The 144,179-nt window shown below is 44.4% G+C and overlaps 6 protein-coding genes and 2 non-coding genes across 11 annotated transcripts; 5 read left to right on the top strand and 3 right to left on the bottom strand.

The window, feature by feature from the left end:
- Positions 1–1,779: 1,779 nt before the first annotated feature.
- Positions 1,780–67,659, bottom strand: LOC140724128 (uncharacterized). Its single transcript, XM_073038605.1, is given in 4 exon segments — positions 1,780–4,005; positions 18,956–18,960; positions 61,984–63,719; positions 67,604–67,659. Coding segments are annotated over 3 exon segments (2,802 nt in total). The 5' UTR covers positions 63,311–63,719; positions 67,604–67,659; the 3' UTR covers positions 1,780–2,535.
- LOC140724127 (uncharacterized) lies at positions 18,639–25,638 on the top strand. The gene is made up of 2 exons (XM_073038604.1): positions 18,639–18,697; positions 24,180–25,638. Exon 2 carries the CDS (start codon positions 24,581–24,583, stop codon positions 25,532–25,534), a length of 954 nt encoding a protein of 317 aa, XP_072894705.1. The 5' UTR covers positions 18,639–18,697; positions 24,180–24,580; the 3' UTR covers positions 25,535–25,638.
- LOC140724126 (uncharacterized) lies at positions 45,591–53,004 on the top strand. Its single transcript, XM_073038603.1, has 2 exons — positions 45,591–45,647; positions 49,890–53,004. Exon 2 carries the CDS (start codon positions 50,298–50,300, stop codon positions 51,669–51,671), a length of 1,374 nt encoding a protein of 457 aa, XP_072894704.1. The 5' UTR covers positions 45,591–45,647; positions 49,890–50,297; the 3' UTR covers positions 51,672–53,004.
- An 8,825-nt stretch (positions 67,660–76,484) lies between the features above and the next one.
- Positions 76,485–91,022, top strand: LOC140724130 (uncharacterized). Of its 4 annotated transcripts, none has more exons than XM_073038608.1 (3): positions 76,485–76,782; positions 77,656–77,818; positions 87,885–91,022. In XM_073038608.1, exon 3 carries the CDS (start codon positions 88,278–88,280, stop codon positions 89,481–89,483), a length of 1,206 nt encoding a protein of 401 aa, XP_072894709.1. In that variant the 5' UTR covers positions 76,485–76,782; positions 77,656–77,818; positions 87,885–88,277; the 3' UTR covers positions 89,484–91,022. The 4 variants fall into 4 exon arrangements, with proteins under 4 accessions (XP_072894709.1, XP_072894708.1, XP_072894711.1 ...); XM_073038607.1 differs by having other exon boundaries at positions 77,652–77,818; XM_073038610.1 differs by lacking the exon at positions 76,485–76,782 and adding an exon at positions 77,207–77,288.
- Positions 91,023–91,168: 146 nt separating this feature from the next.
- Positions 91,169–94,299, top strand: LOC140724125 (uncharacterized). The gene is made up of 2 exons (XM_073038601.1): positions 91,169–91,524; positions 91,655–94,299. The coding sequence occupies exon 2, from the start codon at positions 92,712–92,714 to the stop codon at positions 94,140–94,142; it is 1,431 nt and encodes a 476-aa protein (XP_072894702.1). The 5' UTR covers positions 91,169–91,524; positions 91,655–92,711; the 3' UTR covers positions 94,143–94,299.
- A 20,801-nt stretch (positions 94,300–115,100) lies between these two features.
- Positions 115,101–122,385, top strand: LOC140724129 (uncharacterized). Its single transcript, XM_073038606.1, has 2 exons — positions 115,101–118,808; positions 120,882–122,385. The coding sequence occupies exon 1, from the start codon at positions 115,246–115,248 to the stop codon at positions 117,259–117,261; it is 2,016 nt and encodes a 671-aa protein (XP_072894707.1). The 5' UTR covers positions 115,101–115,245; the 3' UTR covers positions 117,262–118,808; positions 120,882–122,385.
- Positions 122,386–130,766: 8,381 nt separating this feature from the next.
- Positions 130,767–130,882, bottom strand: trnal-uaa (transfer RNA leucine (anticodon UAA)). The gene is made up of 2 exons: positions 130,845–130,882; positions 130,767–130,812 (listed from the first exon to the last, which is right to left on the bottom strand). It is a non-coding gene; the product is annotated as a tRNA-Leu (tRNA).
- A 1,133-nt stretch (positions 130,883–132,015) lies between these two features.
- On the bottom strand, positions 132,016–132,129 carry trnal-caa (transfer RNA leucine (anticodon CAA)). Its single transcript has 2 exons — positions 132,092–132,129; positions 132,016–132,050 (listed from the first exon to the last, which is right to left on the bottom strand). It is a non-coding gene; the product is annotated as a tRNA-Leu (tRNA).
- Between the last annotated feature and the right edge of the window lie 12,050 nt (positions 132,130–144,179).

Here is a 144,179-nt window from a genome sequence, read left to right as displayed (position 1 = left end):
TTCTTTAATGTCCCCCTGGCGAGTGTTATTTGCTCCTAAAGCCATCTTAGGACATGTAACCACCCCAGAGGGTATAACTGCTCGATTGTGATCATTTCTTCATCTTTCTGGTCTGAGCTTTCATTTCAGTTCAGAATAGTACATGCTCGCAGCATGTTGAATCCTGTTTTCATTGATGAAAATACATCCTTAGAAGAGTTACAGTGAGTAGGACAGAGGGAATGGGACTCCCTCAACACTGTGTGTGCAGCTCCCTCAACATCTTGCTTGCTCCTCTCCATAGTGCACTCACTTTATCTTCCACTCCCTTTCTCCCTACCCTTCACCCTCCTCTCAATTCTCAGCACACCTTCCTCTCTGCTTCTCCTCCATCTTCTCTCACTCTCCATTTCCTCCTCTCCCCTCTTATCCTAATACATCCTCTCCCACTTCCTCACCTCCCTCTCCTACTCCAGTCACCCCAACTTCCGCTCACTCTCACCTCTCTTCTCCCCTTTCTGTCTACAAACCACACCCCCACCCCGACACTGAATCTCAGCCCGTGCTCACTGCAGGATAGCAACCCGTCCCTTTCAATATGCGACAGTGACATCGACAAGATAAGCAGCCTTGGTGACATCGGAACATACTGGCGTTTGGAGTTGGATGAAGCAGAGGAGGGAGAGAAAGTGACAGAGAGATAGAGGAAGAGGGAGAAAGAGAGAAGGGGGAGGAAGAGATAGAGAAAGAGGGGGAGGGAGGGTTGGAGGGAGGAGAGAACAGGCTGAGTGGTGGTTGTGAAAAAGAGGGAGAGAGAATCGAGAGACTAGGAGTGTTAGTGAGCAAGACTGAGGAGAGCTGGCAGGGAAGTGTTAGAGGTGAGAAACAGAGGGGAGAGAGATGGTGGCAACAACCAGTGAGGGGAGAGAATTGCGGGAAGAATGAGATGGATGTGGGTAAGAAATAAACGGGGAGCAAGTGAGGGGCAGAAAGAGGCATGGGAGAGAATGACGGAGGAGAGAGATTGGAGGGAATATGAGAGGGAAGAGAGATGGGGAGTTAAGCTGGGATAGAAACCAGGGATTGAGACGGGGGAGATATACGAGGGAAAGAGACATATTGATCAGTGAGAGAGAAACTGACAGGGATCGAAAAGGGCCACTCATTTTAAATGGAGACATATGGAAATTTCTAAAATTCTAAATCTTCCATGTAAATTCCTTTAGTATCAGTGAAGTGTCTATCTAGCTGAGTGTAGGCGGCTGACTGGGTACATTTTAGGTGGAGATTGAGGGGGATAGACACAGAAGCATAGATCAGTCATGGCCATGTTGAATAAACATAATATCATAAGACTTCCTCCTCATCTTTCTTATGAATTGATTTCCCTGTAGTCTGAGGGTGTAGCCCTGGTCCTGGGCTATGCATTATGGGAAACATCCTCTCTATCTTGGCTTCACAGTATTCAGGAAACCCACCCATAATTCTAAACTCCAGCAGGAACAGCACAGAGACATCATATACCATGAGTTGTAGTCTTGTTAAGCAGCTTCAGCTGCAGCACCTTGTTCAGAACCATCTGAAAATCCAAACAAACAACACCCACCACCTTTCTTATTTCACCAAAAAATTCCAAGAGATCTGTCTGGGAAGAGGAAAACCGTGCTGTTTTGGCCGTACAGGGAAGGATTTAAAAGGACTGTCATGGAGCAGAATCACTGGCAGGGTCTAGCTGGCCAGAGTTGACTCTCTACTGTACACTAGGTGTGTTATAAATTCACTTAAGTACCAGAGACAGAGTTTAAAATAAACTGATTTATTTGTTTCAGATTCAGAATATTAAACACCAGTCCCATTAAAGGTGAAAGAAGAAACTCCTCCCATTCCCAGTGACCAGGGTGCAGAACAGGGTGTGGTGAGCAGCAGCAATAATTGCAGAGTTCAGCACCGACAGTCACTCTCGAAATTGCATTCAGCAACGGTGATGGACAAATATCCAGCATGCAGCTTATTGAAACTTTCTCCCCAGTGTGAACCCGGTAGTGTGTCACATGTGTAACATGCTGCAAGGTTTCACTGCTCATGTAATGGCCTCTCTGTAATGTTTCACTGCTGAGGTAATGGTTTCTCTGCAGCAGCAATGTTTAGGTTGCAATGAGAGATAACAGGGTTTTGGAGTGTGGGGCTATCCAATGAGAGAAACATTCTTTCTTGTGAGTCTGGAAGAGAGAATTTGTGGTCTTTCGCTAGGGAGAGATGAGAAGACGTGAATGGAGAGAGCGGGCCCTTTTTCTTTGTTTACTTTACTAACCCTATAATCAAAGTAAGAATTATAAAGCTCAATCGTTTAATCGCATATTGTGTACTGTTTGTAATTTCAGGGAACTGATTTGTAACAGGCGACACATCACACAGCATCCACCCAAACGAGATTTCACAAGTTTGGCCGGGCTGGGGGCTATCACCCCTACATTAAGCTGCTAGCCGAAGCAAGAGTTACATACGCCTAGATGACTGAGTGAATCGCTTCTCAAGGTCTGAGCAGGTGATCAGCCTCTACCCACTGTGAACTCGTTGGTGTCTCTGTAGTTGAGATGACCAAGTGAATCCCTTCCCGCAGTCTGGGCAGGTGAACGGCTTCTCCCCAGTGTGAACTCGCTGATGTACCTTCAGTTGAGATGAGCAAGTGAATCCCTTCCCATTGTCTGAGCAGGTGATCGGCCTCTCCCCAGTGTGAACTCTCTGATGTACCCTCAGTTGGGATGAGCAAGTGAATCCCTTCCCACAGTCTGAGCAGGTGAACGGCCTCTCCCCAGTGTGAACTCTCTGATGTACCTTCAGTTGGGATGAGCAAGTGAATCTCTTCCCACAGTCTGAGCAGGTGAACGGCCACTCGCCAGTGTGACCTCGCTGATGTACCCTCAGTTGGGATGAGTAAGGGAATCCCTTCCCACAGTCTGAGCAGGTGAACGGCCGCTCCCTTATGTGAACTCGTTGGTGAGCCATCAGGTACGACGACCGAATGAATCCCTTCCCACAGTCTGAACAGGTGAATGGCTTCTCACCACTGTGAACTTGCTGATGTGACTTCAGGTTAGATGAGCAAATGAATCCCTTCCCACAGTCCGAGCAGGTGAATGGCCGCTCCCCGGTGTGAACTCGCTGGTGTTTCATTAGGGAGGATGACTGAGTGAATCCTGTCCCACAGTATGAGCAGGTGAATGGCCTCTCTCCAGTGTGAACTCTCTGATGTTCCTTCAGTTGAGATGACCGAGTGAATCCCTTCCCACAGTCTGAGCAGGAGAACGGCTTCTCCCCAGTGTGAACTAGCTGGTGTACCATTAGATCTGATGACCGAGTGAATCCCTTTCCACAGTCTGAGCAGGTGAACGGCTTCTCTCCAGTGTGAACTCGCTGATGTACCTTCAGTTGAGATGACTGAGTGAATCCCTTCCCACAGTCTGAGCAGGTGAATGGCCTCTCCCCAGTGTGAACTCTCTGATGTACCCTCAGTTGCGATGAGCAAGTGAATCCCTTCCCACAGTCCGAGCAGGTGAATGGCCGCTCCCCGGTGTGAACTCGCTGGTGTTTCATTAGGGAGGATGACTGAGTGAATCCTGTCCCACAGTATGAGCAGGTGAATGGCCTCTCTCCAGTGTGAACTCTCTGATGTACCTTCAGTTGAGATGACCGAGTGAATCCCTTCCCACAGTCTGAGCAGGAGAACGGCTTCTCCCCAGTGTGAACTAGCTGGTGTACCATTAGGTCAGATGACCGAGTGAATCCCTTTCCACAGTCTGAGCAGGTGAATGGCCTCTCCCCAGTGTGAACTCTCTGATGTACCCTCAGTGGGGATGAGCAAGTGAATCCCTTCCCACAGTCTGAGCAGGTGAATGGCCTCTCGCCAGTGTGAACTCGCTGATGCACCTTCAGTTGGGATGAGGAATTGAATCCCTTCCCACAGTCCGAGCAGGTGAACGGCCTCTCCCCAGTGTGAACTCTCCGGTGAGCCATTAGGTCAGATGACTGAGTGAATCCTTCCCCACAAATTCAGCAGATGACCAGCCTCTGCCCAGTGTGAACCGACTGGTGTGTCCACAGGTGGGAAGACCGACTGGATCCCTTCTCTCACACAGAACAGGTGAATGGCCTTGTCCCAGTATGAACTTGCTGATGTACCTTCAGTTGAGACGACCAACTGAACCCATTCCCACAGTCTGGGCAGGTGAATGGGTTCCCCCATGTAAAATAACGGGCGTAGAAGTCAGTCAGATGATCGAGTGAATCCCTCCCCACAGTCTGAACAGGAAGGAAGATGAAGTAAATCCCTTGCTCCACTTCATAAATATCTGGTCAGAGACAGAAAAACTGGCATGATATGTTTGAGATTCCAGTTGACAAATTCCTCATCATTTTCAACCTGTAAAAAGATTTACTAAGTCCATCAACAGACAACATTTCAGATGAGATCACTTGACTCGGCTTCACAACGTTTCAGTGAATTTCAACCCAAGTTGGAGAGAGAAGTCATCTTCTAACTGGGCACAGTGCTGGTATCTAGAATGACCATCCAATTCTCTGATGCTCCTCCTGTCTCTATGAGAATGGGGCATTTCTAACATCTCCAATCTGTGACCTGGCTCATTATGACTCTCTCCATTGGTATTATTCCCTGCTCCCACTGAGCTGCATGGGTGCCTGGCCCCACAGTAACTGAAACACTCTCACACAAATAGCCGGTACTCATTACAAGCACCCACCATTCTCTGTGTAAATAAACTAACCCCTTACATACTCTCGGTATCTATTTCCAAGCACCTTTAAACTATGCCCCTCATGTTAGCCACTTTAGACCTGGGAGAAAAAGCCTCTGGCGATACACACGATGAATGCCCCTCATCATCTTTTCACCTAAAATATGCTCTAAACATAAACAAGGGAATCATACATTGCTTTGACGTTTTGTTAGAAGTATACAAAATTATTAAGGTGCAGATAGGGTAAATGCAAGCAGCATTTTCCACTGAGGTTGGGTGGGATGATAACCAGAGGATCATGGGTAAGTGGCGAAGGTGAAAATTTAATGGCAGCGTGTAGAAAAGCTCTTCACTGAAATAGTTGTGAGAGTGCGGAATGAGATGTCAGCATGAGTGATGAATATGAGCTCAGTTTCACCATTTTAAAGAAGTTTGGATGGGAGCCTGGATGGTAGGAGTATGGAGGGCGATGGTCCTGGTGCAGGTAGTTGCATTAGACAGCTTAAATGCTTTTTCAGCATTGACTAGATGGGCCAAGTAGCCTGTTTCCATACTGAACTTCTGTATCTTTCTGTGACAGAGAAGCTAGACAAACTTGTTTGGAAGGGAAAAGGTAGGAGTGACAACGGAGCAGCAATGGCTGGAGTTTCTGGGAGCAATTCGGGAGCTGAGTGATCGATACATCCGAGGAAGTGAAAGCATTGGAAAGGCAGGAGGACACAACTGTGGCTAAAATGAGAAGCCAAAGCCAACATAAAAGCCAAAGAGAGGGCAAACAAAAGAGCAAAAACTATTGGGAAGCTTTTGGAAACCAACAAAAGACAACTAGAAAAAGTCAGATGAGCTCAGTGCATTGAATCATGATATTGTAGTCATTAATGAGTCTTGGTAGCACCCAACAGTCTGAGGCATTTAGAGGAACAACATATCCAGGGCCTCAATATCTCTTAAAAACCCAGGTTCCCTGCACCAGTTACCATTCAACCTTTATTTTGGCAGGCACATACACGCTCTACATCCTCAAAATTTCATTTCTGAAGGCCTCCTACTTACCAAGTACTCCTTTTCCAGAAAACAGCCTGTCCCAAACCACACTTGTCAGATCTTTTCTGATATCACAGAAATGACCTTTCTCCAATTGAGAATCTCAACCCATGATCCAGACCTCTCTTTTTCCATATTTACTTTGAATCTCCTGGCATTATGATCACTAATTTCTGTCACCAGCTCTGGATCATTTCCTAACAGCTTCCTGCACACTTCTACGTCGGGAATCCTACCGACTGAGTAAGGGCACATTTGACAAACTCTACCCCATCTAGTCTTTTTACAGCATGGAAGTCACAGACAATATCTGGAAAGTTAAAATCACTTACTGAATCAACCGTTGTTACTTGGCATGGCGTGCGATCTCTCTGGAAATTTGTTCCTCTAAATCCCTCAGACTGTTGGGTGCAACCAAGTCCCAAGAATGGATACAATATCATAATTCCCTGTCCTGAGCTCATCTGGCTTTCCTACGATGCTTCTTGCATTGTGATATACACAGCTCAGCCCTTTCATCGCACCATGTTCAACCATTTGATTGCTGACTCTATCTGAGGTCTGAACAACATCTGACTGGTCTGAACAAACTCTCCCTCATTGGCTCAAAAACAAAGGAGCTGGTTGTGGAGGACAGGAGGAATGGAGGCAGACTAACCCCTATTGACGTCAATGGACCTGGGGTTAAGATGGTGAACAGCTTTAAGTTCCTCAACATAAACATCACCAAGGATCTCAAATGGTCTGTACATACCAGCTGTGTTTTTCACCTCAGATGGTTGAAGAAGTTTGGTATGGGCCCCAAATCCTAAGAGATTTCTACAGGGAGACAATTGCGAGCATCTTGACTGGCTGGATCACTGCCTGGTACGGGAACTGTACTTCCCTCAATCAGAGGAACCTGTAGAAAGTGGTACGGACAGCCCGGCACATTTGCAGATGTGAACTTCCCATGATTCATGGAAAAGAATAAAGTGAACTCGTGAAAAATATAATGAACTGATTGTGGTGTGGTTATTGATCCGGCGAATTGAAGTTTACACCATAAAAAGTTTCCCATGCGGATACATCACACCTTTGTGTGGCTACTCTCTTCTGTTGACTTCAAGAAATAGCACAGAACTGTGGACTTCACTGAGCACATCATGGAAACAAGCCTCCCCTCCATGGACTCACTCTATACTTCCTGCTGCCTCAGTAAATCAGGCAACATAATTAAAGATTCCCAGAACTCCAGACCAGACATTCTCAATTCTCAACCACCCATCGGGTCGAAGATAAATGAAAACACAAAAACAGAAAACGTACCACCAGGCCTAGGGACATTTTGCATTCTGCTGTTATAAGCAAACTGAATATTCCTCAGCATTATTCCTCAGGAATTCCTCAGCTTCCTTCTTGCATTAATAGGGATATATACCTCGAAACATTGGCTGCACTTCGGCAAGTTATAACAGTGGAATGGAGTGAATGAAAAAATGCCCGCCCACAATGAGAGGACGTGACACTGGATCTCACTCCCTTGTCTGAACGGAATAAAGATTAAACTGCACAACCACAAGAAAAACCCACATATGTAAGGTACCACACACATGATGTCAGACCCCGGTGTAGCAAACCCATGCATGACATCAGGCATGTGGAGGGGGGAGGGAAGGGGAGAGGATAGGATTTTTGGTTCTGTGGCTCTCTCCTAGGGAAGGTGGGACCTGTACAGAAGGTACCACAACAAGAGAGAAGGTTCTTTGGAAACTGAAGATCTGAAGGCAGATAAGTCACCTGGACCAGATGGTTTACACCCACAGTTCTGAAAGAGGTGGCTGGAGAGATTGTGGAGGCATTACTAATGATCCTTCAAGAATCACTAAATTCAGGAATGGTTCTGAAAGACTGGAACATTGCAAAAGCCACTCCACTCTTCAAGAAGGGAGAGAGGGAGAAGAAAGGAAACTATAGGCCACTTAGTCTGACAGTGGCTTGAAAGATGTTGGAGTCGATTGTTAAGGATGTAAGTTCAGGGTACTTGGAGGCACAAGATAAAATAGGCCAGAGTCAGCATTGTTTCCTCAAGGGAAAATCTTGCCCGATGAACTTGGTGGAATACTTTGAGAAATAATAAGCAGGGTAGACAAATGACAATTGGTTGATATTGTGCACTTGGATTTTCAGACCTTTGACAAGGTGCCACATACGAGCTCTGAGCCTGGTTGGGTGGCGATGAGGAAGGAGCTGATCTTGGGTTTACATTGTTATGTGTGATGAGAAAACCATGGGGAGATGGGGTCCAGAGTTGGCCCCCCGTGAACTATGCTGCTAACGAGAGGGAGAGATAAAGAAGGGGAGAGGCACCATGCTGCACATGCTGATAATGAGAGAGACACAAGGATTTAAAATTATGGCTTCTTCGCTGATTGTTGACTTTACTCCCAAGGACTTTGCCTGCTTGTGTGAATCCTTGCTGACACAGCAGAGTGATGTCAGGTGCCTGCTGAGACAGGAGGGAGTGGCCAGTTTGATGGACATGATCAGCTGATGGATGGCTGGAACCCCGGCTGGGGAGATAAAAGACGAGTCTGCTGAGACACAGGCAGACACGCCACTGGACACTGAATGAGTGTTGTGCACCCACAGGAAGGTGGGGGCTTGGAGGATCGATTCGGGGGAATCGGTCCAAAGCTCACAGTGTGTGAAGGCAGGCCAGTGGGGGCTTGTGTGTGTGTCCATCCTCGCCTGGGTGACAAGTCCAGCACTGAAGAACGGTCTAGCCGGGAACGGAAGGGTCATAATCGATGACCACAACAGGTCAAAGGAACAAGAAGACAACGGAAGGTTTGCCTGCTGATTCTGCTCATCTCTCGTTCGCTCTCTCTCTCTCTCTCCAACGTCACAACAGCAACTACCTTAACCCAAACTGAACTGAACTGAACTCTGCATTATTCTAAGACTATTCATTTACCCCTTGACTACGATAGAACTCGGTTTTGATTCGTATTCCTACACTTCTACACTTATCATTGCTAACCTGTCGTATATATATATTTGCATTTTGGATACTGCATTACTTAGTTTACTAATAAACACCTTTAGTTACAGTACCACCAGACTCCAACGTATCATTCCATTTCTGCTGGTTTGGTTACCCGGTTACAGGTTACGTGACAACCTAAATCGAAGGTCGGTTGCGGGGGAAAGGGTCGGGATAGAGACAGACGTCTGGACAGTCTGGGCCTGGAATGCAGGATCAGTTGGTTGTGGTTCCCCAAGCTGTGAGAGAGGATGTTGGTGACATGAATCTGTTGATGTGTACGGGTGTGGGGTAAATGGTGGGAAAGTTGTGGGGCTACTGGCTGGTGGAGGGAGGTTGGGGATGTGGGTTATCGGACACAGTGTGACCCGGGAGGATGGGTCCTAGGGCAGATCACGTTGTGAGCAAGGGAGGATCTGGTCCATTGCATCAGACAGCTTTCAGGAAGTAACAAATCTCTCTTTATATTAATCACTGTCTAATCTTGCTGCTACCATTGTGTTTGTCACAGAGCCCAGAGTCTGGGAACAGCTCAATGGCAGGAAGCAGATGGTGATGATGGGAGGCTGTTTATTGGAGTCAAGGCCCGTGCCGCGTGGAGCTCCCCAGGGTAACACCCATTGCTACTTGTCATCTGTGCTATTAATCTGGTTGAGAATGTACGGGGTATGGGTAGTGAGTTTGCAGCAAGTAATTGCAAACAATTACTTCTTTTTGCAAGATAGTAAATATAAACACCCCTCTTTCCCTCTCTACACTCAGAACCAACCAAAAGCTACTTCAGAAGATGCAAGCTCTTCAAATGAGCAAACACTGAGGGAATGTGTGTGAGTTTAAAGAGCTGTGCTACTGACAGAACATTAGCAGATCTGGAGTGATTGCAACTGGGTCTGATAGAGGCATAACTGGTATTTCTGGGCACATTCAGTCTCACTCCAATTATTCCCTACCTTCCTTTGTACTGTTCTGTGATGTCTAAAGGACCAGTATTTGAGTAAATGAGACTCACCAAACTTTCTCCTGACTGAATCAATGGAAACTCTGACTCAGAAGGGTTTCTCTCCAGTTGGTTCTCTCAATCCTCGGGCTGATTCACATGTTGCTGTTCCCTCATCTTCAGTCGTGGTTTGCTTCCAGTTGTGGGCTTTTCTTCCAATCAATCTCTCACCGCAGGTGTAACTTTAACATGAGAGATAACGAACCATGTTAACAATACAAAGGAGAACAAAATATTTCTGCTCTCTGAAATCTAAACATTGAAGACAAATATAACGATCTCAGTGAACAAATCTGTCCCTGACACGTCACAAAACCTGATATGGGATAGGAAGGAGCCATCATTCAGTCATTGTAAGACATAAGATGTAGGGACAGAATTAGGTGATTCGATCCATCGAGTCTGCCCCACCACTCAACCATGGCTGAGATTTATTCCAACACCATATTCCTGCCTTCCTCCTGTAACCCTGAAGCTACTTAGCAATCATGAGTATATTAATCTCTGTCATAAATATACCCAAATGACAGCCTCAACCACCATCTGTGGCAACAAATTCCACAAATCAGACATCTTTTGGCTGAAGAAATTTTTCTCATCTCAGTTTTAAAGGGAAGCATCTTTACTCTGACACCGTGCTGTCAATCGCAAACTTTCCATGCCCACTGTATCCAGGCTTTGCAGCATTCGGTAGGTTTACTTCACCACACATCCCTCCACTTCCCCCACCATCCCGCATCACCATCCATCCGCGGACGGTGGGCACACACCACGTGATCGTCCGTCACAAAGGGAAAGGCGGAGCACATCTGCGGCGCACAGCCTCACGTGACCTGTTCGCGGGACGTCCGTTTCAATTCCGCGGAAATAGGCAGCCTGGGCTCCTGGTTTGGATCGCTCAATGCAGATTCAGTGAAGCCGACACATTTCTGACGAGCCCAGATAACTGGGTACTATATGAGAAATTGGCCCTCGGTTCGGAGCTCATGGCTAACATCGGATCTCCTCACTCGGGATCGGTCTCAGTACTCACCGATGGGAAAGTGATATCTTCGGCCCGCAGACAGTGATCCCGACCCCCGGCTCCCCACCCAGGAGGCGGGAACCCTTTGCCGATCCGGGAGCTGACATACTTCAGCACTGTGGAAGCGAGCACACCGCCCGCCTGTAGACTGTGAGCATGCGCGAAGTAATTGTTGCGTCATTAGGAGGGCGGGGCCTCGGAGGCAGATGCCCAGATACTGCCCATCTGCGGTTAAATGGGAGGGGCAAACGATATCACGTGACCCGTGGGGTCTCACACCCCCAGAGAAAGATCCAGCTCCCCATCACTCTGTAAAGAAGCAAACTTGCCGTTCACATCGCCTCTCACCCTAAATGTGTCAGACATTTCAACCCGCAGGAAAATTATATCGTCTGTTCACTGTATCTACTCCTCTCGTAATCTTATAAATGTCCATCCAGTCTCACCCCAGCCTGCGCCGCTCTGGAGAAAACAACACAAGTTTGTCCAACCTCTCGTTATAGCTCATGCCCTCTAATCCAGGCAATATCCTGGTAAACCTCTTCTGCACCCTCTCCAAAGCCCCGACATCCTTCCGAGAATGGGGGCGCCCAGAACTGTCAGAAAAACTCCAGATGTGGCCTAACTAGTTTTATAAAGCTGTGTCACGAACTGTAACGTTTGAGAAACGAACCAGCAGCAATAGACTTCACACTGGAGTCTGGTTTTGATGTTAAACCATGTCTTTATTAGTATCTACTTACAGTAACTTAACGAAATAAAGGAAAGGTAACAGTGTTTTGTGTAAATATAACTCCCAAACTATCGAGCCTGAGGGAACAAAGCTCAGAGTCTTGTGATGGTAAAGTAGGAAAGTTCAGTAATCCACGGAATAAATGGTGGGAGAGAGATATTTGTGATCCAGGGTGAAACGTAGAGAAAAGGCCGTTACTTCAATATAACCGTCGACGAAGATCTTATCCTTTGAATCCGTCCACTTACGAGTTATCAGCGAAAGTGACCTATCACAGGAATACCGTCTACCCGGGGTTGCCACACAACATACCCAGGCAATGGTTATCACAAGCCGTCCGCCAAGATATTCCACAATCCATTCCAATGGATTATACGAAGTGACAGCCACACACATTCGTTGTGGTTCCGTGTACCGATGATCAACCCACTCTTGTGGGCAGAGGAGATTTCCAAGCCTCAGCTGCGACTAACTGAAGCGATCAGCTTTTCCAGTCTCTCTCTCTCATTTTAGACTGACCGACTGCCTGTCTGCAGATCGCTCTCTCTCTCTTATGGTTAATCCACAGTTAGCGCTGTCAGCCTGTGACTGACGTCATAGTCCCGCCTCCTCACGCCGGCGCTCTTAAAGAAACAGTCACAGTACGACCGCAGGCTCGTAACAGCAGCAACACAACTTCCCGACTTTTGAACTCAAAGCTTCAACTAATAAAGACAACCACGCCATTTGCCTTCTTAACCACCCGATCAATCTGTGCGGTCTCTTTCAGGGAGCGATGAACTTGGAGTCTGAGATCCTTCTGATCACCACTGCTCAGGGTTTTGCATTTAACAGTGTGTGACTCATACATTCGACCTACCGAGCTGCCAAGATGATCATCACTGATCAAATCTCACTGAGATTTCTCAGGTCCTGTTGAATTTATTGCCAAGTTCACAAGTACGGGAAGGTACAGGTACAGAGAAACACTGACTTGTGGCAGCATCACAGGCAAGTACATTCAGATAACACACGGAACACAGGTTATAGGATTCTCTGTCAGTAACAATCTATTATCTATAAACATGTCAGTAACCGTATTTTAAATACAGTACGTTCTGTCATGATCAATATTAAAATGTGCAATAACAGACTTGAACATGTTGAATTTGGTCCCTGTCTCTATTCCTCCTGTAATCCACAACCAGCTCCTTTGTTTTTGACACAATGAGGGTGAGGTTGTTTTCTTGACACCACTGTGTCGGGGTGATGACTTATTCTCTGTCGGCTGTCTCGTTATTATTTGAGATTAGGCCAGTCAGTGTAGTGTCCTCAGCAAATTTAATAAGCAGATTGGAGCTGTGGGTGACGACACAAGTCATGGATATACAGAGAGTAAAGGAGGGGGCAAGGAGACACCTCTGTGGGGTATGTGTGCTGGGGGTCAGAGAGACAGAGGTGAGGGAGCCCACTCTCGCGATCTGACAGGAAGTCCAGGATCCAGCTACACAAGACAGGGTGAAGGCCGAGGTCTCTGAGATTCTTGTCGATACTTCTCGCCTTCGTATGGCTACTGCTCTGCCCATGACTGCAAGGAACTGCAGAGAACTTTGGAGAGCAGAGAACATCAGAGAAACAAGCCTCCCCTCCATGGACTCTTCCTACACTTCCCCTGCCTCGGAAAAGCAGGCCATGTACTCAAAGATCCTCACAATCTGGACATTCTTGCTGCAAAACCCGCTCCCCATCGGGGAAGAGATACAAAAGCTTTAAAGCGCGAACCACCCGGCTCAAGGTCGGCTTCCTGTCTGTGGTTATAAGCCAAATGAATGATAAAATGTAATCGACCTCACAGTGTAACTCGACGTGACCCTGCACCATATGTCTATCTGCACTGCACTTTCTCTGCAGCCATAATGCTTTGTTACAGTTATTGTCTTGTCATATATCAACTCAATGTACTGTCGTAACGTATTGATCTGTGTGGATGGTACGTCAGGCAAGCTATTCACTGTAGCTCAGTACGTGATATGAATAAACAATATCCCCATTTTAATTGTGTGGAAATATTAGACAGACTGAGCTTCTGCTTTGGAAACTCAGAAGGAAACTTTACTGACTGTTGTAATTTCTGAGGAATGCAAATAAATGGAAAAGGCTTCAATCTCGCATTACGATCTGCGGTAACTGGGATCAGGTGACCGGTGGTGTGTCTCCCATATCAATATCAGGATCAGGTTTAATAGCACCGGCATATGTCATGAAATCTGTTGTCTCTGCGGCAACAGGAGAACCTAATTCATAACAATAGATTTTAACAACTATGAATTACAATAATATACATATTAAATCGTTAAATTATATAAGTAGTGCAAAAATAAACAAAAAAAACTAAACTAAACACTTTTAATTGTGTGGATATTCTGGAGCAAAGCTTAACTGAACTGTCCACATTGATGAGAAGCTCAGAAAAATAGTAAAGGTTAAATTCTCATATGAATGGGTCAGGCATCCAGAAATATTGGCTGCACTTTGGCAGGGACAAACAGTGGAATAGACCATAAGTCCATAAAATATTGGAGCAGAAGTTGGCCATTCGGCCCACCGAGTCTTTCCGTCATTCAATAATGGGCTGTTCCAATTCTTCCTGTCATCTCCACTCCCCTGACTTGGTCCCATACCCTTTGATGCGCTGGCTAATCAAGAAGCTATCTATCTCTGTCTTAAATACACCCAATGACTTGGCTTCACAGCCCCTCATGGCAACAAATTCCACAGATTTACCACCCACTGACTGAAGTAATTTATCCGCATCTCCATTCCAAAATGGACGTCCTTCAATTCTGAAGACATCCCCTCTTGTCCTAGTATCCCCTACCATTGGAAATTTACTTTGCCATATCTAATCTTTAATGGTCTTTTAACATTCAGAATGTTTCTATGAGATCCCTATTATTTTCCAGAACTCCAAGGGACACAGCCCAAGAGCTGTCAGACCTTCCTCATATGGTAAACCTTTCATTGCTGGAATAATTCTAGTGAATCTTCTCTAAACCCTCTACAATGACAGTATATCATTTCTAAAATAAGGATCCCAAAACTGCACACAATAGTCTGTGTGATCTCACGAGTGCCTTACAGAGACTCACCATCGCATCCCTGCTCTTAATTCAACCCATAGAGACTCTACACCTTCCAGTCATATGTCATCTCCATCCAATGATTTAATATTGTACACAGGGCCACACCACTTCCTGTGCCTACTCCCCTCTCTTTCAGATACACCGTACATCGTTGGACTTCCAGCTGCAAATGGCCGCCATTCTTTAGCCAAGTTTCACAGATAGCCACAGCGTCATGTTTGCCAATCTGTAGGTGGATTTCAAGATTGTCCATTGTATTCCTGATGCTGCGTGCATTCAAATACAGCACTCTCAGTCCAGTATGTGCTGCTTTCTGTTTTAATTGCACAATGACTCTATTGCCCTGTAACTCATGCCACTGGTTTTGATTAAGCTTCATCTCCTGCCTGTTCTTTCTATAATCTCCGTTGCACGCCATCTTTGATTTATTTCTGTTTTCCCCTTCCTCAGCCCAATCACTCCGGGTCCCATCTTTGTATACCTGTCTGGACACGCCCCTCTGCTGACTGCTCTTCCTCCTCCCTCAGTCACCTACTCCTGAGGTTCAATAACATTGCTGACTCTGAGTTTACCACCGTCAAATGCCAGGAGGGACATAATAATAATAATAATAATAATAATAATAATAATAATAATAGAAGAAGAAGAAGAAGAAGAAGAAGAAGAAGAAGAAGAAGAAGAAGAAGAAGAAGAAGAAGAAGAAGAAGAAGAAGAAGAAGAAAGTTTCTGGTGGCAGCCGTGTAAATAAAATGTGATCTAGCGTGTCCAATCCATTAATAATCTTACCTGTTTCATTCAGATCCCCTCTCATCCTTCTAAGAATGCGAAGGAGACAGACAAACTGAGCCAAGTGACAGACTGATGAAGGGGAGGAATGATCCATTTTGATACAGAGAGGGAAGCGGAGAGTTTGATATTGTCCCTGATGCCGGAACTGTAGCCAGTTAGAAGATGAAGTCTTGTTCCTCCAAATTGTTTTGAGCTGTGACAGTGTTTTTATCAGAAGACACAATGGAGACTAAAATTATCTGAGTTGAAATGTTGTCCTTCTCCCAGTGACGTGCTTTGTAAACTTTCAACAGTGTAGAAAGATCAAGGGATTTGTGTATCGGAATCTCAAACGTTGTTTCCGCTGTATCTGTCAGTTCACCAGCGCTTGAATGTCGCCGATCCTTGAATGTGGGGGCGGAGATGCGGGAGAAGACAGCGCCACTCGCTGCAAGACAGCCCGATCACGTGTCCATGTTCGTGATCTGATTGGATACATTGCCACGACGTTGATAGCAGTGTGATGTCATTCACTGACGAAGTGTCTCGGCCCGAAAAATTGACAGCTCGTTTCAACGGATGCTGAGTTTATCCAGCTTGTTTGTACGTGTTGATGTCATTCACTGGCTCTCATTTTGGAAGGGATTCAATCGGCCATCGCAGATACACCAACAGCTTCGCACTGGGAAGCGACCGTTTACCTGCTCCGTGTGTGCGAAGAGACTCATTCAGTTAACCCACCTTGTGATGCTCCGGTGAGTTCACAATAAATTGAGGCCACATTTCTGTCCGGAGTGAGCAAAGAGTTTTACTCAATCTTCCCAGCTACGGCAACACCAGCAACTTCACATCAGGGAGGAAGTTCAAATCAGCTCCGTGTTAAATGTTTAACCTTCACAGTGACTGAAGGCAGCTGCAGGATCATGAGGGACTGTTACTGTCAGATTCTGCAGTTCTTGTGGCTGCTCGTCGCATCCAGGACTGAACCCTGGTCACTGAGCATTGGAGGAGTCTGTTTTGCTGATGTTAACCTTAAACTGGACTGATGTTTAATATTGTGGATCTGTGAATGATAAACCAGTTCTGTTTCAAATCCCGTGTCTCAGGTACTGACTGTCTCTGCCGGACTCAGAATGTACACTAGAGAGGCCCATGTTTCTGTTCCATATCAGTATTTAGAAATATATCCCTGCCACTCCCCATTCAATCTCCCTGTGATTACCGGTTGCAGCTAGTCGCCACTCTAGGAGATTTCCCTTGAATTTCATAAAATCATAGAAATCTACAGCACATTACAGACGCTTTGGCCCACAGTGTTGTGCCGACCATGTAACTTACTCTAACTCTGCCTGGAATTACCCTACCGCATAGCCACCTATTTTCCTAAGCTCCATGTACTTATCTAAGAGTCTCTTAAAAGACCCTATTCTATCCGCCTCTACAACCGTCGCCCGCAGTCCATTCCACACGCACACACACCACTCTTTGTTTAAAAAACTTTGCTCTGACATCTCCTCTGTACCTACTTCCAAGCAGCTTAAACCTCTGCCCCTCGTGTTAGCCGTTTCAGCCCTGGGAAAAAGCCTCTGGCTATTCACACGACCAATGCCTCTCATCATCTGATACACCTGCATGAATTCCCTGCATGATTTTCTCCGGGCTGAATAAGACGACGAGCTCACTGTGGTTGTGACGTTCTTCAGGGCTCCGGACGAAGTTGGTTAAACTCCTTCTTCCCCGCTCTTTTCAACGTTTTGGGTCATTTTCACCAATTTTAAAGGACTGTGCCTCAGACAGCTGGGTTGTTGCAATTGTTACGTACCAGCAGCAACAGATCACTAATGGAGTCTGGTTTCGATGTTAAATCCACTATCTTTACTAGTATCTACTCCAAATATAAAAGATTAAACAAAATAAACAGAAGTTAACAGTGTAATGCGTATATGTAGCTCCTAAACTATCAAGCTTGGGAAACAATGTTTAAAGTCTTAAGATGGTAAAGTAGAAAAGTTCAGTAATCCACGGAATAAGTGAGTGAAAGGAGAGATTTGTAAATCCACACGAACATGTAGAGAGAAGGCAATTACGAAGAATTCCACACACATTTTACGCTGGGTAAACGAAATAACAGTCGCCGAAGATCTTAGCCGTCGATTCGTTCCGAAATTCACTTCAAAATATCACCAGGTGACAGTGACAGGAATATCGTCTTCAAGTGGTTACCACAGAACACCCCGATTCCAGGTAATGGCCAACAGAAGTGATAGCACGGGATACTCCAACAAATCCACACGTATGAATTATACGAAGTGACAGTCACACATACGTTGTGCACTGCGTGCTGATGATCAACCCAGTCTTTTGGGCATGGAAGAGTTCCAACTCGTAGCAGTGAGAAGCTGAAGTTCCAACAGCTGCTCTCTCTCTCTCTCTCTCTCGCTCTCACTCTCTCTGACGTCACAGTCCCGCCTTACTCTGGCACTTAAAGCGACACTCAAGTAAACGAACCCGCGGTTTCGTAAAACAATGCACCTCTAAAGTCTGACAGCAGACTAGTGAATGAATCTTCGATGGAGCAGAGTCAGAAACCAGAGAGTTGCCAGCCTGAGCCAGGGCTTTGGGGCTCCGGAGAAGGATGCAGTACAGAGTTTACGAGGAGGAGGAATCAGACCAGCAGCATGCGGCTACAAAAGAAAGATCAGAAATATTTGGAAACTGGCTGACCGAAAAAGAAGGTGGTTAAGTTCTGCAAAATACTGGTGGAAATCAACAGATGAGGCAGCAAATATGGAGAGGAATAAACAGTCTACGTTTAGGCCGAGCCCCTTCAGTATGACTAGACTGTGTACTCCTCTGCTTAGTTGCTGCCTGAACTGCAGAGCTCCTTCAGCATTTTGTGTGTGTACGTCTCTGTATTTCCAGTAACTGCAGAATCTCTCGTGTTTCACATTTGCATTTTACCTTGGCATGAGATACACGTTGATATTGAGTATATTGTATATGGGAGCCGCTTTCTGCGTTAAAACAGCTGCTGATTTTTCTATACACACGAAAAAAAATGAGGTATGGACATTGAACCAGTGCTTGCAGAAATGTTTAATGGCGTCGTGATTACCCATAAGGACTTGCGTCACAGTTTTTGGCCGGCGCTGATGCACCGATCGAATGAGCAGGCGTCAGTGCTGTTGACGTCACTGTGTACACGTATGCGCGCAGTACAGAAAAGGCCTTGGAAAATTTCAATGCAGGTGAGAGTTATTCTCCATTCAGCTAATTTAAACTCCAACTTCGGGACAATGCCCTTGAGGTGCGGCCATTATGGCCCGCAATCCCGGGACAGTCCTGTCTTTTTTTTCCCTCTCTGTCATCCCCACGATCCGTGCACGGGCCCCGGGGAGCTTAGGGCTGATGAGGGAATGGGAGCCAATGCATCTCTCAGACAGAGCTGAGCTCCAGCTATCTGAATGCAAGGATTAGGAACTCGGAGAAAGGGGACTTTTTTTTACATCAGCTGTGAGAAAGCCACCTTTGTTCTACCTCCAATCCTTAATAAGAGAAAATCCACAGATGTTGGAAATCCAAACAACAAACACAAAATGCCGGCGGAATTCATCATTAGTACACTTTTCGATGGTTGCTGCCTGGTCTGCTGAGTTCCTCCTGCATTTTGTGTGTGTGTTGCTTGTTCAAACTCCTCTTGTTCTGGACTTTTCTACCGGTGAGAAGATATTTTGTCCCATTCTCTCTGGGTACATAATGATATTAAACAAGTAGCTTTCACATCTGGAATGTGCCAGACTCCAATGAGACGGACTACATTGCCATCAATGAGTTCACCACCATCTGTCACCTGGGAGAGGATTCATGGGAAATATTTATGTACACTACAGAAACTGGTGATACATGTGTGCATTGTGATGATGCAAAAGTTGCTGGAGAATTTGCAAGTAAGAAATGGCTTGATATTTGGAAATCTGACTTTTTAAAGCATATATGTCAAACTCAAGGCCCGTGAGATAATATCTAATTACTATTAAAGCTGGCCCCAGTAATCGAAGAGCCTATGGCGTATGATATGGCTAATGCTGAGTTTATTCAGGTACCAGGTTTTCAGGGTTTTTAGTGTTTATTCGGCAGTCTTGCTTGGCAGTCTTCTTCATAAGAAACCAAATTTGTAAAGAAAAACACTTTGTAGTTATAGCAGAGGCTGAGACACATGAGAGCAGGCTGAAAAAACGGAGGCAACGAAAGCTGCGTTCGCACGCGTCCGACTGATCCGGCCCGTATGAAGCTGCATTTTGCTCAATCCGGCCCGTGACCTAAAATGAGTTTGACACCCCTGTTTTAAAGCATCATTTAGCAAGCCAACCAGATATTGACAATATGCAAAGGCTTTGGTGAGAAAATCCTTCATTACCCATTCCAGGCCTGCTACATAGGTTGTGTGAGAGTGCAGATGAACTGGATCAAACCCAGAAGAGGTCAAATTTCCTATCGACAGTGATTTGCCAGCTGTGAAAATGAATTCCTCTCTATATTAAATTCACTGTGCGCATGTTGTCACTGGGTAAAAAAATGCACAGTACAAGGTTTATGTGCACAAGGGTCATTACAAATTAGAGGGGACATTGGTGGGAAGGTGGGGAGACCTCCAGTGTCCCTGATGACCTCACCTACAAGATGTGCATCCAGCTGCAGCTTGTAACCCTGCACTTCAAGGAGCTGGAATTTGAAATGGGTGAATTCCAGATCATCCAGCAGTTGGAGGGGGTGATAGATATGACATGAATATGGGTAAGTTACACCCAAGGTTCAGGACACAGGACACTGGGTGAGAGCCAGGAAGGGGAATAAGGTTAAATAGCAGAGTACTCTTGTTGATATCCCACACAACAACAGTAGACCACTTTATTGGGGGGAATTACCTGGCAAAGGAAAGTCAAATAGCTGATAGGGGATTCGTTAGTTAGTGGAACAGAACAACAGGGGATGAATATCCTAGTGGTAAGGCTTGCTGGTGGGGGGGAGAGGTGATGTGGTTACAATAAGCTGTAGAAGGTATGGGAGTCAGAATGACAGAACAGATAGTGGAGAGGGTGAATTGAGTTGACTTTATCACATACATACTTCATAAACATGAGGAAAATGCAATTGTATCAGCATGAATTAATCAGTCTGATGGCCTGGTGGAAGATGATGTCCCGGAGCCTGTTGGTCCTTTTGCTGTGGTACTATTACCTCGATGGTCACAGCAGGAACAGTTTGTGGTGGTGGTGAATTTGGCCTGTTGTTCCCTGATATCCTTTGGGCCCTTTTTACACACCTGTCTGTGTAAGTGTACTGAATTGTGGAAAGTAGATTGTGCAATGTATAATTTCCTTGTTTATATTTAGAGCCTTTTTTAGGTGTATAAAATGATGAGGGGTATTGAGCGTGTGGGTGGCCAGAAGATTTTTCTCCAGGGTTGAAATGGTTAACATGAGGGGGCATAGTTTTAAGGTGCTTTGAAATAGTTACCGAGGGGATGTCATGGGGTAAGTTCTTTATACGGAGAGTGGTGGGTGGGTGGAATGCACTGCCAGTAGCAGTGGTCCAGGCAGGTACAATGGGGTCTTTTAACAGACTCTTAGATAGGTACATGGAACTTAGAAAATTAGAGGGCTATGCAGTTTCTACCTTGTCATGCCCTGGAGATGTATCCACCCTAATCTGCCACAGAATAGCAAACAGCTCCTCTTCTTTAATCTGTACAGGGTCCATGATTTTTTCTAAAATCTAGGCAGTTACTAGAGTAAGTTACATTGTTAGCGCAACATTTTAGGCTGAATGGCATGGAATACGCTGTAGATTTCGATGTTCTATTTTGAACAGCAAAATAACTTCTCTTCTTTAAACTGTACAGGGTCCAGGATTTTAATGCCACTTTTTCACACTCCCATATACCCTGTGTCCATCTCCTGAGTAAATAGAGATGAAAAAATATTTAACATCTTCCCATCTGCTTTGGTTCCACACGTGGATTGCCATTCCGGTCTTCCAGAGGACCAACTTTGTGCCTTGCAATCCTTTTGCTCTTAATCTATCTCTAGAATCCCTGAGGATTATCCTTCATCTTTTCTGCGAGGGGAATCTCATGCCTTCTTTTAGTCATCCTGATTTATTTCTTATGTGTTCTCTTGCATTTCTTATACTCCGTAACAACCTGCCTGCCTATCCCTGTTGTGCAACTCCATTTTGTCCTTCACCAGGGTCTCAATATCTCTTAAAAACCAAGGTTCCCTACAGTTTCTACCTTTTCCTTTTATTCTGACAAGCACATACCCGCTTTGTACTATCAATATTTAGATTTGAAGGCCTCCCATTTACCAAGCACACCTTTTCCATAAAGCAGCCTGTCACAGTTGCCAGATCCTGGTGTCATAATTCCAGGTGTTGATCCATCCCTGAACACATCTGCCTGTCCTACACTGCTCCTTGTATTGAAATATACAGGGGTCAGCATAGTCACTGCACTATTCCTGACTTTGTCTGAGGACAGAACAACAACTGTCTCCAAAACCCCTCCACCCTCTGTTCCATTATTCCAGCCCCCTGCAACTTTAGTTTAACCCCCACCCCCCACATACGCCCTCCTCCCACCATGCAGCTCTATCACCCCTTTGACTTTCATCACCCAAATCTATAAATAGGAGGTGCATACCAGGTACAGGCAGATAAAGAACAAATGGGGTACTTATGAAGTACAGGAAATTCAAGTGAACACTTATGAAAGAAATAAAAGAAGGCATGAGGTTGCCCCAGCAGACAAGGTGAAGGAGAATCCTCAGGGATTCTGCAGATAGGTTAAGAGCAAAAAGATTGCAAGGGAAAAAATTAAACCTCTGGAAGATCAGAATGGTAATCCACATGAGGTAACAAAATAGATCGGTGTGATTTTTTGCACATGTGCAGGAACCGGATATATAAGTATTTGGATAGTTGTGGATTGATTAAGGATAGACAGCATGGCTTTGTGCATGGTAGGTCATGTCTAACCAACCTTACAGAGTCTCCCGAGGAAGTTATCAGGAAATTGGATGAAGGCAAGGCAGTGGATGTTGTCTGCATGAACTTTGGCAAGGCACTTGGCAAAGTCTCATATGGGAGGTTGGTCAAGAAGGTTCAGTTACTCAGCATTCAAGATGAGACAGTAAATTGGATGAGACAGTTTCTTTGGGAGAAGCCAGAGTGTGGTAGCAGATGGTTGCCTCTCTGACTGGAAGCCTGTGACTATTGGTGTGCCAGAGGGATCAGTGATGGATCTGTTGTTGTTTGTCATCTATATCAGTAATCTGGATGATAACATGTTTAGCTGGATCAGCAAATTTGTGGATGACACCAAGACTGGGGGTGTAGTGGACTGTGAGGAAGACTATCATGGTTTACAGTGTGAACTGGACCAGCTCGGAAAATGGCTTGAGAAATGGAAAATGGAATTTAATGCAGACAAGTGTGAGGTGTTGCACTTTGGTAGGACCTACCAGGGTAGGTCTTACACAGTGACTGGTCGGGCTCTGAGGAGTGTTGTAGAAGAAAGGAATCTAGAAATACAGGTTTTCTCTGAAAGTGGTGTCACAGTTCGATAGGGATGGAATGAAAGATTTTGGCACATTGGCCTTCGTGAACCGAAGTACTGCGTACTGGAGATAGATGTTATGTTGACTTTGTACAAGATATTGGTGATGCAGAATTTGGAGTATTGTGTGTAGTTTTAGACACCAACCTGCAGGAAAGATGTAAAAGAGTTTGAAGGAGTTCAGAGAAAATTCACAAGGATGTTGTCAGGTCTGGAGGACAGGTTATAAGGAGAAATTGAACAGGTCTGGGCTTTATTCCTTGGAATGTAGAAGATTAAGGGGAAATTTTGATGGAGGTGTACCACAATTGTGAGGGCTATAGATGAGGTAAATGCAAGCTGGCTTTTACCACTAAGATGGGGTGGGACTACAACCAGAGGCCATGTGTTAAAGGTGAAAGGTGAAACTTTAAGGGCAATATGAGGGGAAACTTCTTCACACAGATGGTCATCCGGGTGTGGAATGAGCAGCCAGCACAAGTGGTGCATGCGAGCTCATTTTCAACATCTAAAAGGTTTGTATATGTACCTGGATGGTAGGGGTATGTGAGTAGACAATTTAAATAGTTCAACACAAACTAGATGGGCCAAAGGGCCTGCATCTGTGTTGTACTTTTCCATGACTGACAAGAACCTTAAATAATACTAACATTCACTTGAATTCCTTTTAACAGCTGTGCATACCAACCATACATCTGAGTAGGAGATATTTACATGGCATTAAAACTGGCACTTTAAATTAACAGTACCGAAAGGAAAATCCCAGCTGCATGTCAACAAAGCCTATTTTCATGAGAGTGTTTCAGTTACTGTGGGGCCAGGCACCCATGCAGCTCAATGGGAACAGGGAATAATACCAATGGAGAGAGTCAAACTGATCCAAGTAACAGTTTGAAGATGGAAAAAATGCCCCATTCATACAGAGACAGGAAGAGCATCAGAGAGTTTGATTTCAGATACCAGCACTGTGCCCAGTTAGAAGATAATTTCTCTCTCCAACTTGGGTTGTACCTCGCTGTAACAGTGTGATGACAGATCACACCTTGACAACTATAGTGATCTCATCTGAAATGTTGTCCTTCATTCGTTGATGGATTTTGTAAATCTTTTTACAGGTTAAAAATGACAAGGAATTTGTCCATGGGAATTCCAACAAAACACACCAGTTTTGCTGTCTCTGTCCAGATATTTAAGAAGTGGAGCAAGGGATTCACTCGATCATCTTTCCTGCTCAGACTGTGGGGAGGGATTCACTTGATCATCTGACTAACTGGCATGTCTGTCATTTTACACAGGGGATCCCATTCATCTGCTCAGAAAGTGGGAATGAATTCAGTCTGTCATTTCAACTGAAGGTACATCAGCAAGTTCATACTGGGCAAGGCCATTTACCTGTTCTGTGTGTAAGAAAGCATTTAGTCTGTCATCCCACCTGTGGACACACCAGTCAGTTCACACTGGGCAGAGGCTGTTCATCTGAATTTGTGGGGAAGGATTCACTCGGTCATCTGACCTAATGGCTCACCAGCGAGTTCACACTGGGGAGCGGCCGTTCACCTGCTCGGACTGTGGGAAAGGATTCACTTACTCATCTAAGCTGAAGGTACATCAGCGAGTTCACACTGGAGAGAGGCCGTTCATCTGCTCGGACTGTGGGAAGGGATTCACTCAGTCATCCACCCTACAGAGTCACCAACGAGTTCACACTGGGGAGAAGCCATTCACCTGCTCAGACTGTGGGAAGGGATTCACTCAGTCATCCACCCTACAGAGTCATCAACGGGTTCACACTGGGGAGAAACCATTCACCTGCCCAGACTGTGGGAAGGGATTCACTTTATTATCTCACCTACAGAGACACCAATCAGTACACACTGGAAAGAGGCCATTCACTTGCTCAGTCTGTGGGAAGACATTCACTCAGTCATCCCACCTACAGAGTCACCAGCGAGTTCACACTGGGGAGAAGCCGTTCACCTGCTCAGACTGTGGGAAAAGATTCACTTGGTCATCTGATCTACTGAGACACCAGCGATTTCACACTGGGGAGAAGCCATTCACCTGCCCAGACTGTGGGAAAGGATTCACTTTATTGTCTCACCTACAGAGACACCAGTTAGTACACACTGGAAAGAGGCCGTTCACCTGCTCAGTCTGTGGGAAGGCTTTTACTCAGTCATCCCACCTACAGAGTCACCAACGAGTTCACACCGGGGAGAGGCCATTCTCCTGCTCAGACTGTGGGAAGGGATTCACTCATTTATCCGAACTACAGAGTCACCAACGAGTTCACACTAGGGAGAAGCCGTACACCTGCTCAGACTGTGGAAAGCATTTCACTAGATCATCCACCCTATTGGCACACCAGTCAGTTCACACTGGGGAGTGGCCGTTCACCTGCTGTGAATGTGGGAAGGGATTCACTCGGTCATCTCATCTACTGAAACACCAGCGAGTTCACTCTGGGTAGCGGCCAATCACCTGCTCAAACATTGGAAAGAGATTCTCTCAGCCATCTCCACCAAATGAGCATCAGTGAATTCACATTGGGGAGAGGCTGTTCACCTGCTGTGAATGAGGGAAGGGATTCACTCAGTTATCTAATCTTGTGACACACTACTGGGTTCACACTGGGGAGAAAGTTTCAATAAGCTGCATGCTGGATATTTGTCCAGCACCATTGCTGAATGTAATTTCGAGAGTGACTGTCGGTGCTGAACTCTGCAATTATTGCTGCTGCTCACCACACCCAGTTCTGCACCCTGGTCACTGGGCACGGGAGGAGTTTCATATAACCATATAACAATTACAGCACAGAAACAGGCCATCTTGGCCCTTCTAATCCGTGCCGAACACTTACTCTCACCTAGTCCCACTGGCACACACTCAGGCAATAACCCTCCATTCCTATCCTGTCCATATACCTATCCAATTTTACTTTAAATGACAATACCAAACTTGTTTCTACCACTTCTACTGGAAGCTCGTTCCACACAGCTACCACTCTCTGAGTATAGAAATTCCCCCTCGTGTTACCCTTAAAGTTTTGCCCCCTAACTCTCAACTCATGTACTTTTGTTTGAATCTCCCATGCTCTCAATGGCAATAGCTTATCCACGTCAACTCTTATCTATCCCCCTCATAATTTTAAATACCTCTATCAAGTTCAGCCTCAACCTTCTACGCTCCACAGAATAAAGACCTAACTTGTTCAACCTTTCCCTGTAACTTAGATGCTGAAACCCAGGTAACATTATAGTAAATCTTCTCTGTACTCTCTCTATTTTGTTGACATCTTTCCTATAATTCTGTGAACAGAACTGCACACAATACTCCAAATTCGGCCTTGCCGATGCCCTGTACAATTTTAACTTTGCATCCCAACTCCAAATTACCAATGCTCTGATTTATAAAGCCCAACATACCAAAAGCTTTCTTCACCACCCTATCCACATGAGATTCCACCTTCAGGGAACTATGCACCATTATTCCCAGATCACTCTATTCTACTGCATTCTTCAATCCCCTACCATTTACCTTGTATGTCCTATTTGGATTATTCATTCCCAAAATGTAGCACTTCACACTTCTCAGCATTAAACTCCATCTGCCATCGTTCAGCCGACTCTTCTAACTGGCCTAGATCTCTCTGCAAGCTTTGAAAAGCTACTTCATTATCCAGAACGCCACCTACCTTAGTATCATCTGCATACATACTAATCCAATTTACCAGCCCATCATCCAGATCATTAATGTATATGACAAACAACATCGGACACAGTACAGATCCCTGAGGCACAGCACTAGTCACCGGCCTCCAACCTGACAAACAGTTATCCACCACTACTCTCTGGCATCTCCCATCCAGCCACTGTTGAACCCATTTTACTACTTCAATAATAATACCTAACAATTGAACCTTCTAAACTAACCTTCCATGTCAAAGGCCTTACTCAAGTCCATATAGACAACATCAACTGCTTTACCCTCGTCAACTTTCCTCGTAACCTCTTCAAAAAATTCAATAAGATTTGTCAAACGTAACCTTCCATGCACAAATCCATGTTGACTGTTCCTAATTAGACCCTGTCTATCCAGATAATTATATATATATACCATATCTAACAATACTTTTCATTAATTTACCCACCACTAACATCAAACTGACAGGCCTATAATTGCTAGGTTTACTCTTAGAACACTTTTTAAACAACGGAACCACATGAGCGATACGCCAATCCTCCGACACCATCCCTATTTCTAATGACATTTGAAATATTTTTGTCCCCTGCTATTTCTACACTAACTTCCCTCAAGTTCCTAGGGAATATCCTGTCAGGACCCGGAGATGTATCCACTTATAGATTCCTTAAAAGCGCCAGTATTTCCTCCTCTTTAATCATCATAGTTGCCATAAATTCCCTACTTGTTCCCCTTACCTTACACAATTCAATATCTTTCTCCTTAGTGAATACCGAAGAAAAAAAATTGTTCAAAATCTCCCCCATCTCTTTTGGCTCCACACATAGCTGTCCACTCTGATTCTGTAAGGGACCAATTTTATCCCTCACTATCATTTTGCTATTAATATAACTGTAGAAACCCTTTGGATTTATTTTCACCTTACTTGCCAAAGCAACCTTGTATCTTCTTTTAGCTTTTCTAATTTTTTTCTTACATTCTTTATATTCCTCGAGCACTTTATTTACCCCATGGTGCCTATATTTATTGTAGATATCTCTCTTTTTCCTAACCAAGTTTCCGATATCCTGTAGCGGGGTGCTACGCGCAGCGCTGAAATTACGACACGGAGTCGATAAACTGCAGCCACAGAATAAGTTTATTTCAAAAACACAGTCTTGCTTTAAAGCCTGTCTCCCCCACTCGATACTTCGAGAGGCACGTAACTGAAACCCCTTGAGGCTATCTCCCTTTGTTTCTGGCTCTGGCTAATTGTCAGCCGGTTCGAGTGAGCTAGTAATTGGGTCACCACAATCCTTTAAAAACTATGGCTCTCTCAAATTTCTAACCTTTACTTTCAACCTAACAGGAACATAAAGATTCTGTACCCTTAAAATTTCACCTTTAAATGACCTCCATTTCTCTATTACATCCTTCCCATAAAACAAATTGTCCCAATCCATTCTTTCTAAATCCTTTAACATCTCCTGAAAGTAGGGCCTTTCTCCAATCAAAAATCTCAACCCTGGGTCCAGTCCTATCTTTCTCCATTATTATATTGAAACTAATGGCATTGTAGTCACTAGACCCGAAGTGCTCCCCAACATATACCTCCGTCACCAGGCCTATTTCATTCCCTAACAGAAGATCCAACACTTCCCCTTCTCTAGTCAGTACCTCTATGTATTGCTGCAAAAAACTATCCTGCACACATTTTACAAACCCTAAACCATCCATCCCTTTTACAGTATGGGCTTCCCAGTCTATGTGGAGAATTAAAATCTCCCACAATCACAACCCTGTGCTTACTACAAATGTCTGCTATCTCCTTGCAAATTTGTTCCTCCAATTCTGGCTCCCCATTAGGTGGTCTATAATACACCCTTATGTATTACTACACCTTTCCCATTCCTCAATTCCACCCAACTAGTCTCTCTAGATGAGCCCTCTAATCTATCCTGCCAGAGCACTGCTGTAATATTTTCTCTGACAAGCAAAGCAACACCAGCCCCTCTTGTCCTTCTGATTCGATCACACCTGAAGCAACGAAATCCAGGAAAATTTACTTTTCAATCACACCCCTCCTGCAACCATGTTTCACTGATAGCAACAACATCATATTTCCAGGTATCAATCCATGCTCTAAGCTTATCCACCTTTCTTACAATGCCCCTAGCATTAAAATAAATGCATTAAAGAAATTCTCCACTTCTTCCTCTCTTTTTATCTCTAACAGTACAAATAACTTTAGTCTTATTTTTCTTCCTTCTCCCATATATCTGTTCCTAATCTCTGGTTCCCCTCCACCCCCCCCCCCCCCCCCAGTATCTAGCTTAAATCCACTGGAGCCTCTCTAGCAAACCTGCCTGCAAGAATATTTGTCCCCCTCCAGTTCAGATGTAAAACGTCCCGCTGGAACAGGTCCCACCTTCACTGGAAAACTGCCCAAGTATCTACAATTCTGAAGCCCTCCCTCCTGCACCATGTCTTCAGCCACGTGTTGATCTGCAGTATCTTACTATTTCTAAACCCACCTGCACGTGGCACTGGTAGCAATCCTGAGATTGCTATCCTGGAGGTCCTGTCCTTTAACTTAGCACCTAGCTCCCTAACTCACCTTTCAGGACCTCCTCACTCTTCCTACTCATGTCATTGGTCCCTACATAGACCACGACATCCGGCTGCTCTCCCTCCCTCTTGAGAATACTGAGAACTCGATCCGAGATATCACGGACCCTGGCACCAGGAAGGCAACAGACCATCCGGGACTCTCGATCTCTTCCACAGAACCTCTTATCTGTCCCCCCTAACTATCGAATCCCCTATCACTACTGTTCTCCTCTTTTCCTTCCTTCCCTTCTGAGCTGAGGGTCCAGTCTCGGTGCCAGAGACACAATCACTGCAACATGTCCTTGGTAGGTCATTGCCACCAACAGTATCCAAAACGGTATACTTGTTGCGAATGGGAACAGCCACAGGGGTGCTTTGCTCTTCCTGTCTATTCCCCTTCCCTCTCCTGATAGTCACCCAACTACCAGTCTGCTGACGCCTAGGGGTGACTATCTCCCTGAAACTCCTTTCTGTTTCTGCCTCTGCCTCCCGAATGATCCGAAGTTCATCCAGCTCCAGCTCCAGTTCCCTAACACGGTTTGTCAGGAGCTGCAGCTGGATGCACCTTTTGCAGACAACAGTGCTCGCCCTGACTTCCCACATGCTGCAATCGGAGCACTCAACTGCCCTAACTGCTGCCTCCATTACCTACTCCTAAGCTAATTAGATTAGTTAAAGGAGCTTACCCGGCCTTACCTCACCTGGAGTTAAGCTCGTTCTCAGCCTCTGCTCACTATTTAAATTCTCCCGTTGCCACACGGGCCGACGTTTTATGCGCTTGCGCAGTTGTGCCCCGTTCAAACCTCGCCAAAGCCTGACTGAGCCAAAGCCGTCCCACTCTGCCTCAGTCCACTCCGACGATGGCCACTGTATATGGCGGTCTTTCTTTTTAAAACTTTGGCGCGCTGCGTCACACGCCTGTGCAGTCTAGCGTCTTTGCCCCGATCAGTTAAAAAAAAACAACTTCTCTCCGAGCTTCTTTTACCTCTTCCCTCTCCGCCTCTTGCCGTGATTTAAATAACCGTTGAAAACTTCCTCTCCTTTTTATACCTTTGGCGCGCTACGTTTCTTCTGCAGACTGAAGAAGCCGAGCTGACTGAAATTCTGTCTGCGATGTCCTTCGCCCCTCTAATCTCTGGGCTGAGGAAGAATGACATTGGTAGTTAACCTCCTTAATCTCGACTCATTTCCACATTATGGGTCATTTTCTCTCCTGAGAAAGCACTCCTGTCCTCTCAAGACTGAAAGCAGAATGGGAAACCATCAGTTGGATGTTCCAACGAAGCAGGGACAGAAACCAGAGGCAGGTCTGCACCGGGCAGAGTTTGGGGCACTGGACGATGGTCGGGGTAAGAACGTATGATGAGGAGAAGGGAATCATCAGCGGGGTGTGGCAACGAACGACAGAGCAGCAACATTTGGAAGCTGATTGACAGAGAAAATCTTTCGGTTGTCTGACTGATAACATAAACAATACCCGTGGTGAGGTGCTCCACTGGCTGAGGAAGATATGTGTGTTGGGAATGGTTTTATCTATTCAGGGAGTTGTTCCTGCTTGTTATCCTGTAATATTATTAATGGCCTCCTAGCTTCCCCAGCGTTTTGTGTATGTGTTGCTTGGATATGTAGAGTCCACTGATTTTCTCCTGTTTTTGATAAGAGCAAAAGCGGGGTTATATAATATAGCAAGAAAATAGTAGGAAGTCAGAGGATTGGAAAGCTTTGACATAACCAACAGAAGTCAACTAAAAACACACACAGGAGAGGCAAGATGGAAAATTGAGGTAAGTGAGCCAATAATATCAAGTATCAAAAGTTTTTCAGATATATAAAGAGTACAAGAGAGGCAAGAGTTGATATTGTACCACTGAAAGATGATGCTGGCGAGTTAGTAATAAAGGAAAGAACCAGCGGCCAAATGTAATAAGTATTTTGTGCCAATCTTCACTGTGTAAGACACTAGCAGTATAAGACCATAAGACATTGGAGCAGAATTAGGCCATTCAGCCCCATCGAGTCTGCTCCAGCGTTCTATCATGGCTGGTCCCGGTTCTCACTCAACCCCATGCACCTTCCTCCTCGACATGTCCTGCAATGCCCTGAGTGATCAACAAACTATTAGCTTCTGCCTTAAATGTACTCACAGACTTGGCCCCCACCGCCGTCTGTGTCAGAGAATTCCACAGCTTCACCGCTCTCGGACTAATTAAAATCCTCCTTAACTGCTCTAAAAGGTCGCTCCTCAGTTTTGAGGCTGTGCCCTCTGTTATGGCTACCCCCACCATACAAACTGTCCTCTCCTCATCCACCCTATCTAGAGCTTTCCACATTCGGTAGGTTTCAGTGAGATTTATCCCCCACCACCAGCATTTATTAAACATAGGTCAGTGCAGGAGTACAGGCCCAAGGCTGGCAAACGCTCCTCATATCTTAACCCCTTCATTCCCGGAAACATCTTCTTGAACATCCTCTGGCCTCTCTCCAACGACAACACTCCTTTTTTGAGATATGGGTCCCACATCCTCTAAGTGCAGCCTAAGTAGTGTCTTCTAAAATATCTACATTATCTCCTTGTTTATATATTCTGATTCACTTTAAGTAAATGCCAGAATTGCATTTGCCTTCTTTACCACAGGCTCAACCTATAAATTAACCTTCTGGGAGTCTCGCCCGAGGACTCATATTTCCCGCTGTACTTCTGATGTTTGAAACTTCTCCCCAATCAGATAATAGTTCACTATTGTTCCTTGTGCCAAAATGCATTATCATACATTTCCTAATAATGTATTCTATCTGCCACTTTTTTGCCCGGTCTTCAAATTTGTCTGTGTCCTGCTGCAATCGTATTGCTTCCTCAGCCGGACCAACACCTCCACCTATCTTTGTATCATCCGTAAACCTTGCCACAAAGCCATCAGTTCCATTATCCAACTCATTGACAAGCAATGTGAAAAGTGGCGGACCGAATACTGACCCTTGTAGACCACAAGTCACTGCTAGCCAAACAGAAAAGGCTCCTTTTATTCCCACTTGCTGCCTCTTGGCTGTTAGTCATTCCTCTATCCATGCCAGTATTTCTTCTGATTTTTATCCTGTTCAGCATTCTCATGTGTGACACCTTCTCAGAAGCCTTCTGAAAGTTTAATTAAATTATATCCACTGCCTCTCGTTTCTCCATCCTGCTTATGACTTCCTGAAGAACTCTTAACAGGCAAGATCGCCCTGTACAGAAGCTATGCTGGCATTGACTTTTTTTCTCATTAGTCTCCTGGTACCTCAAAACCTCATCTGTTATAATAGACTCAAACGCTTTCCCAGCCACTGAGGTTAGGCTAACTGGACTATAATTTGTTTTAATTGCCTGGTGTTGAACTTTAAAAGATACCCAATTATCTAACTTCCTTCTCACTTTTGCTTCCTTATATGCACTTTTCTTGGCTTTTATGCAGTCCTTAACTTCCTTTGTCAGCCACGGTAGCCTAGCCCCGCTGTTAGAGAACTGCTTCTGCGGGACATAACTATCCTGTACATTATGAACTATTCTCAGAAATGGGGAATTCTCACCTGGGGAATCACCTCTCCCATGCTCTGTAATTCCCTTTATTCCATTGCGATACTACGCATGTGACCTATGATTCTCCCTCACAAATTGCAGTAGGAATTCAATCATTTTATGATCCCTACCTTCTATTGGTTCCTTTACATTAACGTCCCGAATAAGATCTGAGTTGTTACACAACACCAGAACTGAGATAGCAGTTCCCCGATTAGGCTCAACCATCAGCTGCTCTAAAAAATCTATTTCGTAAGCATTCACTCTCTTGCGATTGGACACAAATCTGTCTTTCCCAATTTTCCTGCAGATTGAGTTCACCCACTACAATTGTGTCATTAAATTTATTACATAAATGCCAAACATTCAGAAGTATCTGGGGCAGAATTGAGGATAAATGCTTCTACCAAGGAGAGAAGGTGTTTTTGAAGCTGAAAGGTTTTTATTAATAATTACTGGGTTCAGGACTGTAAGGATGGAATTTGCTATCATCAGGCACAGAAATGTCTAAGAAGGATTTTGATATTTGAAACGGATGCTTCCCAGAATAACTGATGCCAAGATGAAGGAAATCATTTTTGTTGGTCCACAAATCAAGCAGCTCATCACTGACAGCCAACTTGAAGAATTTCTAGTGGGACCAGAGAAAATAACATGCAAGGCATTCAAGGAAGTTTTTGAAATTTTTTCTCGGTATCAACAGAGCACCAAATTTCATGCAGCTGGTTGAAAGTATGCGTCAAACATATAAAACCACAAAATGCAACATGTCACTAAAGATTCATTTTCTGCATTCTTATTTAGACTTCTTCCCTGCAAATCTTGGTGCTGTTAGTGACGAGCATGGTGAAAGGTTTCACTAAGATGTTGTGGTCATGGAGAAAAGATACAAGGGCAACTGAATCCAGCAATGCTGCAATTTATTATTGGACACTTAAGCGAGCAACCTCAGATACTGAGTACAAAGGAAAAATCATTAACAAAATATTTTTAACTTAGTTGAGCTATTGCAAAGCATTAGCACCATTATGCAATTAAACACATTATATTCAATAAAAGTTAATTTGTCGTTTTTCCCAAATTCCTACGTGATACAAGTAGTCTGAAATTCTATTTGTGTTAATCTTCAAGCAGTCTATCATAAACAAAAAAAAATTGAAGAAGCAACACTTTTGAAAAAGATTGTTGTCCAGTGAAATTACAGGACAGTTAGTCTGACCTCAGTGGTCAGGAAGATGTTCGAGTGTATTAAGGGTGAGTATTTTGGGTACTGTAATTGGGGAGGCATGATGAAGTAGGACAAAGTTAGCAGGATTCCTTTACAGGAAATAGTGCCTCATAAATACCTTGGAATATTTTGAGGAAATAACAGGCAAGATAGATAAAGCAGAGGCAATGGATGTTGTTTGCTTTGATTTTCAGATGATTTTAACAAGGTACACCATGCAAGGCTGATTGAGAAAGTAAGGAGGCATGGAATCCAAGAGGACATTGCTTTGTGGATCCAGAACTGGCTTGCCACAGAAGGCAATGAGTGGTTGTAGACGGGTCATATTCTGAATGGAGGTCGGTGACCAGTGGTGTGCCTCAGTGATTTGTTCTGGGACTCCTACTCTTCGTGATTTTTATAAATGACCTGGATGAGGAAGCGGAGGAATTACTAAGTTTGCTGATGACACAAATGTTGGGTGCGTTGTGGATAGTGTGGAGGGCTGTCAGAGGTTACAGCAGGATATTGATAGAATGCAAAACCGGGCTGAGAATTGGCAGATGGAGTTCAACCCAGACAAGTGTGAGGTGGTTCATTTTAGTAGGTCAAATATGATGGCAGAATATAGCGTTGATGGTATGACTCTTGGCAGTGTGGATGATTAGAGGGATATGGAAACCATAGAACGGGTGCAGATGGGATATAGAGGAATGTTGCCTGAATTGGGCAGCATGCCTTATGAGAGAAGGTTCAGTGAACTCGGCCTTTTCTCCTTGGAGTGACGGAGGATGAGAAGTGACCTGATAGAGGTGTATATCATGATGAGAGGCATCGATCTTGTGGTGAGTCAGAGGCCTTTTCGCAGGGCTGAAATGGCTAACACGAGAGGGCACAGTTTTAAAGTGCGTGGAAGTAGGTACAGAGGAGATATCAGGGGTAAGTTTTTTATGCAGAGAGTAGTGGGTGCATGGAATGGGCAGCCAGCGACGGTGGTCGAGGCAGAAATGATAGGGTCTTTTAAGAGTCTCCTGGATAGGTATATGGAGATTAGGAATTTAGAGGATTCTTGGTAAGCCTAGGTAGTTCTAGGGTAAGGGCATTTTCTGCACAGCTTTGTGGGCAGAAGTGCCTGTATTTTGTTGCAGGTTTTCTATGTTTCTAAGGTGCTGCACGTGAGGCTGCTTAACAAGATCACAGCTCACGGAATTACAGGAAAGATACTTGTATGGATCGATGATTTTCTGACTGACAGGGGAGAAAGAGTCAGAGTAATGTGGCAATTCTGTACTGCTGTCGGTGACTAATAGTGTTCCGTAGGGGGTCGGTATTGAGACCGGATCTTTTCATGTTATATCTGAATGATATGGATGACGGATTTGATACCTTGGAGACTGCTGCACCCTCGGCTTTATCACAGGCCAGAGAAGCCGTGTCAGAGCTATGGAATGAGCAATATATTATTCCTTTGTTTAAAAAGAGAAGTGGAGATAACTCTGAAAATTATAGTCTAGTGAGTCTTACGTTTGTGTGCAAACTATTGGAAAAGATTGTTAGAGATATAATTTAAGAGAAATTGGAGACGGGAATTGAAATAGTCATTATTGCTTTCAGAGGAGCAGCTCTTGTCTCAGAAGCCGTATTGTATTTTGTGAGGGTATGACAAAGCACATTGATAAAGGTAGAGACGATGATATGGGAAAATGGATTTTAATAAAACATTTGATAGGTTTCACCATGATAGGCTATTTCAGTATCCAGGGAAGTTGTCTGGTGTATCAAAAATTGGTTATTATCCAAAGAAGGCGGAAGATAATTATGCAGAGAATGTGTCCTCCCTGGAGTTTGGTAAACAGTGGTGACGTCCAGGGATCTGTTCTGTGATCCCCCGTTTTTTGTGCTTTTTTAAATAAATGATTTGTTTGAGGAATTCGTAAGTTTGCAGATGTCATAACTATTGCGAGAGTTGTGGTTAGTATAGAAGATTGTCGTAGGTTACAACAGGACATTTTTGATGCTGAACAGGGATGAGAAGTGCCAGATGAATTTCAACACGGAAAAGTGCGAAGTGATTCACTTTGGAAGGACGAATTTGAAGGCAGAGTACAGGGTTAACAGCATGATTTGTCATGGTCCGGATTGGGTTCCCTTCAAATTTACCTAGTTTGTGTTACGATCCGGACCGTTGACTCCTTGCTTACCTTTAATTCCCTTTTCTCCCGTGTCCCTTGGGCTTGGTGATTAAAGGCAATTTACTCTCGACCGAACCGGCAGTTTATAAGTCTCTGGGTTCAGCCAGTCGGCGTGAGAGCATTAACGAAGTCACCGACAGCAAAAGTCATCTAGCAGGATCCTTGCCTCGCCCTGCCTCTGCCTGGAGCTTTGCTTTGCCTTACCTTGCCTCGCCTGTGTCTGAGTCTCGCCCTGTTTGCAACTGTACGTCCGTGTCCGCGTCTTCGATAGGCAGGTCCGGCCATTTTGCCGCTACTTAGCGTTGGGAACTGTCTCATCGTGTCCGCGTTCTGTGTGATGACTCCCGGCCCTACGACCTGTACCCAAGGAGGGGTCCCGGCTCGGTGTTCCATGTTCCTATCCTCCCTCGACACAGGCTCAGTGTTCTGCGTTCCTGTCTCTCCCTCGACCAAGGCTCTGGTGTTCCAAGGATCAAGTCCTGGCTCTGGTGTTCCAAGGATCAAGTCCTGGCTCTGGCGTTCCAAGGGTCAAGTCCTGGCTCTGGCGCTCCAAGGATCAAGTCCCGGCTCTGGCGCTGCAAGGATCAAGTCCCGGCTCTGGCGTTCCAAGTATCAAGTCCTGGCTCTGGCGTTCCAAGAATCAAGTCCTGGCTCTGGCGTTCCAAGTATCAAGTCCCGGTTCTGGCGTTCCAAGGATCAAGTCCTGGCTCTGGCGTTCCAAGGATCAAGTCCTGGCTCTGGCGTTTCAAGTATCAAGTCCTGGCTCAGGCGTTCCAAGTATCAAGTCCTGGCTCTGGCGTTCCAAGGATCAAGTCCTGGCTCTGGCGTCCCAAGGATCAAGTCCTGGCTCTGTCGTTCCAAGAATCAAGTCCTGGCTCTGGCGTTCCAAGGATCAAGTCCTGGCTCTGGCGTTCCAAGTATCAGGTCCTGGCTCTGGCGTTCCAAGTATCAACTCCTGGCTCTGTCGTTCCAAGGATCAAGTCCTGACTCTGGCGTTCCAAAAATCAAGTCCAAGGTCCGTGTTCCAAGTCCTGGCTCTTACCCCCGAGCTCCTAGTCCTAACCCCAGACGCTGAGTCCCAGCCTAGTCCCAGGCCTGAGTCCTCGGCCATAACGCCTATTCCCGCTTCCTCTTTGCTCTCCTTGATTTCTCTCAGTTCTATCCTTGCGTCACGGCTCTCCTTGTAAATAGTAATAAACTCTATTTAGTTAACCTTACGAAACGTGTTTGTGTCCTGCATTTGGGTCCTCCTCCAGCAGCCTTGCCCCTCCTCGTTTTGACATGATTGTTAGCAGTCTCGTGGAACAGAGGGATGTTAGCGTCCACATCCACAGATTCTGCAAAGTTTCTTCAAGCTTTGCCAGGCAGTTTAAGAAGACGAATTGGGTGTCAGCCGCATTAGGTAGGGGATTGAGTTCAGGAGCCACGAGGTCATGTGGCAACATCCTTGTAAATCTCCTCTGCACCCTTTCTATAGTTTCCACATCCTTCCTGCAGTGAGGTGACCAGAACTGAGCAGAGTACTCCAAGTAGGGTCTGAGCAGGGTCCTTTATAGCTGTAATATTATCTCTTGGCTCTTGAACCCAATCCCACAGTTGATGAAGGCCAATGCACGGTATGCATTCTTAACCACACATCCAACTTGCATAGAAGCTTTGAGTGTCCAATGCACTCGTCCCCAAGATCCCTCTGATCCTCCACGCTGCCAAAAGTGTTACTATTAATCCTATATTCTGCCATCATATTTGACCTGCGAAAGTCAACCACCTCACACTTATCTTCGTTGAACTCCATCTGCCATCTCTCAGCCCAGTTTTGCATCCTATTGATGTCCTGATGTAACCTCTGACAGCCCTCCACACTATCCACAACACCTCTAACCTTTGTGTCATCAGCAAACTTACTAACCCATACCTCCCCTTCCTCATCCAGGTCTTTCATAAAAATCATGAAGAGAAGGGATCCCAGAACAGATCCCTGAGGTACACTACTGGTCACCAAACTCCATTCAGAATATGACCCGTCTACAACCACACTTTGCAAGCCAAATCTCGATCCACAAAGCAATGTCCCCTTGGATCCCATGCCTCCTCACTTTCTCTAAGTCTTGCATGGGGTTCCTTATCAAACGATTTTCTAAAATCCATATACACTACAGCTATGGCTCTACCTTTATCGGTGTGTTTAGTCACATCCTCAAAACATACAATCAGGCTCGTAAGGCACGACCTGCCTTTGACAAAGCCATTGTGACTATTCATTATCATATTCTACCCCTTGAAACGGTCATAAATCCTGCCTCACAGGATATTCTCCATCAACTTACCAACCACTGAAGTAAGACTCACTGGTCTATAATTTCCTGTGCAATCTTAGCTCCCTTTTTTTTAATAAGGAAACAACATCTGCAACCCTGCAATCCTCTGGAACCTCTCCCATCCCCATTGATGATGCAGAGATCATTGCCAGAGGCGCAACAATCTCCTCCCTCGCTTCCCACAGTAACCTGGGGTGTATCTTGTCCTGTCCCAGTGACTTAACTAACTTGATGCTTTCGAAAAGCTCCAGCACATCCTCTTTCTTAACGTCTATATGCTCAAGCTTTTCAGTCCGCTGTAAATCATCCCTCCAGTCTCCAAGGTCCTTTTCCGTAGTGAGTACTGAAACAGGTTTGTGTGGTGTCACAGTTTTTTAGGATGGTGCCTGGGGTTTGTCGTGCCTCAGTGTGTCAGGACACTCCCAGGGTGTGTGTGGTCTCACAGTATATCAGGATCCTTCCAGGGGTGTCTGAAGTCTCATAGTGCGTTAGACCCCTTCCAGGGATCCGTGGGGTCTCTCGGTGTGTCAGGACACTACCAGGGGAATGTGGGTCTCACTGTGTCTCAGGAACCTTCGGTGTGTGTGTGGTCTCACAGTTTATCAGGACATGGCGGAGTGTGGGATCTCCCAGTGTGGAACAGTGTCAAATATTACAAGTAGAAGGCAGAGATTGAAGCAGAGGGCAAAGGGGTTTAGGGGATCTGAGGAAGAGATTTTTCACTCAGAAGATAGTTGAAATCTGCAACACACTGCCTGATGTGGTGGTGGAGGCAGGTCCCTTCACAACATTTACAAAGTGGATGAGCATTGAAACTGCCAAGATGCAGTCGGCTATGAACCCAGTGCTGATAAATGGGACCAGTGTAGACAGTGAGTGGATGGTCACAACAGGTATGGCCGGCCAAAGGCCTGTTTCCGTGCTGTGTGATCCACCACTCCGGACATGCTAAATTAACGATGGTGGCACCTCAAGGCATTGATTTCAAAACTGCAAACCCTTCCCCAACCGGCATCCCTTTGTCCCCACTACGAATATCTGTTTCCGTTAAGATAACATACAAATTGGTCACTTCTACTAAACAACTGGCAATTGATGAAGTTCCTGTGTCTTCTTCCATTAATGTTGCTTCCTTACAACAAAACTAACCCTCTCACTGTGTCAGAATCAGTGACTAAATCCGGCCCCAAACACTGTACTTTCATCCCTGCACATTGTAACTTGAACCATCTCACTGAGGGTCTGATGGAGACACAACTCCTGCCCTCTGCACATGCGATCACATCTCCCCTGCTTCTGACACTTCAAATGCCCTCAGAATGGTTTCCTGATTCACTCTGAAGGTGATGGTACTTTCAGCCCGTCGTCAGACCTGACAAACCATGTCTTCCCACAGCTGGTCCTCCTGTTGGTGTGTCCTCTTTCCTCCACCTCCAGGGAAGCTGCATCTCCACACAAACTCCTCACTTGAGACGACAGTCTGTACCCGTGACACAGGAAATCACATCACTGTTACTCTCGTGATACTGTGCATGACCTGCTCACCTCCGGGTATCCTCCCTCAACAAGCTTCCTCCTCAGTCACCGTCTGTGAGATTATATATATAAAAAAAGCAATTAAAACCATCTATCAGGCAGCTCCTGTACCCCCTCCGCCCCAGACGATGGCTCGCTGGTTAAAACACTCTTTCCTCAGCCCCAGATATGCCAGCAGATCCGAATCCACTGCAGGGACATTTACATCTCACAAGAGGCTGTACAAACCCGTGTCTTTCTCTGATGCAAGGTCACTGACACCCCTCCCCCCTTCCCATTCTGACTCGCAGCCCATGACGGTAACAGCTGTTCCCAGACTCTGGGGCTTTGTAACAAACACAATGTTAACATCAAGATTAGACAGTAATTAATTTGAAGAGAGTATTGTTGCTTCCTGAAAGGATACCCGAGCGTCCAAATCAACGGAGCAGATCCTCCTCTGTTTACAACTGTATTTGACCCGGGTCACGGAACCGGAGATACCTACAGACCTCCTACAGTACCGGAGGCGGGAGGGACAACGGAGAGGTAAATCACAAACACGACGAAGTCTGCAGATGCTGGAAGTGCAGAGCAACACAAACAAAATGCTGGCGGAACACAGCAGGCCGGGCAGAATCTATCGTAAAGAGTCAACAGTTGACGTTTCCCGTTGAGACCCTTCTTCAGGACTGAGAAGGAAGGGGAAACGTATCGGAATAAAAACGGGGCGGGTGAGGAAGGGGTAACTATGGTTCACATTGTCAGGGTGTTAAGTTTACCGGGAGACAGACGCAAATCGAGACAAACACCACGCTGCCCACTCCACCAACAACACGGCACAGCCGGACACATAACAGGGGACTTTACATCTCACAACACTGGATTCAGTGATGAAACCCGTGATTAAAGTTGTTGGCCCACTGAAATTATCAGAAACGTCAATTAAAGTGTTTTTATATGTGAGCGCTCTCCCACAGGTGACGTCAGACCCCCCCACGCGCCTGACGTCACACATGGGCTCCACACACCTGGAACTGCCCTCGCGTGAGCAGTGTCTTACGTCACCCACGAGCTAGAGAGCTCGAGCTTTATCGGTTTAACGGCTGGGATACTAACCACGTGACCATCCCCTCCCCCACCGCTGTCAACGGACGATTCGGGAGCTGCGCTATTCCTATTGGTGCGAAGCGATGTCAATCACTGGTTAAAACAAGTCTCGGAGGCGGACAAGCGGAGTGGGCGTTACCACCGCTTCGTTCGTCTCCCGCTGAAGCGCCGACCGCCTCATCAGAGCTGAGAAAATCTCAAAGTAAATGGCCGCTTTCTGATTCATTTCCATTTCCCTCCGAGGGAAGTTGGGGCGTTTGTGAAGCGTCTCTTGCGGCCGGAGACTGATGTATCGCTGAGAGGTAGGAGGAGACCGCTCGGCCCGTCGTTTTGATGCCGGTACCCCGTGGTGGGGTTTGGAGAGGGGTATTTTATTGAAAGAATGAAGATGATGTGAGAGGGGTCGGACAGGATGTTTGTCCCGGTGGGGACAGGAGGGGCTCATCTGTGGAAATGTCTGAGCCCACGGTGGTGTCGAGCAGAGGGATTCACCACATTGGGGGGCAAACACCGGCAGACTGTTGCCCTGCAATTGGGGCCAATGGTCCGGGCAAAGTGACAATTATTTGAGATTTGTTGAGACTGTCCCTGGAATATGGTGTAAAATCCCGCTCCCCATAATCACACGGGTTATATAGACCAATCCCTCTGGACTGAGAGTGGACGGGAAATAGTCAGAGAAAATAGGTGAGGGGTGGGGATGGGGCAAGAGCTGGGGAGTAAGAGGTGGATCCAGGTGAGGGGGGAGGTGGGAAGGTGGAAATAGTGACAGGGGTGGGAGGTGAGTGTTTGGGGCAACACGGGGCTGCAGAAGATGTAAATTAATTCCATAGAAGAGGTTAGAGAGTATTTGTTATCGAGAGTGCAATGAAGATTCACCAGACTGATCCCTGGAGTGGTGGGGTCTGTAAATCCCCACCACAGAGGTCGGTGAAGACTCAATGATCGTCCTCACATAAAACAGAGGCCGGCAGATGTGTGGAGATCGAAGGGATCGTGGAAATGAGGATCGGGCAGAAACATGTGGCTGAGATGGGAGAGCAGCCGTCATCTTGTTGATGGTTAGAGGGGCTGAATGGCCACAGATAGAAAAGATCAGAGAGATGGAATAGACCTGCGCGGTAATCTCAATACACAGAGGCAGTGAGTACCTGGATTAAGCTGTTCAGTGTTTGCATCGTTGGTTATCTACCTCGGGTTCAGTATCCTCACCGTGTTTGGAAATTCCCACTCATTGTCGTCTGTCTGTGAGCAGCTGGAAGTTAAAAAAACACTCAAGATGCTGGAGACGTGAAATCACATCAGAAATTTTTTGAAGCCATTCCGACACAGGGTGCTGGAGCTGAAACATTAACTTTGTTCCTCACAACAGATATTCTTTGTCTGTTAAGTGTTACTTGAATTTGCAGTTTTTTAGAACATTTCGTTGGAATGATTTAAGTCTCCTAGGAAATGGACTTGTGTCGGACGTACAATGTAATTCACTCTCTTACAGCACAGAAACAGGTTTTTCGGCCCATCTAGCCTGTGCCATTTTCTGCCTGGATCCATCCACGTGCACCCAGACTCTAGATGTCAATACCTCCCTCATCCACGTACCCCACAAACTTCTCTTCAATGCTGCAATTGAACCTGCATCCACGTTCGCATCACCTTCTGAGAGAAGTAAACATCACAACGAACAGGGTTGTTGGAAAAGATCGGTTCAGAACACTCCTGTGTACCGACTTCCAGAGAGAATACGCTCACTCTGCCACCAACCTCTGCCTCCTGTGGTCAAGTCATTTCGGTATCCACAAAGCCAAGTTTCCCTGGATCTATGCTTCCTACCACCCTGACCCGGCCTAATTTCGGGAACGTTGTTAAAATTCTCATTAAAATCCATTTGGCGCTTCTTCGTGAATTTTAATAAATACTCCCGAATACCTTAAGTGTAGTGAACAGTGAAAAGATAAGTGCAGAATACATAAAATTGAAAAAGACCGAAAAAATGAAGTTCCATTGTGTGTGTGTCTGTGTGTGTATTATCCTGTGAAAGTGTGCATTTTTGTGAGGGAGAAATGAACAGAAAAATAGGTGGAAGATAGAAAAATAGATGGACAGAAGCGCAGATAGGGAGAGAGAGAGAGATGTCCCCATCGCAGGTAAATTGTTTTGCTGTAACAGAATCAAAGAGATCGGCGTGGGCAGGAATGCCGGCATGGACATCGTCGACCTCACTACACACATCGATGCTGTGAAACTCCATGGACAAGGTGGAGCGAACTGCCCGCTTGCATGAGCGGAATATGTTGATTGCAGAGGGTCAATGTGTGGTAGGGCAGAACAAGAGGAACTCTGTCGCTATTGCTCCATTGTCTTCATAAATGCTACCCGACCGGCTGAGTTCCTTCAGTACTTTGTGTGTGTTGCTTTGGGTTTACAGCATCTGCTGAAATCCACCTGTTTAACATACTGAGATGAACATTTTTTTCAGGTATGTCGCATCCGGAATCCAGCATCAGGCTGGATTCGAACTCAGGACCTCTCGCCTCGAAGTCCGGCGCTGATGTCAATGCGCCAGCAGCCGTAGTGGCAGCAGAAATGAACATATTTTTTGAAAATTTCAGATGGATGGAGACGCACGGAGAAGTGAATCCATAAAACCATCAGATATACGAGCAGAAGTAAGCTATTCGTCCCAACGGGTCTGCTCCGCCAAGGAATCATGGGCTGATCTAATTATTCCAGACATCTGAACACCCCTGCTTTCACCCCATACCCGTTGATGACCTGCCTAATCAAGAACCTATCTATCTCGGTCTTAAATACACAAAATAACTTGTCCTCCACGGATGCTCGTAGCAACAAATTACACAGATTTACCACCCTCTGACTACAGTGATTTCCCCACATCTGAGTTCTAAATGGACGTCCTTCAAGTCCGAAGACGTGCCATCTTGTCCTAGAATCCCCTACCATGGGAAATTAACTTTGCCATATCTAATCTGTTCTGGCCTTTTAACATTCAATATGCGATCTCCCTCATTCTCCTGAACTCCATGGAATACAGCCCAAGAGATGTCAGACGATCCTCATACGGTAAACCTTTCATTCCTGGAATCATTCTCTGAATCTTGTCTAAACCCTCTCCAATATCAGTATATCATTTCTAAAATAAGGATACCAAAACTGCACACAATACTCTGCTAATTTCCCACTATTTTTTCCTCTATTATTTCCCTCGATCGTTCAATTGCCCTCTATTTTCCTAAGCTCCATGTACCTATCTAAGAGTCTCTTAAAAGAACCTATTGTATCCGCCTCTACCACCGTCGCTGGCAGTGCATTCCACACACATTGTTCAATAAACGTAGCCCTGACATCTCCTCCGTACCTACTCCCAAGCAGATTAAACTTTTGCCCCTTCGTGTTATCCGTTTCAATCTTTGGGAAAAGCCTCTGCATATCCACACAACCATTGCTTCTCCTCCTCTTATAAACCTGCATGAATTTTCCGCATGATTTTCTTCAGGACGAATAAGACAATAAACACACTATGGTTTCGAAATTCTCCAGGGCTCCGAACTGAGGTGGTTAAACTCCTTCTTCCCTGCTCTTTTCAACTTTTTGAGTCATTTTCACTCATTTCAAAGGACTGTGCCACAGACAGCTGAGTTGCTGCATTGCACCTCTAAAGTCTGACAGCAGACTAGCGAGTGAATCTTCGATGGAGCAGACTCAGAAACCAGAGAGTTGCCCGCCTGAGTCAGGGCTTTGGGGCTCCAGAAAGGGATGGGGTCTAGAGTTTACGAGGAGGAGGAAGAGGAATCAGACCAGTAGAATGCGGCTACAAATGAATGATCAGCAACATTTGGAAACTGTTTGATCGAAAAAAAAGTGGTTAATTTCTGCAAAATACTGGTAGAAATCAACAGATCAGGCAGCAAATGAGGAGAGGAACAAATAGACAACGTTTAGTCCGAGCCCGTTCAGCATGCCTAGACTGTGCACTCCTCTGCTTAGTTGCCACCTGAACTGCAGTTTTGTGTGTATGTGTCTACATTTCTAGCAACAGCATAACCTCTTGTGTTTAATATCTGCATTTGTAAGAAGGTTCTACTTTGGCATTAGAAACGCGGAACGTTTGCTGATATTAAGAGCATTGTTTCTTAGAAGCTGCTTCCTGCGTTAAAAGAGCTGCTGAGTTTTCTACACAAAAACAAAACTGAGGTCTGGATATGGAACCGATGCTTGCAGAGACTTTTAATGGCACCGTGATTACCCTGAAAGCTCTGCGGAACAATTCTCACTGTCGCTGATGCACCGATCGAATGCGCAGGCGTCAGGGTTGCGGATGTCCCGAATATCGCGCATGCGCGCAGTACACAAAAGGCCTTGGGAGGATCGAGGAAAAGGTAAGTGTTTCGCCGGGTTGGCATTTTCACTACCGACTGAGGGGCTATTTCTGTGAACTCAGCACATCGTGACCCACAATCACGGGACAGTCCTGCTCTCTTCCCTCTCTCACAGCCCCGTGTTCTGTACACGAGCCCCTGGGGGGCTTCCGGCTGATGAGGGAATGGATCTGTCAGACAGAACTGAACTCCACCTATCTAAATGCGAGCACTGGGAACTCGAAGAAAGGGAACAAAATCGTTTCCATCAGCTGTTGAGAAAATCACCTTTGTTCTACCTCCAATCACAAACAAGAGAAAATCTGCAGATGCTGGAAATGCAAGAAGCGCACACAAAATGCTGGAGGAACTCAGCATTAGTACTAATTTCCATAGATGCTGCCTGGCCTGCTGAGTTCCTCCAGCATTTTGTGTGTGTTGCTTGTTCTACCTCCACTTGTTCTGGACTTTTCTGCCAGTAAGGACATGTTTTGATCCATTCTCTCTGGGTACATAATGATATCAAACACCTTGTTCCTGGGCATCAAGTAGCTTTCACATCACAGATGTGCCAGACTCTAGTGAGACAGACTACTGCCCTTCCCTTATCATATTCATTGGCATTACCATCAGGAGTTAACCACCGTCAGTCATTGGGGGGGAGTTCAGGGGAAATATTTATGTACCATATTGAAAGTGGTGTTACCTGTGTGTAGAAAATTTGCTGGAGAATTTGCAGGTAGGAATAAGCAGAGTGATATTGGGAAATCTGACTCTTTAAAGTGTAATTTAGCAAGCAAATCACATATGGACAATGTGCAAAAGCTCTGGTGAGAAAATCCTTCATTACCCGTTATAAGCCTGGTACATAGGTTGTGTGAGAGTGCAGATGAACTGGACTGAACCAAAAGGAGATCAAAGTTCCTATAAACAGTGATTTGCTAGCTGTTAAAATGAATTCCTCTCTATAGAAAATTCACTGTGCACATGTTGTCACTGGGTAAAATATGGACATTACATGATTTATGTGCACACTGGTCATTACAAATTAGAGGGGACATTGGTGGGAAGGTGGGGAGACCTCCAGTGTCCCTGATGCCCTCACCTACAAGATGTGCATCCAGCTGCAGCTTGTAACCCTGCACTTCAAGGAGTTGAAACTTCAAATGGATGAATTCCAGATCATCCAGGATTTGGAGGGGATGATAGATATGACATGAACAGAGGTGAGTTACACCCAAGGTGCAGCACACAGGAAAGTAAGTGAGAGTCAGGAAGGGAATAGAGGTGAAATAGCTATTGCAGAGTACTCTTGTGGAAATCAAACACAACAGCAGGTGGACCACTTCAGAAACGGTTGGTCTGTACTACCTGGCAGAGGAAAGTCAAAGGGCTGATAGGGGATTTGTTAGTTAGGGGAACGGTACAAGAGGGGACTAATATCCTAGTGGTAAGGCTTGCTAGGCTAATGTGTGTGTGGGGGGGGGGGGGTTGTGATGGGGTTAAAATAAGTTGTAGGGGGAATGGGAACCAAATGACAGAACAGATAGTGGAGAGGGTGATTTGAATTGAATTCGCTTTATTACATACATCTTTCATATAGATGAGGGGTAGAAATCTTTATGTTACGTCTGTCTAAATGCGCAATGTGTAATTTATAATAAATAGCTTGTACTTAAAACTGTCAATGTAACATCAAAATCAATTAATCAGTCTGATGGCCTGCTAGAAGATGATGTCATGGAGCCTGTTGGTCCTTTTCTGTGTTACCGTTTCCTGGATGGTAACAGCAGGAACAATTTGACGTTGTAGTTAGTTGACTCCCCAATATCCTTTAGTCCCATTTTATACAGCAGTCTCTGTAAATATCCTGAATAGTGGGAAGTCCACATCTACAGATGGGCTGTGCTATCCGCACCACTCTCTGCAGGTTCCTGCGATTAAGGGAAGTACAGTTCCGATACCAGGCATTGATGTGGTCAGTCAGGATACTCTCAATTGTGTCCCTGCAGAATGTTCTGAGGATTTGGGGCTGCATCCCAAAATTCTTCGACCATCTCAGGTGAAAGAATTGCTGTTGTGCTTTTTTTCACAACACAGCGGTATGTACAGACCATGTGATATCTTTGGTGATGTTTCTGCCAAGGAACTTAAAGCTGTTCACCCTCTCAACCCCAGATCCATTGATATCTTGATATCAATATGGGTTAGCCTGTCTCCAATCCTCCTGTCATCCACAATCAGCTCCTTTGTTTTTCTGACAATAAGGGAGAGTTTGTTTTCTTGACACCAGTCAGATGTTGTTCAGACCTCAGACAGAGTCAGCAATCAAATGGTTGAGCATGGTGCGATGAATGTGCTGAGCTGTGTATATCACAATGCAAGAAGCATCGTAGGAAAGCCAGATGAGATCAGGATAGGGAATTATGATATTGTAGCCATTACTGGGACTTGTTTACACCCAAAAGTCTGAGGGATTTAGAGGAACAAACTTGTAGAGAGATGGCAGACCATGCCAAGAAGCAAAGGTTGATTTAGTAAGTGATTTTAACTTTCCATATATTGACTGGGACTCCCATACTGTGAAAGGAATAGATGGAGTAGAGTTTGTCAAATGTGCCCTTAATCAGTACCTAGAATTCCCGGTGTAGAAGTGTGCAATAAACCGTTAGGAACTGATCCAGGGTGTCAGAAATTAGTGATCATAATCCATGAAATTCAAAGTAAAGGTGGAAAAAGAGAGGTCTGGACCACGGGTTGAGATTCTGAATTGGAGAAAGGTCAATTTTGATTGTATCAGAAGGGATTTGACAAGTGTGGTATGGGACAGGCTGTTTTCTGACAAAGGAGTACTTGGTAAGTGGGAGGCCTTCAGAAGTGAAATTTTGAGGGTGGAGAGTTTGTATGTGACTGCCAAAATAAAAGTTGAAAGGTAACTGGTTCAGAGAACCTTTCAGGAGATACTGAGGACCGGGATATTTTGGTCCTCTAAATGCCACAGACTTTTGGGTGCTACCAAGACTCATTAATGAATACCATATCATAATCCCATGCCCTGAGCTCATCTGGCTTTTTTAGTCATCTTCTGTTGGTTTCTAAAAGCTTCCAAATAGTTTTTCTTCTATATTTTGCCCTCTCTTTGGCTTTTATGTTGGCTTTGGCTTCTCAGTTTAGCTACGGTTTTGTCCTCCTGCCTGTCCAATGCTTCCATTTCATTGGGATGTATGAATCACTCAGCTCCCGAATTGCTCCCAGAAACTCCGGTCATTGCTGCTCCATTGTCACTCCTACCTTTCCCTTCCAAACAAGTTTGTCCAGCTTCCCTGGCACAGAAACCTGGAGAAGTTTAGTATGGAAGCAGGCTATTTGGCCCATCTAGTCAATGCTGAAAAAACATTTAAGCTGTCTAATGCAACTACCTGCACTGGGACCATTGCCCTCCATAACCCTACCATCTAGGCTTCCCTCCAAACTTCTTTTAAATGGTGAAACCGAGCTCATATTCACCTCTTGTGCTGACATCTCATTCCACAGTCTCACATCGATTTCAGTAAAGAGTTTTTCCACATGTTTCTGTTAAATTTTCACCTTTCCCACTTACCCATGATCCTCTGGTTGTCATCGCACCCAACCTCAGTGGAAAAAGCTGCTTGCATTTACTCTATCTATACCCTCATAATTTTGTATACTTCCAACAAATCCTCAAAACAATGTATACTTTCCTTATAATTAGATTATATTCAGAGCCTTTTTTTAAATGTATAAGATGATGAAGGGCATTGATGATGTGGATATCCAGAGTTTTATTCCCAAGGCTGAAATGGCTAATGCGAGGGACCATAGTTTTAAGGTGTTTTGAAATAGATTCCGAGGGGATGTCAGAGGTAAGCTTTTTACACAGAGAGTGGTGGGTGTGTGGAATGCACTGAGTACCGGCTATTTGTGTGAGAGTGTTTCAGTGACTGTGGGGCCAGGAATCCATGCAACTCAGTGGGAACCGGGAATGGAGACAGTCAAACTGAGCCAGGTCACAGATTGTACTTGGCAGAAATGCCCCGTTCTTATAGAGACAGGAAGAGCATCAGAGAATTTGAGGGTCATTCCAGATACCAGCTCTGTGCCCAGTTAGAAGATGATTTCTCTCTCCAACTTGGGTTGAACTTCATTGTAACAGCGTAATGCCAGATGACACCTTGATAACCCAAATGTTCTCACTGAAATGATGCCCTTCACCCACTGATGGATTTGTAAATTTTTTTACAGGTTAAAAATGACAAGAAACTTGTCTACGGGAATCTCGAACACAACACACCAGTTTTGTTGTCTCTGTCCAGATATTTAAGAAGTGGAGCAAGGGATTCACTCGATCATCCTTCCTGCTCAGACTGTGGGGAGGGATTTGCTCAATCATCTGACTGACTGGCATGCCCATCATCTTACACAGGGGGGAACTCATTCATCAGCTCAGACAGTGGGAATGGATTCACTTGGTCATCACAACTGAAGGTGCATCAGCAAGTTCACACTCGGACAAGGCCATTCACCTGTTCTGTGTGTGAGAAGGGATTCAGACAGTTTTCCCACCTGTGGACACACCAGTCAGTTCACACTGGGCAGAGGCTGGTCATCTGCTGAAGTTATAGGGAAGAATTCACTTGGTCATCTGACCTAATGGCTCACCAGCGAATTCACACCAGGGAGCGGCCATTCACCTGCTCAGACTGTGGGAAGAGATTCACTAAAGCATCTAAACTTAAGGTACATCAGCGAGTTCACACTGGGGAGAGGCCGTTTACCTGCTCAGACTGTGGGAAGGGATTCACTAAAGCATCTAAACTTAAGGTACATCAGCGAGTTCACACTGGAGAGAGGCCGTTTACCTGCTCAGACTGTGGGAAGGGATTCACTTGCTCATCTCAACTGAAGGTACATCAGAGAGTTCACACTGGAGAGAGGCCGTTCACCTGCTCAGACTGTGGGAAGAAATTCAGTTGCTCATCTCAACTGAAAGTACATCAACGAGTCCACACTGGGGAGAGACCATTCACCTGCTCAGACTGCGGGAAGGGATTCACTCTGTCAACTAAACTGAAGGTACATCAGAGACTTCACACTGGAGAGAGGCCGTTCACCTGCTCAAACTGTGGGATGGGATTCACTTGCTCATCTAATCTGAAGGTACACCAGTCTGTTCACACGAGAGAGAGACCGTTTACCTGCTCAGACTGTGGGAAGGGATTCACTCAGTCATCTAAACTGAAGATACATCAGAGAGTTCACACCGGAGAGAGGCCATTCACCTGCTCAGACTGTGGGAAGGGATTCGCTCGGTCATCTCAAGTGAAGGTACATCAGAGAGTTCACACTGGAGAGAGGCCATTCACCTGCTCAGAGTGTGGGAAGGGATTCACTCAGTCATCCACCTTAATTGCTCACCAGCGAGTTCACAACAGGGAGTGGCTGTTCACCTGCTCGGACTGTGGGAAGGGATTCACTTCATCATCTCAACTGAAGGTACATCAGCGAGTTCACACTGGGGAGAGGCCATTCACCTGCTCAGAGTGTGGGAAGGGGTTCAGTCAGTCATCCAACCTACAAGCACACCAGTCAGTTCACACAGGGGAGAGGCCATTCACCTGCTCAGTGTGTGGGAAGGGATTCACTCGGTCATATAAACTGAAGGTACATCAGCGAGTTCACACTGGAGAGAGGCCGTTCACCTGCTCCGACTGTGGGAAGGGATTCATTCAGTCATCCACCCTAATAGAACACCAGCGAGTTCACACTGGGGAGAGACCATTCACCTGCACGGACTGTGGGAAGGGATTCACTTCATCATCTCAACTGAAGGAACATCATCGAGTTCACACTGGGGAGAAGCCATTCACCTGCTCAGAGTGTGGGAAAGGATTCACTCAGTCATCCCACCTGCAAGCGCACCGGTCAGTTCACACTGGGGAGAGACCATACACCTGCTTAGACTGTGGGAAGGGATTCGCTTCGTCATCTCAACTACAGAGACACCAGCGAGTTCACACTGGGTAGAGTCCTTTCTCCTGCTGTGAATGTGGAAAGGGATTCACTCAGTCATGTAACCATATGTAACTCTCAATTTGCCTAGCAGCTTAATATAGGGGGTGTTCGCCCCCACCCCCAGCACGGCCAGACTTAAGAAATCTTGTTTGGGTGGATGCTGCGTGATGTGTCCCCTGTTACAGATCAGTACCCCGAAATAACAAACAATACACAATATGTTATTAAAGGACTGGGCTCTATAATTCTTACTTTCACTATAGGGTTAGTAAAGAAAAAATAAGGGCCCATTTTCTCCATTTGTGTTTTCTCATCTGTCCCGGCAAGTGACCGTGAAAATCTCTCTTCCAGACTCAATGAAAGAACATTTCTCTCATTGGATAGCACCGCACTCCAAAACCCTGTTATCTCTGCTACAGAGAAACCATTACCTCAGCAGTGAAACATTACAGAGAGGCCATTACATTAGCAGTGAAACATTGCCGCATGTTACACTTGTGACACACTACCGGGTTCACACTGGGGAGAAAGTTTCAATAACCTGCATGCTGGATATTTGTCCATCACCGTTGCTGAATGCAATTTCGAGAGTGACTGTCAGTGCTGAACTCTGCAATTATTGCTGCTGCTCACCACACCCAGTTCTGCACCCTGGTCACTGGGCATGGGAGGAGTTCCTTCTGCTCCATATTCACTTTTAATGGGACTGGATCTGTGACAAATAAATCAGTTCTATTTTAAACTCTCCGGTATTTAGTGAATTTATAACACACCTAGTGTACAGTAGAGAGTTAACTTATGCCGGCTGGACCCTGCCAGTGATACTGTTTGCAACAGTCCTTTTAAATCCTCCCCTGTTGTTCATCTCTCACTCTCCATTCACTCCATTCTCATCTCCCTCACTCTCCACTCACTCTGTGGGTGAAGAGGTTTCCCTTGAATTTTCTGCAGACTGAAGAAGTCGAGCTGACTGCAGTTCTGTCTGAGATGTTCTTCGCCCCTCAAATCTCTGGGCTGAGGAAGAATGGCATTGGTTGTTAACCTCCCTATTCAGGGCTCATTTCCACATTATGGGTCATTTTCTCTGCTTCTAAAGGGTTGTTAGAAAACACCACTGTCCTCTAAACACTGAAAGCAGAATGGGAAACCATTAGTTTGATGTTCAACGGAGCAGGGTCAGAAACCAGAGGCGGGTCCACACAGGGCATTGTTTGAGGTTCTGAACGATGGTCGGGGTAATAACGTATGATGAGGAGAAGGGAATCAGCAACAGGGTGTGGCAACGAATGACAGATTAGTAACATTTGGAAGATGACAGAGAAGATAATTCAGTTATCTGACTGATGACACAAACAATGCCTGTTGTGAGGTGCTCCACTGGCCGAGGAACGTGTGTGTGTGTTGGGAATGGTTTTGTCTATTGAGGGACTTGTTCCTGCTTGTTTATCCTGTAATATTATATCCGGATGGTTATTATAGATTGTCCTATCTGATATAATGTATTGATTATCATATAATTTGTAAGATTTTGACTCTAAAGGTGGATCAGGCTTGAACTTACGGTGCCTCGATGAAGTGATGGAGGACATTCATGCGTTTGTATTTTAAAGCAAGGTTTTGGTGAATCATATTTGCCACTGATTGTACCTTTGTAAGTAATCAGATTGAGTTAAACTGCTGTCGGGTCCTGAAATGTGTTGGATTGTGTCTGATTTCTCTTGGCATTTTCTACACAGACAGACAGACAGACAGACATACTTTATTGATCCCAAGGGAAATCGGGTTTCGTTACAGTCACACCAACCAAGAATAGTGTAGAAATTGGTGCCTTTTTGTTTGTATTTCATGTACTTTCGATTTTTCTTTCCTTTTGTTGACCACATTGATGTGTATTTCTGCAAGGGACCCCTTGTCAGGTGATTTTTGACAGGTCATGACCATTGCATCTGTTATCTCTTCAGCAACCTCTCTCAGGTGTTACGAATCCCTCGGTTTCGTTTGCTGTGGACTGTCACTTTAAGAAAGTTCCTGAGTGAGGCGGGACTAACAGTGACGTCAGCCGGCAGCTTTCTCAGCTCGGAGAGAGAGAGAAAGAGAGAGCGAGATAGAGATTTAGAGAGAGCGATATATATAGATAGATATCACACACACACACACACACACACTCACTCACACACACACACACACACACACACACACACACACACACACACACACACACACACACACACACACACACACAGAGTCGGAACGAGGGAGACAGAACAGCCACTCTCGTAGTCTAAGACTTTTATTTAAGAACTGCCAGGGCAAGGTTTGCTCCAGAATGTGTGTCTGTCACTTCGTATAATCCAAAGGAGTAGATTTAGGAATGTAATGTGGGACCACTTGAAGTTAACCCTTACCTGGATATGTTATGTGGTAGTCACTTGAAGACGACATTCGTCTGATATATCGAACTGGATTTTGAATCGATTCAACGGACAAGATCTTGGACGACGGTTTGCGTTTACCTGTGGAATTCGACATAATTGCCTTCTCTCTACAATTACCCTGGACTACAAGTATCTCTCTCTGATCATTTATTCCTCCGATTACTGAACTTTCCTACGTTACCATCTCCAGACTCTAAGCCTTGATCCCCTAGGCTCGATAGTTTAGGAGTTATATTTACCCATATTTATACGCGTAACACTGTTAACGTTTGTTTAATTTGTTTAACTTAAAATATTATAAGTAGTTACTAATAAAGATAATGGTTTTAACATCAAAACCGGACTCCGGTGTGAACTGTATTGCTGCTGGTTTGTTTCTAAAACGTTACATAGGACTCTGGGATATGCTCCATCTAGTTCAGGTGACTTATCCACTTAAAGAACCTGAGTTTGCCTCGCACGTTTTCCTTTGTAATAACAATGACATTCACTCCTGCTCCCTGACTCTCACGGATCTCTGGCACACTGCTGTGTCTTCCACAGAGAAGACAGATGCAAAGTACCTATCAAGTTCATCTACCATCTCTTCCCCATTTCTACCTCATGAGCATCATTTTCCAGAGGTCCGAAATAAACTATCGCCTCCCTTTCGCATTGTTATAATGGTGCATATTATTGTCTAGTTTGCTCTGATATTTCACCTTTCCCCTTCATATAGCTTTTTGCTGTTGCCTGTTGTTGGATTTTCAAAGCTACCCAATTATCTAACTTCCTACTCACTATTGCTACCTGAAGTCCATAACTTCCTTTGTCAGCCACGGTAGCCTTGCCCCGCCATTTGTGAACTACTACTGTGGGACATTATGACCTATTCTATACATTATGAACTATTCCCAGAAACGTCAGCCACTTCTGCTTTGACGTCATCCCCACCAGTATCATTCTCAAATCCACCTGGGGAATCACCTCTCCCATGCCTCTGTAATTCCCTTCATTCCATTGTGATACTATGCATGTGACCTATGCTTCTCCCTGACAGATTGCAGTAGGAATTCAATCATTATGGTCACTGCCTTCTGATGGTTCCTTTACATTAACCTCCCTAATAAGAGCTGAGTTATTGCACAACACCCAATCTAAGATAGCAGTTCCCCGAGTAGGCTCAACAATCAGTTGCTCTAAAAATCCATTTCGTAAGCATTCAATACATTCCCTCTGTTGTGATCTCACACCAATCTGACTTTCCCAATTCTCCTGCAGATTGAAGCCACCAACTGCTTTTATAAAGGAGAGAACGTGTTTTGGAAGCTGAAAAGCCTGAAAGTGAACACACCAGGGTGCGGAAAGAGGCAGCTGAAGAGATTGTGAAGGCATTATAGTCATAGAATACTACAGCACAGAAAAATCTTGTCCGTGCTAAAGCATTAATCTGCCGAGTTCCAACAACTTCCAACTGGACCATAGCCCTCCATATACTTCTCATCCATGAACATAGGCAAACTTCTCTTAAAGGTTGAAATCGTCCCTGCCACTTGCTCTGGCAGCTCGTTGCACACTCTCCCCGACTCTGAATGAAGAAGCTCCCCCTAAGTTTTCTTTTAAAGTAATGAGTAATGATCTATCACGAATCACTAGATTTTGGAATGATTCTGGCAGACTGGAAAGTTGCAAACCACACTCCACTCTTTAAGAAGTGAGAGAGGGCGGAAGAAAATTATAGGACAGTTAGTCTGACCTCAGTGGTCAGGAATATGTTGGAGTGTATTAAGGGTGTGTGTTTTTGGGTACTGTAATTGGGGACGCATGATGAAGTAGGCCAAAGTCAGCAGGATACCTTTAAAGGAAATTGTGTCTGACAAATCACTTGCAATACTTTGAGGAAGCAACAGGCAAGATAGATAAAGCAGAAGCAGTGGATGTATTTTGCTTGGATTTTCGGATGATGAGTTCATGAATCACTTGCTTCTGGCATGGTCCCGGAGGACAGGAAGATTGCAAATGACAATCGACTATTTGAGAAGGGAGGAAGGCAAAGGAAAGCAAATTATAGTCCAGTTAGCCTCACCTCATGCTGGGGAAGTGTTTGAGTCTATTATTAGAGATGAGGTTTTGGGGTACTCGGAGACTAATGATAAAATAAGTCAAAGCCAGCATAGCTTCTGTACAGGGAAATCTTGCCTGACAAATCTGTTAGAGTTCTTCGAGGAAGTCATAAGCGGGATGGACAACCGAGAGGCAGTGGATATAATTTACTTGGGTTTTCAGAAGGCATCTGATAAGGTGTCACACATGAGACTGTTTAACAGGATAAAAATCAGTAGATATACTGGCATGGATGGGAGGAATGGCTAACAGCCAAGAGGGAGCGAGTGGGAATTAAAGGAGCCTTTTCTGGTTGGCTAACAGTGACTAGTGGTCTTCATGGGGCAGTAGTCTGTCCGCTGCTTTTCAAATTATTTGTCAATGATTTGGATATTGGAATTGCTGGCTTTGTGTCAAGGTATGCGGATGATTCAAAGATAGATGGAGGCGCTATTAGTGCTGGGGAAGCAATGCGACTGCAGCAGGACAGACAAATTTGAAGAATGGGCAAAAACTGAGAGAGGGGGAGTAGTGAAGGAAGAAACTTCTTGGGATACAATGACAGACAGACAGACAGACATACTTTATTGATCCTGAGGGAAATTTGGTTTTGTTACAGTCGCACCAACCAAGAATAGTGTAGAAATATAGCAATATAAAATCATAAATATTTAAATAATAATAAGTAAATTATGCCAAGTGGAAATTAGTCCAACACCAGCCTATTGGCTCAGGGTGTCTGACACTCCGAGGGAGGTGTTGTAAAGTTTGATAGGCACAGGTAGGAATGACTTCCTATGACACTCAGTGTTGCATCTCGGTGGAATGAGTCTCTGGCTAAATGCACTCCTGTGCTTAACCAGTACATTATGGAGTGGATGGGAGACATTGTCCAAGATGGCATGCAACTTGGACAGCATCCTCCTTTCAGACTCCACTATCAGAGAGTCCAGTTCCATCCCCACAACATAACTGGCTTTATGAATGAGTTTGTTAATTTTGTTGGTGTCTGCTACCCTCAGCCTGCTGCCCCAGCACACAACAGCAAACAGGATAGCACTGGCCACTACAGACTCGTAGAACATCCTCGGCATCGTCCGGCAGATATTAAAGGACCTCAGTCTCCTCATGATATAGAGACGGCTCTGACCCTTCTTGTAGACAGCCTCAGTGTTCTTTGACCAGTCCAGTTTATTTTCAATTCATATCCCCAGGTATTTGTAATCCTCCACCATGTCCACACTGACCCCTTGAATGGAAACAAGGGTCACCGGTGCCTTAGCTCTCCTCAGGTCCACCACCAGCTCCTTAGTCTTTTTCACTTTAAGCTGTAGATGATTCTGTTCACACCATGTGACAAAGTTTCCCACCGTAGCCCTGTACTCAGCCTCATCTGCGGTGCTGATGCATCCAACTATGGCAGAGTCATCAGAAAACTTCTGAAAATTTCCTTAACGATTCTCGAAAGATCATTGCTAATGCATTCATATCTCTTCAGCCATCTCTGGTTGGAGTACCACCTGGTCCAGGTGACCTATTTACCTTCAGACCATCTGTTTCCCAAGAACCATCTCCCAGGTAACATAACTTTAAACATTCTGACCACTAACATTTGGGACTTCCATATTCCTGCAAGTGTCTTCGACAGATAAGAGTGATGCACAATACTTATTCAGTTCATCTGCCATCACCTTCCACCCCCACCCCATTACTACCTCTCCAGCATCATTTTTCAGAGGTTTGATATCCACTGCAGCCTCTCGTTTACACTATTACCTGAAGAAAAAATTGTTATCCCCTTTAATATTGCTGCCTAGCTCATCGATGTATTCCATCTTTTCCTTCTTAATTATTTTAGTTGCATTCTGTTTGTTCTTAAAAGCTTCCCAATCATCTAGCTTCCTAGTAATTTTTGCTCTAAGCCATCTCCTTGGTTTTTATGTTGTCTTTGGTTTCTCTTATCAGCCACAGTTTTGTCACCTTACCTTTAGAATACTACTTCCTCTTTGTGATGTGTATATCCTGTGCCTTCCGAATTGCTTCCAGAAATTCCAGCCATTGCTGCTCTGTTTTCAACCTTGCCTGCGTTCTTCTCAAATCAATGTTGACCATTTTTTCTCTCATGCCTCTCTAATTCTCTGTATTCCACATCTGACTTTAGCTTCTCCTTCTCTAATGTCGGGGAAATTTGATCACATTAAGATCCCTTGCCCCTGAGGGTTCTTTGAACCTGAGTGACCTAATTAATTCCAGTTCATTACAACACACAATCCAGAATAGCTGATCCCCAAGTGGGTTCAACCATGGGCTGCTCCAAAAAGCATCTCATAGGCATTCTAGGAGTATTTCCTCTTGAGACCAACACCATCCTAATTTTCCGAATCACCTACATGACAATCCCCCATAACATTGCCCTTTTGACAGGCATTTTCTATCTCCCATTCTGATTTGTGGACCACATACTTACTACTGTTTGGAGGTCTCTATACAATTCCCATCAGGGATTTTTTTTTTACATTTGCTGTTTCTTAATTCTACCCACAGATTCTACAACTCCCAACACTATGCCATCTCTTTCTAATGATTTTATTGAATATTTTAACAACAGGGCCACACAACCCCATGGCCAGCTTGTTCCTGGCTTGTTCTTTCAAGAAACATGTAAGTATCTGGGAAACAAGAGGACCTGAAGATGCTAGAAATCTCGAGTAATACACACAAAGTGCTGGAGGGGCTCAGCATGTCAGGCAGCATCTAAGGATGGGAATCAAATTTTTGGGCCAAGACCCCTTATCAGGACTCTTGATACCCACGTATCTGGAATATCAAGAAGCAAAGAAAATAGGAAGTAGTGCAAAATAGGAAAAACTTGGAAAAATTTAGTTCAAGGCTTTAAAAAAACCTGTCAGAGCTCAATAGTTAACAAACACAACAAAGGCAATAAACACTTCCATCAACACTGACATTGAGTTATTTTTTACAAAGATATCTTGGTCCCATTTCAATCAGTAGAATTTACAAAGATAAATAAGAACTTTAGAAAACATTAGAAAAGACTATTTACACCCAAACCCACTTAGATTAACACCAGCTTGGACAGAACGAGGAAGAGATATAACACACATGATAAAAAAATCACACAACAGTCAGATAAAACTAAGTATATATTTTCATCAAAAATGAACAGGATTCAGCACTCCATGTGTGTATATGCAATCGTGATAAGCAATACAGACCAGAAAACTTAAATGAAAGACCAACTCAGAAAAATGAATTACCACTATGGAAGAAAGCATTAACCATTGGAATGAGTATGACCCTCCATGGGAGACATCCCAACAATCTGAGCAGATCAGATGTTGACAAAGAAGCATCGAGCACTCCACTGAGAGTTCGAGACTTCTTCCCACAAACAGAGGGGTTCCTTGCAGAAATACAGGACAAGGTGGTTAACAAAATGAAAAAAAAATCAAAAATACATGAAATACAAATAAAAAAACAAAGCAGTAAGTGCAGAAAATGCCAAGAGAAACCAGACACAATCCAACACATTCCAGGATTCTGCAGTAGTTGAACTCAATCTGATCACTTGTGCAGGTACAATGAAGTTCTAAATATCATTCACCAACATCTTGCTTTAAAATACAAACTCATCAATGACCTCCATCACTTCATCAAGGCACCATAAATTCAAGCCTGATCCAGTTTTAGAGTTAAAATCTAACATTATATGATAATCAATACATTATGTCAGATAGGACAATTCATAATAATTATCTGGATATAATATTACAGGATAAATAAGCAGGAACAACTCGCTCAATAGATAAAACCATTCCCAACACACAAATGTTCCTTGACCAGTGAAGCACCTCACCACAGCTATTGTTTGTATTATAAGACAACCAAAAGATTTTCTCTGCCAATCAGCTTCCAAATGTTGCTACTGTGTCATTCGTTGCCATGTCCTGCTGAATCCCTTCTCCTGATCATACATTCTTACACCAACCATCATCCAGAGCCCCAAACTCTGCCCTGTGCAGACCCGCCTCTGGCTTCTGACCCTGCTTCGTTTCCCATTCTGCTTTCAGTCTTTGGAGGACAGTGGTGTTATCTTAAGAAGCAGGGAAAATTGCACATAATGTGGAAATGAGCCCTGAATAAGGAGATTAACTACGAATGGCATTCTTTCTCAGTCCAGAAATTAGAGGGCCAAGGGACATGTCAGACAGAACTGCAGTCAGCTCGACTTCTTCAGTCTGCAGAAAATTCAAGGGAAACCTCTTCACCCACAGAGTGGTGACTGTTTGGAACCCATCACAACAGGGAGAGCGAGAGGGGAACAACAGGGGAGGATTTAAAAGGACTGTCGTGGAACAGAATCCCTGGCAGTGTCCAGCCGGCCTGAGTTGACTCACACTAGGTGTGTTATAAATTCACCAAGTACTGGAGACAGAGTTTAAAATAAACTGATTTGTTTGTCTCAGATCCAGAACATTAAACTCCAGTCCCATTAAAAGTGAATGTGCAGCAGAAGAAACTCCTCCCATGTCCAGTGACCACGGTGCAGAACTGGGTGTGGTGAGCAGCAGCAATAATTGCAGAGTTCAGCACCGAAAGTCACTCTCGAAATTGCATTCAGTAACGGTGATGGACAAATATCCAGCATGCAGCTTATTGAAACTTTCTCCCCAGTGTGAACCAGGTAGTGTGCCACAAGTGATAGATAGATAGATACTTTATTCATCCCCATGGGGAAATTCAACTTTTTTTCCAATGTCCCATACACTTGTTGTAGCAAAACTAATAACATACAAAACTTAACTCAGTAAAAAAATATGATATGCATCTAAATCACTATCTCAAAAAGCATTAATAATAGCTTTTAAAAAGTTCTTAAGTCCTGGCGGTTGAATTGTAAAGCCTGATGGCATTGGGGAGTATTGACCTCTTCATCCTGTCTGAGGAGCATTGCATCGATAGTAACCTGTCGCTGAAACTGCTTCTCTGTCTCTGGATGGTGCTATGTAGAGGATGTTCAGAGTTTTCCATAATTGACCGTAGCCTACTCAGCGCCCTTCGCTCAGCTACCGATGTTAAACTCTCCAGTACTTTGCCCACGACAGAGCCCGCCTTCCTTACCAGCTTATTAAGACGTGAGGCGTCCCTCTTCTTAATGCTTCCTCCCCAACACGCCACCACAAAGACTCTGTAATGTTTCACTGCTGAGGTAAAGGTTTCTATGTAGCAGCATTGTTTAGGTTACAACGGGCGATAAAAGGGTTTGGAGTGCAAGTCTATCCAATGACAGCAATGCTTTTTCTTGTGAGTCTGAAAGAGAGATTTTCGTGGTCTTTTGATGGGGAGAGATGAGAAAACTCGAACGGTGAGAGTGAGCCCTTACTCTTTTCTTTTGGTTTATTTCACTAACGATATAGTCAAAGTAAGAATTATAAAGCTCAATTGTTTAATCACATATTGTGTACCATTTGTTATTTCGGGGTACTGATTTGTAACAGGGGTCATCACATAGCAACCACCCAAACGAGATTCCTTATATTTGGCTGGGCCAGGGGTCTATCACCCCCTATATAAAACTGCTAGCCAAAGCAAGAGTTACATGAGGTTTAATGACTGAGTAAATTGCTTCCCACATTCACAGCAGGTGAACGGCCTCTCACCAGTGTGAACTCAATGATGCACATTTGGTTGATTTGACTGAAAGAATCTTTTCCGAAAGTCTGAGCTGGTGATCGGCATCTACCCAGTGTGAAATTGCTGGTGTCTCCGTAGTTAAGATGACCGACTGAATCCTTTCCCACAGTCTCAGCATATGAATGGCCTCTCCCCAGTGTGAACTCGCTGATGTACCTTCAGCTTAGATGAACAAGTGAATCCCTTCCCACAGTCTGAGCAGGTAAATGGCCTCTCTCCAGTGTGAACTCGCTGATGTAACTTCAGTTTAGATGAACAAGTGAATTCCTTCCCACAGTCCAAGCAGGTGAACGGCCTCTCCCCAGTGTGAACTGACTGGTGTGCCTTTAGTGTGTATGACTGAGTGAATCCCTTCCCACAGTCTGAGCAGGTGAAAGGCCTCTCCCCAGTGTGAACTGACTGGTGCCTCAGTAGCTGCGATGACAAAGTGAATCCCTTCCCACAGTCTGAGCAGGTGAACGGCCTCTCCCCAGTGTGAACTCTCTGATGGACCTTTAGTTGGGATGAGCAAGTGAATCCCTTCCCACAGTCTGAGCAGGTGAATGGCCTCTCCCCAGTGTGAACTCTCTGATGTACCATCAGTTTAAATGAGCAAGTGAATCCTTTCCCACAGTCCGAGCAATTGAACGGCTGCTCCCCAGTGTGAACTCTCTGATGTACCTTCAGTTGGGATGAGCAAGTGAATCCTTTCCCACAGTCCAAGCAGGTGAATGGTCGCTCCCCGGTGTGAACTCGTCGATGTACCTTCAGTTGGGATGAGCAAGTGAATCCTTTCCCACAGTCCAAGCAGGTGAAAGGCCACTCCCCGGTGTGAACTCGTTGGTGTACCAGTAGTTCGGATGACCGAGTGAATCCCTTCCCACAATCTGAGCAGGTGAACGGCCTCTCCCCAGTGTGAACTCGCTGGTGTACCAGTAGTTCGGATGACCGAGTGAATCCTTTCCCACAGACGGAGCAGGTGAATGGTCTCTCACCTGTGTGACCTCTCTGATGTACCTTCAGTTGGGATGAGCAAGTGAATCCCTTCCCACAGTCCGAGCAGGTGAATGGCCTCTCCCCAGTGTGAACTCGCTGGTGTACCTTCAGTTGGGATGAGCAAGTGAATGTCTTCCCACAGTCCAAGCAGGGGAACGGCCTCTCCCCAGTGTGAACTCGCTGATGTACCATCAGTTTAGATGAACAAGTGAATCCCTTCCAACAGACTGAGCAGGTGAATGGCCACTCCCCAGTGTGAACTCTCTGATGCACCTTCAGTTGAGATGATTCATTGAATCCCTTCCCACAGTCCGAGCAGGTGAACGGCCTCTCGCCAGTGTGAACTCGCTGATGTACCTTCAGTTTAGATGACCGAATGAATCCCTTCCCACATTCTGAGCAGGTGTACGGCCTGTCCGCTGTGTGAACTCGCTGGTGAGCCATTAGTCAGATGACTGAGTGAATCCTTCCCCACAAATTCAGCAGGTGACCAGCCTGTGTGCAGTGTGAACTGACTGGTGTGTCCACAGGTGGGATGACCGACTGAGTCCCTTCTCACACACAGAATAGCTGAATAGCTTTGCCCAGTGTGAATTCGCTGATGTACCTTAAATTGAGATGACCAAGTGTATCCCTCCACACTGTCTGAGCAGATGAACGGGTTCCCCCTGTGTAAAATGACTGGTATGTCAGTCGGTCAGATGATGGATTATATCGCTCCACATATTCTGAGTAGGAAGGATGATCGATTGAATCCCTTGCTCCACTTCTTAAATATCTGGACAGAGGCATCAAAACTGGTGTGTCGTGTTCAAGATTCCTGCAGATTCCTGCATTCCTTTTCATTTTTAACCTGTAAAAAGATTTATAAAATCCATCAATGGGTGTAGGACAACATTTCAGATAAAATCACTTGATTTGCTAAGGTGTGATCTGGCATCACACTGTTACAGTGAGTTTCAACCCAGGTTGGAGTGAGAAGTCATCTTCTAACTTGGCACAATGCTGGTATCGCTGATGCTCTTCCTGTCTCTGTAAGAATGGGGCATTTCTGCCATCTCCAATATGTGACCTGGCTCAGTTTGTCTCTGTCCATTGGTATTCCCTGTTCCCACTGAGCTACATGGGTGCCTGGCCCCACAGTAACTGAAACACTCTGGGAATAATACTCTGGCTATCCACAGGATCAATGCCCCTCAACAGCTTATACACCTAAAAAAACTCTAAACATAAACAAGGAAATTATACATTGTTTTGAGGATTTGTTGGAAGTATACAAAATTATGAGGGTATGAGGGTAAATGCAAGCAGGTTTTCCACTGAGGTTGGGTGGGATGAGAACCAGAGGATCATGGGTAAGAGGGAAGGTGAAAATTTAATGGAAACCTTTGGAAAAGATCTTTACTGAAATGGTCATGAGAGAGTGGTATGAGATGCTAGCACGTGGTGAAAATGAGCTTAATTTCAGCATTTAAAAAAGTTTTGGATGGGAGCCTGGATGGTAGGGGTATGGAGGGTGATGGCCCCGGTGCAGGTAGTTGCATAAGGCAGCTTAAATCTTTTTTCAGCATTGGCACAATGGGCCAAATAACCTGTTTTCAAACTGAACTTCTCCATGATTCTATGACAGAGAAGCTGGCCAAACTTGTTTGGAAGGGAAAAGTTAGGACTGACATTGGATCAGCAATGGCTGGAGTTTCTGGGAGCAATGCAGGAACTGAGTGATCGATACATCTCAAAGAAGTGGAAGCATGGGAAATGCAGGATGACACAACAGTGGCTAAAATAAGAAGCCAAAGCCAACATAAGAGCCAACGAGAGGGCAAACAAAAGAGCAAAAACTATTGGGAAGCTTTTAGAAACCAACAGAAGACGACTAAAAAATAAGTCAAATGAACTCAGGGCATGAAATTATGATATTATAGTCATCAATGAGTCTTGGTAGCACCCAACAGTCTGAGGCATTTAGAGGAACACAATATCTCTTGGAAACCAATGTTGCCTGCACCAGTTACACTTCAACATTTATTTCAACAAGCACATACACACTCTACATTCCCAAAACTTCACCTGAACAACTGCCACTTACCAAGTACTCCTTTGCCAGAAAACAGCCTGTCCCAAGCCACACTTGTCAGATCCTTTCTGATACCATCAAAATTGACCATTCTCCAACTTCGAATCTCAACCCATGGTCCAGACCTCTCTTTTTCCATATTTACTTGGAACCTCATGGCCTTATGATCACTAGATACAAAGTGTTCTCATACACTAATGTCTGTCACTAGTCCTGGATCATTTCCTAATACCTTTTTGCATACTTTTATGTCTGGAATTCTATGTGCTGATTAAGGGCATATTTGATAAACTCTACCCCATTTAGTCCTTTTACATTATGGGAGTCTCAGTCAATATTTGGAAAGTTAAAATGACTTACTGAATCAACCTTTGTTTCTTGGCATAGTCGGTGATTTCACTACAAATTTGTTCCTCTCAATCGCTCAGACTGTTGGGTGCAACCAAGTCCCAGTAATGGCTACAATATCATAATTCCCTGTCCTGAGCTCATCTGGCTTTCCTATGATAATTCTTGCATTGTGATATACACAGCTCAGGTCAGTCTTCACACCATGCTCAACCTCTTGATTGATGACTTTGTCTGAGGTCTGAACAACATCTGTCCGGTGTCAAAACAAACTCTCTGGGACAGCTTCTTCCACCAGTCTACCAGACTTTAATTCAATGCTGAAAGGATTGTATTTCTGTGTAATATTGACTGTGCTGTTGTACATACAATTTATTGTAAATTACTATAAATTGCACATTGCACATTTAGATGTAGATGCAACATAAAGATTTGTACTCCTCATGTATATGAAGGATATAAGTAAGAAAATCAATTCAATTCACCCTCTCCAGTATCTGTTCTGGCATTCTGGTCCATACCCCTTGAAACTTTAGTTTAACCTCTAACCCCCCCCCCTACTAGCAGTAGCAAGCCTCACCCCTAGGCTATTAGTCCCCTTCTAGTTCTGTTCCCCTCAGTAACAAATCGTGTATCACCACTTTGACATTCCACTGCCAGCTAATTCCCTCCAACACTTTCTAAAGTGGTCCATTTATTGTTGTGGGGGATGGCCACAAAAGTACTCTACGATGGCTATTTAACATCGTTCCCCTTCCTGACTTTCACCCAGTTTCCTGTGTCCTGCAACCTGGGTGTAACACCTCTCTTCATGTCATACCTATCACGCCCTCTGAATCCTGGATGATCTGGAATTCATCCATTTCCAGTTCCAACTCCTTAAAGTGCAGGTTTACAAGCTGCAGCTGGGTGCACATCTTGTAGGTGAGGGTGTCAGGGACACTGGAGGTCACTTCACCTTCCCACCAGTCCCTTCTGATTTGTGAAGACCAGTGTGTGCAAAAATCTTATGCTGTGCAATTTTGACCCAGTGACAGCAGCATATGCACACTGAATTTTATATAGAGAGATATTCATTTTAACAATGTCAATAAGAACTTCTATCTCCTGTGGGTTTGATCGAGTTCATCTGCACTCTCACACAACCTATGTAGCAGGCCTATAGTGGATAATTAAGGATTTTCTCGTCAGAGCATTTGGACACCATCCATATGGGATTTGCTTGCAAAGCAACGCTTTAAACAGTCAAATTTCCAAATATCACTCCACTTCTTCCCACATGCAAAATTTCCAGCAACTTTTGCATCACTACAATACATGCAGGTAACACCAGTTTTTGTATTGTACATAAATATTCCCTCTGAACCTTCCCCCAGGTGATAGATGGTGGTGAATTCATTGATGGCAATGCCAATGAATGTGAAGGGAAGGGCAATAGTCTGTCTCACTGGAGTCTGGCACATTTGTGATGTGAAAGCTACATGATGCCCAGGGCAAAGGTGTTTGATATCATTATGTACCAAGAGGAAATGGGACAAAACATGTTCTCACAGGTAGAAAAGTCCAGAGCAAGAGGAAATAGAACAAGCAACACACACAAAATGCTGGAGGAACTCAGCAGGCCAGGCTAAATCTATGTAAAAGAGTACTAATGCTGAGTTCCTCTGGCATTTTGTGAATTCCAGCATCTGCAGATTTTCTCTTGTTTTTGATTATATAGGCATCCGCTAGTCTCATGAGACCATGGATTTCTGCCTTGGAAGGTTTCCAGGGTGCAGGCCTGGGCAGGGTTGTATGGGAGACCAGCAGCTGCCCATGCTGCAAGTCTCCCCTCTCCACGCCCCCGATGTTGTCCAAGGCAAGGGCATTAGTACCCATATAGCTTGGCACCGGTGTCGTCGCAGAGCAATGTGTTGTTAAGTGCATTGCTCAAGGACACAACGCGCTGCCTCAGCTGAGGCTCGAACTAGTGACCTTCAGATCACTTGGCCACGCGCCAAGTGGATAAGTGTTTGTAATTGCAGGTAGAACAAAGGTGATTTTCTCAGCTGGTGATGGAAACGATTTTGTTCCCTTTCTCCGAGTTCCCAATCCTTGCATTCAGAAAGCTGGAGCTCAGCTCTGTCTGAGAGATCCATCGGCTCCCATTCCCTCATCAGACGGAAGCTCCCCGGGGCTGGTGTACGGGTCGTGGGGCTGGAGAGATGGAAGAGGGCAGGACTGTCCCGGGATTGCGGGGTGTAATGTTCGGAACTCAGAGCAATTGTCCCGAGGTCGGAGTTTAAGATTATATCACGAAGAATCGCTCTTACCTGCTTCCGACATTTTCCGAGGCTTTTTGTGCACTGCGCGCATGCGTGATATCCGGAGACCGCTGCAGACCTGACGCCTGCGCATTTGATCGGTGCTTCACGGGTAATCACGCTGCAGTTAAAAGTTTCTGCATGTACTGGTTCAATGTCCATACCTCAGTTTTTTTCTGTGTGTATAGAAAACTCAGCAGCTGTTTTAATGCAGAAAGCGGATCCCATAAGAAGATAATCAATATCAACGTGTATCTAATGGCAAAGTAAAATCCTCTTACAAATGCAGAAATGCAGACAAGACATTCTGCAGTTGCTGGAAATACAGAGACACACACACACACAATGCTGGAGGAGCTCTGCAGTTCAGGCAGCAACTAAGCAGAGGAGTACACAGACTCGGCATGCTGAAGTGAGTCGGCCTAAACGTTGTCCATTTATTCCTCTCCACATTTGCTGCCTGATCTGTTGATTTCCACCAGTATTTTGCAGAAATTAACCACGTTTTTTCGGTCAACCGGTTTCCAAATGTTTCTAATCTTTCATTTTTAGCCACATCCTGCTGGTCTGATTCCTCCTCCTCCTCGTAAACTCCAGACCCCATCTCTCTCTGGAGCCCCAAAGCCCTGACTCAGTCTGGCAACTCTTTGGTTTCTGACTCTGCTCCATCGAAGCTGGTCTTCTGGCAGACTTTAGAGGTGCATTGTGTTACAAGACCGCTGGCTCGTTTAAAGACAGAGGCTGATCAGAGTCCTGACGAAGGGTCTCGGCCCGAAACGTCGACAGTGCTTCACCCTATAGATGCTGCCTGGCCTGCTGTGTTCCACCAGCATTTTGTGTGTGTTGTTTGAGGTTCGTTCACTGTGAGAGGCGGGACTATGACGTCAGAGACAAGCTGCGAGGGACGGAGGGGGAGGGGAGAGAGGGGGAGAGAGAGAGAGAGAGAGAGAGAGAGAGAGAGAGAGAGAGAGAGAGAGAGTGAGACTGTTGGAACTTCAGCTTGTCACTGCTATGGGTTGGAACTCTTCCATGCCCAGAAGGTCGGGTTGATCATCGGCACGCAGTGTACAACGGATGTGTGACTGTCACTTCGTATAATTCATACGTGTGGATTTGTTGGAGTATCCCGTGGTATCACTTCTGTTGGCCATTACCTGGAATCGGGGTGTTCTGTGGTAACCACTTGAAGACGATATTCCTGTCACTGTCACCTGGTGATATTTCGAAGTGGATTTCGGAACGAATCAACGGATGAGATCTTCGGCGACAGTTATTTCGTTGACCCAGCGTGGAATGTGTGTGGAATTCTGCGTAACTGCCTTCTCTCTACATGTTCGTGTGGATTTACAAATCTCTCCTCTCACTCGCTTATTCCGTGGATTACTGAACTTTTCTACTTTACCAGTTTAAGACTTTAAGCATTGTTTCCCAAGTTTATGGTGGAGGAAGGGAAGCCCCTTTGTTCAAAAAAGGAAGACATCTCCTTCGTCCTGGAACGAAAAGCCTCATCCTGAGAGCAGATGCGGCGGAGACGGAGGAATTGTTAGAAGGGGATAGACTTTTTTGTAAGATACATTTTTGTAAGAGACAGGGTGGGAAGATGGGAAGATACAGTCCAGGTAGCTGTGAGAGTCTGTAGGCTTATAGTAGATATCAGTAGATAGGCCGTCTCTAGAGATGGAGACAAAAAGATCAAGAAAGGGGAGGGAGGTGTCAGAAATGGACCAGGTAAATTTGAGGGCAGGGTGAAAATTGGAGGCAATGTTAATGAAGTCAACGGGCTCAGCATGCGTGCAGGAGGCAGTGCCAATGCAGTCGTCTATGAAGCGAAGGAAAACAAGGGGACGGATGCCCATATAGGCTTGGAAAATGAACTGTTCCACAAAGAGAACAAAAAGGTAGGCATAACTGGGACCCATGCCGGTGCCCATGGCTACGCCTTTGGTTTGGAGGAAGTGGGAGGAGCCAAAGGAGAAATTATTCAGAGTAAGAATTAATTCCTGTTGTGTTCCCAATCACAAATCCTTTGACTTTTCTACACTGCTAAAAGTTTACAAAAGCACGTCAGTGGGTGAAGGGCAACATTTCAACTGAGGTAATTTTAGGCCCCATGGTGCCTTCTGATAAAAAAACACTGTCACAGCTCAAAACAGTTTGGAGGAACAAGACTTTATCTTCTAACTGGCCACAGTTCCGACATCAGGCACAATATTAAACTGTCTGCTTCCCTCTGTATCAAAATGGATCATTGCTCCCCTTCGTCAGTCTGTGACCTGGCTCAGTTTGTCTATCTCCTTCGCATTCTGAGCATGCACCACACACCTACTGAGATCACATTTTATTTACACGGCTGTGACTAGAGACTTTCAGATTATTATGTCCCTCCTGGTATCTGTCGGTGGTAAAGTCAGAGTCAGCAATGGTATTGAACCTCAGGAGTAGGTGATTAGGCTTTTTCGTTGGAGATCGATAAACTGCCGGTAGTGTGTGTCTGGATGAGTGGTTCATTTTCAGACTGGGAGGAGGTAGCGTTTGGAGTTCCCCAGAGATCAGTCCCTGACCACAGTTGTTCACAGTTTAATGTCCTGGCGGAGGCAGCGAGATGTGAGATGTCCCAGTCTGCTGGTGACGCAGAAAGAGTGGGAGTTGGGGTAGGGGAGGCTATTCACATGCAATTTCGTAGCTTTGCAATCAGTACGTAGTGCACTGTGGGGATGCAGTGGCGGGTTCCATTGCTGGGATCAGTGCACAGTCACTGTGGGCTATGAGGATTTTGTGAATAAAGCGCCATTCTCCAATTTAGAATCTCAAGCCGTGGAACAAGCCTACCGCTTGTACATTTATATTGTATTTATGGCATTGTGATAACCAGATACTATAGCCCTCCACAAACTCTTTATCTAGTCCTAAAGAGTGGTTGCCATTGGGAGCTGAAAGTCCAACGATGTACGGTGTATCTGAAAGAGAGGTGAGTAGGCACAGGAAGTGGTGTGGCGCTGTGTACAATATTAAATCATTGGAAGGAGATGACATATGATTGATAGATAGATAGATAGATAGATAGATAGATAGATAGATAGATACTTTATTCATCCCCATGGGGAAATTCAACTTTTTTCCAATGTCCCATACACTTGTTGTAGCAAAACTAATTACATACAATACTTAACTCAGTAAAAATATGATATGCATCTAAATCACTATCTCAAAAAGCATTAATAATAGCTTTTAAAAAGTTCTTAAGTCCTGGCGGTAGAATTGTAAAGCCTAATGGCATTGGGGAGTATTGACCTCTTCATCCTGTCTGAGGAGCATTGCATCGATAGTAACCTGTCGCTGAAACTGCTTCTCTGTCTCTGGATGGTGCCATGTAGAGGATGTTCAGAGTTATCCATAATTGACCGTAGCCTACTCAGCGCCCTTCGCTCAGCTACCGATGTTAAACTCTCCAGTACTTTGCCCACGACAGAGCCCGCCTTCCTTACCAGCTTATTAAGACGTGAGGCGTCCCTCTTCTTAATGCTTCCTCCCCAACACGCCACCACAAAGAAGAGGGCGCTCTCCACAACTGACTATAGAACATCTTCAGCATCTCACTACAGACATTGAATGACGCCAACCTTCTTAGGAAGTACAGTCGACTCTGTGCCTTCCTGCACAAGGCATCTGTGTTGGCAGTCCAGTCTAGCTTCTCGTTTAACTGTACTCCCAGATACTTGTAGGTCTTAACCTGCTCCACGCATTCTCCATTAATGATCACTGGCTCCATATGAGGCCTAGATCTCCTAAAGTTCACCACCATCTCCTTGGTCTTGGTGATATTGAGACGCAGGTAGTTTGAGTTGCACCATATCACAAAGTCCTGTATCAGTTTCCTATACTCCTCCTCCTGTCCATTCCTGACACACCCCACTATGGCCGTGTCATCAGCGAACTTCTGCACATGGCAGGACTCCGAGTTATATTGGAAGTCTGATGTGTACAGGGTGAACAGGACCGGAGAGAGTACGGTTCCCTGCGGCGCCCCTGTGCTGCTGACCACCGTGTCAGACCTACAGTCTCCCAACCGCACATACTGAGGTCTATCTGTCAAGTAGTCCACTATCCAATCCACCATGTGAGAGTCTACTCCCATCTCCGTTAGTTTGTGCCTTAAGATCTTGGGCTGGATGGTGTTAAAGGCACTAGAGAAGTCAAGGAATGTAATCCTCACAGCACAACTGACCCCCTCTAGGTGAGAGAGTGATTTGTGCAGCAAATACGTGATAGCATCCTCCACTCCCACCTTCTCCTTATACGCAAACTGAAGAGGATCCTGGGCGTGCCTGGTTTTGTGGCCTCAGATTCTGTATTATCAGCTGTAGAGTCTCTATGGGTTGAATTAAGAGCAGGGATGCAATGGTGCGACTCTGTCAGGCACTCGTGAGATCACACAGACTATTGTGCGCAGTTTTTTGATCCTTATTTCAGAAATGATATACTGTCATTGGAGAGGGTTCAGAGAAGATTCACTAGCATTATTCTAGCAATGAAAGGTTTACCATATGAGGAGGGTCTGACAGCTCATGGGCTGTGTGCCCTGGAGTTCAGGAGAATAATAGGGACCTCATAGAAACATTCTGAATGTTAAAAGGCCTTTACAGATTAGATATGGCAAAGTAAATTTCCAATGGTAGGGGATACTAGGACAAGAGGGCATGTCTTCAGAATTGAAGGACGTCCATTTGGATTAGAGATGCGGATAAATTACTTCAGTCAGTGTGTGGTAAATCTGTGGAAGTTGTTGTCACGAGTGGCTGTGGAGCCAAGTCATTGTGTGTATTTAAGGTAGAGATAAATAGGTTATTGATTAGCCAGCGCATCAAAGGGTATGGGGTGATGGCAGGGGAGTGGGGTTGACTGGAAGAAATGGATCAGCCCATGATTGAATGGCGGAGCAGAATTGATGGGCCGAATGGCCAACTACTGCTCCAATATTTTATGGTCTTATTGTCTATTCCACTGTTTCTCCCTGCCAAAGTGCAGACAATATTTCTGGATGCCTGACCCATTCATATGAGAATTTAGCCTTTACTATTTTTCTGAGCTTCTCATCAATGTGGACAGTTCAGTTAAGCTTTGCTCCAGAATTTGCACACAATTAAAAGAGTTTGGTTCAGTTTTTATGTTTATTTTTGCACTACTTATATATTTTAACGATTTAATATGTATATTATTGTATTTCATAGTTGTTAAAATCTATTGTTATGAATTAGGTTCTCCTGTTTCCGCAGAGACAACAGATTTCAGGACATATGCCGGTGCTATTAAACCTGATTCTGATATTGATATGGGAGAACCACCACCGGTCACCTGATCCCAGTTACCGCGGATGGTAATGCGAGATTGAAGCCTTTTCTAATTATTTGCATTCCTCAGAAATTACAACAGTCAGTTAAGTGTCCTTCTGAGTTTCCAAAGCAGAAGCTCAGTCTGTCTAATATTTCCACACAATTAAAATGGGGATATTGTTTATTCTTATCACGTACTGAGCTACAGTGAATAGCTTGCCTGACGTACCAGCCACACAGATCAATACATTACGACAGTACATTGAGCTGATATACGACAAGACAATAACTGTAACAAAGCATTATGGCTGCAGAGCAAGTGCAGTGCAGATAGACATATGGTGCAGGGTCACGTCGAGTTACACTGTGAGGTCGAGTCCATTTTATCATTCATTTGGCTTATAACCACAGACAGGAAGCCGACCTTGAGCCTGGTGGTACGCGCTTTAAAGCTTTTGTATCTCTTCCCCGATGGGGGAGCGGGTTTGCCGCAAGAATGTCCAGGTTGTGAGGATCGTTGAGTACATGGCCTGCTTTTCCGAGGCAGGGGAAGTGTAGGAAGAGTCCATGGAGGGGAGGCTTGTTTTTCTGATGTTCTCCGCTCTCCAAAGTTCTCTGCAGTTCCTTGCAGTCATGGGCAGAGCAGTAGCCATACGAAGGCGAGAAGTATCGACAAGAAGCTCAGAGACCTCGGCCTTCACCCTGCCTTGTGTAGCTGGATCCTGGACTTCCTGTCAGACCGCGAGAGTGGGCTCCCTCACCTCTGTCTCTCTGACCCCCAGCACACATACCCCACAGGGGTGTCTCCTTGCCCCCTCCTTTACTCTCTGTATATCCATGACTTGTGTCGCCACCCACAGCTCCAATCTGCTAATTTGCTGACGACACTGCACTGACTGTCCTAATCTCAAATAATAACGAGACAGCAAACAGAGAAGAAGTCATCACCCCGACACAGTGGTGTCAAGAAAACAACCTCACCCTCATTGTGTCAAAAACAAAGGAGCTGGTTGTGGATTACAGGAGGAATAGAGACAGGGACCAAATTCAACATGTTCAAGTCTGTTATTGCACATTTTAATATTGATCATGACAGAACGTACTGTATTTAAAATACGGTTAATGACATATTTATAGATTATAGATTGTTACTGACAGAGAATCATATAATTGGTGATCCGCGTGTTATCCGAATGTACTTGCCTGTGATGCTGCCACAAGTCAGTGTTTCTCTGTACCTGTACCTTCCCGGACTTGCGCACTTGGCAATAAATTCAACAGGATCTGAGAAATCTCAGTGAGATTTGATCAGTGATGATAATCTTGGCAGCTCGGTAGGTCGAATGTATGAGACAGTACACTGTTAAATGCAAAACCCCGAACAGTACTGATGATCAGAGGGATCTCAGACTCAAAGTTCATCGCTCCCTGAAAGAGACTGTACAGATTGATCGGGTGGTTAAGAAGGCAAATGGCATGGTTGTCTTTATTAGTTGAAGCAGTGAGTTCAAAAGTCGGGAAGTTGTGTTGCAGCTGTTACGAGCCTGCGGTCGTACTGTGACTGTTTCTTTAAGAGCGCCGGCGTGAGGAGGCGGGACTATGACGTCAGTCACAGGCTGACAGCGCGAACTGTGGATTAACCATAAGAGAGAGAGAGAGCGATCTGCAGACAGGCAGTCAGTCAGTCTAAAAGAGAGAGAGAGAGAGAGAGAGAGAGAGAGAGAGAGAGAGGAGAGAGAGAGGAGAGAGAGAGAGAGAGAGAGAGGAGAGAGAGGAGAGAGAGAGAGAGAGAGAGAGAGGAGAGAGAGAGAGAGAGAGAGAGAGAGAGAGTGAGAGACTGGAAAAGCTGATAGCTTCAGTTAGTCGCAGCTGAGGCTTGGAACTCTCCTCGGCCCACAAGAGTGGGTTGATCATCGGTGCACAGAACCACAACGAATGTGTATGGTTGTCACTTGTGTTAACCCTTGCCTGGGTATGTTGTGTGGTAATCCCTGGTAGACGGTATTCCTGTGACAGGTCACTTTCGCTGATAACTCGTATATAGATAGATAGATAGATAGATACTTTATTCATCCCCATGGGGAAATTCAACATTTTTCCAATGTCCCATACACTTGTTGTAGCAAAAACTCATTACATACAATACTTAACTCAGTAATAATATGATATGCATCTAAATCACTAACTCAAAGGCATTAATAATAGCTTTAAAAAAAAAGTTCTTAAGTCCTGGCAGTTGAATTGTAAAGCCTAATGGCATTGGGGAGTATTGACCTCTTCATGCTGTCTGAGGATCATTGCATCGACAGTAACCTGTCGCTGAAACTGCTTCTCTGTCTCTGGATGGTGCTATGTAGAGGATGTTCAGGGTTTTCCATAATTGACCGTAGCCTACTCAGCGCCCTTTGGGCAGCTACCGATGTTATACTCTCCAGTACTTTGCCCACGACAGAGCCCGCCTTCCGTATCAGCTTATTAAGACGTGAGGCGTCCTTCTTCTTAATGCTTCCTCCCCAACACGCCACCACAAAGAAGAGGGCGCTCTCAACAACTGACCTATAGAACATCTTCAGCATCTCACTACAGACATTGAATGACGCCAACCTTCTAAGGAAGTACAGTCGACTCTGTGCCTTCCTGCACAAGGCATCTGTGTTGGCAGTCCAGTCTAGCTTCTCGTCCAACTGTACTCCCAGATACTTGTAGGTCTTAACCTGCTCCACACATTCTCCATTAATGATCACTGGCTCCATATGAGGCCTAGATCTCCTAAAGTCCACCACCATCTCCTTGGTCTTGGTGACATTGAGACGCAGGTAGTTTGAGTTGCACCATATCACAAAGTCCTGTATCAGTTTCCTATACTCCTCCTCCTGTCCATTCCTGACACACCCCACTATGGCCGTGTCATCAGCGAACTTCTGCACATGGCAGGACTCCGAGTTATATTGGAAGTCAGATGTGTACAGGTTCAACGGATAAAAATTTCGACGACGGTTATTTCGAAGTAACGGCCTTTTCTCTACGTTTCACCCTGGATTACAAATATCTCTCTCCCATCATTTATTCCGGGGATTACTGAACTTTCCTACTTTACCATCTCAAGACTCTAAGCTTTGTTCCCTCAGGCTCGATAGTTTGGGAGTTATATTTACACATAACACTGTTACCTTTCCTTTATTTCGTTAAGTTACTGTAAGTAGATACTAATAAAGAGAGTGGTTTTAACATCAAAACCAGACTCCAGTATGAACTCTATTGCTGCTGGTTCGTTTCTAAAACGTTACAGTTCGTAACACAGTTTTATAAAACTAGTTAGACCACATCTGAAGTATTTCATACAGTTCTATTCGCCCCCATTCTTACAAGGATGTCGGGGCTTTGGAGGAGGCGCAGAAGAGGTTTACCATGATATTGCCTGGATTAGAGGGCATGAGCTGTAACGAGAGAATGAACAAACTTGTGTTGTTTACTCCAGAGCGGCGCAGACTGGGGTGAGACTGGATGGACATTTATAAGATTACGAGAGGAATAAATTGTGGACAGACGATATATTTTTCCTGGGGGTGAAATGGCTAATACATTTAGGGTGAGAGGAGATGTGAGTGGCAAGTTTGCTTCTTTCCACAGAGTAATGGCTAGCTGGAGTCACTGCCCGGGGGCGGGAAGGAGGAGTCACGTGATCTCATTTTCCCCTCCCATTTAACCACAGATGGGCAGCATCTCTGCGTCGCTGCCGAGGTCCCGCCCTCCGGATGATGCACCAATCACTTTGCGCATGCTCACAGTCTCCAGGCGGGCGCCGTTCCGCGGATTCGGGATCACTGTCTGCGGGCCGAAGATATCATTTTCCCATCGGTGAGTATTGAGACCGAGCCCGGGCGGGGAGATCCGATATTGGCCTTGAGCCCCGAACTGAGGGCCAGTTACTCATTTAGTACCCAGTTATCTGGGCTCGTCAGAAATGTGTTGACTTCACTGAATATGCATTGAGCGATCCAAACCAGGAGCCCAGGCTGCCTATTTCCTCAGAATTGAAACGGACGTCCCACCAACAGGTCACGTGAGGCTGTGCGCCGCAGATCTGCTTTGTGACGCACGATCACGTGGTGTGTTGCTAACAATGTTTACAAGAATAATCTCAGGAATGATCGGCTTTATGTATGAGAAGTATTTGATGGTTATGGACTTGTGTTCAATAGAGTTCAGAGTGGGGGGTGGTGGAGGGATGTATGGTTAAGTAAACCTACCGAATGCTGAAAAGCCTGGATACAGTGGACATGGAGAGGATGTTTCCATTAGACAGAGAATCTGTGATCTGACAGCACAGGCTCAGAATAAAGATGCTTCCCTTTAAAATTGAGGTGAGAAAATTTCTTCAGCCAAAGGATGTCTGATTTATGGAATTTGTTGCTGTAGAGGGTGGTTGAGGCTGCCATTTGGGTATGTTTATGACAGAGATTAATATATTAATATATTAATATTAATTATATTATATATAATTAATATATATAATATATATATATTAATATATAACTGAATGATGGCTCCTTCTTATCCCATATCGTTTTGTGACGTGTGAGGGACAATAAAAGATTGTTCACTGAGATCATTATATCTACCTTCAACATTTAAATTTCAGTGAGTTTTGCTCTTAGTAACATTAAGCAGAAATGTTTGGTTCTCCTTTCTATTGTCAATGTGCTTCATTATCTTTCATGTTAAAGTTAGACCTGCGGTGAGAGATTTATTGGAAGAAAAACCCAACTGGAAGCAAACCACAACTGAAGACAGTGGAACATCAACAAGTGAACCAGCCCGAGGATTGAGAGCATCAACTGGAGAGAACCCATCTGACTCAGAGAATCCAGTGATTCAGTCAGGAGAAAGTTTGGTGAGTCTCATTTACTCAAACACTGGTCCTTTAGACATTACATACCTGTAAAAGGAAGGTAGGAAATAGTTGGAGTGAGACTGAATGTGCCCAGAGGAACCAGTTATGCCTCTGTCAGATCCAGTTGCAATCACTCCAGGTCTGGTAATGTGCTTCCAGCAGCCCAGCCCTTTAAAACCTCTCCCATTCTGTGGAAGTCGAATCTGGAAAAAGTCACTCAGAGACCATATAAATACAAACTCTTTATTCCAAGCGCCCGGGGCTTACTCAGTTAGTCGCTCAAACAGGAACAGTCTATGACTGTTCTCGCCCAATCCACTAACTGACTAACAATTCCCCTTACACCACAGATATATCTGTCCAGATACCCACCACACAAGGCAGGCTGGAGCCAAAGTTATTTGCTATATTACAGCCCCTTAAGATAAATTACAAAATAGTCATAATGGCTTACACACAAAGAACAGACTGAAGCTGTCCTATCTCTATGCATGAGAGCACAATTCAGATAAACATCCAGAAACCCTAGCTAGCTACCCTCAAGAAGAAATATGCCTCAGCATGGCTTAGTACATTGGCTGATCATCAGCAATTTCTTTCAGAAGAACAGGCGGCTATTGTTTAAGGAAGTGTTAACCCTTTTACATACTTTACCACTCCCTCCTTTTGATCATTACATGATCAACAAAGCAGTAATTTTTGAAAGCAACCGTGTACAGCATTTCTCTCCTATGGAGTAGCCAGGAATCCACCAGAGATAATCAATTTGGCTACAGCACTTGAGGAGCTGGCCACAATACTGCAGGGGCCCTGACAGAAACAAAGGCCCAAGTAACAGAAATCCACTGAATAACCTGTACCCGATCTGAGATGTCTCGGGCACCGGCACCAGGGAAGCAACATACCATCCGAGACTCCCGATCTTCCCCACAAAATCTCCTGTCCACCCCCCTGACTATAGAATCCCCTATCATTACTGCTCTCTTCTCTTCCCTCCTCCCCTTCCTAGTCGCGGGTCCAACCTCAGTGCCAGAGACAGGACCACTGCAGCTTGTTCCTGGTAGGACATCCCCACCAACAGTATCCAAAACGGTATACTTATTTCTGATGGGAATGGCCACTGGGGTGCTCTTCACTCTCTGTCTGCTCCCCCTGCCTCTCTTGACTGTCACCCATTTGCCTACCTCCTGTCCTTTCGGTGTGACTGCCTCCCGATAACTCTTATCTATCTCTGCCTCTGCCTCCCGAATGATCCGTAGTTCATCCAGCTCCTGCTCCAATTCCCTAACTCGATCTGATAGGAGCTGCAGCTGGATGTACCTATTGCAGGTGTGGTCATCAGGGACAACTGTGTTGACCCTGACCTCCCACATACTGCATACGGAGCACACCACTGTTCGAACCGTCTCCCCCATTACCTGATCCCAGATTAGTCAGAATAAATGAAGAGCAGGCTTCTTGCCAAAGTCCTCTTGCGCCGAAGCCCGCTGAGCCAAAACCCAGCACTCTGCTCCTGCGCACTCCGCTGCCCGCATCGACACTGCCCGCTCCTGAAAGTGGGTCGCTTTTTAAAGCCCGCGCTCGCGCAACTTTACCTTCCTCCTCAGGTATTTTCCAGGTATTTGCTGGATCAATAATCAACCCACCCTTGTGGGCACAGGAGAGTTCAAACACCGAACTTCGGCCACTAGGTCCTTTGTTTCGAACCTTCCATCTTCTTTCTTTCTCTCCATCTGACTGTCTGTCTCTGACTGTCCTTGCTTAAATAAAGCAAACTGTGAGCTATGTAAACACAAGCTGTGAGCAAGTGTAAGCAAATAGTTCCACCCCTCCCTCTCTCTCAGTAAGAATCAAACAGGAGCCGAGAAAGCCAGCGGCTGACGTCACTCAGGCACTCTCTCTTAAAATGACAGTCCATGGCAAGAAACCTAGAGGTTTGTCACACCACTATCAACCAATACTTTTTCCTTTCGTTTGAGAGAGTCCTTCTACTCAGTTACTTCAGTAACACGTTTGTAGTCTGTTCGATGTATCCACCGAGATTGCCCCTTCAGTCTCAGAGCCGTGGGAGTGGTCAGTAACACCTAATATGGTCCTCTCCACCAAGGTCTGAGTTTCCTTCAATCCCAGTTCTTGGACAGGACAAAATTCCCAGGTTCTAGGGTGGGATAGTCACTCCTCTCTGTGGGGTGGTTCTCTTCCTTGTAAGCCTGTCGTACCTGTGAATGTAATGCTTGGAGAATTTTGGTTGGCTGGCATATATATTTCCCCATCACTTCCCCTAGGGTATGCAAATCCAATTTTGCTGGTAGACTTTCTGGGAGCAATGGTACACAAGTCCCCAGGGTGTCCTCATGTGCCATCAATACATGATTTCAGCTGGTGACAGCCCTCTTTTCCCCTGTGGGGTAACCCTCATGTAGAATAGGCTAGCAATACGACCTTCAACTGAGTGAGTCCAGTCTCCGCTGTTAGTTTGGCCAATTTACTCTTCAGAGTGCCATTGACACTTTCCACTAAGCCAGCGGCCCGTGGGTGGTGTACAACAATGGAATTGTTGCTTGATAGCTAGTTTGTTACACACCCCTTCGCTTGCTTTTGCCACAAAGTGGCAGAGCTCAGCATCTCTGGCAGGCTGCACCTGGGAATTATATCCCGTAATAATACCTTCACAACAGTAATAACAGTATTATTGGTAGTTGGAATAGCTTCAATCCATCTATTAAATGCATCTATAATAACTGAGCAGTATCTATAGCAATGTACTCTATGCAATTCAGTAACATCAACTTGTAGACACGAAAATGGTCAAGGGAGTCGTACCCGGTGTGCAGGGTGCAGGTTAACAACCATTCCCTCCTTTTCCAGGTGTGTGCATAATTGACCAATATAGGTAAAAACTGTGTAGGAACACAAACCTGTCCCGCTGAGGTGATCCAAAAACCTAGGTCGGGGTCTTTCTGGCACCCCATCTGGAACTACAGCTTGCACTCCTCCTCAGAGGCGTCCCCCTGAAAAGTACGTACCTCCCACATGTCTGGCAAACTCGTTCTGCTTGAGTCACGGAGGATTGCTTGATGGGAACCCGAGGAGACTACAACTATCGAGGATTGTGCCGCACTTTTCGCTGTCTAATCTGCTGAAGCATTGAGTTTAGTGACCTGGTTAGCCATGCGGGTGTGGGCCGCACATTTAATAATAGCCAAAACTCGAGGTAGCTGTTGAGCGGTGAGTAAGTTGTTTACAAAGGAGGCATTACTAATGGGGTGGCCAGAGCAAGTCAGGAATCCCCATGTTCCCAGAGAGCCCGGTAGTCATGTACAACTCCAAATGCATAACGGGAGTCTGTGTAAACGTCCGCATTTTAGTCTGTTGCTAGGATACAGGCACAAGTCAGAGCAAACAGCTCAGCCTTCTGGACGAGACAGCTGCTTCAAAAGAGGCCTGCTCAATTACTTCACTGTCCGTTACTATCGCATCGCCAGAATATTGTTTCCCTGCTGGATCCACAAAAGGGCTTCCATTCTCATAAAACATTGCCTCGGGCTTGAGGGGATATTGCAGAGTGGATGGGAATGTCTGTCCTTCTTTCATGGTGATCCAGGCAGGGAGCAGTTTTAGAAATTAACAAGCAAGGCCAATTTCATGGCCTGAAGTTGCCCAGAGATGGGGTACAGCCTCTTGGGTTCGGTCAATATTAAAAGAGTGTCTTACCAGATGTCCTGTCTTCACCTGAGTCCTTCCAGTATCAGAGTTGGCATGCGGCCAAGTCTGGCCAGCCTCCCTTGGTGCTGGAGGCTTGTTTCATCAGGGTGTAGGCAAGGAACCCTAGGCTCTTTGGCTTGAACCCAAGGCAAACCCTCACGGTGGTATGGGGAACCACCTGTCCTGTCTGTCGCCAAAGGAAATCCGGAACTTCGGCCAGTAATGCACTGTTCTCTCTTCCTTTAACCTCTCTAATGTGACTGGGAACTTTGTCCCTAGAGGGGTGCGTAATACTGGCTTCTCAATCCCCCTGGAATTGCACCTGTAGTGGCTGTGTATGTGGATACGTGCGTTCTGTGCCTTCGAACCCAGACAGAGTGATTGTAGTGTTTGATAGCTGGAATCCATTTTCCGATATAATTTCCTGATTGAGAGTGGTTGTGGTTGCCGGCATATCAATCATAAACGGAATTGGAATTCCAGCAACTTGCAATGTTCCGTCGGGCTCTTCCTGAGGGGTGGTACTCACGGCAGGAAGCATCCTTGCTTGTTAATTTGAAAACGGGTTGTTGTCCCCACCTGTCCCTTGGTAGGTTTTTGTTCCCATCTCTGATCCCCAGATATCGCCCTCTTGCGTCCTTCTTCCCACTGAACATCTTCATCTTTAATATTAATTCCCTTCAGGGTTGATTGGGATTTGAAAGTCAGGTCCCAACAATATGTCAAAGCTTGTCACATTCGATTTTGGTCATTGTTAGGCCAATCCATATTATTTGTTTTAATCATGTTGGCTAATTTAGTTGGTAAGTATTGGAGCAGTAGGGAGTTAAACTGGGGAGGCAGATTCCCATCTTTACAGGCTTGGTCAGAAGTAGTTCAGACCTCAGATGGGGTCAGCAATCAAATGGCTGAGCATGGTGCGGTGAATGTGCTGAGCTGTGTATATCACAATGCAAGAAGCATCGTAGGAAAGCCAGATGAGCTCAGGGCAGGGAATTACGATATTGTAGCCATTACTGGGACTTTGTTGCACCCAATAGTCTGAGGGATTTAGAGGAACAAATTTTTAAAGAGATCGCAGACCATGCCAAGAAACAAAGCTTGATGCAGTAAGTGATTTTAACTTTCCATATATTGACTAGGACTGTAAAAGGACTAAATGGGGTAAAGTTTGTCAAATGTGCCCTTAATCAGTGCGTAGGATTCCCGATGTAGAAGTGTGCAATAAGCTGTTAGGAAATGATCCAGGGCTGATGACTGAAATTAGTGATCATAATGCCATGCGATTCAAAAGTAAATATGGAAAAAGAGAGGTCTGGGCCATGGATTGATATTCTAAATTGGAGAAAGGTCAATTTTGATGGTACCAGAAAGGATATGACAAGTGTGGTTTGCGACTGGCTGTTTTCTGGCCAAGGAGTACTTGGTAAGTGTGAGGCCTTCAGAAGTGAAATTTTGAGGGTGTTGAGTTTGTATGTGCCTGTCAAAATAAAAGTTGAAAGGTACCTGGTGCAGGGAACCTTGGTTTTCAAGAGATATTGAGGCCCCGGATATTTTATTCTTCTGAATGCCTCAGACTGTTGGGTGCTACCAAGACTCATTAATGACTACAAATCATAAATCCATGCAAGCTCATCTGACTTTTTTTTTGTCATCTTCTGTTGGTTTCTAAAAGCTTCCCAATAGGTTTTGCTCTTTTGTTTGCTCTCTCTTTGGTCTTTATGTTTGTTTTGGCTTCTCATTTCAGCCATGGTTGTGTCATTCTGCCTTTCCAATGCTTCCACTTCGTTAGGATGTATCGATCACTCAGCTCCCAAATTGCTCCCAGAAACTCCAGCCATTGCTGCTCCGTTGTCACTCCTACCTTTCCCCTTACAAGTTTGGCCAGCTTCTCTGTCATAGAAACATGGAGAAGTTCAGTACAGAAACAGGCTGTTTAGTCCACCTGGTCAATGCTGAGAACACATTTAAGCTGTCTAATGCAACTACTTGCACTTGGTCAATCACCCTTCATGCCCCTACCATTCAGGTATCTATCAAACTTCTCTTATTGTTGAAACTGGGCTTATATTCACCACTTTTACTGGCATCTCATTCCACACTCTCACGACCATTTCATTAAAGAGCTTTCCCAAATGTTCCCGTTAAATTTTCACCTTCCCCACTTACCCATGACCTCTGGTTGTCATCCTACCCAACCTCAGTGAAAAAAGCTGTTTGCATTTACCCTATCTATACCCTCATAATTCTAACAGATCCTCAAAGCAATGTATAATTTACTTTCTGATGTTTAGACCCTTTTTTAGATAGATAGATAGATAGATAGATAGATACTTTATTCATCCCCATGGGGAAATTCAACCTTTTTTCCAATGTTCCATACACTTGTTGTAGCAAAAACTAATTACATACAATACTTAACTCAGTAATAATATGATATGCATCTAAATCACTAACTCAAAAAGCATTAATAATAGCTTTAAAAAAAAGTTCTTAAGTCCTGGCAGTTGAATTGTAAAGCCTAATGGCATTGGGGAGTATTGACCTCTTCATCCTGTCTGAGGAGCATTGCATCGATAGTAACCTGTCGCTGAAACTGCTTCTCTGTCTCTGGATGGTGCTATGTAGAGGATGTTCAGGGTTTTCCATAATTGACCGTAGCCTACTCAGCGCCCTTCCCTCAGCTACCGATGTTAAACTCTCCAGTACTTTGCCCACGACAGAGCCCGCCTTCCTTACCAGCTTATTAAGACGTGAGGCGTCCCTCTTCTTAATGCTTCCTCCCCAACACGCCACCACAAAGAAGAGGGCGCTCTCAACAACTGACCTATAGAACATCTTCAGCATCTCACTGCAGACATTGAATGACGCCAACCTTCTAAGGAAGTACAGTCGACTCTGTGCCTTCCTGCACAAGGCATGAAGTGCTATAAAGTGATGAGGGGCATTGATCGCATGGATAGCCAGAGGTTTTACCCCCAAGGTTGAAATGGCTAACACGAGGGGGCATAGTTTTAAGGTGCTTGGAAATAGTTACCAAGGGGTTGGCAAGGGTAAGTTTTTTTACCTAGAAAATAGTGTGTGTGTGCAATCCACTGCCAGCAGTGGTGGTTGAGGCAGATACAATAGGGTTTTTTAACAGCCTCTTACATAGGCACATGGAGCTTAGAGAAATAGAGGGCTATGTGCTAGGGAAATTCTAGGCACATTCTGGAGTAAGTTACGTGGTTGGCACAACATTATAGGCTGAATGGCCTGGAATATGATGTAGATTTCTATGCTTAATGATCTATATTGAACAGTGAAATAACATCTCTTCTTTGATCTGTACAGGGTCCACGATTTTAATGTGGCTTTTTCACACTTCAATAGAACCTTTGTCCATCTCCTGAGTAAATAGAGATGAAAACATATTTCAGATCTCTCCCATCTGCTTTGGTTCCATACGTGGATTGCCATTCTGGTCTTACAGAGAACCAACTTTGTGCCTTAAAATCCTTTTGCTCTTAATCTATCTCTGGAATCCCTGATGATTAATCTTTTCTGCAATGGCAACCTCATGCCTGCTTTTAGCCATCCTGATTTATCTCATGTGTTCTCTTGTATATTTTATACTACATAAGAACCTGCCTGCCTATCCCTGTTATGAAACTCCATTTTGTGCTTCACCAGGGTCTCAATATCTCTTGAAATCCAAGGTTCCCTGCAGTTTCTATCTTTACCTTTTATTCTGACAAGCACATACCCGCTTTGTACTTTCAAAATTTCGCTTTGAAGGCCTCCCACTTACCAAGCACACCTTTGCCATAAAGCAGCCTGTCCCAAACCACAGTTGCCAGATCCTAGTGTCATAATTCCAGGTGTTGATCCATTCCCTGAACACATCCACCTTTCCTATCACGCTCCTTGCATTGAGATATACAGGGCTCAGCACATTCACTGCACCATGCTCAACGTTTTTCATTCCTGACCTTGTCTGAGGTCTGAACAACACCTGTCTCCACAACACCTCCACTATCTGTTCTGTTATTCAGGCATCCATTCCCCCTGAGACATTAGTTTAACCCCCCTTACCCCTACCCCCCACCATGCAGCTCTATCACCCCTTTGGTTTTCATCTCCCAGATCAATAAAAAGGAGGTGCATACAGGCAGATAGGAACAAATGGGCTACTTATGAGATACAGGAAATTCAAGTGAACACTGATGAAAGAAGGCATGAGGTTGCCCCAGCAGACAAGGTGAAGGAGAATCCTCATGGATTCTGCAGATATGTTAAGTGCAAAAAGATTTCAAGGGAAAAAATTAATCCTTTGCAAAATCAGAATGGTAATCCGTATGAGGAGACAAAATAGATGGGGGAGATTTTTTCTGCATTCGTATTTACTCAGGAGGTGGACACAGAGTCTATAGAAGTGAGGCAAAGCAGCATCATCTTCATGGACACTGTACAGATTACAGAGGTGGAAGTGTTTGCCGTCTGAAGGCAAATTGCCATGGATAAATCCCCAGGGCCTGACAAATTGTTCCCTCGGACCCTTTGGAAGACAAGTGCAGAAGTTGTCGGGGCCCAAGCACAGGTATTTAAATCATCCTTAGTGACAGGTGAGGAACTGGAGGATTGGAGGACAACCAACGTTGTCCGCTGTTCAAGAAAGGCTCTAAAAATAAACTAAGAAATTGTACATTGGTGTGCTTGACATCAGTAGGGGGAAAGTTATTGGAACTTATGTGCAGGAACCGGATATATAAGTATTTGGATAGATGTGAATTGATTAAGGATAGACAACATGGCTTTGTGCTTGGTAGTTCATGGCTCACCAATCTTATAGAGTCTCTCGAGGAAGTTATCAGGAAAGTGGATGAAGGCAAGGCACTTGACAATGTCTCATATGGGAGGTTGGTCAAGAAGGTTCAGTCACTCAGTATTCAAGATGAGATAGTAAATTGGACGAGATACTGGCTTTGGGAGAAGCCAGAGTGTGGTAGCAGATGGTTGGCTCTCTGACTGGAGGCCTGTGACTAGTTGTGTGCCATAGGCATCAGTGCTTGATCTGTTGTTGTTTGTCATCTATATCAGTAATCTGGATGATAGTGTGGTTAACTGGATCAGTAAATTTGTGGATGACACCAAGATTGGGGTGTAGTGGACAGCGAGGAAGACTATCATGGCTTATAGATCTGGACCAGCTGGAAAAATGGTTTGAGAAATGGAAAATGAAATTTAATGCAGACAAGTGTGAGGTGTTGCACTTTGGTAGGACCTACCAGGGTAGTACTTACACAGTGACTGGTTGGGCACTGAGGAGTGTTGTAGAGGAAAGGGACCTGGGAATACAAGTCTGTAATTCACTAAAAGTGGTATCACAGTTAGATAGAGATGGAAAGAAAGATTTCAGCCCATTGGCCTTCATGAACCAAAGCACTGACAACTGTAGATAGATGAAAGTTGTAAAAGAGGTTCCGAGAGTTCAGAGAAAATTCACAAGGATTTTGCCAGGTCTGGAGGACTTGGGTTACGAGGAAAAATTGAACAGGTTAGGACTTTATTTCTTGGAATGTAGAAGATTGAGGGGAGATTTGATTGTGATAGAGGGGCATAGATAAAATGCAAGCTGACTTTTACCACGGAGATGGTGTGGAGCTACAACCAGAGGCCATGGGTTAAGGGTGAAAGGTGAAATGTTAAGGGGAACATGAGGGGAAACTTCTTCACACAGATGGTCATCTGGGTGCGGAATGAGCAGCCAACACAAATGGTGAATGCGAGCTGGATTTCAACATTTAAGGAGTTTTGTGTACGTACCTGAATGGTAGGGGTGTGGGAGTGGGGAGTTTAAATAGTTTAGCACAAGCTAGATAGCCCAAAGGGCCTGTTTCTTTGTTGGTACTTTTCTGCAAGAGCCTTTAACAGCTGTGCGGACCAACCATTCATCTCAGCAAGAAATTTTTATAAGGCTTTACAACTGTGGCACTTTAAGTTAATAATACATATAAGAAAATCCCAGCTGCACGTCAAGAAAGACTATTTGTGTGAGAATTTTTCAGTTAGTGTGTGGCCAGGCACCCATGCAGCTCAGCAGGAACAGGGAATAATACCAATGGAGGGAGCCAAACTGAGCCAAGGCACAAATTGGAGACCGCAGAAATGCCCCATTCCTATGGAAACAAGAAGAGCATCAGGGAATTGATGGTTATTCCAGATACCAGCACTGTGCCCAGTTAGAAGATGATTTCTCTGTCCAACTTGGGTGGAACCTCACTGTAACAGTGTGATGCTGGATCAGACCTTGGCAACTCAAGTAATCTCATCCGAAGTGTTGTCCTACACCCAGTGATGGATTTTGTAAATCTTTTTACAGGTTAAAAACGAGAAGGAATCTGTCTCCCGGAAGCTCAGACATGGCACACCAGTTTTGCTGTCTCTGTCTAGATATTTAAGAAGTGAAGCAAGGGGTTCAATCGACCATCCTACCTGATCAGACTATGGGGCAGGATTCACTCAGTCATTTGACCAAGTGGCATGCCCGTCATTTTACACAGGGGAGAGCCCATTCTTCTGCTCAGACATTGGGAATGGATTCAGTCAGTCATCTCAACTGAAGGTATATCAGCAAGTTCACACCGGGCAAGGTTATTCACCTGTTCTGTGTGTAAGAAAGGATTTAGTCTGTCATCCCACCTGTGGACACACCAGTCAGAAGCTGGTCATCTGTTGAATTTCTGGGAAAGGATTCACTCGGTCATCTGACCTGATGGCACACCAGCAAGTTCAGACCGGGGAGCGGCCGTTCACTTGCTTGGACTGTGGGAAGGAATTCATTTGCTCATCCCACCTACAGAGACATCAGCGTGTTCACACTGGGGAGAGGCCATTCACCTGCTCAGACTGTGGGAAGGGATTCTCTTCCTCATTCCAACTGAAGGTACATCAGAGAGTTCACACTGGGGAGAGGCCATTCACCTGCTCAGACTGTGGGAAGGGATTCTCTTCTTCATCCCAACTGAAGGTACATCAGAGAGTTCACACTGGGGAGAGGCCGTTCACCTGCTCAGTCTGTGGGAAGGGATTCACTCGGTCATCTGACCTGCTGAGTCATCAGCATGTTCACACTGGGGAGATGCCATTCACCTGCTCAAGCTGTGGGAAGGGATTCACTCAGTCACGTGACCTAATGGCTCACCAGCGAGTTCACACCGGGGAGCGGCCGTTTACCTGCTCAGACTGTGGGAAGGGATTCACTTTGGCATCGATACTAGTGAGACACCAGCGAGTTCACACTGGGGAGAAGCCATTCACCTGCTCAGTCTGCAGGAAGGGATTTACTCGGTCATCCCACCTACAGAGACACCAGCGAGTTCACACTGGGGAGAAGCCATTCACCTGCTCAGTCTGCGGGAAGGGATTTACTCGGTCATCCCGCCTCCAGAAACACCAGCGAGTTCACACTGGGGAGAAGCCATTCACCTGCTCAGAATGTGGGAAGAGATTCACTGATTCATCCACCCTACAGAGACACCAGAAAGTTCACACTGGGGAGAAGCCGTTCACCTGCTCAGTCTGTGGGATGGGATTCACTCAGTCATTTCACCTGAAGAGTCATCAGCGAGTTCACACTGGGGAGAGGCCATTCACCTGCTCCGTCTGTGGGAAGGGATTCACTCGGTCATCCACCCTACAGAGTCATCAGCGAGTTCACACTGGGGAGAAGCCGTTCACCTGCTCAGACTGTGGGAAGGGATTCACATTCTCATCTCAACTGAAGGTACATCAGGTGGTTCACACTGGGGAGTGGCCATTCACCTGCTCAGTCTGTGGGAAGGGATTCACTTTCTCATCTAAACTGAAGGTACATCAACAAGTTCACACTGGGGAGTGGCCGTTCATCTGCTCAGTCTGTGGGAAGGGATTCACTCAGTCCTCCAGCCTGCAGAGACACCAGTCAGTTCACACATTCTGAGCTATTCACCTGCACAGAATGTTGGAAAGGATTCATTCAGTCATCCCAACTACTGGCACACCAGTCAGTTCACATTCTTATTAATTCCTTGCCTTTGCTTGCTGAGGACATTCATTTTAAGAGAGAGAGTGATTAAGAAGGCAAATCAGTCGGGCTTGCAGCTTGTTTACATCGCTCACAGCTTGTTTAGTTTTAACCGAGGACTCAGACACTCAGAGTCAGACGGAGATGAAGTAGGAAAAATGGAAGGATCGAAACCAGGGAACTAGTGGCCAAGGGTCACTGTTTAGAGCTTTCCTATGCCCACAAGGGTGGGTTAAGTATCGATTCACCATACATCGAATGTGTGGTTATCACCTCATTTGATCCATAGGTGTGGATCGGATTTGGGGTATCCTGTGAAGACTACTTATGTGTTAACGCTTGGCTGGGAGTGGTGTGATAATTCACTTGAAGGCGATACCCCTTGTGACAAGTCACTTTCGGTGATAATTCGTATGTGGATTTGAAACGATGAAGCATAAAATCTACAGCAACTGTTCTCTCGTTTCACCACAATGGAACCTTTGGAATTCGACGTAATTGCCTTCTCTCGACATTTACCCTGGATTACAAATATCTCTCTCTCATCACCTATTCCGTGGATGAACTGAACTTCCATACTTTACCATCTCAAGACTCTAAGCCTTGTTTCCCCCGAGCTCAATAGTTTGGGAGTTATATTTTGTAACGCCTGTGCCCCAACTCTGAGGGGCTGAAGGGTACAACGTAGCCCCCTCCTTTTTCAGAATCGCAAGATCGCTATTAATTCAGGTCAGGAAACCCAGGAAATGAGAGAAAGACGCGCAGAATCCACAGGGGGTTTGGAATGTCCTGGCCCCTCAGCGATACAAAGCCACGGGAAATGGCCATTGTCTCTTGGAGACGGAATTGTGTATTGAGTACTGTACTATTTATTTGAAGGCCTCAGGGAATGAGCGGAGGGGGCTGGTTGAGGGATTGCATCATCCCAACCTGATTGACATCTGAGACCCCATGAGTAAGGATAAAAGAGGGTCTGGGGAACAACCCCTTTAGACGCACCAGGAGAAAGGATAGAAATCCCGTGACAGCGTTTAATAGCGACTGCCGGTGGTGACTTGTATGTGTGTCCATCCTTGCTCGGATGACGAGTTTTCCACGGAACGGCTTAGCTAAAGGACCGACTACAAAAACGGAACTCTCAAAGGATCGACATCATATAAAGGAAAGCAGGCAAGTTTAAAACATCTGTCTCTCTTGACTCCAACAAAAGGCTGCAGCCTGCATGAACTTGAGTGACTTTTATATTTCCATCAGACAATACATCGGACAATCCCCTGGACATAGATAGAGCTATTTCTTATTGATTATTATTATACCCGCACTTTTAGATTTAGGATTGACAACGTATATTATCTGTATGTTTGCATTGATATTATTTTTGTGTATTTTTATCAATAAATACTGTTAAAAATAGTACCATCAGACTTAACGGACCTCTCTATCTTTGCTGGTAAGTGACCCAGTTAAGGGGTACGTAACAACTTGGGGTTCTCGTCTCGAGATATGAGACCAAATTGGGAGGTCAGTGAATCGGGCTTGTTAGTCCAAACTTGGATCTGGTACAGGGGTAGCCAGACGGGAAACCAGGAAAGACGGACGTGGATGAATTTATAGAAAACCCGACTTTGGAGGCGCTAGAGGCGGCCACCAATTCGGACTTGATAAATATGGCGAAGGGGCTAAACCTCGCAGAGGTGAGGTTGTCAATGAAAAAGTGGGAGGTGTGAAGGGCCATAACTTAATATTATATTGAGAAGAATGTGTTTGCAGCTGAGGTATTGGAAAATATCCCTGAAAAGGTACCAGCTAGTGGGACGGCTCAGTTAGAGTTGGAGAAATTAAGGTTGGAACATGAAATTAAATTAAAGCAGCTGAGAAGGAGAAAGACAGAGCTGAGAAGGAGAAAGAAAGGGCTGACAAACAAAGGGAGCATGCACTCCAGCTAAAGGAGTTAGAGGTGAAACGGGAGCATGAGCTCCAGCTAAAGGGGTTAGAGGTGAAAAAAGAGCAGGACAGAGCTGATAAGCAAAGAGAGCATGAAATTCAGTTAACACAGCTGGAGGCAGCTGAAAAGGAAAAGGAGCGAGCCGAGAAGGAGAGAGAGTATGAGGAGGCAGAGAAAGAGGCAACATGACTTGGATATGGAAAAGTTAAAGGCAAGAGTGAAGAGCTCAAGGGTCAGACCGAGAGGAGCGGTTTAATGTTAGTCGGGAGTCAGGTTAGTACCTCCGTTCGAGGAGATGGATGTTGATAGTTATTTCTTGCTTTTTGAAAAAGTGGCAGTGAATCAGAAGTGGCCCAAAGAGCAGTGGGTGGCGTTGTTACAAAGTGTGTTAAAAGGGAAGGCACAAAGGGCATATGTGGCGTTGTCTGTGGAGGAGGAAGAGGCGGAGGATTATGACTAAGTAAAAACGGCCATTCTCCGGACTTACGAATTGGTACCTGAAGCGTATAGACAAAAGTTCAGAAATTTAAAGGAAGGGTGGAATCAGATGTATACCGAGTTTGCCTATGAGAAGGGTGTGCTCTTGGATTGTTGGTGTACAACAGAAATAGTGGAAGAGGATTTTTGGCGTCTCAGGGAGCTAATTCTGATTGAGGAATTTAAAAGTGGTGTTTCGGAGGATATCTGGATGTATTTGAATGAGAAGCTGAATAAGTCCATCTCCGAATTTGCTAGGTTCGCAGATGAATATGCCCTAACCCACAAGACAAAGTTTTCCTCGAATAAAAGTTCCCAGAGAGATTGTGGGAACGATAGAGAAAGCCTGCTGGCTGAGGCAGAGGTCCCGCCGGGAGCTAGTGGTACGATTGGGGAGGAGAGGCAAGACGGCCAGAGATTTCCTGGCTTGACCTATTTTAATTGTGGAAAGGGTGGACATATAGCATCTAGGTGCTTGGCTCCGAGGAAGGAGACGGAAAAGGGAAAGCAGCAGTCCCTATTGGATGTGCCGTGGTAATCAGTAAATCGACAAGAGTGCCCCGGGTAGACAGGGTACGAGAAGGGTCTGAGACTTGTATTCAAACGGAACCGTGTCTGTGAGAGAGGGAGACCCACCAGTTCCCGTGCGAATCTGGAGAGACACGGGGGCTGAACTGTCATTGATTAGCAGTCAGGTACTGGATTTTGGTCGCAAGACGGGAATGGTAGCTGTGAAAGGAATAGGAAAAGGGACGGAAACGGTGCCCTTGCATAGGGTCATTATGAATTGTGACCCAGTCTCTGGACCAGTTGAAATGGGGGTGCGATCAGAATTCCCGAGAACTGACGCGGACGTCCTTCTGGGTAATGATTTAGCCGGTGGTAAGGTTTGGTCAGCAATGAAGCTGACGAGACAGCCGGTGGAGACTCCGCCCCTAGATTCCGAGATCTATCCCGCATGCGCGATCACTCGCAGCATGTCGCGAAAGGCAGCTGAGAACGAGAGCAGTTTAAATCCGGCCAATATCGAGTTGGCCGAGACGTTTTTACCGACCCTGTACCACGAGGGTTTAGAGGGTGGTAAAACTAAGAGTAGTAAAGTGAAAGAGAGTAAGGGAGAGGAGGTAGACCCTCCCTTAGCGAGGAGAAAAGTTCTAAAGGCACGAAATAAAGATGAGAAACAGATAAAGCTGTTAAAAGGTCCAGGGTTAGACATGGATGATCTGTCTGGTTTGGCAGAACTGTTTGAAGAAGTGGAAAATTCTAAAGGTGTTCCCAATAATGAAATGAGGGCAGTCCTCGATGAAAAGGGTGCCTTGAAGAAGACTGCTGGGTTGGCAGATGAGGTTGTTTCAGCCCGCGGTGTTGAGTTTACTCCGGAAGGGAGTTGCCCACAGAGTAGCTGGGAGGATCAGGGGAATTTAGAATTTGGACCGGGTATGGGTATTGAAAACCTGGAAGAGGCAAATGTCCCGTTTGAGTGTGTCCAAGATGTGGATGCACGTGGTACTGAACCTAGTAATGGAGCTCAGAAAAAGTCTGAGGTATTTGATTCACTTGAAAAGGAACGCAGTCCTTGTGGATCAGATGGACTTGGTTCAGTGAAGAAAGGGTTAACCTTGGTAAAAGTGGGAAGTGAGAGTTCCCAGGTGTTTGGGCTCGAAGGTGTGTTAAAAGTTAGTGAGGAGATCAAAGGTGGTGAGGTGAATATTTTTATTGAAGGAAAAGGGAAATGTGTAGTTCCCAAATTGAATGATGATAATTTAAAGGCTGGACTGATATCAGAAGCAGCAACCAGGCTACAGAGACAATGGCTCGGTACCACAAAGCCTGTGAATCAATTACAGGTTGAGTTGGAAGGTAAAGGGGCCCCACACGCTATTGTTCTTCTAGAGTGTGGTGTAAAAAGGCAGAATTTGAAATGCTGTTTGAACAAAGAGTTTAAATTGAAAACTAATAGCCTGAAGGGTCCTGAAGAGGAATCTAGCAACTTGCGTAAAATTAAAGAATTGGGTGGAAATTCGGAAGATGGTCTAAGTTTGGAACACATTGTTGATAAAATAACTCCTATGAAAGGAGCGGGCGAAAGCCTATTTCGCCAGGGTGCCCAAGATCACCACGAGGGAATTAACCGGAAAAGAGGCGAGGGTTAATGGAGACGCCATTTTTAAATAGCAGAAGCCGGTTTTAAGGGATTTCGACAAAGTATGTGAATAATAAAGACAACCCCCATGGAAGCTTGACTGTTAAGTTTGAAAGTAACATAAAGATTAGTATTTTGCATGAACTTTTGCAGTACACACATAAGCTAAGATCACCTCTTTAGTTTTGTTTGCTGAAGGAAAGAAATAAAAATAGGTGGTTATTAAATTGAAGTCTGATGCTACAAGACTTTAGTAAGGTACAAGATGTTAAGGTATTAAAGGAAGTGACAATGTAATCGTTAATTGTTTAGATGCCGAATTGAATGTATAACTGTATTACTCTGTAATGAAAAAAAAAGCTTTGTTAGATTCTAAAATCCTGTAAGACTCTGTATTACTCGTTTATTACCGATAGTAAAAAACACGTTGAAGAAAGGGGGTGTTACGCCTGTGCCCCAACTCTGAGGGGCCGAAGGGTACAAAGTAGCCCCCTCCTTTTTGAGAATCACAAGATCGCTATTAATTCAGGTCAGGAGACCCAGGAATTGAGAGAAAGACACGCAGAATCCACAGGGGGTTTGGAATGTCCTGGCCCCTCAGCGATACAAAGCCATGGGAAACGGCCATTGTCTCTTGGAGACGGAATTGTGTATTGAGTACTGTAATATTTATTTGAAGTCCTCAGGGAATGTGCCGAGGGGGCTGGCTGAGGGATTGCATCATCCCAACTTGATTGACATCTGAGACCCCGTGAGTAAGGATAAAAGAGGGTCTGGGGAACAACCCCTTTAGACGCACCAGGAGAAAGGATAGAAATCCCGTGACAGCGTTTAATAGCGACAGCTGGTGGTGACTCGTGTGTGTGTCCATCCTTGCCCGGATGACGAGTTTTCCACGGAATGGCTTAGCTAAAGGACCGACTACAAAAACGGAACTCTCGAAGGATCGACATCATATAAAGGAAAGCAGGCAAGTTTAAAACATCTGTCTCTCTTGACTCCAACAAAAGGCTGCAGCCTGCATGAACTTGAGTGACTTTTATATTTCCATCAGACAATACATCGGACAATCCCCTGGACAACGATAGAGTTATTTCTTATTGATTATTATTATACCCGCTCTTTTAGATTTAGTATTGACGACGTATATTATCTGTATGTTTGCATTGATATTATTTTTGTGTATTTTTATCAATAAATACTGTTAAAAATAGTACCATCAGACTTCAACGGACCTCTCTATCTTTGCTGGTAAGTGACCCAGTTATGGGGTACGTAACAATTTACACACATATATACACATAACACTGTTAACTTTTGTTTATCTTGCTTAATTTACTTTATTATAAGTAGATACTAATAAAGATAGTGGTTTTAACATCAAAACTAGACTCCAGGAGTAGTCTATTGCTGCTGGTTAATTTCTAAAGCTTTAGTTTCTAAATTTTTGTTCATAACAAAATTGGGGCCTGCATATGGGATATGAACAAATTTGAGGGCGGGTTGATTAATTAATTATTGATTTCATTGGGGAAATCCCTTTTGATTTATTTGTCTGCAAAATCAGCAGCAATGGATGTTGATAAATTTCTGGAAGCACCAACCTCTGAGGCATTAGAGGACGCCAGAAGGATCGTTTTGTTGTGTATTGCGAAAAGGTTTAAACTTGCTAAGGTGAAATTGACAATGAGGAAGGCACAGATGCAGAGGATTATAGCTGAACATCATGTATCTGAGGTGTGTTTAAAGTGGAGGAGTTGGAGGTGTTTCCTGAAAGTAAACCTAGTGAGCTTGAGCTCCATTACAAGTTAGAAAAGTTAAAGATGGAGGCTGCGGAAAGGCAGAGGCAGTTTGAGGCCAGAGAGGCAGAAAAACAGAGGGAGGAAGCAGAAAGACAGAGGGTGTTCGAGCTGGAAAAGATAGAGAGATTGCAGCCAAGGGGTCTAGCGTTAGACACTGGTGATAAGTTTGAGGACAGTCGGGAAGTTAAATTGGTACCTCCACTTGACGAGGCAGAGGTTGATAAATACTTTCAGCATTTTGAGAAGGTTGCTCAGAGTTTAAAGTGGCCAAAAAGGGTTGGCCTATTCTCTTACAATGTGTAATTGAGGGGAAGGCTCAGCAAACCTATTCTGCTTTGACAGTTGATGAAGCAGCTGATTATGACATAGTGAAACAGGCTGTGCTCAAACTTACAAGTTGGTCCCAGAATCATACAGGCAAAAGTTTAGAAATTCAAGGAAATCTGTGAACCAGACTTATATGGAATTTTCTTGTTTGTGTTTTTGCTGGTGCACATATAAAAATATAAATGATGATTTTAACAGCTTGAAAGGGTTAGTTGTAATTGAAGAATTCAAAAGGTGCGTCCCTGATGACATAAAGACGTATTTAGATGAAAAGGATGCTGCTACATTGCAGGAGTCTGCTACATTAGCAGATGAGTTCGCTTTAACTCATAGTGTTAAATTTACCCAGAATAAGAGTTTCCGAAAGAGCAGCAGGGATCACCAGGGTAAACCAGAAATTAAAGCTGGGACTAGTGACATGAGTAAGGATGAACGGAAGCAGTTGAAGGAGAAATATTCTGGTCTGTCTTGTTACTATTGTAAGAAGCTGCTCATATGATGGCTAACTGTTCTATCCTGAATAAGAAAAAGAAAAAGGAGGCAGTCCCAAATGCCTGTGTTCAGTATGTTGAAGCACCTATAACCCCACAGGGTTCTGAACATTCTGTTGAGACTCAGTTAAGTACTGAGAGGTCTGACCGAGTTAAGAAGGGATTCGATCATTTTATGTTAGATGGGTTTGTATTAGTAAAGGAACGGTCAACCCCAGTACCAGTGAAAATTCTTTGAGATACTGGGGCTTCTCTGTCACTTATATTAGCGTTCTAAAGTTTGGTGATGAGACTAACACTTGTGAGGTGAATCTTATTAAAGGCATTGGGAGCGGCATTTTATTAAAGGCATTGGGGCTTCTGTGCCATTGCTCAAGGTAACTTTACAGTCAGGGTTGGTTTCCAGACTTGTTAAGATTGGATTATGCTCCAGTTTACCGGTGGAAGATGTTACTTTGCTGTTAGGGAATGACCTGGCAGATGGTAAAGTAGTTCCTGCAGTGCAGTTGACAACTAAGCCAACCACTGATGACTGACAGATGGATTTTAAAGTTTATCCTTCCTGTGTAGTAACTCCCAAGTATGGCTAAAAAGTCTGCCGACGCAGATGGTTCTGTGCAGCATGATTCTGATACCCATGAGAGCCAAAGTCGGGATTCAGGTAATGCTGACCTGTCAGGGACTTTTCTGCTTTCATTGTTTCAACAGGATTCAGGTAGTAAGTCTGATGAGAAAGACTTATCCCTGTCTTGGAAGGAGTTTATAGCAGAACAGAACCGGGACCCTGAGATTGAAGTTTTAAAAGAAACAAATCTCTCAGATGATGAGATTAAGAAAATGCAAGTTGGGTATTATCTCAAGGATGGAGTGTTAATCAGGAAGTGGAGGCCACCTGCTATACCTGTTAGTGAGGAACGGACAGTTGTTCACCAAGTTGTAGTTCCTAAAGTTTATAGGATAAAAATGTTAACTCTGGCCCACAGTATGCCCTTAGGTGGCCATTTTGGAGTGAATAAAAGTAAACAGGATTATGAAGGAATTTTATGGCCTAATTTGAGGAAGATGTTATGACCTTTTGCAGAACCTGTCACACTTGTCAAGTTGTGGATAAACCTAATCAGGACACACCAGTGGCCCCACTCCAGCTTATACCTGCATTTGGTGAACCCTTTTCCAAAGTTATAGTGGATTGTGTTGGCCCATTGCCAAAGACTAAAGCTGGCCATCGGTATTTGCTATCTATTATGAGTACCTCATCCAGATTCCCAGAGGCAATACCTCTCAGGAATATTAATGCTCAAACTGTGACGAAGGCTCTTACCAAGTTTTTTACTCTATTTGGTTGCCTAAAGCAATCCAGTCTGATCAAGGAAGTAATTTTACATCTGGTTTATTCCAGCAGGTGGTTTATGAACTGGGAGCTAAATGAATTACATCAACTGCATACCATCCGGAATCACAAGGGGCTTTAGATAGATTTCATTCCACCCTCAAAACAATGAATAAGACATACTGTGTTGAAAGTGGAAAATACTGGGATGAAGGAATATATTTTTTTTGTTCACAGTAAGAGAGTCAGTACAGGATTCACTGGGCTTTAGTCCATTTGAATTTGTATTTGGTCACTGCGTGAGGGGACCTTTGACCTTGTTAAAGGAACAGTGGATTGATGGGATGTACATGTTAACTTCTTAGACTATGTTTTGAAGTTCAAAAACAAACTACACCAGTCCTGTAGCCTCGCAAGACAAAACTTATAGATTTCTGAAAGCAAAATGAAGTTTTGGTTTGATAAGCAGGCTTGTGAAAGAAAATACCAGGTGGGGGGTAAGGTGCTTGCCTTATTTCCAATGTGGATGAATCCAGTTAAGGCGAAATTCAGTGGACCGTATGAAACAGTCTCTCAAGTTAATGATGTGTATTATGTTATTAAGACATCCGACCGACGTAAACCAACACAGGTGCTACACATAAATATGATACAGACTTATTTTGACAAGCAGGCACCATCTGTGGGTGTTGTTATCAAAACATATGAAACTGGCAACCCTGAGAATGAAACAATTGACTCATCTGAGACTTTTCACAAGCCAAACATGGTCCCAGTTAGGCTAATGAACTCGGTTGTTCAAGAAAACATTGATAACAAGTTGGCTCATCTGCAGCCAAAGCAACAACAACAGCTGAAGGAATTAATTCTGAAGTTTAAAGACTTATTTCCCAATGTTCCCTAGCAAACCACGGTTGCAGTACACGACGTAGATTTCGGTCCAGCCAAACCGATTAAACAACACCCATATTGCATGAAGGTAGAACAATGTAAATTGGCTTAGCAAGAAATTGAATATATGCTGAACAATTATATTATTAGAGCTGTGATTATGGACTGTGCCTCTAAGAACCATGTCTGTAAGAGAGAGAGAGAGAGACGAGCACAAGCCGCTTGTTACAGAGACAGATAGAGTGGAGGGCCTGCATGATGGACAGCTGGTGTTCAGCACAATGGTATTTAAAGGAGAGTTGCTGTTTGTTTTTTAGGACAGGCAGACACACAAAGGCTAGTGGGAAGTGTTGTCACTGAAGTTTTAAATGCCCACGAGGGTGGGGTTGAGGATCAGTTAAGAGGAATCAGTCTGTGACTATTAGTGCATGTAAGAGCGAACCCTGTGAAATCTGCTAGAAACCCTTGCCTGGGTTGGTAGATTGTCACTTGAAGACGGTGCTCTTTAGCTGGTCACGTTTGACTAAATTGAAAGATTTGGAGGACATCGGAAGAGAGTCGACGACACCTGTTTGGATGCCAAATCTCTCACTCAGTTCAATCCCGTGAACGGAACTGAATATCCTTACCAGACCAGCGTAAGACTGCATCATTTACCACCTAAGTTTGGGAAATATATATTTACACCTATATATGCATAACACTGCTATATTTTGCACTGATTATGGAAAGATAAATGCAGTAACAAAAACAGATGCATATCCTATCCCTAGGTTGGATGATTACATCAATAAGGCTGGAAAAGCTAAATTTCTTACAAAGATTGATCTGCTGAAAGGGTATAGGTGTGTTCCATTGACGGACAGAGGTAGAGAAATTTCTGTGTTTGTGACACCTGGGTTGTACGAATACAATGTTTTGCCATTTGGAATGAAAAATGGTCTAGGAACATTTCGGAGAATGATTGATTCTGTAATTCGAGGGTTGGAACACACATTTACCTGTACTAATGATGTAGTCACAGGGAGTGACACTAGGGAAGAGCATATCTCTGCAGTAGAAAAGCTGTTTGACAGGCTTTCCCAGGCCAGCCTTACAGTTAACTTACCTAAGAGTGACTTTGGCCATGCCACTGTGACCTATCTTGGCAATGTTGTAGGTCAAGGCAAATTGGTTCCTGTTCAGGCAAAAGTCCAGACAATTTTCTGAATTTTCTATTCCGACTGGTTACAAGGCTCTTGGAAGGTTTCTGGGAATGGTTGGATATTATCGTAAGTTCTTTAAGAACATTGCTGGTATCGCTCTTCCGCTAACTAATCTCCTGAAGAAGGGCGAAAAGTTTGTTTGGACCGAGCCTTGTCAGAAGATTGATTGAAAGTTATTATTTGAGATTAGGCCAATCAATGTAGTGTCGTCAACAAATTTAATTTAAGGATTGGAGCTGTGAGTGGCGACACAAGTCATGGGTGCACAGAGAGTAAAGGAGGGGCCAAGGAGACAACCCTGAGGGGTATGTGTGCTGAGGGTCAGAGAGACAGAAGTGAGGGAGTCCACACTTAGCACCTGCTGGCGATCTGACAGGAAGACCAGGATCCAGCTACACAAGACAGGGTGAAGGCCGAGGTCTCTGAGCATCTTGTTGATACTTCACGCCTTGGTATGGCTACTGCTCTGCCTATGATTGCAAGGAACTGCAGAGAGCTTTGGAGAGCAGAGAACATCAGAGAAACAAGCCTCCCCTCCATGGACTCTTCCTACACTTCCCCTGCCTCGGAAAAGCAGGATAAGAACTCAAAGATCCTCACAATCTGGACATTCTTGCAGCCAACCTGCTCTCCCTTCAAGAAAGCTATACAAAAGCCTTAAAGTGTGAACCACCAGGCTCAAGGTTGGCTTCCTGTCTGCGGTTATAAGCCAAATGAATGATAAAATGGACTCGAGCTCACAATGTAACTTGACGTGACCCTGCACCATATGTCTATCTGCACTGCACTTTCTCTGCAGCCATAATGCTTTGTTACAGTTATTGTCTTGTCGTATATCAACTCAATGTACTGTCATAATGTATTGATCTGTGTGGATGGTACGTCAGGCAAGCTATTCACTGTAGCTCAGTACGTGATGATAATAAATAATATCCCCATTTTAATTGTGTGGAAATATTAGACAGACTGAGCTTCTGCTTTGGAACCACAGAAGGAAACTTAACTGTTGCCTTTTCTGAGGAATGCAAATAAATGGAAAAGGCCTCAATCTCGCATTACGATCTGCGGTAACTGGGATCGTGACCCGTGGTGGGTCTCCCATATCAATATCAGAATCAGGTTTAATAGCACCAGCATATGTCATGAAATTTGTTGTCTCTGCGGCAGCAGTAGAACCTAACTCATAACAATAGATATTGACAATTGTGATTTAAAATAAGAATATACATATTAAATAGTTAAATTATATAAGTAGTACAAAAAATGTAATAAACTATTTTAATTGTGAGGAACTATTTGACTGACTGGGTTGTTGCTTTGGAAATTCTGGAGTGAAGCTTCGCTAAACTGTACACATTTATGAGAAGCTGAGATAAATCAAAAGGCTAAATTCTCACATAAATGGGTCACACATCCAAAAACATCGGCTGCACTTCAGCAGGTAAAACAGTGGAATGAAACATGCTGAACGTATTGCAGAAAAAAACATTGTCCACTCACTATGAGAGGAAGTGACAGATCCGGATCTCACTGAATTGTCTGATCAGGTGAAAGATGAAGCTACACGTACACGTAGAGCAGTGACCCACAGATGCTGCAGATCTGCAGAGAAACGTGAACAGGAAACGGGATCAGGTGACGGGTGGAGGGTCTCCCACCTGAACCGCTAACTCCGCTCCTCACCCTCACACACTGCCCGACCCATTGGCTGCATTTCCCACATTATTTCATATTTACACCAGATACATATTTCCTTCTTCCGTCCATGTCTTCCCCGTCCCTTTCCCTCCACCTCCATGGTCAAAGTCACGGGCTCGATTCACATCCCGGTACAACACACGATTCAGACCCAAACAGGAAGTGCGCAGGTTTCATTTAAATCAGTCTATTCACATTCCTCCAGCCTCACTGGACAGGAACACTGAGACATCAAGTGAGAAACAGCAGGAGGAGGCCATTCAGCCCCTCTAACCATCAACAAGATGGCGGCTGCTCTTCCATCTCAGCCGCATGTTTCTGCCCGATCCTCATTTCCTCGATCCCTTCAATCTCCACACATCTGCCGGCCTCTGTTTTATGTGAGGACGATTACTGAGTCTTCACCGCCCTCTGTGGTGGGATTTACAGACATTTCTCACCATTGGAGTGGAGACATTTCCCCTCAGCTCAGTCCGGGACAGTCCATCCCCTTTTTCAAAGACTGGGCTCCCTGGTTCAACCGCTAATGATGTTGTGCATTTCAATGTGTTCACCTCTCAGACCTCGATTCTCTAAATGAAAGGTTTATCACATTTGATCTTTCTCCATATGATGACCCACCACTCCAGGGACCAGTCTGGTGAATCTTCATTGCACTCTCTATAACAAATACGCTCTAACCTCTTTGTTAATCCTCTGAGGCATTAATTACCACCTTCTGCAGCCCGGTGTTGCCCCAAACACTCACCTCCACCCCCATCACTATTTCCACCTTCCCACCTCCCCCCTCACCTGGATCCACCTCTCACTCCCCAGCTCTTGCCCCATCCCCACCCCTCACATCTTTTCTCTGACTACTTCCCGTCCACTCTCAGTCCAGAGGGAGGGTCTCGCCCCGAAATGTTGACGGTCCATTTCCCTCCACAGATGCTGCCCGACCCACTGAGTTCCTCCGGCAGTTTATTCTTTGGTCTGTATAACCCGTGTTAGTATGGGGAGCGGGATTTTACACCATATTCCAGGGACAGTCTTAACAAATCCCAAATAATTGTCACTTTGCCCGGACCACTGGCCCCGCTTGCAGGGCAACAGTCTGCCGGTGTTTGCCCTCCAATGTGGTGAATCCCTCTGCTCGCCACCACCGTGGGCTCAGACATTTCCACAGATGAGCCCCTCTGTCCCCACCGGGACAAACATCCTGTCCGCCCCGTCTCTCACCATCTTCATCCTTTCAATAAAATCCCCCTCTCCCTCCCTCACCACGGGGAGCCGGCAGCAAACCAACGGGCCGAGCGGTCTCCTCCTACCTCTCAGCGATACATCAGACTCCGGCCGCAGGAAACGCTGCACAAACTCCCCAACTTCCCTCGGAGGGAAATAGAAATCAGAAAGCGGACATTTACATTGAGATTTGTTCCACTCTGTCCAGACTCCGGCACCGCAGCGAGAGACGAACTCAGCGGGGTAACGCCCTCTCGGCTTGTCCGCTTTCGCTATTGGGTGTAACCAGTGATTGACATTCCTGCGCACCAATGGAAAAAGCGAAGCGCTTGAAGCTTTGTTTTTCAGCGGTGGGGGAGGGGATGGTCACGTGATTGGTAGCTCAGCCGTTAAACCGATAAAGCTCGAGCTCTCCAGCGCGCGGGTGACGTAAACACCGCGCACGTGAGGCAGATCCCGGTGTGGGGAGCCTATATGTGACGTCAGTCGCGTGGGGGGGGCGGAGCTGTGTGACGTCACCTGTGGGGAGCGCTTGTAATTAAAAACCCCTGAATGGACGTTTCTGATGATTTCAGTGGGACAACAACATTAATCACGGGTTTCATCACTGAATCCAGTGTTGTGAGATGTAAAGTTCCCTGTTATGTGTCCGGCTGTGCCGTGTTGTTGGTGGAGTGGGCAGCGTGGTGTTTGTCTCGATTCGGGTCACAACACCAGAATTGCCAGCGGGGTCCACACACAGTGTATTAGTCAACAGAAAATCTCTCGTCCCTGTAGTCTTTGTCTCCTGGTAAACTCAACACCCTGACAATGTGGACCACAGACACCCCTTCCTCTTTAAAGTCAGTCATTCATTCAGACAGCTGATCGCTGAGAGGAATTATATTTATTAGTCATTAAAGTTCGCCCAGATTCGTTTGGACGGATTTGATGTGGAGTTCGGGGTGTCACAGTGAAAGGGCAGGATGGCCGAACTCTCTCCGTTGTCCAAACATCCTTCCAGGTGAGGCGACACTTCACCTGTGAATCTTCCGGGGTCGCCTATTGTGTCCGCTGCTCCCGATGCGGCCGCCTCAACACTGGTGACACCAGCTCCTCCGCAGTTGTGCGGGGTAGGGTTGTTTTTTTGGGGGGCGGATCGATGTTATTGTTCCCTTTTGTGCGGGAGGGGTGGGCTTTGGGGTTTGATGATCCGGATGCCGTTGTTTTTGATGCGGGGGTGGGGTGGGAGTTTGATTTTTCTCTCTGAATGACTTTCATGCTCTTTTTTTGTTTTGTGGTTCTCTGGAGAAAAAAAAAAACACGCAAGAGTTATTTATGGATACCTGCTTTGTTAATAAACTGATCTTTGAACTATCCGCTCCCAGCGGGACTTCCCGGTGTCCAAACATTTTCATTCGACACGTCGAATGACACCCGATTCTACGTGCCAACCCATCCCCTCCTCCTGTGCCAAGTTAAGGCCACCCTCTAGGTCCAGGATCTGCACCTTATATTCCGTCTGGGTAGCTCCCCCCTCCCCCCACACACAGCCTGATGGCATGAATATCGATTTCTCTTTCCGGTGAACAAATCTCCCTCCCTCCCACTCCCTCTCTTCCTCTCTGACTTTACACGACTGTCGACCCTTTTCGATAGATGCTGCCGGAACTGCTGAGCTCCGCCAGCATTTTGTTTGTGTTGCTCTGGATTTCCTGCATCTGCAGACTTTAAAGAGCAACCACAAAGAAATCTGCAGATGCTGGAAATTCAAAGAACACACACAAAATGCTGGCGGAACTCAGCAGTCCCGGCAGCATCTATCGAAAAGGGTCGACAGTCGTGTAAAGTCAGAGAGGAAGAGACATTCGGCCCGAAATGTCGGCAGTGCTTCTCTATATAGATGCTGTCTGGCCTGCTGTGTCCCACCAGCATTTTGTGTGTATTATCTGCAGACTTTGCCGCGTTTGTGATTTGCCTCTCCGTTGTCCCTCACGCCTCCGATCACAGGAGGCGCTGCAGGGACTGCTGGCCACTAGTGGCGATGTGCAGACCTTCGGCCGCTGGTGGCGATGTACGGACCTCCGGCCACCGGTGGTGCTGCGGAAAACCTCCTGTTTAACGCATGCGCAATGCCGACTGCGGCTTTTGGGGTGTTCTCCGACTAGAGTGGGGGTGAGTGGGGTCTGATCTCGGCGGATTTCTGTAAATTGGGGGCCGGTTGCATTGGGAAAGGGCCGGGCCCGAGCTCTGCCGGACGGCTCGAGCAGGGGTGCAATGCCAGTCTTTTAGCTGCCGGAGCTGTACGAGCGGTGATTGATTAGTTTGTGGCCTATGTTAGAACGGCTAAAGTTATACAGCTCACGGTACATGCACTTGCAGTTCAACTCTTTGAGTGATTATGCAGAAAGTTTGAAGTTAGTAACTCTTGCGGTATTTCTGTTTCAGATAATGGAAAATTGCTAGTTTTTCTACAATCGACTCCTTCCACCTTAGGCCACGAATCTATCAATCGCCCCTCGTATGTCACACCCAATTGTGTACCTGCTCCTTTCATGTGCTGGGCAAATTCCTTGACTCCTTGCCCCATTCATGTGATGAGCACGTACACAAATTGGGCTTTTTATAATGTCAAACACTAAACAAATATGAAAGAAATATATATGAATTCCAGAGCTCCACAGAAATACGGTGATAGTTAAGACATTAAGAAGATTATAGCCAATCACTGCATTTCAGTAAATGCTGGTACAATAAAACATATAACACTTAATTTAATAATATAACAAAGTATTGCACAGTTGCATTCACTAATTATCATATAATATAATTACCAAGCAAGCCGCTGTTAAATTCCCCGCTTGTTTATTTTGATTTTTTCACAGAGGTGCTGGAGTGGTGCTCCGGTGAGCTCCGGCAGCACTGCACCCCTGTTTAAATCCAAGTAACATGGACCCGGGGATCAAGATGCCCAGGTTTACGAGGTGTTGAGCGAGTATTTCTGGTTTGGGATCAAGTGGTTTTTTTTCTGGAGTTCCTTTGGAAGCAATGCTGCTAATCTGAGGAGAGAATGAGTTTATATTCCATCCCTCTCAAGGAGAGGCTGTGAGTAAATGCGCTGTTCTGTATTTGAACCAGTAGAAATAGACCTGGGGGGTTCAGTTTTTGAACTGTGTTTGGAAATTCCTCTTCGCTGTCACCTGTCTGTCAGACAGTGGAAATCAAACAGAAACTCAACTTGCACTAAAAATGAAAAATTCTGAATCCATTCTGACAAAAGATTGTGAGCCTGAATCGTCAACTTTGTTGTTCTCCCCACAGCAGTTCCTTACCTGTTGAGCGATTCTGGTGAATTCAGTTTCTTTTTATTCCATTCACTCTGGAATGGTTTAAATTTCCTGATTGTCTGTTATACTTGGGAATGTGTTCAGTGCAGTTGTTGCTAACAAGGTTCACGTGAATAATCTCAGGAATGATCGGCTTTATGTATGAGGAGCATTTGATGGTTCTGGGGTTGTGCTCAATGGAGTTCAGACGGGGGTGAAAGGGGAGGGGGTGGTTAAGTAAACCTACCGAATGCTGAAAAGCCTGGATACAGTGGACATGGAGAGGATGTTTCCATTAGACGGAGAGTCTGTGATCTGACAGCACAGTCTCAGAATAAAGATGCTTCCCTTTAAAACAGAAACCAGAAAAAATTTCTTCAGCTAAAAGATGGCTGATTTGTGGAATTTGTTGCCACAGAGGTTGGTTGAGGCTGCCATTTGGGTATATTTATGACAGAGATTAATATACTCATGATTGCTAAGTAGCTTCAAGGTTACAGGAGGAAGGCAGGAATATGGTGTTGGAATAAATCTCAGCCATGGTTGAGCGGTGGAGCAGACTCGATGGATCGAATCACCTAATTATGTCCCTACATCTTATATCTTACCATGACAGAACGATGACTCCTTCCTATCTCATATCAGGTTTTGTGACGTGTCAGGGACAATTACAGATTTGTTCACTGAGATCATTATATTTGTCTTCGATATTTAGATTTCAGTGAGCAGAAATATTTTGTTCTCCTTTGTATTGTTAATGTGCTTCATTATCATTTATGTTAAAGTTAGACCTGCGGTGAGAGATTTTTTGGAAGAAAAACCCACAACTGGAAGCAAACCACGACTGAAGACGAGGGAACAGCAACACGTGAACCAGCCCGAGGACTGAGAGCACCGACTGGAGAGAAACCCTTCTGACTCAGGGTTTCCAGTGATTCAGTCAGGAGCAAGTTTGGTGAGTCTCATTTACTCAGACACTGGTCCTTCAGACATTACATTTCTGTACAAAGAAAGGGAATCGCTGAGGTAAGACTGAATATGCCCAGAAGTATCACTTATGTCTGTCAGACCCAGTTGCAATCACTGCAGATCTGCTAATGTGCTGTCAGTGTCCCACCTCTTTAAACTCACACACATTCCCAGTGTGTTTGCTCATTTGAAGAACTTGCATCTAGTGAAGTAGCTTTTGATCGGTTCTGAGTGTGGAGAGGGAAAGAGGGTGTTTATATTACTATATTGCAAAAGGAAGAAATTGTTTGAAATTACTTGCTGCAAACTCACTACCCATACCCTGTACATTCTCAACCAGATTATTGACATAATGTAGATGACAAGTAGCAATGGGTGTTACCCTGGGGAGCTCGAGGAGCTTGACTCCTATAAACAGCCTCCCATCATCACAATCTGCTTCCTACCATCGAGCTGTTCCCAGACTCTGGACTCTGTGACAAACACAATGTTAGCAGCAAGATTAGACTGATTAATATAAAGAGAGATTTGTTGCTTCCTGAAAGCTGTCTGATGCAAAGGACCAGATCCTCACTTGCTCACAACGTAATGTGCCCGAAGACCCATTCTCCCGGGTCACACTGTGTCCGATAACCCACATCCCCAACCTCCCTCCACCCCGCCAGTAACCCCACAACTTTCCCACCATTTACCCCACACCCATACATGTAGATAGATCCACGTCACCCCCATCCACTCTCACAGCTTGGGGAACCAGAACTAACTGATCCTACATTCCTGGCCCAGACTCTCCAGCCGTCTGGCTCAGACCCAGCCCTTTCCCACTGCAGCCGCCCTTCGACTTACACAAACCCGAGATCAGCTCCTTCCTCATCGCCGCCCAACCAGGCTCAGAGCTCGTTAAGGAGCCTCATGTGTGGCACCTTGTCAAAGGTCTGAAATTCCAAGTGCACAATGTCAACCAATTCTCCTTTGTCTACCCTGCTTATTATTTCTCAAAGCTTTCCACCAAATTCATCAGGCAAGATTTTCCCTTGAGGAAACAATGCAGAGTCCAGCCTATTTTATCTTGTGCCTCCAAGTAGCCCGAACTCACATCCTTAACAATCGACTCCAACATCTTTCAAACCACTGTCAGACTAAGTGGCCTATAGTTTCCTTTCTTCTGCCTCTCTCCCTTCTTGAAGAGTGGAGTGACATTTGCAATTTTCCAGTCTTCCAGAACCATTCCTAAATTTAGTGATTCTTGAAGGATCATTAGTAATGCCTCCACAATCTCTCCGGCCACCTCTTTCAGAACTGTGTGTGTAAACCATTTGGTGCAGGTGACTGATCTGCCTTCAGATCTTCAGTTTCCAAAGAACTTTCAGTCTTGTTGTGGTCCCTTCTATACAGGTCCCACCTTCCCTGGAAGAGAGCCATGGAACCAAAAATCCTATTCCCTCCCCTTCCCTCCCCCCTCCACATGCCTGATGTCATACATGGGTTTGCTACACCGGGGTCTGACATCACATGTGTGGTTCCTTACGTCTGTGGGTTTGTTTCTCGTGGTTGTGCAGTTTAATCTTTCTTCAGTTCAGACAAGGGAGTGAGATCCAAATCTGTCACGTCCTCTCATTGTGGGTGGGCATTTTTTTCTATCGTCTCCATTCCACTGTTACAAATTGCCGAATTGCAGCCAGTGTTTCGAGGTATATAACCCGATTAATGCAAGAGGGAAGCCTTTTCTGTTTTTCCGGGCTTCTCAAACATTTGTACACCTCAGTGAAATCTCCCTCCAGAAGTTCCAGAGGAGAAGCTCAGTCTGTCTAATATTCCCACACAGTTAAAGTGGGGAATCGTTGGTTATTGTCATGTACCGAGCTTCAGTGAAAATCTTGTCTTGCATACCATCCTCTCAGATCAACACATTACAACAGTAGATGATGGTAAAACTTTAACAGAGTGTAACAAAGCATTATGGTCACAGAGAAAATCCACTGCAGGTGGACATCTGGTGCAAGGTCACATCGAGTTACATTCTGAAGTCAAGAGTCCATCTTATAATGCTGAGTAACATTCAGTTTGCTTATAACAGCAGAATGGAAAATGTCCCTAGGCCTGGTGGTACGTTTTCTGTTTTTACGTTTTCATTTATCTTCGACCCGATGGGTGGTTGAGAATTGAGAATGTCTGGTCTGGAATTCTGGGAATCTTTAATTCTGTTGCCTGATTTACTGAGGCAGCAGGAAGTATAGAGCGAGTCCATGGAGGGGAGGCTTGTTTCCATGATGTGCTCAGCGAAGTCCACAGTTCTCTGCTATTTCTTGAAGTCAACAGAAGAGAGTAGCCACACAAAGGTGTGATGTATCCGGATGAGATACTTTTTAATGGTGTAACTTAAATTCGCCGGATCAATATCCACACCACAAGCAGTTCTTTACTTTATCCTTATGACCAGTTTATTTGTTCAAACTCAGCCGCTGAGAAGCTCGGAGCCAAGCATCAGAGAGACAGAATTCCTCTCACTCTGGGGGCTCGTGACGAACCTCTGTGTAACATGCAGAAGCATTACAGTTTATAGAACTAGGAAACAAAGAGCACTTTAGTTCAACCGGTACTCCCAGCAAGTCTGTCGGAACAAAACTTAATTTCTTAGATTAGAGAGTCCACTAAATCAGGGTTTTAATTAGAAATGAATGTTCTGTCCAATCCTTCACAGTTATTCTCCTTCGTTAGAGAAAGGAGTGAACTCAGTTCATTTCGTGTCTCATGAGAACTCAACTCCACATAATGTTCCCAAGAGACATCTGTGAGTCGTTAATCTAAACAAGCTGCAAGCAGATTCTTCAATGAAGGACAAAACAGAAATTTGCACACTATCCAGAACAGAGCACACATAAGTTCGCACTTAATTTTAACCCGTTATTTACAAGAGTCCAAGAATCATTTCTTACATCCCCCAATACCCTTAAAACTTCATCATTCCTCCTTTTTATTATTGCACGATAACCTTTCAGAACAGATTGTTGCTTCTCCAACATGATAGAAAACATGGCCAAAGGCACCGTAGGATACAGACAATAAACAAAATTAATACAATCAGACTTCCAAAATGCAAAAACAACCTCCAGAAGTCCCCGGATATATTGAAGGGCCAGGGCCACCCTCCCCTGCCTTACTGGTCCAAAATTGTGCAGCTTACTGCCAACATCTTGAATTTTCTGAATCTCTTGGGTTATGTGTTTAGACAAGTCAGTAATATTGGAAGATTCATCGGGGTATAAGTACAGCATTCCTTACCTATGATAGCACAGGTCCCTCATTTTTCTGCTAATATAAAGACTTGGGCCATCTGATTCTGTCATTTTGGTGAATTGCAATTGCAATCATCTCAGTTACCTGTGCTTGAGTGTCAATCAATCAATCAATCACTGCTCCGGCTGTATTATTGGCCAATTCTTCTACAGCGGCTGCTAAATTAATTATTTCCCTGGAATTTCTGGCTACCCCATAGGAGGGAGAGGCAATCATCCGAAATCTCTCAGATTCCGTTATACCCCTTCGTTGCCTATTCCGATGGGGTGATCCTGAGGCTGAGCCAGGATCCTCAAGTGTGGCACAAGGTCGGCCAAGTAGCAACAACCACTCCAACCCTCGTCTCCCCTCGAGAACCCGTCTGGTAGGGTGTGGTTCCATGCCGCTGCCCTGTTCTTTCTCCCGGCAGCCAGGGGTAGGCCCCGTTTCCACAAACCCAATAAGTTCCATTTAGTGGTTCAAGGGTATCATGTTTGATTCTCGGTACAGTTACTATTTCCCACTTGATAGGGTGCACTCTCATTCTGGTTACACCAACAAGTAGTACTAGTTTCTTGTGTAAGTTTTGCCAACTTATCTTTCAAAGTACCATTGGCTTGTTCCACTATGCCACTATGTTCCAGGCAAGGATGGACACACACACAAGTCCCCACTGGTCTCATACGTTTCTCCTGGTGTGTCTAAAGGGGTTGTTCCCCAGATCCTCTTTTATCCTTACTCACGGGGTCTCAGATGTCAGTCAGGTTGGGATGATGCAATCCCTCAACCAGCCCACTCTGGTCCTCCCCTGAGGGCTTCAATGAATAGTACAGTACTCAATACACAATTCTGTTTCCAATTGACAATGGCCGTTATCAGTGATTCTGTCTTGCTGAGGCCAGGACACATTCCAAGCCTTGTGTATTCTGGACGTCTCTCTCTCATTTCCTGGGTCTCAGACCCGAATTAATAGCGATCTTGCGATTCTCAAAAAGGAGGGGGCTACTTTTTGTATTTTGTACTTTGTACTTTGTACCAACCAGAGTTGTGGCACATTCGTAAAACCCCCTTCCTTCAAAGCTTTTTTACCATCGGTAAAAATGAATTAATACAGAGTCTTACAGGATTTCAGAATCTAACACAATAAAAAAGAGTTTTTTTTAAATAAAGTAATACAGTCATACATTCAATTCAGCATCTAAACAGTTAACAATTACATTGTCACTTCCTTTAATATCTTAACATCTTGTACCTTACTAAAGTCTTGTAGCATCAGACTCCAATTTAATAACTACCTATTTTTATTTTCCTTTACTCCAGCAAACAAAAACTACAGAGTTGTGATCTTATCTTACGTGTATACTACAAAAGTTCATGCAAATACTCATCTTTATTTTACTTTTCAAACTTAACAGTCAATCTTCCATGGGGGTTGTCTTTATTATTCACATGCTTTGACGAAATCCCTTAAAACCGGATCCTGCTATTTAAAATGGCATCCCATCAACCCTCGCCCCTTTTCCAGTTAACTCCCACGTGGTGAGCTTGTGCACCAGTGTGGAATAGGTTTTCATAGGTTCCTTTCAAAGGAGTTATTTTATCAACAATGTGTTCCAAACTTAGACCATTTTCTGAATTTCCACACAATTCTTTAATTTTAAGCAAGTTGCTAGTTTTCTCTTCAGGACCCTTCATGCTATTAGTTCTCAATTTAAGATCTGCAAACGATCCCTCTTTGCTCAAACAGCATTTCGAATTCTGCTTTTTCACACCACACTCTTGAATAACAATAGCGTGTGGGGCACCTTTACATTCCAACTCAACCTGTAATTGATTCGCAGGCACTAAGCCTTTGTCTCTGTAGCCTGGTTGCTGCTTCTGACATCAATCCAGACTTTAAATTTTCTTGATTCAATTTAGGAACTACACTTTTCCCTTTTCCTTCAATAATAATATTCACCTCATCACCTCTTAACTCCTCGCTAACTTTTAACACACCTTCGAACACAAGCAACTGGGAATTCTCACTTCCCACTATACAGACAGTGTGATGTTTGCTTCCAGAATTTGCTGGTATTTAATTTAATCCATTCTTCCCTCTACAGTAAAGGTTCTTGCAATTCAGAAAAGTACAGTTCCCATACCAGGCAGTGATGCAGCCAGTTAGGATGCTCTCAATTGTGTTCCTGTAGAAAGTCCTTAGGATTTGGGTCCCCATCCCAAACTTCTTCAACCATCTGAGGTGAAAGAGGTGCTGTGCTTTTTTCACAACACAGCCAGTATATGCAGACCATGTGAGATTCTTGGTGATGTTTATGCCATGGAACCTAAAGTTGTTCACCCTCTCAACCCCAGATCCATTGTTGTCAATAGGGGTTAGCCTGTCTCCATTCCTTCTATCCAGATTCCAGATGAGCTGAGGACAGGGAATTATGATATTCTAGCCATTATTGGGACTTGGTTGCACCCAACAGTCTGAGCGATTTAGAGGAACAAATTTGTAGAGAGATTGCAGACCATGCCAAGAAACAAAGGTTTTAGTAAGTGATTTTAACTTTCCATATATTGACTGGGACTCCCATACTGTGAAAGGAATAGATGGGGTAGAGTTTGTCAAATGTGCCCCTAATCAGTACGTAGAATTTCGGATGTATAAGTGTACTATAAGCTGTTAGGAAATGATCCACGGCTAGTGACAAAAGTTAGTGAACATAATGCCATGAAATTGAAAGTAAATATGGAAAAAGAGAGGTCTGGACCACGGGTAGAGATTCTCAATTGGAGAAAGGTCAATTTTGTTGGTATCACAAGGGATCTGACAAGTGTGGTTTAGGACAAGCTGTTTTCTGACAAAGGAGTACTTGCTAAGTGGGAGGCCTTCAGAAGTGAAATTTTGAGGGTGTAGAGTTTGTATGTGCCTGACAAAATAAAAGTTGAAAGGTAACTGGTGCAGGGAACCTTGGTTTTCAGGAGATATTGAGGCCCCGGATATTTTGTTCCTCTAAATGCCTCAGACTGTTGGGTGCTGCCAAGACTCATTAACGACTGACTCATTAATCATCATTCCAATTCCTGAGCTCATCTGACTTTTTTTTAGTCGTCTTCTGTTGGTTCCTAAAAGCTTCCCAATAGTTTTTGCTCTTTTGTTTGCCCTCTGTTTGGCTTCTCATTTCAGCCATGGTTGTGTCCTCCTGCCTTTCCAATGCTTCCACTTCTTTCGTAAGTATCGATCACTCAACTCCCGAGTTGCTCCCAGAAACTCCAGCCATTGCTGTTCCATTGTCACGCCTACTGGTTTTCCCTTTGAAGCAAGTTAGACCAGCTTTTCCATCATAGAAACGTGGAGAAGTTCAACACAGAAACAGGCTATTTGGCCCATATAGTCAATGCCAAAAAAACATTTAAGCTGTCTAATGCATCTACCTGCACCGGGACCATCGTCCTCCATACTCCTACCATCCAGGCTCCCATCCAAACTTCTTTTAAATGGTGAAACCGAGCTCACGTTCATCACTTGTGCTGGCACCTCATTCCACACTCTTGCGACCATTTCAGTGAAGGGCTTTTCCACATGCTCTCGTTAAATTTTCACCTTCCCCACTGACCCACGACCTCTGGTTGTCGTCCGACACAACCTCGGTGGAAAGAGCTGCTGGCATTTAACCTATCGTTTTCCTCATAGTTTTGTAGACTTCTAATAAATCCTCAAAGCAATGTATAATTTCCTTGTTTATGTTTAGAGCCTTTTTGTTAGGTGGATAAGATGATGAGGAGCATTGATCGTGTGGATAGTCAGAGGTTTCTTTCCCAGGGCTGAAATGACTAACACAAGGGGGCAGAGTTTTATGGTGCTTTGAAGTAGATACCGAGGGGATGTCGGGGTAAGCTTTTTTACACAGAGAGTGGTGGGTGCGTAGAGAGTGTTTCAGTTCCTGTGGGACCAGGCACCCATGCAGCTCATTGGGAACAGGGAATAATACCAATGGAGAGAGACAACTAAGCCAGTTCACAGGTTGGAGATGGCAGAACTGCCCCTATGTTATAGAGACAGGAAGAGCATCAGAGAGTTTGATGGTCATTCCAGATACCAGCACTGTGCCCAGTTAGAAGATGATTTCTCTCTCCAATTTGGGTTGAACTTCACTGTAACAGTGTGATGTCAGCTCACACCTTGCCAACTCAAGTGATCTCATCTGAAATGTTGTCCCACACCCATTGATCGATTTTGTAAATCTTTTTACAGGTTAAATATGACAAGGAATTTGTCTACTGGAATCTCAAACACAATACAGCAGTTTTGCTGCCTCTGTCCAGATATTTAAGAAGAGGAGCAAGGGATTCACTCGGTCATCAGACCAACTGGCGTGCCCGTCATTTTACACGGGGGGAACGCATTCACCTGCTCAGACAGTGGGAACGGATTCACTCGGTCATTTCAACTGAAGGTACATCACCGGACAAGGCCATTCACCTGTTGTAAGTGTGAGAAGGGATTCAGTCAGTTATCCCACCTGTGGACACACCAGTCAGTTCACACTGGGCAGATGCTGGTCATTTGCTGAATTTGTGGGGAAGGATTCACTCAGTCATCTGACCGAATGGCACACCAGCAAGCCCACACTGGCGAGCGGCCGTTCACCTGCTCAGACTGTGGGAAGGGATTCACTAAGTCATCTCACCTACTGAGACACCAGTCAGTTCACACTGGCGAGCGGCCGTTCACCTGCTCAGACTGTGGGAAGGGATTCACTTGCTCATCTAAACTGAAGGTACATCAGCGAGTTCACACTGGCGAGCGGCCGTTCACCTGCTCAGACTGTGGGAAGGGATTCACTTGCTCATCTAAACTGAAGGTACATCAGAGAGCTCACACTGGAGAGAGGCCATTCACCTGCTCAGTGTGTGGGAAGGGATTCACTAAATCATCTCACCTACTGAGACACCAGTCAGTTCACACTGGCGAGCGGCCGTTCACCTGCTCAGACTGTGGGAAGGGATTCCCTTGCTCATCCCAACTGAAGGTACATCAGAGAGTTCACACTGGGGAGAGGCCGTTCACCTGCTCAGACTGTGGGAAGGGATTCACTCGCTCATCTATACTGAAGGTACATCAGCGAGTTCACACTGGGGAGAGACCATTTACCTGCTCAGACTGTGGGAAGGGATTCACTCGATCATCCCACCTACACTTGCACAGGGCTGTTCACACTGGGGCGAGGCCATTCACCTGCTCAGACTGTGGGAAGGGATTCACTTGTTCGTCCCAACTGAAGGTACATCAGCGAGTTCACACTGGGGAGAGGCCGTTCACCTGCTCAGACTGTGGGAAGGGATTCACTCAGTCATCTGAACTGAAGGTACATCAGCGAGTTCACACTGGAGAGAAGCCATTCACCTGCTCAGTCTGTGGGAAGGGATTCACTCAGTCATCTGAACTGAAGGTACATCAGCGAGTTCACACTGGGGAGAGGCCGTTCACCTGCTCAGACTGTGGGAAGGGATTCACTTCTTCGTCCCACATGAAGGTACATCAGCGAGTTCACACTGGGGAGAGGCCATTCACCTGCTCAGATTGTGGGAAGGGATTCACTTGCTCATCTAAACTGATGATGCACCAGTCTGTTCACACTGGGGAGAGGCCATTCACTTGCTCAGACTGTGGGAAGGGATTCACTTCTTCGTCCCAACTGAAGGTACATCAGCGAGTTCACACTGGGGAGAGTCCGTTCACCTGCTCAGTATGTGGGAAGAGATTCACTCAGTCATCTCAGCTGATGATGCACCAGTCAGTTCACACTGGCGAGATGCCATTCACTTGCTCAGACTGTGGGAAGGGATTTACTTCTTCGTTCCAACTGAAGGTACATCAGCGAGTTCACACTGGGGAGAGTCCGTTCACTTGCTCAGTGTGTGGGAAGAGATTCACTCAGTCATCTCAGCTGATGATGCACCAGTCAGTTCACACTGGCGAGAGGCCATTCACTTGCTCAGACTGTGGGAAGGGATTTACTTCTTCATCCCAACTGAAGGTACATCAGCGAGTTCACACTGGGGAGAGTCCGTTCACTTGCTCAGTGTGTGGGAAGAGATTCACTCAGTCATCTCAGCTGATGATGCACCAGTCAGTTCACACTGGCGAGAGGCCATTCACTTGCTCAGACTGTGGGAAGGGATTTACTTCTTCGTTCCAACTGAAGGTACATCAGCGAGTTCACACTGGAGAGAGGCCATTCACCTGTTCGGACTGTGGGAAGGGATTCACTTGCTCATCCCAACTGAAGGTACATCAGCGAGTTCACACTGGTGAGTGGCCGTTCACCTGCTCAGACTGTGGGAAGGGATTTGCTTTGTCATCTCACCTACTAACACATCGGAGAGTTCACACTGGGGAGAAGCCGTTCACCTGCTCAGACTGTGGGAAGGGATTCTCTCAGTCATCTAAACTTAAGGTACATCAGCGAGTTCACACTGGGGAGAGACCATTCACCTGCTCAGTCTGTGGGAAGGGATTCACTCAGTCATCCATCCTATTGGCACACCAGCAAGTTCACACTGGGAGAGGCCGTTCACCTGCTCAGACTGTGGGTAGGGATTCACTTGTTCATCTCAAATGAAGGTACATCAGCGAGTTCACACTGGAGAGAGGCCGTTTACCTGCTCAGTGTGTGGGAAGGGATTGACTCAGTCATCTCATCTACAGACACACAATCCAGTTCACACAGGAGAGAGGCCGATCAGCTGCTGAGACTTTGGGAAGTAATTCTGTCAGCAAAATCAACAAAATGTGCATCATTGAGTTCACAGTGGGGAGAGGCCGTTCACCTGCTGTGAATGTGGGGAGCGATTCACTCAGGTCATTTAACCTTATGTAACTCTTGCTTCAGCTAGCAACTTAATATAGGGGGTGATAGCCCCTGAGCTTGGCCAAACCTAAGCAATCTCGTTTGTGTGAATGCTGCATGATGTGTCCCCTGTTACAAATCAGTACCCCAAAAATAACAAATGGTACACAATCTGCGATTAAACAATTGAGCTATTTAATTCTTACTTTGACTATAGGATTAGTAAAGGAATCAAAAACAAAGAAAAAGGGCCCTTTCTCTTCACTCATGTCTTCTCATCTCTCCCTGGCAAAAGACCGTGAAAATCTACCTTCCAGACTCACAGGAAAGAACAATATCTCTCCCATTGGATAGCTAGGCACCCCAAAACCCTGTTATTTCCAGTCATAAGCTAAACATTGCTGCTGCAGAGAAACCATTAGCTCAGCAGTGAAACATAACAGAGACCATTACGTTAGCAGTGAAATCTCACAGCATGTTCTACTTGTGACACACTATCGGGTTCACACTGGGGAGAAAGTTTCAATAAGCTGCATGCTGGATATTTGTACATCACTGTTTGCTAAAGCTATTTTGAGAGTGACTATCGGTGCTGAACTCTGCAATTATTGCTGCTGCTCACCACATCCAGTTCTGGGCATGGGAGGAGTTTCTTCTACTGCATATTCACCTTTAATGGGACTGGAATTTAATATTGACTGGGGTGGAGTGTGGCCAGTGAAGAAGTGGAGCTTTGAGGCTTTGGCTCAAGTAGTTTTGGCAGATGGATTGTGCAATCAAGTCAATCAAGATTTGAATAGCTCCTGGAGGCTGCGCCTGTCTGTGAATGGAGTAACAGCAGTTTCTGAGCTGCTCCTAGTTTTGTCCCTTTCCCCCTAGTTTAAACCGAATTTAATATCTTCAGTTGCTGATTCTTGAATGGGAACCATATGTCTTTGAGGAGTGGGAAATACTTGTCTGAACCTAGCGATAAAGGCAACGGGAAAGGAAAGATGCAAAAGGAAGGATCTGATGAAATGCCATTGTGGGCTGAAGATATGGCTTGGACACAGTTCATTTAAAGACTAACTTGAAAAGAATAGTAATGAAATGATGTCATTTCTGGGAAAACTTAAGGATCTGGAAGCTCAAGTCACTACACACAAAGAGGAATTGAAGATAATTAAGCAAAAATTACTTGAAAGTAAAATAAAGTAAAACTCGTTTGGAATGATATCGAAATAAGATTATAGACCTGGAAACTAGGTCTCGCCGAAGGAATATACAAATTGTTGGGCTGCAGGAAGGAGTTGAAAATGGAGATTTAACTGCTTACATTGGTAAGCTTTTTCATACCTTATTTCCTTCTATATTATCACCGCCACCTACTGTAGAAAGAGCAGACAGAACTTTTACTTCGAGATCTCAAGATCCAAATAAACCAAGGGCTGTTCTGGTTTGTTCTCATTATTTTAGGATTAAAGGTCAAATAATGCGACAGGCAAGACAACAGAGTTTTTAGATTTGAGACATCTGAGCTCGGTTGTTATGAAGATTTTTCTAAGGAGGTAATGGAACAAAGATTAAAAATTGCTCTGGTAATGAAACAGGCATATGATAAGAAATTGTTTCCTTCCTTGCGTCACCCAACAAGGATTAAATTTTTTCCTCCTGATTCTCCTCCTCGTACATTTTGTGATCCTAAAGTTGCCCTGCCGTTTGTTTAAACTATACCTGCTGTGACTGCCGATTGAACTGTCTGGCATATTATCTGCATAATAGCATTTCGGAAAGAAGATTTATGAAGGCTACTTGGACATTTCATTGAGAGACTATTAAAAGAACATTAGGGGACTTGTTTATTACTGCATATCATTGGTGTTTTTGGTAAGAAGATTTATGGTTCAAGTATGACTGTTTAAATGGTTATTTGGACATTCAATGTAGAAAAAGAACATAAAAGGACTTACTCCTTTAACCTAATATCTGGTTTGATATTGTTTGTGTTTTTTTCTTAATTAACTAACTGGTAGTTCTTCCAACTAATGGGGCTATTTCCTTCTCGTATATATACATAGCGGAGGTTTCAATTATTTGTATAATATTAGTTTTAAAGATTGTGTTGATCTGTTATTAAACACTATGCTTGGTTTCTCTAGGTAATATGTTTTAGATTTTAATAACTGCTTAGTTTTTTAAATTCTTTTCAATATATTAATATGTTTTTATATAATGAATATTATTGCATCTTATAACTGAATTTAAAGCTTTTTTGGGGGTTTTAATATTAAGTTTAAGATGGAGCTGTTTTTTACTTTTTAAGAGATAACAATTTTTTGGTTTCCTCTTTGTTTAAAAAAAGATTAAATATAAACATGGGATAGTTTGTAGATGCTGGAATGTAAACATTTTCCTTTGTTGAGACTTTGTCGTTCCTTTTACAAGGTCAGTGGGTTTCATTTTTTAACTGGGGGAGGGATGGAGAACCTTTTTTAATCTTTTTTTTCGGACAGACAGAGCAGTCTTGCCTGTGTTTTCTATCATAGGGTGCCTGCTTTTTCTGGGCTGTGGGGGGTGTAGGATGGAGTTAGAATGAGGGTTTTTTTTCCCATTGGGTGGTTCCGGAGCATGTGTGTTTTCTGTGTGGTTGTATTCTCCATCGCCACCATTTTTGATCAATTGGTATGTGCCAATTGGTATGTGTAAAGTAGACTAAAATTATAGTATGGAATCTAAACAGATTAATGTAATAAGTTAGAATGTACATGGTTGGAATCATCCTATCAAATGAAAAAAGACTTTTAAAATCATTAATCGATTTCAACCTGATACAATTTTTGCCCAGGAGACGCATATCAAGGCGGAAGATCAAAATAGGTTTTTTGGATTGTGGAAGACTTTGCAATTTCACTTCACTTCTCAAAGTAAAACTAAAGGAGTGTCTATTAAATCCAGTATTTTGTTCATTCAAGAGGATATTAAGTCAGATTCTTTAGTGGATTTTTAATTGTTAAAGGAGTAATTTGTAACAGAAAAGCTGTTTTGGTCAATTTGTACGGTCCTAACTTAGATGATCTTTTTTAAAAAAATGTATTTGCTGTACTGCCTCATTTAAATGAATATATGTTGGTAATGGGCAGGGATTTTAACTGTTGTTTAAATCCTTTGATTGACAAGAGCTCAACCAACCAGCAACTTCCAAATCACTCCTCATTACTTATTAATTCTTTTTTGACTGATTTTTGGATTGATTGGATTATGCAGATATTTACACCCTGATGATAGAGAATATTCTTTTTTGTCACATGTTTATAGAAAATATTCAAGGATCGATTATATTATAGTTGACCTTTTCTTCTTGCCTACTGTTAAGAATTGTGAATGTGACACTATCGCTGTATCTGCTCATGCAGCTTTCAGTTTGTCTTTCGAATTTGATGATGCCATCCTTGCCCACCCACCTTGGCGCCTGTCTCAGACATCATTGCAGAATTCAGACTTTGTTAGCTTCATTGAAAACCAGGTAAAATAATTTTTTTCTTTTTAATGTTATAGGGGGTACATCTAAATTAATCATATGGGATACGTTTAAAGCATTTTCAGGTGGTCAGATCATTTCTTATTCTGCTAACCAGAAAAAACAGACTAAAGTAGAATTAGATAAGATTACAAAACAAGTTACTTAGATAATATTTATGTGATTTCCCCAGATATTGACTTATTTAAACAAAGGATGGAACTTCAATCACAATATAATTTATTATTAACTCATCCTATTGAAGGCTATTTGCTTAAGCTAAAAAGTCAATTTTATATGTTTTGAGATAAAAATAACAAACTGCTTGCATCTCAATTAAAAACGGGAGCCAAAAGGCCTGTTGAAATGTTGAAAATCTGTAGGAAAGATGGTACCCTGACTTGGGAATATGAAGATATTAATAAGATTTTTCAAGATTTTTATACTGAACTTTATAAATTTAAATTTCCAGTAGATTCTTCTAAAATGATTTTTTTTTAACGAAAGATCGTTTTTCCTCGAATTTCTGTTAATGATCAAAAAACTCTTGATGCCCAAATTACCAAAGCCAAAATTCATAAAGCTATTTTTTCAATGCCATCTATCTGGTAAGGCCCCTGGACTTGATGGGTACCCTGTAGAATTTTATTAAAAAATTGGAAAATTGCTGTCTCCGTATATGTAGGAAACGTTTAAGGACTCTTTTGTGAAAGGCGATTTACACTTTACTTTTTAAGATGCTTCTATTGCTTTAATTCTTAAAAAGAATAAAGGTCCTTCTGATTGTGCCTCATACAGACCTATTTCATTATTGAATGTTGATGCTCAGATCCTGTCAAAGATAACGGCCAATTGGTTGGAAAGTTTTTGGGTAAAGTTATTTTTAAAGATCAAACAGGCTTTATAAACGGCCGTTATTCCTTTTCAAATGTTTGGAGATTATTTAACATTATATACCCATCTTCTTTTAAAACTCCACAATGTGTCATCTCTTTCGATGCTGAAAAAGCGTTCAATCGAGTTGCATGGAAATATTTATTTAATGTTTTAGAGAAATTTGGTTTTGGTGTTAATTTAAATAATTGGATTAGAATGATATATAAAACTCCTATTGCCTCTGTTATTACTAATAATTGTAGATCTCTTTTTTCAGCTTTCACGGAGGACAAGACAAGGTTGTCTATTAAGTCCTTTGTTATTTAACTTAAAATTAGAATCCCTTGGTATCACTCTTCGTGAAGCTAAAGATATTCATGGGATTCTTGTGAATGAGATTTCTCTTTACGCTGACGATTTTCTGGTTTATGTATCTAATCCCAAGGAATCTCCCTGCCTTGCTAAAATTATTTAATGAATTTGGAGATTTTTCTGGATATAAAATAAATTTAAATAAAAATGAACTGTTTCCTTTAAATGAATCTGTTTCTATATATGGTAATACTCCTTTCAACATTATGGATTCTTTTAGATATTTATGCGTTATAATCTCTAAAAAAAAATAAGGATCTTTACAAAGCTAATTTTGTTCCCTGAGTAGATTCTATGAAGTATTTATTTAGTGGATGGAACCCACTTACATTTTCACTTGTTGGTCACATCCATATAGTCAAAATGCTGATTTTACGAAAATTGTTATATTTATTTCAGAATATCCCTGTTTTTTTGACAAAGATGTTTTTTGATCGGATTGATTCTATTATCTCATCTTTTATATGGAATGATAAAAGACCAAGAATTAGTAAATGTCACTTACAAAAATTGAAAAAGGATGGAGGTCTTACTTCGCCTAATTTAAGAATGAATTACTGGGCTGTTAATGTGCAATATATGTCCTTTTGGTTACACTGGGTTGATAAGAATGAACGGCCAATTTGTGTAGATTTGGAGTTGAAAGCTAAGAAACAGTTTTATTTAACCTCGTTATTGGGAGCTGCTTTACAATTAGCTATACAATTAGCTAAAGTTGCTAATTTAAATTTATACCCTGTGATTAAGTATTCTTTACAAATTTGGCTCCAGTTCCGTAATTTTTTAATCTTAAAAAATTTAAACTTTGTAGTTTAATTTATTATAATTTTTTAAAGCATACTTTGAGTGATCCAATTTTTTTACTTTGGAAAATAAAGGTATTAATTCTTTTTTGGATCTATTTAAAGAAGATAGACAATTAGTTAATAAATATTCTCTTTTGTACTCACACTTTTTACAATACCTTCAAGTTAGACATTTCTTACAAAAACATTTAACTAATTTACCTTACATATTGAATGCTGGCTTGTTAGGTACTATTACGAGTATGAACCCTTTGATGAAGGGTTCCATTGGAAGAATTTATAAATTACTATCACAATGGGATAAGTGTCCTTTATTTAAGATTAAACAAGATTGGAACTTAATTTGACTTTTATGACGGAGGACTGGACATGGGTTCTGAAGTTGGTTAACTCTTCTTCGATTTGTGCTAGTCATGCACTGATACAATTTAAAGTTGTACATCATTACTATTTGACGAAGGAGAGATTGTCTAAAATGTTTCCTGATGTTGATAGTTATTGTGATAGATGTAAAACTGAGACAGCTGCACTGACACACGTGTTTTGGTCTTGTTCTACACTGGAACAGTTCTGGAACTCAGTTTTTTTCTACAATTTCTAAAGCACTTAAAATTAATTTACAGCCTAACAAATTAACTGTACTTTTTGGAATAATTCCTCAAAATATCCAAGCTATTTCTTTGTCTGACCAACATGTTATTGTGTTTGTTACATTGATAGCTAGGAGGGCAATTCTGTTGAAGTGGAAAGATATGTCGCCTCCCACTCTGTTACAATGGTTCTTCCAAGTGATGCTATGTCTCAGTCTGGAGAAAATTAGAAGTTGAACCTTTGAACCTGTGTTTGATTTTGAGAAAAAAAGGGGTTCATTTTCTCGTTATTACCATTTGAGTTAATTGATAATTTTCTCCATGATCTAATTGTATTTTTTTTTCTTTGCTGGCGGTTTGATGGTTATCTTTAGAAGCTTTTTGTATGACACATGGCTCCGGGGTTGAGTTCTTAATATTTTTTTTCCTCACTTTTCTTTGCTTTAGTGTTTTTTTTTTCCTTTTCTTTTTTTGTGTCACCATATTTTTCAATCTTTAAAACAATGTTTTTTTTTCCTTGACACATTGTAAGTGTTATTTACTTCGATGTACTCTTGTTATTTTGGACAATAATAATGAAAAGATTTGAATAGATCAGACTCAGCAGAAAGCAGCTGATTGGGCTGTCGAGGTCAGGTGACCAAGCAGTCTGATTGGGCAATCGGAAATTGAATAGCTCAACAAACAAATAAAAAGAGGGGTAGCTCAAGCGGAGCGGCCAGTGAGTGAGTGGGGCCAGAGCAGCAGTGGAGCTTTGAGGCTTTGACTCGAAAGGTTTTGGCGAGCAGAGGTGGAGGACGAACTTGCTCCTAGTGGGTAAGGCCGGGTAAGGTTCTTTAATTAATTTAATTAACTTAGGAGTTGTTGATGGAGGCAGTAGACAGGGCAGTCCAGTGCTCCGATTGTAGGATGTAGGAGTCAGGGACAGCACAATTATCTCTGATGACTACACCAGCAAGAGAAGCATCCAGTTTCAGCTCTTGTCAAACTGAGTTAGGGAACTGGAGCTGGATGAACTTCGGATCATTCGGGAGGCAGAGGCAGTAATAGATCGAAGTTTCAGGGAGGCAGTCTCCCCTAAAAGTCAGGAGACAGGGAACTAATTGGGTGACTGTCCGGAGAGGGAGGGGGAATAGACAGAGAGAGCAGAGCACCCCTGTGGCCGTTCCCATCAACAGTAAGTTTACTGTTTTGGATATTGTTGGTGGGGATGACCTACCAGGGACAAGTTGTAGTGGTCGTGTCTCTGGCACAGTGACTGGCCCCTTTGCTGAGAAAGGAAGGAGGGAAAAGAGGAGAGCAGTAGTGATTGGGGATTCTATAGTTAGGGGGACAGATAAGAGGTTCTGTGGGAAAGATCGAGAATCCTGGATGGTGTTTTGCCTCCCTGGTGCCAGGGTCCATGATATCTTGGATCGAGTTCTCGGTATTCTCAGGAAAGAGTGTGAGCAGTCAGCTGTGGTCCAAGTGGGGACCAATGACATAGATAGGAGTAGGGATGAGGTCCTGAAGAAGGAATAGAGAGAGTTAATACAAAGTTAAAAAGCAAGGGTGGTAATCTCAGGATTGCTGCCTGTGCCACGAGGCAGAGAGGGGAGGAACTGGAAGTCATGGCAGTTGAATGGGTGGCTGAAGAGTTGGTGCAGGGGACAGGGGTTCAGACTTCTGGAACATTGCGATCTCTTCTGGGAAAGGTCTGACCTGCACAAAGTGGACCGGCTGCACATGAACTGGAAAGGGACCTGGCGGCCAGGTTTGTTAGAGCTGTTGGAGAGGGTTTAAACTAGTTTGGCAGGGGGTGGGAATCAGAATGTGAGAGCAGAGATTAGGGTACAAGGAAAAGGGCATGATGCTATGTGTTCTGAGTTGGTGAGGAAGGACAGGCAGGCAATAAAACATAAATGTAGCCACTTAGAGGGGTTGAAATGTGTCTATTTCAATGCTAAGAGTATTAGGAATAAAGTGGATGAACTTAGAGCATGGATCAGTATGTGGAGTTATGATACTGGCCGTTACTGAAACCTGGCTGGAGGAGGGGCAGCCTTGGCTGATGGAGGTTGAGGTGTTTTAAAAGGAATAGGATGGGAGGTAGAAAGGGGGGGGGGGAAGTAGCATTACTGGTCAGGGATAGTTTCACGTCTATAGAAAGGGAGGACGCTGCAGAGGGCGTGTTCATTGAGTCGGTCAGGATGGAAGTCAGAAATAGGAAGGGAACAATCACGTGTGCTGGGAGTAGTCTATATGCCCTCAAATAGCCCTCAGGACACCGAGGAGCAGATAAGCAGGCAGATTTTAGAATGGTGCAAGAAATACAGGGTTGTAGTTATGGGTGATTTCAACTTCCCTCATATTGATTGACACCACCTGACTGCAAGGGGGATAGATGAGGCTGAATTTGTCAGGTGTGTTCAAGAAGGATTCCTGATACAGTATGTGCACCGGCAGATGAGAGGAAAAGCCATACTAGGTCTAGTTCTAGGTAATGAACCTGATCAGGTGGCAGAGCATTTTGGTGAGAGTGACTTCAACTCCCTTAGCTTCAGCATTGCTATGGAAAAGGATAAAAACAGGCAATGGGAAAGTGCTTAACTGGGGAATGAGGCAGGAACTAGCGGGAGTAAATTGGAAACAGATGTTCAAAGGTGAAAGCACAGAAGTCATGTGGAGGAAGTTTAAGGAACACTTGTGCTGGGTTCAGGATAGGTTTGTCCCACTGAGGCAAGGAAAAAGTGGTAGGAAAAGGGAACCGTGGCTGACAAAACATGTGAGACAACTCGTCAAAAGAAAGAAGAAAGCATATGTTAGATGTAAGAAGCAGGAAGCAGGAGAGGCTCATGAGAAATATAGGATAGCCAGGAAGGAGCTTAAGAAAGGATTTAGGAGAGCTTGAAGGGGGCATAAAAAGGCCTTGGCATCTAGGATTAAGGAAAACCCCAAGGTGTTCTATGCGTATGTGAAGAGCAACGATGACAAGAATGAAGATGGGGCCGCAAAAGGATAAAGAGGTCAACATGTGCCTGGAGGTGCAGGAGGTTGGAGAGTTCCTCAATGGATACTTTGCTTCAGTATTCATAAGTGAAAAGGATCTTGATCAGGGCGAGGTCGAAATAGAACAGGCCTGTGTGCTGGAGAATGTGGAGATTAAGGAAGAGGAAGTGTTGGATCTTCTTAAAAACCACAAATCCCCAGGTCCGGACGAGATATACCCTAGGTTGCTGTGGCAAGTAAGAGAAGAGATCGCTGGAGCAGTAGCTATGATCTTTGAATCCTCTTTGGCTGCACGGGAGGTGCTGGAGGATTGGAAAACGGCTAATGTAGTTTCCTTGTTAAAAAAGGTAACAAGAGAAACCTGGTGAGACCTGCTATAGACCGGAGAGTCTTACGTCGGTGGTCTGCAAACTATTGGAAAGGATTCTTAAGGATAGGATCTACGAGCATTTGGAGAAGTACAGTCTACTCAAGGATAGTCAACATAGCTTTATGAAGGGAAGATCGTGCCTCACGGGCCCAATTGAGTTTTTTGAAGAGGTAACAAAATAAATTGATGAGGGTAGGGCGGTAGATGTCGTCTACATCGATTTTAACAAGGCATTTGACAAGGTACCCCGCGAAAGACTCATCCAGAAAGTCATGAGGCATGGGATCAGTGGATCCTTGCTGTTTGGATAAAAAAATGGTTACTGGAGGAAAACAGGGGTTAGTAGTGGAAGGAATGTATTCCGCCTGGAGGTCGGTGACTAGTGGAGTGCTGCAAGGATCAGTCCTGGGACCGCTGCTCTTTGTGATGTTTATAAATGACCTGGATGAAGACGCAGGAGGATGGGTGAGTAAGTTTGTGGATGACACGAAGATTGGAGGAGTTGTGGTTGGAGCTGTAGGTTGTCGAAGGTTACAAGAGTAGTATGTACAGGATGCAGAGTTGGCCAGAATAGTGGCAGATGGAGTTCAATCCGATTAAGTGTGCGGTGATGCATTTTAGAAGGACAAACCAGAAGGCTGAGTACAGGGTTAATGGTCAGTTACTTAAGAGTGTGTATGAACAGAGGGACATTGGCGTTCAAATCCATTCATCCCTCACGGTCGCTGCACAGATTAATAGAATAGTTAAGAAGGCCAGTGGGATGCTAGGCTTCTTTAATAGGGGGATTGAGTTCAAGAGTAGAGAGGTCATGTTGCAACTCTACTAAACTTTGGTGAGACTACACTTAAGGTATTGTTTTCCATTCTGGTCACCTCATTATAGGAGGATGTGGAAGCTATGGAGAGGGTGCAGAGGAGATTTAAAGGACATTGCCTGGATTGGAAAACAAGTGTTATGAGGCATGGTTAGCAGAGCTGGAACATTTTTCTTTGGAGCATAGAAGGATGAGAGGGGTCTTTATAGAGGTCTACATGATTATGAGAGGCATAGATAAGGTGCTGGCCAGTACCTGTTTCCCAGGGCACGAATAGCAAACACCAGAGGGCATACATACACAGTTAAGTTAAGGGAGAGACGTTTATGGGAGACATCAGGGGTTATTTTTTTTTACACAGAGGGTTGTGAGTGCCTGGAATGACTTGCCAGGGATTGTGGTGGAGGCTAAAACATTAGGGGCATTTAAGAGCCTCTTGCACAGGCAAATGGATGTAAGAAATATATGGTTTGGCTCAAAATCGAGCGCGAAGGGTCTGTATTGTGCTGTCATATCCTAGTGTCTAGTTTCATTTACAATCCGTGTCCAAGTACTTGCCATTGGTGCCTGTTAGTGCCCTTGGAATTCCGGGGCTTAGTACTGATAAGTACCCATACAATGACTACTTTTCGTTGAAGCTGGCATTTATGGAAGCAGATGTTGGAGTAACTGAGACTATGGAAACGGATGGAACTTTTTTATTCTTGTCAGAAGGTTCCAAGGAGCATGCAAAGAGAGAAGTAGAGAGAACTTTTTGAACACCTTGTCCATTCACCATGTGTTCAGAGCTGCTTTTAAGATGGTGCAAGTTCCTGCTAAGTAGGATGATGAGCGGAAAGGAGGAACAGTGAGGTGCATCCCGTCCAAACCTGTCATGTTACATTCTGGGAGCAACTAGAGCGACCGGAAACCCTACATTTGCTGAAATGTTCGAGGAATGGAAATGGAGATTAACTGATAACGTGTTGGAACGCGAAGACGCCTTCTCCACTGGCAGTTCTGAGTTTGATTTCTCCAAGAGTACTTGCCACGGTATTAGAGCAACCGAGGGCATCCCTTTCCGAGAGAGGTCTCGCCGATTGGTTCCAGCGGGGGTTCCTGACATGCATCCGCAGCTGATGAAACAGAGTTTAGTCATGGAGCAGGAGCGCCTAAGCTGCCGGGAGACACGATTGATAGACACAGGGAGAGACGGTCCCGTAGTCAGCTGGGTGACATCAGTGATAGACACGGGGAGAGACGGTCCAGTAGTCAACTGGGTGACATCAGTGATAGACACAGGGAGAGACGGTCCAGTAGTCAGCTGGGTGACACGAGTGATAGAGACTGTCCAAGGGGTGATTTGATGCGCGAACCACTCACTCTCCTGAATTCCCCTGAGTAGAGACCCAGAACCAGCACATGCTTCTCGCATGACAAAGCTTTCAACCCGGGAATAATTTTCTAAACCACCTCTGAACCGTCTCCAGTGACAACACAACCTGTCTCAGACAAGGGGCTCCAAACTGCTCACAGTACTCAAGGTAAGGCCTCATCAGTGCATTTTAAAACCTGAAAATTCCATCGCTGCATCCATACTCCATTCCTCTGGAAATGATCGCGAACATCGCATTGGCCTTTCTCACCACTTTCGCAACATGCATATTCACCTTCAGGGAATGCTGGACGAACAACGTTGAGTCCTTTTGCACCTCAGATTTTCCAATTTTCTCTACGATTAGAAAATAGTCTTCCATTTTATTTCTTCTGCTCAAGTGCAGCACCATACATTTCGTGCCTGTGTTTTATGTCTGCCACTTCTTTGCCCATTTTCCTCATCTTTCTCTGTCATTTTGTAGACTTTCTACTTCCTCCAGATTTCCTGCACCTCCACCAATCTTCATCTGGACCGCAAACCTGTCTGTATGATCAGCAAATCCAGCATCCAAGTCATTAACATATAAAATAAGAGTATTCATCCATCAGTTGTACTGTATCCTGCAGTTCTGTTATATATTATGCTACCTCAATTGCTACTGTCTTTACGTTTAATCTAATACGCTTATTTTGTCCAGATTTTATTTTTATAACTTTTGAAATCATATTTACTATCTGTATTAAGTGTTTCAGCTTTACCTGAATAATTTCAAATCGTGCATATTCGATCCTCTGTCAATGTGTAATTTGTCTGGTTGTCTCTGTGAAAGGTTAAATCTAAACAAACTCCAGTGAGCTTCATAGTTGCCCTGGATCATTGCGTAAAATAACAATTAATATTGCTATTATCATTATTCTTTCACTTGACTTGCACAGATTGCTGTACTGTACACATTGAGTGTTTTGACCGTCCTGTTAGTGCGGCCCTTCATGGATTTTATTGTGTTTCTTGGATGCCCGCAGGAATGTCAATCCCATTGCTGCGAATGGTGATATATGTATATAGATATGCTGTGATGCAAAATTTACTTTCTGCTCTGAACTTTGAACCAATTGGGCCGAAGGCTATTTTCCATGCTGTACGACTTAAAATATCTGCATTGCAAAACAAGGAAGAGTGGCCTGTTAAATAACGGAAAGTGAATATAATCTAGTCCGGAATGATCAATCCGATATTCCCAAATCCAGAAAGGTATTAAACACACGTTATGGAGCTCCACGGCAGATGTACGCTTAAGAACGACAATGTAAAATGCCGTTTCGATATAGAGACCAACAACGTGTTTGAATGGCCCCTTGTCATTCTGTCCAAACAACAGCCACGGTTTAGAAGGTGACACAGACTCTCTTCAACGAGGCTTCTTTCTCATCAAACTCTGCAGCCTGAATCCCATGTAACCCGTTGTTCTGCTCTCTGTTGTGACTAAAACAAAATTTTTATCTTAATTGTATCCTTCTCATATTCCCAAACAGACCACGCTTTGATCGCTGCAGTAAAATTACAGTGATTGCATTATAAATAACAGCACGTGAAAAACAGAGTATTTGTCAGGAGTGGGATTCGAACCCACGCCTCCAGGTGGAGACCAGAACACTCGCGTTTACTAGGAAGCGACTTACTCGCCTTAAGTCTGGCGCCTTAGACCACTCGGCCACCCTGACAGCCCCTGCAGTACTCTCTCCACATGACAGATAAACAGCTGTATTTCGGAATAGTCTGACTGACTGTTTTGTTGAGCGGGTATACATATAAACACACTCTATATCCTGGGATTTTAAATGAATATTGACGGGATGCATTTTCTCAGGTTGCCGAGCATGTGCGGAATCAGAGCGTACAGCATCACAGCACTGGAATTGTGCTGCACTCCGTTCAGGCCATCCTCCAGAGAAAGGATGACGTGGATTCGGAGAGGGTGCAGAAGAGCATCACCAAGATGCTACCTGAATTAGACGGTTTGTGCAATAACGAAATGAACAAATGTGCCAACACCCTATCACTCTATATCGGCAAGACCAGGGACTGATTGTTGTCTTCAGCAGAGGGAAAACCAGAGTTCCTTGAGCCAGTTCTCCTTGGAGGATCAGAGGCGGGGCAAGTTTGTAACTTTAAATTGTTGGTATGACTATTTCCTCTGCTTTCTTAGGAGACTGCGGAGATTCAGCATGACATCAAAAACCTTGATGAGCTTCTATAGATGTGTCGTAGAGAGTATATTGTCTGTCTGCAACAAGACGTGGTATGGAAATACCGTACCTTTGAAGGAAAATCTTTAAAAAGTTAGTGAATTCGGCTCAGTCCATCACGGGAAATCACTCCCAAACATTAAGCAGATCCACATAAAACGCTGTCATCGGAAAACAGCATCCACCGTCAGAGGTCGTCACCATCCTGCCATGCTCTTTTTTCGATGCTGCCATCGGGTAGATGGTACAAGAGCCTCAGTTACTACCCATCCGACACCGGACTTTTGATCAAAAGGTGATAGTGTACACTACGTGCCAATCCATTGAATATTCCGACAACCAGTCATTTCACTTTAGAAACTATATTGATCAGCTGAGTATGCCAGGAGGAGCTCAGCAGACCAGGCAGCATCTATGGACAGGCGTAAACAGTCGGCGTTTCGGGACGAGATCCTTCACCGTGAAATTGTTTCTGAATAAATCACTTACCCACAATTCGGTGTACGGTGATCTGTTGTAATGCGATGAACAGTGTCAAAAACATAGTCTTATTTTCCAACCGATTTTCTAATCCACCTCAACAACCCAGGGTTTGTTTGCAGAAATTATGTCAGGAGTGGGATTCGAACCCACGACCCCAGATGGAGACCAGAACACTCCCGTTTGTCGGAAGGACTTTCATTCCTTGAGTCTGGCGCCTTAGACCACTCGGCCACCCTGACCACTTTTGAGTTGAGTTTGAGAACGGAATGAATGCCTGATTTGTAAGCAGTTATATACACACAATCACGCATATCATCCTGCCAATCGGAAATGAAAGCGAGAATGTTACAATTTTCTCAGGTTAGGCAACTTCTGTGGAGAGTGAAGCTGTAAAACAAATACAAATCGAAGACTCGTGAGACGCGTCTCGGCAAGAATTTATGAAGGACGTTTGCTGAGATGGATGAGATAGCTTGGAAGTCTCATCGCTTTCACATTTAGGGAAGCAGAGAAATAAACGTTTATAGACAGGACTGAATCTGAAAACTGGGTGGGAGTTGATCGCAACAATGTCAACAGAAACTGAACACAGGTTGTTCAGTTATACCGGGAAACGCTGCTTTACAGATGGATGTTGGTAAGTAGACTATAAGGCTTAATAATCTGATGATTGTGGAAGAAAGCGAAGATGTGACAAGGTTAACAAGAAAATGAGACATCGTACGGAAAGGCCGTTCGGTCTCCTGTGTCTGTTTCATCATTCCATCATGGATGAGTTATGACAGTCAGAATGTTGTTCAGGCTTGTAGGTCAATGTTTAATCTAAGAGAGGAGACGGAAACAGGGTGTTTTGGACGATAGAGCAGCGGCCTTTCTGAGAGATTAGACGCTTAAGAGAACGTAATTCGCTCAGGTTCTCTGATCCAGTGTTAAAATCACAGAACACATTAAAATAAGGCAGGGACAGGCTCTGGAGGCCATCGGCTAAGTAAAAGGCTCCTCGCGGGATGTGGAAGACGGGGAGGCCTCCAGAGTTCATGATGACGACACCTGCGGGAAGTGCACACAGCTGCAGCGTGTAACAGTCCGTCCTAGGGTGCTGGAGTTGAATCTGGATGAACTCTGGTTCATTCAGGGCCACGGACGTGATGGACCAGAACATATAGAGTGGTAGGACAGCCAGGGTGCAAGACACAGAAAACTGGGTGACAGTCTGGAGGAAAAAGGTTTTAAAGACCCAGTGCAGACTATCTCTATGGCCATCACCGTCAGCAACACCTGGATTCCGTTTCTGGTTGGATGATCCAGCAGGGGAAAGACATAGAGGTCGGATCTCTGGCACTGAGTATAGTCTGTGACTCAGAATGGTAAGGGAAGAACAGATTCCTGGATGGTATGTTGCCTCCCGTGTGTCAGGGTCCCGGACAACTTGGATTAAGGCTTGAACATTCTTCAGTAGGAGCGTGAGCCGGCAGGGGTTGGCTCCATTTCGGTGCCAATGACATCGGTAGGAACAGTGACGCATTTCTGCAATGCAAATTCAGAGAATTAGGTGCTGAGGTGTAGAGCAGGATCTTCGGAGTTCTGACAGCGACTCGTGCCGCGTCCTAATCAGGCCTGTAAAGGAAATATGATGCAGATTAACACGTGGCTAAGGGTCTGGTGCAGGAGGGAGGCCATACGATTTCTCGATCATTGATCTCTCTTCCAGGGAACCTGAGACCCATTGATAAAGACGATTTGCACGTGAACTAGAAATGCTAATATCCTGCCGAAGGCTAGCTAGCGCTGCATGATTAAGTTTAAACAACATTTGCAGGGAGGTGGGAAGGAGCGTGTCAGAACTGTTAGTGGAGAGATTGTACCGACATTTTGATAAGATCTCACACAACTGCAGGAAGGTACGACTAGTGCCCTGCACTGCGTATACTTCAGTAGCAGAAGTATCGGAGAATAATTCGATGAACTCTTGGCTTGGAACCTGGAATCATGGTAACTTAGCCGTTAATGAGACTTGGTTGCAGAAGAGTCTGGTCTGGCATTTCAGTATCCCTGAGTTCCTTGTTTCAGAGTGATAGAGCGGGATGGACTAAAGCAGGAAAAGTAGCGTTAATAGTCAGCGAAAATGTCACGGCTGACTTCAGTCAGCACAGATGCAGAATTAAACTATTGTGGTTTTATGAGTGAAACTGAAAAAGAGGAAAGGTATGATCACGTTAATGGGGATAGTTTACTGACCACCCAATAGTCAATCGTATTTAGACGGCCAATGTTGAGGAGATATCGCTGTTTGTTGCAAATCAGTACGGTTGCTAGAGTAGGTGTTTTTAACATTCTGCACGTTGATTGTTAATTCCACAATTTTAAAGGACTATATGGGTAGGAGATCGTCCAATGTGTTCAGGATTTTTTTTTAAATTTGTGTGTTTACGAACTGCCGAGAGCGTGTGCGATACTTGATGTACTATTATGAAATTAATGAGTCGGGGCAAGAGATAGAAGCTTGATTTAACGAACTCGTTGTAACTCGTGATCACAATGCCATTGGTTTCAATGTAAATATGTAAACGAGCTTTTTGCTCGTTGTCGTTCGTGCGTTGAGAATTTTCATTGGAGAAAGGTCAATTTTGATGGTATTAAAACACTTAACAAGTGTCGACTGGGGACGGACGTTTTCTGGTAAGTGGGACGCGTTCAGAAATGAGCCAAATATCTGTACATGTACTCAGTGAATGATCACTCTCCTTCGGCTTGCACTGTTCCAAATCGACATTCTGTTACAAACACTAATACACAAAATTCATGCAAACATACAATAGTTTTATTTGAGAAGCAGCCCAATAGTGTATATTGTGGAGCTTGGTCCACACACCATAATCGGGAAAAAATGGAGTTCTATGCAATTGATAAATGATTACAAATATTGAATAAAACATGAATGTTCAAATGAACACCAGGCTGGAGGCGTTACTGTGTTTGCTAATTATGTTAACAATTATTCCTTACCGCCTTCTTAAACACGGGTCTCAGTGTGTCGACTTATAATCCCATCCTTTGCCAAGACGCTTGCTGATGGGTTGAAGATCAGAGTGAGGATTCACCATCGGGATCACCAGAAGTGGAGGATAGTACGAATCTTCGGGAAAGCCCAAACAGAAGATTTTTGGCACAGTGATTGATGTGACCAGTGGAATTGTTTCTCACTTTGAGTTCCTATTGACATTAATTGATCTGGTGTTGAGACGGTGAACTGCTTCAAATACCTCGGCATAAACATCACCGAGGATCTCAAGACGTTTGTACACGTCAGCTCTGTGGTGAAAAAGGCACAACAGCGCCTCCTTCACCTGAGACGTTTGAAAAAGTTTGGTATGGGTTTCCAAGTTCTAAGATCTTTCCATGGTGGCACGATTGAGAGCATCCTGACTGGCTGCATCACTGCCTGGTATGCACACTGTACTTCGCTCCATCGTAGGACTCTAACACCCCGGCGCATCTGTACATATGGAATTCCCACTATTCAGGACGTAAACAAAGACAGGTGTGTAAATAGGGTCCGAAGGATCATAAGAGACACCGGTCACGCTATCACAAATTGTTCCAGCTGCTACCATCCGGGAAACTGTACCACATTTTAAATGCCGCGAACAAAAGCTCAGGGATATCTTCCACCAGGCCATCAGGCGGTTTAATTAATGCTGACGCAACTGTATTTCTATGTTATAATGACTATCCTGGCATACATATTTCTGCTTAGAAATTACAGCAATTGCAAGTTGCTCATTTATACGAAGACGTTTCGAAAAAAATTTTACCCTCATGTTTCTGAATGATGTCACTAATCAAGTCAATTTAATTCAAATAAACAATACAAAATAAAGAGGGAGTTAAAATAAAAGTGGACTTGTAATATTAATCATGGACTCTAGCATCTGATGGGACTTACCTGAGGATAGAGAGGCAGAGATGAGATTGCTGGGTCTTAACCAATGTATCAATACCCCGGATTGCCAAGGACACTGTGGGACAGGGGAATAGCTATGTTGCTCCATCTTGCAGAACGGAAATCAGGATAAAGCGAGTAACTACAGAGTGTGCGTTAATCGGCAGAGCTACGGAAGTCATAGGATTTTTCAATTGTTCCAACAAAACCACCATTTCCATCGCTAAATCAATGACATATAACGCAAAAAAGAATAGATCCCAACACAGTCCTCTGTGAAACACTACGGGACAACGCCTACCAGTCAGAAAATGCTCTATTCCCCCCCCCCCCAGTCATCAGCCACTGCTTTGTCCATGCTAGAACCTTCACTGTATTACCATGTAGCTTGTCAAGCAGTCTCATGTGTGGCACCTTCTCAAAACCATTCGGAAAATCTCATTTGTCCGGCTTGTTCCCCCTTGAAAGAATTCCATTAGATTTCTCAGGCAAGATTTTCCCTGGATGAAGCCATGCTGACTCCAGCCTAGTTTATCATGTGTCTCCAAGTACACTGAGACATCATCAGTAATAATTAACTCGGACATCTTCCAAACCCCTGTGGTCAAACAAAATGGTTCAGATTTTCCTTTCTTCTGTCTCTCCCTGCTTGAAGAGTGAAGTGACATTTACAATTTTCCAGTCTTCCGAAAACATTGCAGACCGAGTGGTTGTTGCAAGATCATTTATAATACTTCAACCATGTCTTCAGCCAACTCTTCCACAACTACGGCGTGTACACCGTATGGTCCATCTGATCTACCTTCAGATATTTGAGTTACTCACTAACCTTCTCTCCCGTCATGGTAACTTCACACACTTCATACCCATGACACCTTAAATTTCCAACACACTGCTAGTGTCTTCCACAGCGAAGGCTGACGCAAAATATTTATTTAGTTCTTCCGGTATTTGATGGTCCCACATTGCTACATCTCCAGCATCATTGTTCAGCGATCTGATGTCCAGTCTTGCTATTTTTCTTACTTTTTATATATGAAGAAGAGTTTGATGTCCTTACTAATATTATTCGCTATCTTACTTTCGTACTGGATCTTTCCCTTCATAATCATTTTCCAGTGCTCCAACTTCCCAGTAATCTTGCTCAATTCTTCACCCTCTCTTTTGCTTTTTATTTTCGTTTTGAAATCCCGTATTAAGACCAGAAAACCATAAGATATAAGTGAAAGTATTCCATTCGGCCAGTTGAGTCTGCTACACCAGTCAATCATGGATAGATCCAAATCTTCCAGTCATCCTCATTTTCCTGTCTCTTCACCACATACTCTTTGATGACCTAGTTAATCAAGAACTATCTATTCCTGAATTAAATACATCCAATGTCCTGGCCTCCACAGACGCTCGTGGCAACAAGTTCCACTGATTTACCACCCTCTGACTAAGCTAATTTGTCCTCATCTCAATTCTAAATGGACATTCTTCAATCCTGAAGTTGTGCCCTCTTGTCCAACCTATGCTTCCCTGGCTTCACCAACTTCCTTGTAATTCCATATAACCGTATAACCACATAACAATCACAGCACGGAAACAGGCCATTCCGGCCCTCCTAGTCCGTGCCGAACTCTTAATCTCACCTAGTCCCACCTACCCGCGCTCAGCCCATAACTCTCCACTCCTTTCCTGTCCATATACCTATCCAATTTTACCTTAAATGACACAACTGAACTGGCCTCTACTACTTCTACTGGAAGCTCATTCCACACAGCTATCACTCTCTGAGTAAAGAAATACCCCCTCGTGTTTCCCTTAAACTTTTTGCCCCCTAACTCTCAAATCATGTCCTCTCGTTTGAATCTCCCCTACTCTCAATGGAAACAGCCTATTCACGTCAACTCTATCTATCCCTCTCAACATTTTAAATACCTCGATCAAATCCCCCCTCAACCTTCTACGCTCCAATGAACACAGACCTAACTTGTTCAACCTTTCTCTGTAACTTAAGTGCTGAAACCCAGGTAACATCTGTTAGCCCATTTCCATGGGCTCTTATCTTGTTAAGCAGCCTCCCGTGTAGCACCTTGTCAAAGGCTTTCTGAAAATCCAAGTACACCACTTCTAATGCATCTCCTTTGACTACCCTGCTTGTAATTTCCTAATAAAATCGCAACAGGTTTGTCAGGCAGGATTTTCCTTGCTGTGTGCCTCTAGATACTCGGTAATCTCATCCCTTTCAATCGATTCCAACAGCTTTCCAAACACCGATATCAGGCTAACTGCTTTATAGTTTCCGTTCTGCTGCCTCCCACCATTCTTAAATCGGGGAGTAAGATTTGCAATTTGAAATTTTCCAGTCATCCGGTACAATGCCAGAATTTATCGATTCTTGAAAGATCATCGTTAATGCTTCCGCAATCTCTCCAGCTACTCCCTTCAGAACCCGATGGTGCTTTCCATCAGTTCAGAAGATTTATCCACTAACAGACGAGGAAGCTTCCTGAGCACCTTCTCAGTCGTAGTTTTCCCTGCACAAATTTCACTTCCATGACACTCTTGAATGTCCAGTTTACTACAGACGTCTTCCACTGTGAAGACTGATGCAAAATGCGCATTCAGATCCTCTGCCGTGGTATTAGCCATGGTTGTGTCATCATTTCTTTAAAATATTTTTTTTCTCTTTGAGATGTATATATCTTGTGCGTTCCGGATTGTTTCCGCGAATTCCAGACATTGCAGTTCAGCTGTCATCCCTGCCAGTGTTTTTTTTCTTTCTCAATCAGTTCTGGCCAACTCCTCACTCAGCCTCTGTAATTCCGATTACTCCACTGATATACTGAGACATCTGGCTCTAGCTTCTTCTCAAATTTCAGGGGGAATTCGATCATGTTATGATCACTTTCTCCTAAGGATTCTGATAGCTGGAGCTCTCTTATCAATTTTGGTTCATTGCTCATCTCCCAGTCCAGAAGAGCCGATCCATTGAGCTCAAACACGAGGGGCTCTGATAAGCCATCTAGTAGATTTTCTAGAAATTATGGATCCCGTAATGAAGCACCCACCTGATATCCACCAATCTACATGCCTATTGAAGATCTCCATGACAATTGTAACATGGCCTTTCCAGAATGCATCTTCTACCTCCCATTGTAATTTGTAGGCCACATCATTACCACTGTTTCGGGGTCTGTACACAACTCCCAGCAGCGTTTTGATTTTAACCTTGCGGTTCTTTCGCCCTATCACAAATAATTCAACACAATGGAACCCTATGTCCCTCTTTTTAATGATACCATGTTGAACCAACAGAGTGACGCCGCACGATCTGCCCTCCTGCCTGTCCTCTCCAGACAATGTGTACCCTTGGACATTGAGCTCCCAGCTATAATCTTCTTTCAGTCACGATTCAGTGATGCCTACAACATCAAGCTGTAACTGTGCTGCAAGTTCGTCTACCTTATTCTGCTTTCTGCACCGAATCCAACTACAACACTTAGGGTCCTGCATTCGCCATGTTCGCTTTTGTCGCACCATCCTCAACACTTTAATTCCTGACATCGTCTGAGGTCTTCCCAACATCTGTCTGAACAACCTCTCCCCTACCTAACTGCTCTGGCACTCTGATTCCAATCTCCCTGCAACTCTAGTTTAAAACCCTCAAACGAACCTTCCTTCTAGGATATTAGACCCCTTTCGTTCAAGTGAACACCATCCATTTCACATAAGATCCTTTCTTCCACCTTCTCTGGAAGAGAGCCATTGAGATCCAGCAATCTTATTCACTCGGCCCTACACCATCTCAACAGCCAAGCATTAAACTGTATAAACTTCCTTGTTCTTGCCCCACTAGTACGTGGCAAACTTGATATCACAATCCAGAATGTCCTGCCTTCTAATTTAGCACCCAATTCCCTGAAATCTCTCTGCAGTACCTCGTCAATCGCCATACCTATGTCATTGACCTTATAGAACACGACATCTGGCTGTTCAGCCGCCCATTTTAGAATGCAGAAGACCCTGATCCTGAGAGACTGTAGGGAACACTCTATCCGGGAAACTTGTTCTTGTTCACAATCCGACTTCCTGTTTCCATAACTAATGAATCCCCTGTCACGATAGTGTACCTTTATTTCCCCTTCTCCTCTGAGTCACTGAGGCAGACTCAGCGCCAGAGACGAGACCACTGTAACATTTCTCTGTTAAATCATACTCATCGACCGTATCCAAAGTAGTATTCCCTGTTGTTGAGGGGGAGGAGGGTGACCGCCGGGTACTCTGCATTGGCTCCTTAATACCTTAGCCTGTCTTGACGCTCATGTGCTTTGTGTTATGCACCTGGAGTGTAACTTCCTCTCTATATTTCCTATCTACCACCCATTCAGTTTCCTCTATAATCCGGATTTCATCCAGTACCATCTCCATTACCTTAATACGGTTTGGAAGAACCTGCAGCTGGATGCACATCTCGAAGTTGTAGTGGTACCGAATCTAGAGGTGTTACTGTCTTCCTACATCCCACAAGGGGAGCATTGCACAATCCTGACTGTCATCTCTACATAGCTGAGCAGATATACAGAAGAGAAGTGACAATAAAACCTCGAGCATTTCTTTCTTTTGCTTTCTTTGAGTTAAAATTCTCTTCATTGAAGGCTCGGTTAAACCCTTAAGACCACCACTCCGACTATCGCCAAGCAGACGATATCCTCTGCGCTTGCCCCTGACCTCTTTTAATTTGCTCTTATTAATTAATCCCAACCGCCTATTGGTCACTCGTCAAAAATATATTACCCTCGTAGAACCGCTCCTGCGTTTTTATTCCCTTGCGGTGAATCTGATTGAGGCCCTCTCTACTCCAGATAGGGCTTTGATCAAAGCTTCATTACGCTGCCGCGACCCCTCTTGCATTTGCTTCTCGGACGATGGAATTCTTGAATCTCCTTTTCTCTGATCTGCCGATGTCCGTGTTGGCCGCAGGTCAAATCTCCATTGATTATATTGATTGTAATGAGAATTGTACAGGTTCCCTCACCAGATGCTCACCGGGTCCTTGGAGATGTTTGTGCAGGGTAATAGGTGGTAAAGAAGCCCTGTGACCTGCTTGATCATTGCCCCGGGCACTGTTTCAAGAGTTGTAAAGCTGTGTTAAAGATTTTTAAAACTCTCTCAGGCCGTGTTTCGAGTGTTGTATGCAGAACTTGCTGCTTCATTGCAGGAGGTAAGTGGAAGATCCGGAGAGGATGAAGAAACAATCTATCAGATGAGAGGATGTGTGTCATTAGGAGATGTTGAACAAACATGTTCTGTTTTCTCTGGAGCGGCCGATGCTGAGTGAGGGTATAGTGAAGTTTTATCAGCAGAAAAAGAAAACATCCGTTTTGCTCACTGTGTCGGAATACGAACTAGATGCATGCATTAAATGTGAAAGTAAATTTAAAGGCGATCTCTGAGTGTTTTTCACAGCGAGTGGTGGGCACGTGGATCGACCTTTGAGAAGTGGATGTGTGGATATTGATTCAGGGAAACAGATTCGCCGAATAAGTAAGTGGGAGAGACAAAGCTGTTTACGAGTATGCACATTTAATTTAATTATTTTTTTTGTAGACAAACATTGAGGTACGCGACCAAACGTCTGCTGTAAATCAAACAGGTATTCATCTATAGCACACTCAGTTGTTATAGTTCCGTTACCAAATATCCAACAGCACACCAACATCCTTGTGCCCCGGAACGCCAACATCTTCACCCAAAGTGTAACAGATCCACCCCTTCCCCCACTGCCTAAACCTTATCCGCCGACTGTTTAACATATTCCTCCTGGTGAATTGTCTTCCTCGACTCGTCAGCAATGTGGGTCGGTGCAGCTTTCCTTGCACCTAACAGCACATGTGACACTTTTCTGTGTGAGCACGTGATCAAAGGTCATCCGATTGAGCAAGGCAAACATTTCAAGAGCCACTTTTCTCCGCCTACCGTCTGTGGCTCGGGTCGCTTGTTATAGAGTTTCACTTCCTGGTACTGTTCAATTTATATGCCCCATATTTTCTGCTGTGCTAGAAGTCAATTTCCCCGAAGATAAATTCACTACTCCTTACTACCAGAGAGCATGTGATCGCTCCGGGCGACCGTTCAATGGGCTGAAAACAGAGAAACTGAAGCTGTCCTTGAGCTTGATGGTTTGTGCTTCCAGGCGTTTGTATCTTTTGCCCTGAGGAATCGGGAGAAGACTAAAGATCTGGGATGAGTTTGTTTATTATATGCTGCCTCAGTGAGGCAGCGAGAAATCTAGACAGAGACCATGGAGAGCCAGCTGACTGCCAAGATGAGCTGAGCTACCGCCACAGCTGTAAACACCAGAACAGTACAGTACATGAACAGGATGCTCAGCCCAATATATTGTAGGAAATAATTTAATTTGGAAATCACTACCCCAGAGAATATAATCTGTTTCATCAATACTGTGTCCAATTCCTTCCATTCCCTGCAATTTTGCAGTAAGTATTTCGTTGAGAGCCGGTAGCACATCCATTTCCCTTGACCGCCACGGAAATCGGTATTGAACTTATCGCCCCTCACCTGTAAAGTAACCTTCTGGTATTCGGCAGATCCACTGCGGGGAAATATCTACGCTGGCTATTATCGCCATAATCTTATTGTCCTCGATCGAACAATATATCCTCGAGGGTATAATCACATTGATCGTGTGAATAGTCAGAGGATCCCCCCACCCCCCCCCCCCCGGTCCCAGGTCTGAACTGGTTGCCACAAGAGGACACAGGTTTAAGGTGCTGGGGAATAGGAGTTGTCAGAGGTAAGTTTTTTACATAGAGGGTGGTGAGTGCGAAGAATGAGTTGCCGGCAACGGTGGTGGAGGCGGATACGATAGAGGATTTTTAAAAACTTTTAGATAGGTACATGAAGTTTAGAGTAGGGACATGTTAGGTAAAACCTTGTGGGCGAAAGACCTATATTGTGCTGTGGGTTTTCAATGTTTCTATGAGACACATCCATCACAGAATTAGCACTGACCCTTCGGGGCATGGGTCAAAACCTAGTGTCATGATATGGATTTGTGAGTGCGAACGTATTTCGGGGTTATCGTTGATCTTTATAAAGCATTTAAAATAATCCACCTTTTTCATGTGGATCCAGCTATTTTCTCATCTGTTTGAAAGTTTTGAACTGGTATTATCAATTATGCATGTGGTGAGTTTGGTGCTGTGTAAAGATTTTGTGGGCATACAGATTTGGGAGTGTGTGCGGGTTTGGGCACAGATTTAGGGGTGTATGGATGCACATGGATTTCTGGATGTCGGCAGATTTGGGCGTGTGACTGATTTCAATTTTTTTTCATTTTGTTTGTTCTTGCAACTTTTTCAGGTGGAGGCGATTACTTGGTGAGCTGTTTAAATATATTTTCGCTGGGATAATCACATGTGCATATGGGGGTTTGAGCAGGGATGCATACTGATTTAGGGTGCAACGTCAAATAGGTGACTGCACACGGACTTGCAGGCTGTCCGTGCATTTGGGGGCGTGACGAAACTCAAGATTGTCTCATTTATACGAGGGGTGATTGATACGTTCGTGGCCTGAGTTAGAAGCAGATGAATTGTACAGCTCTCGTTACATACACGTGCAGGTCAACTCTTTGAGTGATTATGCAGAATGTTTGTAGTTAATAATTCATCTCCTATCATTGATGGGATTCCCAGCACACAAAAAGTTAAGATCAAATGATGTATTGATCTTACACAAGAATATCAGTAAACACTAGCTGTTGGGGAAGAACGCTCGCTGTGTTTTATCGTTGCCATTACATCAGACTGTGGTTGCACTCCGAGCAGAGCGGGGAAAAGGAGTGTTTATTGCACAGAGCTACAGATCCGTAAAATGAATTTGTTGAAATTACACCGAAGAAATTTATGATTTATACAATCAAATCTAAATCTGATCACTGTCCAGATGAAAAAGAAACATGTGCAGCCTGTATTCAGTGGCTGGACGTAATGGTGACAACCGAATAATCTAATAATATCTTTACTTCGACATCTACTGTGCAAAAACTGTGCTAGTATGATGTTTTGTCTGACGAAGAAATATGTTTTATTGTAACCTGTTAATGAAACCGTCTCCAGGTTTGAACACATTTCTGTCAAATGACGAATGTGAATAAACATGTCCCCTCTGCTGTTTCTACATTTCTAAGCTTTAAGAGAAGCTCATTGCAAACCACAACAGAGATTAATAACAGTCAAGAAGAGACGTGCTTCTTAGTTCCCGTTCCACCTTTGAAGTCTTATAAATATGCCATGTTATTATTCAGGGGGAAAGGAAAATAACACCCGTTTCCAA

The sequence above is a fragment of the Hemitrygon akajei genome, unplaced genomic scaffold, assembly GCF_048418815.1.
Source record: "Hemitrygon akajei unplaced genomic scaffold, sHemAka1.3 Scf000165, whole genome shotgun sequence".
NCBI classification, from domain to species: Eukaryota; Metazoa; Chordata; class Chondrichthyes; order Myliobatiformes; family Dasyatidae; genus Hemitrygon; species Hemitrygon akajei.
This window is presented reverse-complemented; position numbering and strand designations above follow the sequence as displayed.

Excerpts from the sequence above, each read along its gene's own strand:
- LOC140724127 (XM_073038604.1), top strand. The coding sequence starts at position 24,581 with ATGGCTCACCAGCGAGTTCACACTGGGGAGCGGCCGTTCACCTGCTCG.
- LOC140724126 (XM_073038603.1), top strand. The coding sequence starts at position 50,298 with ATGGCTCACCAGCGAATTCACACCAGGGAGCGGCCATTCACCTGCTCA.
- LOC140724130 (XM_073038608.1), top strand. The coding sequence starts at position 88,278 with ATGGCACACCAGCAAGTTCAGACCGGGGAGCGGCCGTTCACTTGCTTG.
- LOC140724125 (XM_073038601.1), top strand. The coding sequence starts at position 92,712 with ATGGTAGCTGTGAAAGGAATAGGAAAAGGGACGGAAACGGTGCCCTTG.
- LOC140724129 (XM_073038606.1), top strand. The coding sequence starts at position 115,246 with ATGGCACACCAGCAAGCCCACACTGGCGAGCGGCCGTTCACCTGCTCA.